At 42.7% G+C, this 139,801-nt stretch overlaps 1 protein-coding gene across 1 annotated transcript; it reads left to right on the plus strand.

Moving 5' to 3' along the window:
• Positions 1-63,898: 63,898 nt before the first annotated feature.
• LOC149456838 (sodium/glucose cotransporter 4-like) lies at positions 63,899-121,360 on the plus strand. Its single transcript, XM_089684443.1, has 15 exons — positions 63,899-64,021; positions 69,346-69,417; positions 84,741-84,845; positions 86,324-86,488; positions 89,744-89,849; positions 91,215-91,295; positions 91,435-91,640; positions 98,312-98,447; positions 98,857-98,964; positions 103,743-103,893; positions 104,551-104,719; positions 111,636-111,851; positions 112,904-113,027; positions 116,558-116,632; positions 118,342-121,360. Exons 1-15 carry the CDS (start codon positions 63,908-63,910, stop codon positions 118,548-118,550), a joined length of 2,037 nt encoding a protein of 678 aa, XP_089540569.1. The 5' UTR covers positions 63,899-63,907; the 3' UTR covers positions 118,551-121,360.
• The last annotated feature ends 18,441 nt before the right edge of the window (positions 121,361-139,801 follow it).

Genomic DNA, 139,801 nt, shown 5'->3' on the forward strand with positions numbered 1-139,801 from the left:
TACTGTGTCCGCAGTCTCTGGTCATCCCTGTGCTGTCCGCAGTCTCTGGTCATCTCCTGTACTGTGTCCGCAGTCTCTGGTCATCCCTGTACTGTGTCCGCAGTCTCTGGTCATCTCCTGTACTGTGTCCGCAGTCTCTGGTCATCCCTGTACTGTGTCCGCAGTCTCTGGTCATCCCTGTACTGTGTCCGCAGTCTCTGGTCATCCCTGGACTGTCCGCAGTCTCTGGTCATCCCTGTACTGTGTCCGCAGTCTCTGGTCATCCCTGTACTGTCCGCAGTCTCTGGTCATCCCTGTACTGTGTCCGCAGTCTCTGGTCATCCCTGTACTGTCCGCAGTCTCTGGTCATCTCCTGTACTGTCCGCAGTCTCTGGTCATCTTCTGTACTGTTCGCAGTCTCTGGTCATCTCCTGTACTGTGTCCGCAGTCTCTGGTCATCTCCTGTACTGTGTCCGCAGTCTCTGGTCATCTCCTGTACTGTCCGCAGTCTCTGGTCATCTCCTGTACTGTCCGCAGTCTCTGGTCATCCCTGTACTGTCCGCAGTCTCTGGTCATCCCTGTACTGTGTCCGCAGTCTCTGGTCATCTCCTGTACTGTGTCCGCAGTCTCTGGTCATCCCTGTACTGTCCGCAGTCTCTGGTCATCTCCTGTACTGTGTCCGCAGTCTCTGGTCATCCCTGTACTGTGTCCACAGTCTCTGGTCATCCCTGTACTGTGTCTGCAGTCTCTGGTCATCCCTGTACTGTGTCTGCAGTCTCTGGTCATCCCTGTACTGTGTCCGCAGTCTCTGGTCATCCCTGTACTGTCCGCAGTCTCTGGTCATCCCTGTACTGTCCGCAGTCTCTGGTCATCTCCTGTACTGTTCGCAGTCTCTGGTCATCTCCTGTACTGTGTCCGCAGTCTCTGGTCATCTCCTGTACTGTGTCCGCAGTCTCTGGTCATCTCCTGTACTGTGTCCGCAGTCTCTGGTCATCTCCTGTACTGTGTCCGCAGTCTCTGGTCATCTCCTGTACTGTCCGCAGTCTCTGGTCATCCCTGTACTGTCCGCAGTCTCTGGTCATGCCTGTACTGTGTCCGCAGTCTCTGGTCATCCCTGTACTGTGTCCGCAGTCTCTGGTCATCTCCTGTACTGTGTCCGCAGTCTCTGGTCATCCCTGTACTGTCCGCAGTCTCTGGTCATCTCCTGTACTGTGTCCGCAGTCTCTGGTCATCCCTGTACTGTGTCCGCAGTCTCTGGTCATCCCTGTACTGTGTCTGCAGTCTCTGGTCATCCCTGTACTGTGTCTGCAGTCTCTGGTCATCCCTGTACTGTGTCTGCAGTCTCTGGTCATCCCTGAACTGTGTCTGCAGTCTCTGGTCATCCCTGTACTGTGTCCGCAGTCTCTGGTCATCCCTGTACTGTCCGCAGTCTCTGGTCATCCCTGTACTGTCCGCAGTCTCTGGTCATCTCCTGTACAGTTCGCAGTCTCTGGTCATCTCCTGTACTGTGTCCGCAGTCTCTGGTCATCTCCTGTACTGTGTCCGCAGTCTCTGGTCATCCCTGTACTGTGTCCGCAGTCTCTGGTCATCCCTGTACTGTGTCTGCAGTCTCTGGTCATCCCTGTACTGTGTCTGCAGTCTCTGGTCATCCCTGTACTGTGTCTGCAGTCTCTGGTCATCCCTGTACTGTGTCCGCAGTCTCTGGTCATCCCTGTACTGTCCGCAGTCTCTGGTCATCCCTGTACTGTCCGCAGTCTCTGGTCATCTCCTGTACTGTTCGCAGTCTCTGGTCATCTCCTGTACTGTGTCCGCAGTCTCTGGTCATCTCCTGTACTGTGTCCGCAGTCTCTGGTCATCTCCTGTACTGTGTCCGCAGTCTCTGGTCATCTCCTGTACTGTGTCCGCAGTCTCTGGTCATCTCCTGTACTGTGTCCGCAGTCTCTGGTCATCTCCTGTACTGTGTCCGCAGTCTCTGGTCATCTCCTGTACTGTCCGCAGTCTCTGGTCATCCCTGTACTGTCCGCAGTCTCTGGTCATCCCTGTACTGTGTCCACAGTCTCTGGTCATCCCTGTACTGTGTCCGCAGTCTCTGGTCATCTCCTGTACTGTGTCCGCAGTCTCTGGTCATCCCTGTACTGTCCGCAGTCTCTGGTCATCTCCTGTACTGTGTCCGCAGTCTCTGGTCATCCCTGTACTGTGTCCGCAGTCTCTGGTCATCCCTGTACTGTCCGCAGTCTCTGGTCATCCCTGTACTGTCCGCAGTCTCTGGTCATCCCTGTACTGTGTCTGCAGTCTCTGACATCTTTGTACTGTGTCTGCAGTCTCTGGTCATCCCTGTACTGTGTCTGCAGTCTCTGGTCATCCCTGTACTGTGTCTGCAGTCTCTGGTCATCCCTGTACTGTCCGCAGTCTCTGGTCATCCCTGTACTGTCCGCAGTCTCTGGTCATCTCCTGTACAGTTCGCAGTCTCTGGTCATCTCCTGTACTGTGTCCGCAGTCTCTGGTCATCTCCTGTACTGTGTCCGCAGTCTCTGGTCATCTCCTGTACTGTGTCCGCAGTCTCTGGTCATCTCCTGTACTGTGTCCGCAGTCTCTGGTCATCGCCTGTACTGTGTCCGCAGTCTCTGGTCATCCCTGTACTGTGTCCGCAGTCTCTGGTCATCCCTGTACTGTCCGCAGTCTCTGGTCATCCCTGTACTGTGTCTGCAGTCTCTGGTCATCCCTGTACTGTGTCCGCAGTCTCTGGTCATCCCTGTACTGTCCGCAGTCTCTGGTCATCCCTGTACTGTCCGCAGTCTCTGGTCATCTCCTGTACTGTGTCCGCAGTCTCTGGTCATCCCTGTACTGTGTCCGCAGTCTCTGGGCATCCCTGTACTGTGTCCGCAGTCTCTGGTCATCCCTGTACTGTGTCCGCAGTCTCTGGTCATCCCTGTACTGTGTCTGCAGTCTCTGGTCATCCCTGTATTGTGTCCGCAGTCTCTGGTCATCCCTGTACTGTCCGCAGTCTCTGGTCATCCCTGTACTGTCCGCAGTCTCTGGTCATCTCCTGTACTGTGTCCGCAGTCTCTGGTCATCCCTGTACTGTGTCCGCAGTCTCTGGTCATCCCTGTACTGTGTCCGCAGTCTCTGGTCATCCCTGTACTGTTAATTAGTTTGCACTACTGTACGAGTTGTTTTTTCTAAACCAAAAGCTCGATATTCAGGTTTCATTGCAGTGTTGGCACTTTGAAAGAAATAAGTTGGTTTTGGGTTGCAGTTTGGGCACTCGGGCTCAAAAAGGTTCGCCATCACTGGCATAGGACATTCATAACAATCTATTGCTCCAAAACATAGTTTCATATACAGTATATGGTGTACCTCCAAAATTATGGTACAGTTCCAAATGGCTTTTTACTTGCATAATGATAGATCCCATTGGCTGATGCCAGTAAAGGGGTGTTACGGTACTCATAAGCAAAAGACAGAGTAGGGACTTTAAATATAACCCTCAGGAGACCAGATTACAACTATCTTTATAAAAAGCAGCATAGACAGCCTTTTTTCTGTAAGAGATTGTATTAAATTATTATTGATTTGTTTTTATTATTCCTGGATATTATGTTCCATTTTTGGGACATTTGTTTGTTTGATTTTTATGATAGTTTGTTCCATTTGTAGAGTTATTTTTCAACACTTTGAAAATCGGCACCCCTGTCCTGATGAAATGGTATCCGAGAAACGTGTTGACAGATCAACAATATATTTAGGTACCAAAAGAGTTGTGCTTTGTATACATTTTTTATTGCTGATTTGCTCCCTGTGTTGGGACTCTTAACATTATACAAATAAGAACATTTTTTGAAGATATGTGTAATTTGGTTTTCTGAAGGTTATGCTGTATTTAAAGTCCTCATTTTTCATATATAGTTTTTTTTGCTTGCAGTTATGGTATCTTAGGATACTTGTCCTAAACTTTGGTTCTAAATTCCACCTTGCACATCTAGTAATTTTTGAGGTATTGTGGCACTCACTGTACTGTATGAAACTCACCTGTCATTGTCTCTCATCTCTTCTCCCACCAGCGGTCCATCGCCTTTAGCTTTTTCCCCAAAAGGGAAAAGACTGTGTGCACTCAGTATGGGACAGGTTTGCTTGGATCCCTGGACAAAGATGTAGAACTGCACCGTCTCCCCCACTCCTAGTGCATTCCGTTGAATGAATGTACTGCCTTCTGCCCATTCACTGCCCCCTTGCACCAGCTGAGGATGGTTGGCATGGAGTGTGAACTTTACATTCGTGGCCATTTTCTTGATCTGTACAGCAGTAGCTGTCAAAGCAGGCATGAATCTATGGTCTGACCCTGTTTACTAACCACTGATCTATGATCTAGACTAGAGCTTGTGTGCAGTAAGGGGGCCTCTCCTACTACTGCACCATATGTGCCTGTCCCTCCTGCCCACCCCTTGTCCCAGCCCTGTGTGCATTACATGGCCACTACAAGGTATAAGTACTTCTCTTCTACTCTCAACGCTCTCTTCTACAGCCGCACCTAGCCTTATAATACTGGGTACCATTCATCCAATGATCCAGGAGCCTGTCACTAAAGAGGGAAACCCTGACCTAGGGCTATACCCTTCTACATGCTAACAGCAAAGGAAATACCTGGTACTTTAGAGTATGGAGAAGCACTTACACCCCTTATTCCCATGTAACAGAAATGGTGTTTGGTAATTGGCCCAGCACTGTCTCTTGGAGCAGGGGCGGACTGACAACTCATGGGGCCCCCGTGCAATAGGGGATCATGGGGCCCCCGGGCAATAGGGGATCATGGGGCCCCTGTGTCCTTGCCCAAACTCAAAAAAGCCTATGAAAAAGGTACCAGGGGCACCTCATGGGGCCCCCTACTGACCCTGGGCCCTCGAGCAGTGCCCGAGTTTCCAAATGATCAGTCCGCCCCTGTCTTGGAGATGTGTGGAATTCCCAGCCTTGTGTAAGTTTTTAATAGAGCAATTTGGATCCCCAAAAAAGGTGTCTTTCATCACTCCCTACAGCCAAATTAATAAGGCAAGCAAGCAAAGACAAATAATTATCTGTTGCAGAGAAACGTAGGAACTAAAGTGAATACTTGCTTGCCCATGCAGCCATCATACGGCTGAAAATAAAGAATATTATTGCAGATAACATGCATTCCACATGCATTGAGCCTAAGGCCTAAACAAACTCAACCTCATGGTAACCTTGAAAACATGATAGTCTCTTTTTTCTGATCAATCAAAGCCTTAAAAAAATGTTTTTCTTGAGTTCCACTTTAAATTCAAGAACACTAGATGAACCATACCTATAAGGAATATTACTGAAAGGGAACCAACCCCAACATAAAACACAGCCCTGCCACCATGTGGACATTTAAGAAAATGCGTCATATGTATAATGTGGACTGTCACTGAAAACTGGTAGTTTGCAGAACTTCAAAAGACATTTGTTAATAAATAACAAACATTTTTAGCTTCTTGTCATTAATGCACAAGCCTGTTCACATTGAAGATATAGCTAGGTATATATGGCACATGGCATATGATGTTTATTTGTAAGAACGTAACTTTAATTATTGAATCAATATATTCCTATATGTCTATCTCCCTTGGACATGAATAAACCTGAGAGTACCATATTCTTGCAGAGAGATGCTTCTCTTAATGCAAATTTATGGATCCTTTATGAGTGTTACCTGCTGGTGCTGAGTGAGGTTCATTCTATTATATTCATAATACCAGGGAGAGACTCTACTGTACTCTACATAGTCGACTGGACTATGCTTGTGTATGCAGATTGTTTCATACTTCATTTTGCCATCTTCCCTTCTTTAGATATTTCTTCTAGCTTGTGTTGGATACTATGCTGGGTTGGTACCTGGTCCTGGATGGGTATTCGTTACATAGTTACATAGTTAGTCTGGCTGAAAAAAGACAAAAATCCATCCTGTTCAACCATATATACAGAATATAGAAACATTTTTAAAAAAAAGTTATAATCCTATACCCACAGTTGATCCAGAGGAAGGCAAAAAACCCAGCAAAGCATGATCCAATTTGCTCCTGCAGGGGAAAAAAATCCTTCCTGATCCCCCAAGAGGCAATCAAATATTCCCTGGATCAACTTTACCTATAAATGTTAGTATCCAGTTTTATTCTGCGTATCCAAGAAAGAATCCAGGCCTTTTTTAAAGTAATACACTGAGCTGGCCAGAACCAACTCTTGAGGGAGTCTATTTGTGTGGGCATAGGATGTATCTTTGCTAATTTCAAACAACTTAGTTGTGAAAAACTTCCAGGCTGTCCTGTTTTTATTTAGGACACCAGTGCATATAGTATCTGCACTCTTTACTAAGGGAGTGCTCCTAAACCATTTAATTATTAGTTTTTTTAGCTTTTAGATCACATATTGACATCCACTTCTAAAGAGGTGAAATTCAAGTCACAAAATGTGTTGAGTTATAGGATTTCTAATTTCAAACAACTTCTTTGTGAAAAACTTGTATAGAATAATTATAACAGCTTAAAGAATATTTTTTACTGATGTATGTAATTAACTGAATTGATATTTTTAAATAATTCCTGTATGTATGTTCTTAATTTCTACTCAGTAAACTGGTATTTATTATTCATATATCATGCCTCATTTGAAGTCCCATGAGGAAATGTTTTGGTGTTTTATACGTGTTGACAATCAACCCAGAGAGAACAATCTCTCTGTTTCTTCTCCCTGCAAAGCAGCCATAGTGGAACCTCCAGGTTTTGACATTTTGATAAATACCAGCAATTTCAGAGTCTATCTTAATATGTCAATAATTTTCAGGCATGAGGAGGGGCGGTGATGCCACTTTCTCTACCTTGTCCAACCAGAAAATGCTTTGCATTCCTTATGAAAGTGCATAGTATAACCCATGCCAAGTGGTTGACCTCATGTATTCAGGATACATCAGGATGGCCACTCAGTACAGGACCTAGAAGCAAGTGGAGATCACTGGAGTAGTAGTGTTTACTTCAGTGATTTGCAGCTTCCAAGGGCATCAGCCAGGTATTGTATATACATGTATTAGATATCCAATGCATGTATTAGATATCCATACCTGGAATTCTTCTTTAAACAACTCATCATATTAAAGTAATTGTACTGTATAGTCTAAAATCCATTTTAATCTAGTTTATTTATTTTGCTGCATTGTACTTATAGTGACTAAATTTTCTAAATATTTATATTTTCTAAATCAAGTGATCAGTGCCAACTCATTAGTCATGTGTTGTCTGCCTAAGGAGTATAAGAGTGTCATGGTGCCACTTGGCACAAAGATGCGCATGTGTCGAAACAAAGATCTGGCAGTTGCCAGTATTCTGCATAGCCATGCTCATTTGCGCAAGAATGCACAAAGATGTGCCAAAGCACGTGCTTACATACACTGCACACACCCACTTCCAGAAATGGCTCATAATGCCCTTTAAAAGGATGACAGCAGAGACCATAGATTGCTGAATGATCTTCAGCTCACCTGTTCTCCTTGATCTTATGTATTCTATATCCTTTGGACTCCTTCTTACCAGTTTGCCTCTGGACCTAACTGCTACCTGACTCCAGGTTCTGACCCTGACTTGCCCAAAAGACTCTGCCTTTTCTGACAATCCATGCATGACTCTGGTCTCCTCTTCTCCTCTTCTGACTACTTTTCTGCCTGCTCTGCCTAATTCTTGTGTATGATCTTGGCTCTGTTCCTGATTATGCTTCTGTCTCATCTCCTGCTTGATCCTCCATGTATGACTCTGGCTCTGATCCTGACGATGCCTTCTCATTCCTTGTCTACCAGTCTGGCCATCTTCTTACTTAGGGTGCCATATCCATTTTGGCTGCTGCCCAGGTCCTGCTACACCTCTGAAATTTCCAGTGTTCCTGCCATCAGCCTTGACAAATCATCTGATAACCACCAAGCTAAACGTCTCTACAAGCAATCCTCTGTGGATCTACCTAAATGGCAACTGTGCTTCTTGAAACCCTGCACTCCTTGTTCTCAGGGGTGTTCAGTGCTTAGCCACAAGGGAAGCCCTCTTGTCACTTAGGCCTTCAACCAGGTACACGACCGTGGGTGTAATTCTTGGCCAAAGTTACCCAATCAGAGCAAAAAAAAAATTGTTGGGCTATAGAACAAGTTCAAGTTTTTTTTTTAATTCACAGAGTCAATTGTCCAGCAAATCTGCATGTATATTAATTCTGTGCAAAATGAGCAAAAATAAATGTTTTTTGGCTTCTCTCTCTTCTGATTGAATGTTGTATTATTATGGCAGTAGTTAAATTTCTCAATATGGCCACTAGATGGCGTTGAGGAGCACAGGAAACACATTTCTTTCACAAGATATACAATGTAACAATTTTAGAGAAGGCTAGTAACACTTGTAATGAATATACATTCAGATTTGTTTGACAAAAGGCTATTTGCTTTTTTATAAATACACTCCTAAGAGTTAATTTAGAAGTATTTCTTTTAAAAAAGTGCTATCACTTTTGTACTTGAAGCAATCACATACTAGAGTACCATGGGCTAGGGTCAGGAAGCCTGCAGGATCCCTTTACTAGTTTACTTTATATTGACTCAAATGTGAATATCAGCCCAGTGAAGGAAGTCTTCTCCAATATATTCTGACTCCAGCAAATTTGCCACAAATTACTCATCACATTATTTTCTCAATTATTATTTTCACTCTTTAACTAATTTCTTACCTATATAACTCTGCAAAGATAAAGCAGAAAGCAGTTAAGCTGTAAGACTAAAACTTAGGCGCATGACATTACATAAACATTTGAGAGCACTCCAGGAAACTCAAACCTCAGGGAACTCAAGTATGCACCTACATGTCAAGAATGGGACCATCCATTTTTGCCTCTTAACCCTCCTATTAGTCAGCAGGATGGCCATTTAAGAACATTGCACATGAGTCCTTTGACATCTTTAGCCATTTAAAGGTGGATATACATTTTGAAGAATCTCAGAGTCCGGGAATATAGAAAGAACCTAGCTATGTTTACATGAGGGGGATTCCTTTAGGTTACCATATGGAGGGTCACAGGCAGGGCCAAAATTTTCCATTATCCAAGAAAACCCCTTTAAGCGAGCCTATTCCAATTTTCCAAAACACAGTTCAATTTGTCCATCCACGCCCCTTCTGAATTAGCTTCCCAAGTTCCTATTATGTAAATAAATCAGCGTGAAGTGTAAAATATTCCCCTTGGCTGTAGCTTCATGTGTGTTACATTATCTGCAACATGACGAGGGACGATTGATGTAATCTGATGTTCGCTAGAAGGACGAAAAGTCTGGCAGGCAGCTCCGAGCTTTGTTTAGCCTGATGGTTTCTTCTCTGCTGACTGCTGTTTGCGTGTAATATTTTCCATCAGGAAGACATTATGTGAACTTCAGCAAAATCAATTTTTCTTTTTATGTTTTAATGTGAAACAACTTTATCCACAACGGGGAATGAAACTCCTGTTCTGTGCCGTCTTTTGGCAGCTTGTATTTCATGGCACACTTGTTTGGGGAGAATGTTAACCCTGAGGAGCCCTCTTTTCTTTCAATGACAGCAACAAGAAGATTTAACAAACCATTACATTGAGCCTTGGATATTGCTGTCAGTGGGATGTGATTTCTATTCAAAGGAAAAATGTATGTATAGCCAAAATGTCTTTTGTTTTGAATAACGGAGTGAAAGGTTAGAACTTCTATCATGCTTTTATTGCTGTTTGTACCACCAATGGGCAGATTCAACCTCATTATTTGTCGTGCTAACCATTGTCACCAAGACTGAAAATTAAGGGGACATTTTACAATTGTCACCACAAAGGATTAGACATGAAATCTTCCATTGGGGACATCTGTTTAACAAGGTAACATCAGCCTAACAAAGGAATTCCTTTCACTTACTGTTGTGTCTACAGAACAGGAAATTAAATCTTCCTAGTGGGACAATGATAGCTAAAGATAAACTGATAGAAGTTGAACCCTTCTCTACACTATCCAAAATGAAAAATTGCCTATACATACATGTAGCCCTGTTTGGACTTTTAGCTTTGCCTACTGGTGCCAAAAATATCTCAAGTACAGGATGAGCTGTTCTGAGATTTTGCTGGAGACCTTAGGAGAGCAGGACTGGCATTGGTTGCCTTACTGAGGCTGGACTTTAACCCCCTGCAGGGGCAGACTGACAACTCATGGGGCCCCTGGGCAATAGGGGATCATGGGGCCCCTCTGTCCTTGCCCACACTCAAACCACAGCCAAAAAAACCTATGAAAGGTACCAGGGGCATCTCATGGGGCCCCCTACTGACCCTGTTCCCTCGGGCAGTGCCCGAGTACCCCAGTGGTCAGTCCACCCCTGGCCCACTGGTGCAAGTAGCAGCAGGAGAGCTTACGCTGGTGAGAAGGGAACTTAGAGAAGGCAGTACAGGGCAGACTTTGTTGTGTAGTGAGCAGAGGACTGTGAAGAGCACTGGGTGAAAGCTACGAGTGGCTTCTGTGCAGGTGATTGCAGTCTGTGAGGGAAAGCTGCTGTGTACAGAGAGCCTGGAATATTTTTACTGTGCCCAGATGCTGGAGAGACTGTGCTACATCATGAAGAGAGCCTCAAAAGACCTGACATGAGCTTAGGGCTTCATAATAGGAAAAAGAACAGGCTTGAAAGGGGAGCCCCTTAGGATACTGAGACCTCTCTTTCCTGGCCATTGCAGAAGACACGTGGACTGACTGTCGACCGAAGGACACTTATTCAACAACAGTGGCAAGAGGCTGGGCTCTCTTATAATGTCCCGTCTTGTTACCATTGTGGAGATTTGACTGTTCATTTAGAAAGATAGCTAGAGTCACTGTATTTTTGTGGAATACAAATGCAAATACCTTCCCTTTAAAATACAAATACCCTCCCTTTAAGAAAAAGCACTCCTGCAACAATGTCAGACTTTATATCAGTTTTCCACTGGCCAGTGATTTAGTTGGGCACTTGAAACTGTAGAAAGGCCATACTGATAATTGCCTCCCAAAGAGCTCCCTCTTATAGGTATTTGGTCTATGTATTGTTACTTATTTTGTACTGATAAAGCTTGTACCAGTGTTTAATATAAGGTATAACCCTGTTATCATTTATTGTTTAAACTAATCCTAAATTGCAGGGCTTTCTCCACCTTTTGAATAAAGCTCACTTACCGCTAGTGGTTTGCCGGTGAGTTTCTGCATTAATTAGGGCAGGTCACCACTGGGAAGGGCAGAAGAGCTCAACATCGCAGCAGCTCCAGGGGTCAGACATACATACACTTTAAATTAAAAAGAGCATAAAATTAAAGAAAAACAGCTTTATATAACATTATTGTGTAATTTACCGAGACTCTGTCTTTTCACTGATCCAAGGTACAGTAGCAGACTTTTTTACTATTCCACCCCTGGACCCCCTGCGGAGAGGAGAGAACCTCAAAGGACCTGCCCGGGACAATCACATTCCCCATCCTTCCCCCACTTCTCCATTCCTCCAGGAGTTAAAAGCAGTATAAGCTCCATTTCAGAAGTTTCTGAGCCTATACAGGGTTGAGGACAAACAGAATACTTCTGTATGCTGCTATGTGGGAAAAAAAGAAAGTCTCTTTTTTCCAGGCAGTGTAACTCCCTCTCTCTAGTACAGTGTTTTTCATTTAGGGACAATCTCTTTATCTCTCTCTTGTCTAGTCTCCCTAGGGCCATGCCTCTCTTCCAAAGGCAGTGTTTCCCTTTGAACGAATGTCTCTATCAATCTCTACTCTTCCAGTGCAGTTGCTACCTTTTTGTGAAAGACCAGCTCTCTACACATGACAAGCTTTTGCAAGCAGTTCTCTCATTTTTCACCTCAAAGCACTTCACAAGCTTAATCACAGCTTTCCTATCCAGGGATGGAGAATGGGGGGGGGGGGGTCTTTGATTTGTGAGATTTCTCAAGCAACAAGCTATTCCCACCAGTGACAGTCCTTAACCCCACCCAATTCACTCCTATAGAGCCCTATACTTTGTCAGTAACACAGCAACTGTGACCGGTGAGCAGAGCCATAAGATATCAGAACAAGTGAAAACATTTGAAGATGCACAAACAGAACAGTCCATAACATGGACAACAAGTATTTATGAGCAAGTACTCCAATGGCCAATATGAGGAAGCCCGCATCTCAATAACATGCAGTGTTTAAAGGATACTAAGCAACCTTTATAGGCTCAATGTGAACAGAAAGCGCCTGAAAAGTCTGCAACTAGTTGAGCAGTAATTGAATGTACAGAAATAATCTTTTGGGAAAAGTTAAAACATTTTTCAGTACAGACCCCACTGTGAACCAGTAAAGAGTTTGAAGTATCTCTAACCAGTTCAACTATTTTCAAGACAAATTGCATTTATAAAAACGCAGTACAACCTGAAAGTAAAAGATAAGACAACACTCTTGTACCCCACTATTGTACATATTGTACATATTCTACTCCACCATATGTTTGATACAAATACATCTAGAATACAGTTTAGAGGCCATCCATGTATACAACTCCTTGAAAAAAGTCCACTGCAGTGCAGAGTGCTTGAGAGTCCTAAGATGTTCATGCAATTCATAACGAAATCTCCACTCTACAGATAACTCCCCTACTTAACAACTCATGTCCACAGGTACACTCAACACTACCCTTCTTCAACCCTGCTACTGCAGACGAGGTTGCTAAACTTCTTTCTAATGCCCACCTAACCCCTGTCCTGTGGACCCTATTCCCATCTCAAATACTGCGGTCACCCTCTGGCTCTATCCTACACTCTCTAACTCACATCTTCAATCTCTCCCTCTTTTCTGGCACCTTTTACAACACTCCCATACTTAAAAAGCCTTCCTTGGACCCCACCAATCTTAACCTATGCCCCATTTCCTTGTTCCTTTTTTCCTCCAAACTCCTTGAACGCCTGGTCTATAACCAGCTGAGCGACCACATCATCAAGAATGATCCCCTTCTTGATCCCCTTCAGCCTAGATTTCGCCATCAAAACTCTACAGAAACTGCTCTCCTAAACCTCACAAATGATTTATTAACAGCAAAAACCAATGAACAATATTCTGTACTCCTACTTCTGGACCTCTCAGCTGCCTTTGATATGGCTGACCACCCCCTCCTCAAAAAACCTTACACCTTTGGTATCCATGACTGTCCTCTACATTAGTACATCCTACCTATCCCACCACTCCTTCAGTGTCACTTACAATTCTATTTCCTCCTCTCTTCTTCTTTTTTCTGTTGGGGTCCCCCAAGGTTCTGTTCTTGGACCTCTCTTACTCTCAATCTGCACATCCTCCCTGAAACAGCTGATAGCCTCCCAGCCTTTCAATATTTTTCTACGCTGATGACACCCAAATCTATCTCTCTACCCCTCAGCTCACAACAACAGTCTCGTCACGTATCACTAACTTACTGCCCGACATATCAGCCTGGATGTCACACCACTTCCTCAAACTCAATCTATTCAAAACCAACCTCCTAATATTTCCTCCCCCACATGCCCTTCCCTTGACTTCTCTGTCAAGATCAATGGCACAACCATCAACCCATCCCCGCATGCCAGGGTGCTAGGTGTAATCCTGGACTCTGAACTCTCCTTTTGGCCCCACATCCAATGACTTTCCAAAGCTTGTCACCTCAACCTCTGCAACATCTCCAAAATATGCCCAATTCTAAACAATGACATCACAAAGCTCCTAATTCACTCCCAGGTTATCTCTTGCCTCGGCTACTGCAACTTCCTTTACATAGGCTGCCCCCCTTCAGTCCATCATGAATGCTGCTGCTAGACTCATCTACCTAACTAACCATTCAGTGTCTGCTACCCCTCTCTGCCATTCCCTTCATTGGCTACCACTCACCCAATGAATTAAATTCAAAATACTAACAACTTACAACAACTTACAAAGCCATCCACAACTCTGCCCCCAGATACATCACTAGCCTAGTCTCAAAATACCAACCAAATCATACTCTTCCTATATTATAAGCGGTGGTTTTTCACTACAATTTTATGCCATATATATGTTGGATAGATCATTTTGGGGAGCAATCATATGCCTGCAACAATACTCCTTGGGTATAGGGGCACTTCCCGAAAGAGCTGATCTCCCTAGACCCTCATCATAGTATATGTGTCAGGAATGGGCAGGAGGACTCTATGGGGGACTGTGGCTTCCGCCCCTTATGGTTCACATTAGTTGTAGACCTGTGGCATATGTGTTAATTGGAGCCTACACAGGGTAATTGGTATTAGAAAATCACACTCTTGGGAGAGAAAACATGGTCTTGTGGTTTTGTTTTTAATTGTTTCTATAGGTAAAACCTTTCTTTTTAGTTTTTATAGAGTGGGAAAGCGTTAGCATGCCTTTCAGGTTTACTGAGTTCCATAAGAGGAATTTAACCTCACCTCCTGTTCTGGTGACAACAGTTTCTTCATTTAGGAACTGAAGGAATATTGGCAGCATGCTGTACAAAACACCAGGGATGGGTCCTGAATGGCAAGTACACTAACTGGCCACTTTATTAGGTACACCTTGCTAGTGCCAAGAAAATATCCCCCACACCTTTACACCACCACTACCAGTCTAAACCATTGATACAAGACAGGATGGATCCATGCTTCATGTTGTTTACGCCAAATTCTGACCCTACCATCTGAATGTCTCAGCAACCAGTCTGCCCATTCTTCTCTGACCTCAGAGATCAAGAAGGCATTTTCATCAACACGACTGCCGCTCACTGGATATTCTCTCTTTTTTGGACCATTCTCTGTAACCCCCAGAGATGGTTGTGCATGAAAATCCCAGTAGATCAGCAGTTTTTAAAACTTTTAAAACCAGTCCGTCTGGTGCTAGCAACCATGCAATATTCACAGTCTTTTAATTCCCCTTTCTTCCCCATTCTGATGCTCAGTTTGAACTTCAGCAAGTTGTCTTCACCACGTCTAGATGCCTAAATGCATTGAGTTGCTGCCATGTGATTGGCTAACTAGCAATTTGTGTTACCAAGCAATTGAACAGGTGTACCTAATAACGTGGCCGGTGAGTGTATGTGGTCACTTTAAGAGGTATCTGAAATGATTTTACCCACCTGCGAGACAGGCCTGAAAAGGGTAGCCAGCAGATTGATGAGGTGTTGTGTGGAGCAGAACACAGTGTTAGTGGGCTGTAAGCTGTTTGTTTGTTGAGACGCTGTGGGCTGCTGTGACCTTTTCTGGGCTCCTGGAGCCAGCAGGAACTTTAAACCCCTTTGTATGCTGCTGGTGATCCAAAGCTTTATTTTGTACCAGAGTTATGGACTGTTTTGTTGGTTTACGCTGAAGATAAGCTGTTTTGTTTGGCCTTTTTGAAGAAATAAAGACTGTGTTGTTTTACCAAGAGAAGGCTGCCTAGCGCTCTGGAACCCAAATATCCCGATAGAAATAAAAAACATTCGCTGGCAGGGATTCTATCCTTCCCCTACTTCCTGTCTGGTAAAAAGGTTGTCCCAGGATAGGAAGTAAAGCCCAAATTTTATATCGAATATATATTATATATATTTTTTTTATATTGAATTATAAGACTTCCCCACTCTATACAAAACAAAACAAGACATTTTGGCTATTGTAGCCCTCTTTTGGGAGAGTTATAAGAAATGACCCTCCCCAAAACAATATAGTGTGCTAAACCTGTAGATAAATATGGAACCAAAACTTTCACTAAGTGGAAGAGTGGGTTTGATAATAAAGTTGGCAGTGCCTCTGCCGAGGACAATGCCTCTGTGAGAAGAGGGTATTCCATTCCTGGGAAATTAAGCAGTAATCTAAATAAAGTAATAAGGAACAGAGAAACTAGTGCAACCCATTTATAACATGGGGCAGCACAGTGGCTAAATGGTTAGGACTTCCGCCTGGCAGTACTAGGGTCCTTGGTTTGAATCCCAACCACGGCACCACCTGCCTGGAGTTTGCATGTTCTCCTTGTGCCTGCGTTTGTTTCCTCCGGGTACTCTGGTTTCCTTCCACACTCCAAAGACTTGCTGGTAGGTGAATTGGCTCCTGTCTAAATTGGCCCCAGTATGTGTATGTATGAATGTAAGTTAGGGACCTTAGATTGTACACCCCTTGAGGGTTAGGGACTGATGTGAAAGTACAATATATATGTAAAGTGCTGTGTAAATTGACGGCTCTATATAAGTACCTGAAATAAATAAATAATAACATTAACCATAAGCATTTACTGTAGATGCACAACAGTATAAAAATAATACAGGCTTTATGTAAGAAGAAATTAATAACAGTACATACATTCATCCTACTCTCTAGCTCCCTGGTCTCCTCCTCCCATGCCCAACTCCAGGACTTCTCCAGGTCTTCCCCCATCCTCTGGAACTCACTACCCCAATCCATCAGACTGTCACCTACCCTCCTCACCTTTAGGCGCACCCTGGAAACCCATCTCTTCAGGGAAGCCTACCCCGCCCTCACCTAACAGCCGATTTCCTCCACTCTTCCTACCACTCCATCCCCCACAGCCATTTCCTCCTGTACCACTATCCCCTGCCTCCTAGATTGTAAGCTCCAAGGAGCAGGGCCCTCGAACCCCTCATGTATTGTATTGTTACTGTATTGTCTCATGTACTGTCTCCCACTATAATGTACAGCGCTGAGCAAACTTTTTGGCGCTATATAAATACTGTATAATAGTAATAATAATTATACAAACAGGTAATATCAGCTAAGAACCCAATAGGAGTCTCGGTGGAACTGTGCATACACTGTATACCAGGGTATACATAGTTGTTTATATGGATACCTCCAGATGAATGTTGCAGCAAAGTCCAGTTTCAGGGGCCTCTGAGGTTGTGTCACAGACCTGAAGAAAAGATCTGCGGAGATAAGGAGACCCTGCAGCCATTACTCAACCTGGAACACAGCTTGTCTGGCAATAATCATCTCTTCTGATCTGGTATTAGTACGATGTACAAGACTTTCCCCTTCCTTCTTGTAGGATCTTTTCCCAACAACTCAGAAAGTGATATACATAATTATACATTACAGTATGATATTAGCAGCTGGCAGTAGAGGGCAGTGGATCCATACTCTATAGATACACTTCAATTGAAAAAAAGCTATTTTTACTTAAGTTTGTGTTACTGTTGGAGAGTTTCTATATCAAAGTTAAAAAAAGAAAATACACTTTAACATGATTACTTGCCTGTGCAATATTTAAAGCTAAATTCCAGGATAATCATGTATATTCTAAAGTCGTGTATGTTGTTTTTTAAATCTTGGTATGCATTATGTATTTTTTCTAGATCTGTGCAGTAATCCAATGTAAAATTTTGCCTCTGTGCAGGGGCTTCTTGTAATAAAGACCGGTCACTGCTGCTCTCTCTTTGTGTGCAGGGTTACTGGTCTTGTCTCCGCCCTCTTCTATAGTTTTCTGCAGGCGGCCTGTAGTAGGTGGAGTTGCTGGGTCCCTCCCACAACTCTCATCTCTGCACAGGCTGTAGAGCACATCAATTATGCCACTGTTAATTTTAAAAGATAATATCCAGGTTTGCAAAAGGATTTTGACCACACAATGTGGATTTGTAGCCTTTTGTGTTTATTGAGGAAAATATGTAAATGAAAGTTTTTGTTCCCAAGTTTAGCTTTAACTGTATAAGGTGCATTTACAAAACAATAGTATACTTCATCCATATGAGTACAAATAACTGCAAACGTCTACAGTCTGTCCTTGTGCATTTACTAACAGAAATCAATGTCTTTGTCTGATCATAACACTCAGGGTTCAAATTTTTCTCCTTCTTTCGACCATCTGAAGTGTGGTCACCCTTGGTAGAGCCTTGTTTTTCCCTTTGTTATGTGTCTGTTTGTTCTGTTTTCTATACAACATACAATTTATTTATTTTTTTAAATCTGCAAAATAAAATTTGAAAAAAAAAAAAAAACATTAGCAACTAGAATAGTGTTGATTACTGAGGTCAAGTACTTTTCATTGTAGTGTAGCTTTGATATTTGCATTAGTAGTCTTGTATTGTGTTTTCTATCAAATAATGCAGAAAGCTTGGAGTTTAACCACTTAAGTCCCCAGTGCCATTTTAAAATGGCGCTGGAAGAGCTGCTATTCATTTCAGCACTGTTGTAAAAAGCACCAGGAATAGGAGCTCCTCCGGTCCTGGAAGGGGTTCATACTGGACCACCAGCTTTCTATGATGCTGCCATCCATCACTATGGCCAGAAGATGAAACCATCAGCTTCTTCAGATACATAGAAATACAATGAAGAAGCTTCCACATGGTGTTTACATCAGGAGGTTAGAGATGTCACAACTGATCTCATGGCACTTCCTGTTAATATGTAGGCTTGGGCAGAGATGTTGGAGCTCTGTCCAGCCTATTCCTACAGTAGCAGATACACTTCTATAGTGACCAGTTCCTGACTGATTCAGCCAGAAATGAAACACCATTAGACATGATCTATAAAAAAAGAAGGGATCGGTGCAGCGCTTGAATTAAAGAAACCATAAAATAAGTGCTCGGTATAAATGCCCTAAAGGTATAGGCAAAGGCAAAAAGAAACAGAAAATGCAAAATAGAATACAGTCCACTATTCAGTGCACAAAAGTCCAAATTCCCATATCAATTGCTGTAAGGGATGTGTTGCAATTCAGAGGTAGGGGTCCTTAAAACAATTAACCTGTAAGCCCTGCACCCTTTGAGAACGTGCATCGCACGAAACGCGTCAGAGGGGCTACAGCACATGGACATCTAGCCACCATCTGTGGCCAACTACATTTATGGTCAGTAGCATCCTTTTTTATCCTATTTGAGAATAAAACCTGTTCATACTATACTACACCATGTGGCGTCCCTTATTGGGCTCTCTCTGAGAGCACCACCTTCCACAGTGCCTGGATGAACCAAGGGGATTTTTGACGCCTTTACCGAACCCTGGCAATTATTGATCATGGTGAGACAGAGGAGAATATAGAGTGCGATCTGACCAGAACCCTATTGACCGAGATGTTTTAAGAACATATATCTCTCTACATGCGTATTTTATACGCACTTCTGGTGAGTGCGCAATCTATTTGTTTTAAGGACCCCTACCTCTGAATTGCAACACATCCCTGCCCCCCCCCCCCCACTCCCCAAAAGTGCCAATCCTTAATGGGGAACGGGGGACCAATCTTTAAAGCGGAACTTCCCGTTTTGGTTGGAACTCCACTTTAAGTCCAACAGATGGGGTTCAGGTTGACAAGATTAATCTTTGGAAAGAAAAACTTTGCAAGTTCGTTAAGCGGCACCCACTGTGAGTTTTATCACTCACATGGATATGGCAAACACAAAATGGTCTTTAAAATCACTTGAGCTTTAAGTGAGATCCTGAAGTATATAATTTATAATAAAGATTATCACTTAAATTCCAAATTTTCTACTTTGATATTTGCAGAAACCGTTCAACCATTCAACCAAAACTTCAAATTCCTCTTTTCTTAGAGGACAAAAGAGCGGGGTAAAATAAAAATTCAATTTCCCTTCAAATATTCACATTACGATGAATGTAGATAAAAAGCTTACAGTATGCTGTATCTTTAGCTAAAAAAATGAGACTGAAGGCCTTCACAGTGGGAGGCAAGTAAATGAAATGTTTGTGGCTCTGGTATCAGACCCTAAGTATATCTCTCACTTCCACGGTATAATTTCACTGACCAAAAACCAACTTGGCTAAGCAGCTTGTGGATTTGAAAGAAACACATAATATAGAGCTTGATGACAAACTATGACCAGGATTTCTGTCTCTTCTCAGCTATTCCTAAATAGAATCTGTCACCAGCTTACATATTAATCTCTGTACTTCCTTACTTACTTGTACGCTGGATGTAAAGGAAATGGAGAAGAAGAGTTGGAGCGTGACCTACGATTAATGTTGGTCTGTCTGATTTAGCAAAGGTCTTGTGTGTACAATGTACGCTCCTTGGGGGCGGGGACTGCTGTGAATGTATAATAAATATGTAAAGTGCTGCATAAATTGACGGTGCTATATAGGTACCTGCAATAATAATAAGTAAATTAGTGATGAGCTTGAGGTCAGGCTTGAGTTTAGTCTTAATCTGGACGTTAAAGAATATGTAAACCCAACATGTCATATTCCTGATTTGTGCCTGCTGTATGAACTTGTATGAAAAAATATCCTGTTCTCTTTGTATTGAGTCCTTTGTGTGAAATCCCTGGTGTTCCTGCCAGTCCCCTCTGCTTTACTTTTAAAAACTGACCACACTAGGCAAGAGAGCACAGCATGATCAGTTCTCTGGCTATGCTGGGAACTCAGTGCGCTCTCCTCCAATGATCAGACTAATGCTGACAACCCTCCTGCCCCCCATGCACAGCTGTTCACTGGGAAGCTTAGTGTGCTGCTGCTTCTCCTCCCCCAGCTCTCATGCAGCTGAGAACAGAGGATATTTGATCACTTATAAAAAAGGAAAAAAAAAGGTATTTATAATTTTTTTATATCTATACACAAATGTTTTACCTGTCATTTCTATTTGAAACGGAATGGGTTGTTTTACAAGGTGAGGGTTTACAATCACTTTCACTGTTTTTTGCTGATCCAATAGCTCACTGGCCCAGCAATGATATCTAACTTTTGGATTCAGACAAACTTGGGTTAGGGCAGTGTTTCTCAACTCCAGTCCTCATGGACCCCCAACAGGTCATGTTTTCAGGATTTCCCTCAGATGAAACAGCTGTGGTAATTACTAAGGCAGTGAAACTGATCAAATCACCTGTGCAAAATAATGGAAATCCTGAAAACATGACCTGTTGGGGGTCCATGAGGACTGGAGTTGAGAAACACTGGGTTAGGGGTATCCCAAAGCTCATCTCTAGTCACAATATACAGCAACAGTATCATTTTTTTTAGAAAAAGTTAGCTTTGTAACATTGAAAAACATATTTGAATTTCAGTCAATTAATTTTCCTAGGCTGAGATGATGTCATCACTCAGCTGCATGCAGGAGGAAGCATTTTCTCAGTCTCCACTTCCACAGTAACTGCAACATTGTAACTTTGTGGAAAGTAAAAAGGTGAGAGTCTGCAGCAGAGGCTAATTGGTTTTAGACATTTGTGAACACAGACAAAAACTGAGCAGGCACCAGCATTTAAAAAGCAATCTGCACTTCAATCGCTTTTCAGAGATGTTTGACAGGCAGTGAAGAGGTGATTCACATCCTGTCTTTTTTATTCCTTTAAATTCTGCACCAGGGCTTGGCAACTGGGTACATTGCATGCAGTTTCTAGGCTCCCCTGTATGTACACCCAACACCTTTGCAGCTTAAAGTGGTTGTAAAGGTTCAAGGTTTTTTACCTTCATACATTCTATGCATGAAGGCAAAAAAACCTTCTGTGTGCAGCAGCGCCCCAGCCCTCTCAGTACTTACCTGAGCCCCATCAAGATCCAGCGATGTGCACCAGAGGCTCGGCTGTTCCAGGTCTCTGCCTCCTCATTGGATCCCACTGCTGTCAATTACAGCCAGTCATCCAATGAGGAGAGAGAGGTGTGAGCCAAGCCGCAGATCCGTGTGCGAATGGACACACAGAGAAGCAGGTGCCCCCATAGCAAGCTGCTTGCTATGGGGGTACCCAACAAAAAGGAGGAGCCAGAAGAGGAGGATCCAGGCTACTGTGTGCAAAACCATTATACAGAGCAGGTAAGTATAGATATGTTTGTTATTTTACAAATAAAAATAAAAAATTTACCTTTAGAATCGCATTAAGAAAAAGCGGTTGGGGGTGGTAAAAAAAAGTGGATCAACTGCACTTTTTCAGTGGCCCCAACCACAAGTGCATACAACTAGTTTGTGTTACATTAACACGGTGTTTCTCAACTCCAGTCCTCATGGACCCCCAACAGGTCATGTTTTCAGGATTTCCATTATTTTGCACAGGTGATTTGATCAGTTTCACTGCCTTAGTAATTACCACAGCTGTTTCATCTGAGGGAAATCCTGAAAACATGACCTGTTGGGGGTCCATGAGGACTGGAATTGAGAAACACGGCATTAACACAATAATGAGCATGAGCAGCTGTCAAGTAATAGTATGTTCAGGCGCTGTTTGGTTCCTGCATTGTAGGGCCTCAGTTCTGTAATATTACCGACAGGTTTTCATGAAAACTGCCTAAAGGCACAGAGAAAATGTATACTGTTGCTTATAATGTTGCCCTATATCAGCCTTACCCAACCTGGGTTCCATGGAAATCTAGGGTTCCTCCAGAGGTTGCTGTGGGTTCCTTGAGCTGTGGCCAACTGACCTCCTATCTGATAGTGCCTGCATAGTGTTAGAAATTCTGTACATTGCCCTACAGAACATACAGTACACAGTACACCGTGCTTTTCTGCTTCACTGCCACAAGGAAACAGGAAACTATTCAGAGAGGTTGATTTACTAAAACTGGAGAGTGCAAAATACGGTGCAACTGTGCATGGTAGCCAATCAGCTTCTAACTTCAGCTTTGACAATAAAACCTGGAAGCTGATTGGTTTCTGTGCAGAGCTGCACCAGATTTTGCTCTCTCCAGTTTTAGTAAATCAACTCCATAGAGTTTAGTTTTTAGATACAGCTACAAACTTATAAACACTGCCATCTACTGATTGTAGAATATATTTCTACTGAATACTGATGTAGTTGTTGCACACAATACATGAACACTGTATTCCAACACCCCCACTCAACAATTATTCCTTATATTAGTTCCATTTCGGATTTCAGTTCTATAAATCTGTTTCTTTTGTTTCTCATGGGTTGGAAGTATTTGCATCTCATCCCATGAATCTGGGTCTGGTTTTAATGCTACATGAGCAACATGGGACAGACGTTTGGCTGGGATGCCTTTATTCTAGTGAATTTCCTGATTGAAGCCTTTTGTGGCCTGGTTTCTTCTTTTACAATATTTGGAGTGTCTGCATTAATTTATATTTCTGTGTCACTTTGTTGCTTATCTTCATGTGACACTAATGTGAAATTTCCCTAATTTAAAGCATTTGTGTTAGTTCATGAAATTTTGAACACACTGAAGTTTCATCAACAATTACACTTCTACTGATGGTTACTTTGTGTCTTGGTGTAGAATTTTGTATCCCTTTTGAGATTTCCTGTACTCCACAAATATACCTTCCTTTGCGCTAGCATCCTATTTTGTACTTTTTTCTTTTGGGATGTGCACCTAGGCTTTGCTTTCAAAAAATTTTAGATGGTTCAAATTCAAGACCTTTCTATTCCAGGTCTAGTTTTCTTAGTTGATTTTACTGGTAGTCGATTTTGGAGATAGCCTGCAGTCATTATTGCTTCTCCCCCCAGTATGTGGTTGGTATATCTGCATCAAACAGTATGATTCTTCCACTCTCACGTAGAGTACAGTTTATTCTTTCTGCAACCCCATGTGTCCAAGTGCTGGCTATTCTACCTGCACAATCACAGGACATTCTTAGCAAAGACTGCCTTGAGTTATGTCACTCTAGTGCTCAACCTAGTGACTATAACATTGTGCCCTGGAAGCAGTGGAAGAAGGCCCACTACTGACAGCAGGAGATTGTGGGACATGTAGTCAGGGAGTCAAGTCTTGACATGGAGCCAGTGCTGCAGAAAATTACAATATCCAGCCAGCTGGGCAGAAGTGAGGAATGCTGGGAGAGGATATATATGTCTGGCCTGAGGAATGGTAAACTCTCTTGGGACCACCGTCTGAGCCTAGACAGCGCAGAAAAATTTCAGCAAATGAGCCACATACCTGCCAGCAGACTGTCCATATCCAGCCCCCTGCTGTTCAGGACCCGCATCAGCTTCGTGACAAGCTCAGCAGTACCGCAGCGTCGCCAGGTGCATGGTTCTGGCATCTTCCACTGGAAGCAGATTCTTCAAGAGCCTGTTCTAGGACGTCTCCATCCCTTGAGCCTTGGTATCTTCCGAATTGGTGAGTGGGCAGAGGCCAACACCGAGCAAATTCTTCCTAAAAACACTGCACAGAGATACATACCTTTCCACTTCATCCTCTTATATCACCCAATTTCTAACATGGAACACTTGCGCATTTTAATCTGTCTTGTTGGTCGACATTGCACAGCAACTCATCTGGGTCTTGATTGAGCTAGCTGAAAATTTTGGACACCTTCCATTGCCAAGGCTTTTCACCCTTGTCTTCACACCCTAACTTAAAGGACTCTATGCTTTACTTTTGAACATTTTAGTTAGGAATTGACATTCGGAAATAATTATTACATTATTCATATATATATATACTGCATATAGTCTCTTACTAGAAACTGTGTTTGTAGTTCTTGCCCCATGGCATCAGGACTTTAAGAGAGAGGATTGACACAGGAAAGTCTCCCCCCTACCTTTTATACCTGGGGCCAAAGGTTCCTTAAGGGGCTACTTGTAATTGCCATTTGATTCTCCCTTATTGCATATCAGTGATATAACTCCTTTGAAACTAAACTGTTTATATCAAGTGATAATTGCATGAACAGTCTTTTACCTTTATCTGTTGACTTGAAATTGCTAGTAAATATTCAATTGCCTCTTTACAAATTTTGTACCATTGCAAGTGCAATCCAGTATAGGCCATGTCTTAACCCAGAGTGTCAGAGGGGTTGGAGGGCTTGCAAGGTCAGGGCAACCTTTGAGGACCATTATTTTCCAGCAGCACCTATGGGGGGTGACACTACACCCGTTTTGTTCCAGCTTGTATGGTACAGTAGTTTAAAATATTTTGCCATGCTTTCTGAGAATCGCCTGTGCGTTACTCTTTTTTGTTTCTATTTTTCACCTTTAAAGCAGACTCTGCCACAGAAGCACCATCACTAATAATGCTTTCTCCTTTACGCTTATATTCATCCACAAGTTTGCCCTTAACATATTCCAATATCAGTTCATCATCTGGACGTGCATCAAGTGCTGTGACAAGCTTTTCGTAACTTTCTGGTAAACCACTAAGTAATAGTGCTTTGACAAGAAAATATTTTATTTCTTCTATACCTCTCAAGCATTCAACCATTCCCAAGGTGTGCCCTATGTAATCCGCTATGATTGCTATTCCCTTTTTTTGAGCTTGATTCACATTGGAACCAAGGATTGCATGTGGAAGTGGCTGCAAAGAGCCAGAAGCTGCTTCACAGAGGGATACTCACCTAAGCGCTGTATGATCTATTTCTTCAGGTCTAATGTTAAAGTGAGCAGGCACTGCACTTAGAGGTGGACACTTGCAAGTGAATTAGTGTTTGGCATCAGAGAGCACAGTATACTGTGTAGAATGGACTTTTATTATTTATATGTTGTTTGATTATCATAATTGGTTGCAAGCATTTGTGCACTAATGTTATGTTATTTTTGAGATTAGCATCCTCTGCATATTTGATTTATTGAATTTTAAAGGAACAACGCACCATTTTTTTCTATAGTCACATGTTTTTGTTTAAGTGAATGAGTACACTGATTTGATGGTAGCTGCAGTTCCACATACATATCACAGCAGACTATTGCAAATATAGTTATTTTGTGGTTGGACATCACAATTTTTAGTAGTTATATTACTTTTCTGGAGGTTTTTAGACACATAGCAGTGCATAAGTTTTTCTATTTTATTTTTTATTCTACCACACTACTTGACACTTCACCTAGAAAAAGTAGAAAATGGAATCTTCACTATCTACATACTCTATTTTTAATGTATCGGTGGCTGGGTAATACAGCAAGAATGAGGATGAAAGTCTTGGAGTTTGCACTTGCAAAAACAAGTCAGTAGTGGCAGTGCTAAAAAAAATTTTCGGACAGGTTTGCTTTAGCCAAAGGGGTTTCTCAACCAGGGTTCCTCCAGAGGTTGCTAGGGGTTCCTTGAGTAATCAGCAATTTCTACCTCTTAAATAAGTTCCCATGACACCAATGGTCTTTTTTAGCTGTCTGCAAAGGGTAGTTCTTCCTTATGACCACAAGTATAAGGAGCATGCTTCCCACTGGTCATCACACTAATGTATCATGAGTTGCAGATATAGTAATTTAAAGCAAGGGTTCCCTGAAACCAGAAAGTTATTTCAAGGGTTCTTCTGTGTTGAGAAGGTTGAGAAATGCTGACTTTAGCATATCTTAAGAACGATATGCCCTCCATTTAATAGCCACCTGCTTGGCTCTCTCCTTCCCTCCCTAATAATATATTTCAGCACACTTAGCCAGTTCATTATGTTCCAGACTTTTGAAGGCTGTCCTGATATCATGTCTGCAATTTCCACCATACAGCCTGCAGTATCTAAGATGGAAATAGGCAGCTTTGCTAGCTGCTGCCATAATCAGCCCTCGAGCCTCATAGCAGACTTGGGGCACCTTTCCAAGACACATGGAAGCCATCAATAAAGCGTGCAATGATCACGGAAAGTGAAAGTAGCAGGTTTGATACAACTGTCGCTTTTAAATCAAACATTTTAATCATCCTGTTTGTTGTTTTAGCTGTTGGAGAGGAAGTCGAGCGACAAGTAAGTTCAGAATGCTGAGATAAGGGGAACGTGGTAAGAAGATACAGAGTATAAATTCTTTGGGGGCTTTGTTTGCATATTCCTTTATGTGTAACTTGTGATATCCTGATGCTTGAAATCATGCACCATGCTTGAGGCTCTATTGAATGCTAAGTCCACCCAACAATAATATTTCCATACTGGGTGGATTCTGAAGTGTTACGACTCATATCAGGCTTGTAGCTTTCTGAGGCTCTGAAACAGTGCTCTGCCCCTGTAGATTCTTGACAAATTGCCATGATCCCAGTCATTTCTGTTTTCTTGGCTTTTAAAGAATATAAATGTACTTTAGTACAGTTATCCTTTAACTGACCTCCTCCTCCTCCCAACACTCTATCAAAGTCATATACTCACCTTTTATTTCTTCTTCCAGATCCTTGAATACATCTTTGAAGTATGCGCTGCATGGTGACTTGACCACTTTCCATTGGGTTCGTTGGTGGAATCCAAGCCCCGAACTGCAGCAATGGATTACCGATGTTCACTCATGGAACAGGCAGACACACGTCGATAAAATGAGCTTAGGCTAATATGCTAGAACACACCCCTGCTTTGTAATTGTTGATGTCTCACTGGCTTCCACAGCAAAGTACCACTCCCTGAAAATACTGAAAGATGCCATCATGATAGCGATGTTTTGTTCTTTCAGCCGGAGAGGGAGTGACAAATGCAATTTTTAAAAAAAATGTTTTTAGTGAATAGGTGAGAGTAGGGTGGCTAGAGGGAATTATTTAATATCTAATTGTGCCCAGAGATGGGCTTCACAGTAAGTGGAACTTGAAGTCTGGTTATTTTTGGGAGCTATTGCCTGCAAAGTCTCTGCAGCTTCATAGAGGCCATTAAAAATGAGGCCTCATCAGATAACGCATTGCTGTTTAGCTGTGACGATGGAACTGCCATAGAAGCACCATTCAAGCATTAGTGTACCTAACGGTCCAGATGAAGCATGATCATCAGTCAGTGGTTGTGTGGCCTGTTCTCCACTACAAAAAATCATGTAACTTTTGTTAGGCAGATATGCTGAATTAAAAATTGGGTCTTCTGATTGTTCTTCTGTCAACTTTTTAAGAACAAGTGTGTGCCAAGCCATTTGGCCAAATGCATACTGTTCAACTATACAATTTGCAGTCTTTGGAAGGCATCAGAAATATCTGTAGAGTCCAATTCCAGTCCTACCATCTCCTCAACACCCCCTATTTCCACTTCACCCCAACATGCTATTTTTAAGTTCAGTGCAAAACTAGACAGGTTCGTCTTCAGGACCAGGGATCCTTGGGCATTTGCATTGGATGCTCTGGTGACACTGTGGGACAGGTTCTCTCTGATTTATAAAATGAAAAAAAAGAAGAAACCGCGCACAGTTGTTCTAAAAATAATCTTAAACTAATAGGAGCAAACACTCACTAAAATATCCAAACTAGTGTCTACAAATATCAATAAACAGTGTTGCACTCAAATGTGAAAACAACCATATATCAAATAAACAGAGGCAGAGTGCCATGTGTGGAGGGCCAGCCGGGGTAGACAGGTTGTGTGATGCTTTACTGATGTGATGACATCATTTTCGTCATTGAAGAAGCCCAGCCTGGAGAAGAGGTAAAGAGGAAAAGGACCTAATGACATTACATGGACCAGGCTGAAAACTTCTGAGAAGAATGTCATTCGTGCATGAGTGACGGAGTTTCTGGTTCGCATTAAAATGGTCACTGGAGGGGAGTGAAATACCTTGAAACATCATGCAAGCGTACTTAGACCATTATTTTATTAAGATGATCATGGAGACTCGGTAAGGGACCATCCTCAAATTACTTTTGGTGTCCAGTTGGTGTTGGTAGCCCTCTGATTCAAATACGGGAGAATTATGACTTTTTGATTCTGCACATCCTGGATGGGACTTTTTTGTTACTAATTTGATTTATCACCGTTTTCACTATTTAATGCTATTTTTTTTATTTGATATATGGTTGTTGTCACATTTGAGCGCAACACTGTTTATTAATCTCTCTGATTTATACCTTCCCTTCTGTATAGCTTCTTCCACGTCAAGATTTGAGTGGAGGGAATACCGGTGATTTAGCTTGGCCCAGGCAAACACGGTATTCTGACGTTTTTTGGCCATTCATATGATGTCCCAAGGGTCTCCATTTTTTTCACAAGCAACATTGGGAAAAGAGGGTCAGTGCTGAAGTGAGTGGGGCTGATGTTGCTATTGCAGTAGTTCTCTGCAGCATTGTACTGAGCCTGGAGAAATGTGATTCTGCAACCCCATAGGAGGAAGGGGGAGGTCCAGTGTCCCGTAGGATCACGGAAGGTCAACAGAATGATGCCGGACATCATTCGACCAGGAGGAGGAAAAGTGCTGGAGAATCAGCTGGTGAATCTTATTGTAAAATATGCTTGGCTATTTCTGAAAAAAAATATTGGAACTGAACTTTAACCTTAGACTGTGCAAAAAGTAAGCCTGATGACTGCATATTGCTTTTTGCCTAATCATAGGACTACATGCCTGCTACCGACTGATGTAAGTGTAGCCAGGTACTGGACTACAGAAACATGGAGAAGAAGACATTTCCCTCTTTACAATCAGTTTACTTTCACTTTCTGCTGTTATGCTGAATATTATGTTGCACTATCCTCTCCAGTCAGCAAAGGGATAACTATAGCCAGAAAAGTCTACGGATTCATATACAGAACACTAATATTCAAGGGATTTGAAGTCCAGGAAGTATGCCATATTGTGAAGCCTATGGACCCTTTGCACTATAATTCCCAATAGACACACTGGGGCAAGGAAGAGCAGTGCAGCTGCTTTTCTGAGACTGCTCAACAAGGCTCTCTCTCTTGGGGCCGAGGGTACTGATTAGTGTACATTTGCTACATACTGACCAGACTGTGAGGCCAAACCAGCTGAGACACTTGAGGCAGTGCAGCACAGACCACAGCAACTGCATCTGCATTGTTGTTGCAGGAAGACCAGAGAATCCTATCACCCTCTACTTCCTCCTGATGAATCTCTGGAGGCATTCTGTGGGGAGACTGAGGGGGCCCCAGTTCTACAGAGATGGTTCACAGCTTCACCACAGGGGCTGGTAAGAGGGCACTGCCCATTGTTCACACTGCTAGCAGGGAATGAGTTACTGGATGAAGGAGATTGAGTATTATGCACCAATATTGCACCTGTACCATGGCTATACCACACCTTTACTACATCTTTACAGAACCTATACTGCATGCTTATTTACCAAATCTATTGTTGAGTGCACTAATGCTTCTTAAAGGACCTCAACAATAGTCAACAGAAGAACATCGTAAAGGACACCCCTCCTGTAAAACTATCCTGCAAGTCCCCTTTGTTCCCTTCTCCCTTTTCCTTCATTTCTTTGGACAGTGCCTCATGTCGCAAACGTGCGCAACAGAGACTGACGCAGTCTGCCATTTTGTTAAGAGTATCCATTTTTCTCCCCTCACTCTCTGAGAGGAGACATTTGGCCAGCGTCTGTGTGTGTGTGCTGGTTGTGGGTCACTGGCAGGCCAAGGCATCTCTGAGCTAGCTGCCTAGCTGTCTTGGAGAGCTGTACCATTTCACACCTTGGAAGAGATAAGGCAAGCTTTCTCCGGAGTTAGAGAGATTCCAGCCTAATAAAACCTAACTCAGCGTAGGTGACAGAATCAGATAACCTCTGTTAAAAACATTTTTCCCCTATGTCTCATATCTTGGAATATGAGAGACTTACATAAAAACCGGACATATCGTCAGATGGACGATGAGCAGGCTAACAGTTTGATGGGTCACTCGCCTTGTCTCGGACACACAGGAAAGCAGAAAAATAGATCTCGAAAACCGCTCAGTGTGCACTTTCATAATTTATATCTAATCAATCCTCAGACCTGTCTGCATAATAATCTACCCACGGGTGGAGTGTCACTTGTGCAGATGAAAAGTTATAGGCCAAAAGATGAGTTATGAGAGATTTTTGCTCTAGTTGAGGCATCCACCCATATCTCCATGCCCTAAGCAGAGATTGGTCCTTGACTGCAATGCTACCCTCTGCTGGGGACTACAAAACAGGCTGTCAGGCCTAAGAGTGGGAAGTTGAAGAATTCTCCTATTTACCATCCCAACATAGGGAGATCAAAGCACCCTTCTGCTCTGAAACTTGGATCTCCTAACCCAGGACTTTGGCAAGTACTTTAACCCTTTCACCTCTCTCTGATATCTCTTTGCTGTGCTATGGTTCTTTGTATATGTATATATATATCTTAGTTACATCTTTTTTCTGTAAATATTTTTATTGCACCCGTTTGACCTTTTAGTAATAAATCTTTCTTTCTGAAAGTGTTGAACTGTTTCTATAGCTCTGTATTTCAATTTACGAATCCCTGCTTCTAAAGAGAATGCTACTGTTTGTTTAACCCTCTGTATAACACGCCTGTGTTATGACCGTTTTATACAGATGATTATCTCAATCATTATAGTGGTATAGCTGATAACGCAGAGTTTCCTCTTTCTCTGTACAAAAAGGAGGTGGTGGCAGTGTGAAGGGTTAATTGTGTAATTAACCTGACCCAGTAACAATCGCCCAGGCTACCGGTACATCGATTGTGGTCCGTTAGCTGGAAAATCATTGTGCAGGGTGCAGCTGGGTGTGGCATTGTTACGCACGTCACATCATGGTTTTAGATCGGCTAGTCCTTCGGTCATGAGTTTGGGTGAGAAGGTATGGGGTCTGATGCCACGATCGTGACATATTGGTGGCAGCGATCGTGGGATTGTGACATATTGGTGGCAGCGATCGTGGGATCGTGACATATTGGTGGCAATGATTGTGGGATCGTGACATATTGTTGGCAGCGTACGTGGGATAGCTGCATTAAGAGCTTCAGTGCAGTGTTAAAAATTGGCTCTACACTGAAGGATTGTAACTTGTGGAAACAGTCCTTAGAAACAAGCGGTGCATATTTTTTATATATATATAGAGAGAGAGAGAGAGAGAGACATAGCAACAGCTCCTTCCTTTTTCTACTTTTTATTCTATCTTGCTTGTAATCATGCCTGGTGCAGCAGAATACAAGAAAATGAGCAAAAGTGATTTGAGTGAGGAATGTGCCTCACGAGGATTGGACGTCGGTTGCAAAAATCGTGAAGAGTTGATTAGTGATCTAGTGGAGTATGATATCCGAGCAGATCAGAACTCTGGGGAACCTGAACATGACGGGGTTCCCATCTATCACCGATCCCAGTGGCTCAGAGACGGCCTCGCAGGATGGGCATACAGAGACTGACACTGGAGGATCACCGAATGTTATCGTCACACCACCGCCTTAGCGGGCCAGCACCGGAGAGCCTGTAACCAGCAGAGACTCTCCTCAGATGCAGGAAGCCCTTAAACGCATCCAGGAGACAGATCCTCTGGCCTACTTGCAGTTCCTGGAACGCCAAGCAGTGGCTGACAGAGAAACTGCGGAACAGCAAGCAGCAGCGGAGAGAGGGGAACGCCGAGCAGCGGCTGACAGAGAGGTTGAGGAACGCCAGACTGAGAGAGAGGCAGTGCAGAGGGAAGCTGATCGTCGGCACGAGCTGGAGATGGCAAGGCTCCAGCCCCAGTGACAGGTGCCGAACCCTGGGTCCCTAGAGCACAGGGACTCCACTCTGGCCGTGGGCACAGCCGCCAAGTTTCCAGTGATGGAAAAAGATAGTGACATTGACACGTACTTACTGTCATTTGAAAAAAACGTGCCGTCAGTACCATGTGCCCCAAACACAATGGGCTCGGTACTTGACACCAGGGCTACGGGGCAAGGCCATGGACACGTTTGTTGAATTGCCAGAGGGGCAGGACGATGATTGTGAAGTTTTAAAAGATGCCATCATCCGGAAGTACCAGATGACCCCGGAAGTGTACCGCAAGCGATTCAGGTCCATGCAGAAGGGACCTGGGGACTCTTACACGGATGTGGCGAGTCGCTTACGCACCACATTCCAACAGTGGACTAAGGGACTGAAAGCTGACTCCGAGTCTTTGGAAGATCTCATGATCCGACACCAACTCCTACACATCTGCCTGGCAGATGTCAAGCAGTTCGTCTTAGAGAGAGAGCCAGCATCTACTAAAGCTGCAGCCGATTTGGCAGATACCTTTGTCCATACGCGAGTGTCTGACCATCGCAAGGCTCCTCCGAACGGCTGGAAAGGGGGGCAATCACCCCTAGCAACCTCTCCTACATTGGTGAGTCAAACTTCCCCTCTGCCCACCCCTGCAGCCTCTGGAGCCAAGCCATTCCTGCCTGACAACCGCAGATGTTTCACCTGTGGGAAAGCCGGACATCTCAGGATGCAGTATCCTGAGCAGAAGCAGACGACATCATCTGGCCAGCCGGCCAGCAATTCTTCTTCCATGCTGTTCGTCCGCAGGAAGACTATGGTAACATTGTACTACTTTGGACATAGTGAAATATGAAAAAAAAATCTTAAAAAAAAAGAAAAAAAATGTAATAAATTTTAAATAATAACAAAATTTTAAAAAAAATATATATATATATTTATTTTTTCATACTGTTACCAGTCAGTGTCCCTGATCACTGCCATGCCAGTTATATGATGATGCTGTACTGCACTGGTGACAGTATGTAAAAAAAAAAATATGAAAATTATTTTTTAAATTTTTTCATTTTCCAAAAAATTATGACAAAAAAAAATACAACTTAAAATAACTCGCCATGCCTCTTATGAAGTACGTTGGACTGTCTATGTTGCAAAAAGGGGTCATTTGGGGGATATCTGTACTGTTCTGACATTCTTGGACCTCAAGAAATTAGATTGGCTGTCAGTACTTCAGGATCGATCAATTTTCAGATCTATACCATAGTTTGTGAACTCTATAACTTTCCTACAAACTAAATAATACATCCTAATTTGGGTTATTTTCACCAAAGACATGTAGTAGAATACATCTTGGCCTAAATTTATGAAGAACAATTATTTATTTGCAAACTTTTATAACAGAAACAAAGAAAAACATGTTTTTTTTTTTCAAAATGTTTGGTCTTTTTTTGTTAATTTAGCAAAAAATAAAAACCCCAGCGGTGATTAAATACCACCAAAAGAAAGCTCTAGTTGTGTGAAGAAAATGATAACATTTTATTTTGGGTACAGTGTTGTATGACTGTGCAATTGTCATTCAAAGTGTGAGAGCACTGAAACCTGAAAAATGGCCTGGGCAGGAAGGGGGCAAAAGTGCCCGGTGTGGAAATGGTTAAAGAGCTTGAGGCAAAGATCAGAGGACCGATCCTATCCAGTGGCTCCTATGGGGGTAGAGCTACCTATAGCTACGGAAACATTTGGTTGAATGTGGAGTTTTGCTGTAAAATCAGGTCAAGTGCCCTGTAATAACACAGGTCTATTTTCAGAAAGCCTTTCCATTACCTGCTGTGAATCTTCATGTTGATGTACTGTGAAGGCAGCCTGGGGAGTAGAAACCGTGTTTACTTTACCCCTTCTATCCAAACCTGGTTTTAAATGTGAGATATACCACTGCCAGCTCCCCTTCACTACAGCTGTCATCAATACCTCGCTGCTCTCCTTTCTCTGCACTTTGTCAAGGCCTGCAAGAACAATCCGGCTTTCATGAAATCCCTGTCTGCTTTTGTTAATGCAGTACGGATCCATGCGCCATTTGGCTTAGGGTTATTGGATACCACTCTGTAAGCTACAAGTGGAATAAGTACCTGCGGTTTGGAGGAGAAGCTTGGAAAAAAGCAAAGAAAAAAAAAAAGCTGCTACTCCAGCTTCAGTTCTTTGTAATTGTGATTTCCCAAAATTGAACACAAGAATGATTCATAACTTTAAAATAATATTTGCAGGACCACCAGCCTGTTTGTGGTCAGAACAGCAATGATGCATACATTGGATATCTCAACGGCTAAAGAGATATTATCCAGACAATAGGACTGATTGGAGTTCTTAAAGGGGTAATGTGAGAAGCTTGTCTCAGGTGGAAACAAGAAATAGGATTCTCCTCTAATATTGGTCTCTTAGATACCTCCTACTGATAGTCACATTGACAAAGGACACACAAATACACAGATTTCATCACACTACTTTTTGAATGCATCTTATGCTGGTCATTCAGAAGGCAACTTACCACCAGCAGTTATAGCCTTTTCTCAGGGCATAACTTAGCACCCTCTCCCATCCCAACCTCCTTTCACTCAATCACACATTTAAAAAAAACACCCAACAGCCTTTTTAACGTACTACTAAGTGTTTGGTCCTATAACTCTCTGAGTGATCATAAGCAATCCAGCACTGGAGCCTTGGCTCACCATTGGCTGGTCTTGTTACGGACTCTTTTTGTGACGTCATCAGACCACTGCAGATTTTATGACCTGAGAGGATTCTGCCCTGGACAGCCTATGGGAAGTGTCCATATCACACAACTATAGAGGACATAGTATGCAGACACAGATGTAGCTATAAGGGACTTTTTAATAGGTGGGGAGTAAAGGTTTAGCAGGCTAGAATTCTGTTGTAGAGCAAATGTATGCTTTGTTATTTCACAGGTATGCTTTAATCCCCTCCCACCCCATGACTCGCAGCTCGCTACCCCACAACTTTATTCATCACTGTGATCTGAAAGTCAGAGTCCAAAGTCCTATGTATGTTATGACTCCAGTAACTCGCAGCTTACACACAGGGCCGGTGCTACTGATAGGCAAAGTAGGCAGTCGCCTTGGGCACACTGCCACATAGGGTGTAGCCAAGGCCGCTGGTTTACCTACTTTGTGCTGGCTTCCTAACACTCCCTTGGCTTCTCCAAACAGTCCGCCGATGTTCCCCGTACACTGGAAAAATGACAGAGGGAAGCGGCATTAAGTGCAGTATTAAAAGACCAATTTATTAAGCAAGTGGTGTTAAACACTCACAAGAAAGAAGTAAAATGTTGCTTATCATTGGTAATGGTCACCATCAGTCCTTCCCATCCTAAGGGTCAATGGGCTAGCAAGGGCTCATGAGTGGTTTCTCATTTCCCTTCCCCCCTTTCCCATTTTTTTTTCTTTTTTCCTGCTTGCTGAGAATTTTATCACATGGAGTGTTTTTTTACCTCTGGTTTTATGTTCACTTTGCTTTTTTACTTTATTTATTGAATTGTTGCAAAAAAAGTCATGCTGGTATCTGTAGTACATCTAGCCACTGTCGTGCCCATAAGTAGGATGCAGCAGTGTGATTCCGGGCCTCTAGAAGGAACTGAGAGCTCTGAGCGCATAGCCTGTCCTCTAAAGCACCAGACCTTCCCCATGTGACGTCACGTCTGTATGTTCCAAGCTGGCCCAGGCACTTCTGGTTGTCCGCCGGCATCCTGGCATCTCTTGGTCTCTCCATCCACAGCTCCGGACTCACACTGGCCGATCCTTAGGACGGGAAGTACTGATGGTGACCATCATCGATGATAAGCGACATTATTTCTTTCTTGTGAGTGTCTAACACCTCTTGCTTATTAAATTGGTTTTTAATACTGCACTTAGTGATGCCTCCTCCTGTCTTTTTCTTGTCTTCCACATACAGAGCTGGCATACTCTGATGATGACTGCCTCTGATGTTGCTGGTTTTAATTGACTTATGGAAAACATTTTGAAATTTATTTTTTTTTATGGGGGTGGGGTGCTAGTAGCTGGACTTGCCTATAGCACACAATAGTCTAGCACCGGCCCTGCTTGCACATTCTAGGCAGCTGCATATGTATATGCCAACGTGGAGGGCTATATTAAAGCATATCTAAACCTAAAATAAAAAATGTAATACAGTATATTGCAGTTACCAGTTCTTAGATGTGGTGGCTGATATACTGTAGGTTTCTTTTTAAGCTTTTTTCTGGTGATTCTGCTAGTAACACACTTCAGTCCTAGAAAGCAATGCTAACTCAGATTTCTGAACCAGGTCAACAGAAGGTGGAAGTGGAGAGAGTGAGAGAAGTTGACTCCACTGGGTTTATTTACTAAAGCTGGAGAGTGCAAAATCAGGCTCACTTCTACATAGAAAGCAATCAGCTTCCAGGTTTTGTTGCCAAAGCTTAACTGAACAAGCTGAGGTTAGAAACTGATTGGTTTCTATGCAGAAGTGAGCCTGATTTTGCACTCTCCAGCTTAAATAATCCCCCAAATGTCCACATACAGGAGCTGCATTACTGTGCTGTGTTTTATCCAGACCAGAAGTAGAGACTATTAGGTAATTGTTCCTGTGTTCTGGCTGTTTAGCTGTAACTGCCAAATATTTCTTGATCTGAATTCTAGTGACAGACAAGTCTCTGTCCTATTGTTATTATTTCACATGCACAGTGCCGGATATCTATCACCTTCCAATATATTAGTAATTGAACTTGTTTATCGAAATAGAGTTTATATGCAGCTCCTGTTGCTTAAGCTACATGCAGCTCCTGTTATTTAAAGTGTTACTAAACCCAGGACCCTGCATTCACTATATCTGATCTCCCACAGTACACACAACATGGAAATGCCTTTTCTCATCAGCAGTTAGAGCAGTCTTGTGACTTCAACTGAGCACTGGTTAAAGCTTGTAGGAGGAGTTTTCTTTCTGCTCTAGGAGAATGCAAAACCCCTGACCTCTGTCTGGACAGTGCTGATTGGCCCTGTATTGATCAACTGCACTCTCCAAAGGAAAAAAAAACTCTCTAGCAATATACACTAAACTGAGCATGTGCAGAAGGGCTACGGGTTAAGTCGGTCTTATCAGAAGATATGACATGGACATTTGAACAAGAGGAGGAACAGAGAAGTCAGGATCAAATGCCTTTTTACACAATGCAGAGGATTAACCCCTTAGTTTCCACAGTGAGTATAACAAGCATGCTTTGCTGCATATACAGACTGATTTTAATGTTGTGGATTTAGTAACATTTTAAGTTAACCCTGTCCCTTCTGGCCTGGGATTTTATAGCTAGTTTTAGCTTAGGGTTTGATACTCATCATAGATCTTAGCTTAGGGCTTGATACCCAGCATAGACTAGAGCCCTGTTAGGCATCCAACCGCCACTTCTTGTAGTTAGAAGTCTAGTGGTTTGTCAGATAAGAAACTACTAGAGAGGGATTAAAGCACAGGGTAGCTAAGCTGACTCTGAGTTCCAGTGCCACACCATCATTTTTGTGTGCAAGAAGCTGTATTCCAGGCTGGATGGACAAAAGTTGGAGGATCTCTCCACCATCACTGATCTTGTCTTCAGGTCTCTGGCGGAAAGACAGACGTTGCATCATGATTATCTTCAGGGGTCCCTGCAACTGAACTTTGATGTAACATTCATACCCGGATATATATATACTTGTTTGTGCATAGGATGTATGTACTGCTATTAAACTTTTCTTATAGAAAGCTTGTATTATTTCCATACTACTGGTGTGCATTTATATACTTATGGTTAATGTTATAAGTGGGTTGCAGCAAGGGCGTATTTACCACAAGGCAAACAAGGCATTTGCCTAGGGCGGCATTTTTTTTTGGGGGGGGGCAGTACTGCCCCCCGGAAGAAGGGACACATGCAGCACAACATGTGGACCAGGTGGGATCTGAGAGAGCCTGCAGGCTACTTGATGGTGTATGCAGAGCCGACTCTTGTTCCCTGGGATGTCCAGAGCTGTGAAGCTCCAGGGAGGAGGAGGGTTGTATGTTAGTGGAAGGCTCTCTCGGGTGGGGGGGGGGCAGGAGCAGTGGCGCACTGACAACTAATGGGGCCATCGGGCAATAGGGGATCATGGGGCCCGTTTCCTTGCCCAAACTCAAAAAAGCCTATGGAAAAGGTACCAGGGGCATCTCATGGGGCCCCCTACTGACCCCAGGCCCTTGGGCAGTGCCCGAGTTTCCAAATGGTCAGTCCGCTCCTGGGCAGGAGTGTTGTTGGTCAATGTCAGGCTCTCTCCATGGGGGGGAGGGGAGGGTGGGTTTGGTCAGTGTCAGGCTCTCTCCCCCGAGGGGGGCGCTCTGATTCTTTTGTTGCCTAGGGCAGCACAAAACCAAAATACACCACTGGGTTGCAGTAATTCCTCTGTTTCCAACTACTTTGATTAGATTATTGATTAATTTCCCAGGAAGGGAATCCCCTCTGTTCACAGAAGCCCTGTCTTGGGTGGAGGCACTGGCAACTTTATTATCAATCTCACTCTTCCACTTAGTGAAGGTTCTGGTTCTCTTATTTACCTGAAGGTTTAACACACTACCCTGTTTGGGGAGGGCCATTTCTCATAACCCCCCCCCCCCCCAAAAGAGGGCTACACTAGTAAAAAACAGAGTGGTTCATGAACTTACACGTTATTTCAGAGCTATTTGTCCTGCAAAACTGCATGTAAACTCATTCAGTGTGAATTGGGGCAACATTGAATATTATTAGGTTTTGTTTCTCTCCAGGTTGAATGTTCTTCATTCATAAAGAATAGATTGAATCAGGAAAATACCACATTATGGTCACTAGATGAAGCTGGCAGTCTTCCTAAATAAGTATTCCCTATGATCATCAGCTCCATCTAGTGGCCTTCATGCAGTATTTTCCTGATTCAATCTATTCTTTATGAAAGAAGAACATTTAACCTGGAGAGAAAATAGCTTAATAACATTTAAATTTGCCTCATTCTCAAGGTCAAATGCACATGCAGTTTCAGCAAACATCTCTACATTTTATTTTATATAAATAAATCCCTTGATCTAAAATTCCACTCTAAGTGTGAATGATATAAACTACAAACCATGGCATTTAGTCTGTTCATCCAAAATTCTCAACAGTAAAATGCCTGGATACGGAAAAAAAATATTTGTATTTTTACAGCAAAGCACAAAGCCACAACGTTCTGGGTGAGCAATATAAAATATATGTATGAAAAAAACACAGAGCTATAAAAATGTCCATGTTGATGCTAAAGCTTTTGAACTAAATTCCGTGACTCGGGAAATCAGCGAGTCACCACAGCCTGAAACGTTTTCATACAGAAAAAAAAAATGGCTGTTATTATAAGTATTAAAAGAGCTCTGGACCTATCAGACTGGAACTGGCATGGCATAAAAGTCAAAGACTTGTCATCATTGCCAGTAAGGCAGACAGAGATTCTTTGGGCAAAGAGTACTAGATTCCACGTCAACTTTAGGAATGCAAACATTACATTTTAGGCTCAGAAAGGTGCCACAAAATATTTACTCATCAGTAAAATAAGAAACCAGCAACCACAAAGTAAAATAAAACTCAAACAAATACGCCAGATTATACTCAAGGAGACGTTTTAGTTAACAGATCTTCAGAAACATAACTCGTTATGTGTTTAAGTCTGTGTGTTTATGGAAAAGGGTAGCCGAGCCGGGCCTAAGATAAAACAACTACCAGTGTGGGTTGAATTCAATAAACATTTTAAACAATAAGTAGTTAAAAACATACAATTGAAATAATGACTTTACCATAAAAAATACAGATTACTAGGGCGGCTAAGATTGCCACCTAGTTGATAGTTTACTGACTTAGCCGGTAAAAATGGGGCTTGTTGCATTTGTTAGTAATAGGAAAGATTGCCAGCATTTGTTCACAGCAGAAGAGGCAATCCTAAGGCAACTTAGGCCAGTTGCACATGGATCTAATAATTTACTGATGTTTATACTCAGGATATGATGACAGAAAGAACCTGCTGGTGACACATAATATAGTTTTTTGTACAATCTCTCCACAGTTTCCTTGAGATTTAGGCCCCTCACGGGGCAGACTGCTTGCTCAGTGGGGGATCTGTCTGCTAATTCTCTGGCTGAGCAGAGCGGAGCGGACACGAACACAGCCTGCTCTGCTCTATGGGCAAACAGGTGTATATGGACCAGCTATCTGTTTACACCTAACTGCCCTCCAATCCGATCCACCGAGTCAGAGGGGAACGGATCTCCTTCCGTTTTTTTTTTAGCAGGCCAGATTGCAGGTAGGTGGATGTAAACAGACACAAATACACTCTATAAAAGGTGAACGGAAGGTCTGATCTGGTCCGCATTAAAAACGGTGGACCCGATTGGACTGACCATGTGGAAAGGGCCTTTCATGGAACTATGTAGCACGAGAACCTACCTCAATAAACTATTCAATTTATATGCAGTGGACTAGGCCTTTGCGCTATGTATATAGCACCCCTGGACAGGTCAGGAGGACCTCCAAGCAGCTCAGTGAGCTAACATTTCAGCTCTCAGGGTTGAATTCTTGACTTCTTGTGAGATAAAAGAGGAAATTGGGTATCCATCATTTTAGTACATTTTGAAGTTTATTTAGCATAAAAAACTCACGAGAATGCTGGGCCACAGGATACTTCAAAGTAGGCAAAAATAGCTCCAGATTTTTCTAGTAAAATAGAAAGTTGGCTCGTTATTAGCCGCCATGCAGAGCTCAGATCCTATTCCATCAATCACCGGTACCTTATTGGGTGAGCAGTGAGAATTGTTCACTGGCAGCAGCTTCTACCCAGTAAGGGAGGGTTATAGCTCCTGACAGTTTATTATTTGCCATCTGTAACCCTTTGCGGAGATTTTCCTTCTCTACCTGTCCCATAGCCAAAACAGGAAGTGCAAAAATCTCTGCAAATGAAGGGAATTCCTTAGGGATTAGAACTAGTGTCCTCTTTGGAAAATGATCGCTCCATTACTTTTCAGGGGGCAACTCAGAATTTCGGGTTTCTTTTACTTTCACTTTTGATGATCATGGTAAGCAGGACAAATAGAGAAGGTGAGTCTCCCTGACAGGGACATAGACAGCACAACCTGATAGGTTTTTCAATTCCTCTGCACTCTATCCAAATCTAAAACAAAACTTTTGCCTTTAGTTATACTTTAAAATGGAACGAAACTCATCGATTTAACTGTTTCCCAAAACTGTTATATTCAAGGCATGCCGTGAATAACTGTCACAGCTGCTTATGGTCTCAACCTAATTGATCAACATCATGGCAACTGCAGATCAAAAAGAAGCCAGCATGGCAAGATTCCTTGGCTGTAAATGACAGAAAGGTTTAGTCCCACTTTAAGATGCATGGGTATCATCTCACTTTGGCTATTTATAACTAAATTATGTTTTTTTGCCAGTAACTCTCTTATGAAATGCTTTAAATAAGCAGATTTCCTTCTCGGAAAGTTCTTGTTGGATAGGTTTGTGTTTCCAGCCAACAATAAATCACAGCCTCCATGAAAGAAATGAATATGCCCTTATCAGCTTGATGTTGTTTAGTTTATTAACTTTTAATATCAGTGCCTGAAGTTTATTTTACACAACAATGCAGCGCCCGTTGGACTGCAAATCTCCCCATCTGATCTCTCTCCTTGCAGGGCCCGTGGAATGAAGTTCAGCCCAACAGTAATCATGGGACACTGGCCAGTTCTTGGGAAAGAGTAAACATAGAAGCCATGAAAGACCCATCACAGGCAATAACCCTTTGCTTGCCCCCTTATGAACAAAGGAATTTTCTCTTATTTTCTTGGTTCATTCACACATACAGAGCCAAAGAATGGAAATCTTTTCTCCAGCCGGAACCACAATGACATATATAAAGTTAAAAACGTATTTTCATTTGGTACTTAAAGTTAGTTGCAATGTCTAAATTGTTACGTTTGTTGTCCCATATTTCCATTATTACAATATTTATGTGTAGCCACCATGCCTTAACATACCTCCCAACTTTAGAACTTGAGAATGACAAACACTTCAGGGAGGTACTATAAAGTATGCTTTGATTGCTGTGCCACAAGCAAGAGTCTCATAGACACCTATAAACCTTCTAAAACCATATGAAAAAAAAAACCATTAAAAAAAAAAAGCTTCCATTACATATGGTTTTGCACACAGTAAAAATAGACAGAGCTAACACTTTGAGCCTACCTTAAAAAAGAACTTTGTTGAAAGAGAAGTATGACCAAAGCTTTTTTGGCCATACTTCTCTTCTGGGTCGCAGTAGTGCATTTATTTCTGCACTCCTGTGTACCAGATTCAGCCGACAGTGGGTTACACAGCTAACAGCCACTCCAGCCCCTTCCACAGCCCAGTACTCCAGTGAGCATTGGGGGGGGGAGAAAGGGGGGGAAGAGAAGAGAGTGGTGACTGACAGTTACCACTCTCTTCTCAGTGACAAGAACTAAGTGATCAGTGGTCATTTGATTGTTGAGCTCTCGGTCTTAGAGCTGGTGGGGGACAGCTGCAGCATGGTCCGATTTAGGTGAGCTGCAGCATGGTCTGATTTAGGTGAGCTGCAGCATGGTCCGATTTAGGTGAGCTGCAGCATGGTCCGATTTCGGTGAGCTGCAGCCATATAGGTAAGTATGTAAGTTAGTTTTTTTTACTATTTCACAATAATAATCAATTTGGTGAGAAGTATGTAATATACAATATAGTGTATATAGTGCAGGAGTCTGTAAGGCCGAGTACAGGGGTCAGGGGTGTGCAATTCACAGAGTGCAAGGGTCAGGATTATGTAACACACAGAGTGCTGCAGTCAGAGTCAGGTTTAGGATACATAACATAGAGTTCAGGGGATCAGGTTCTGCAATGGAATGTGTTCCAGTATCAGGAATATTTAATGCACAGAGTGAAGTAATCAGTGCTGGGTTTAGGTGTGTACATGACACACAGAGAACTGGGTCCACTAGCAGGTAATGAGGCAGAAGTGTGTAATGTATAGTAGGAGTCGATAGTAGACATGTGCATTTTGTTACGCTATGAATTGATTTCTGTCCAAAAATTTGATTTGTGAAGATTTGGATGTATAGAAATCTCCGAATGGGCATAGTAGCACATGTCAATTAATATGAAAAAAGAATAACAAAATTAACAAATGCTTTAGTTTTGTTCTTTTCATTCGGATGATGCCATATGATGCAATAGTAGTCCGGGCCCATGGGAAAATGTATTCAATTTCCGAATTAATTCAATAATTCAGATTCAAATAATTCGGATCAGAATTCATTAATTTTGGATACATCTGATGCATGTCGATATTGTCCAATCAGCTCATGCCATTTCACTTGGTGGGTTGGACTAGCAGGGATGTATATAAGGGAATCCTCCAATTTTTGTGGAATTTTGTATTATTTATTCTAATGCATCCAAAAATGTTGAATCCTTCAGAATAGTTTTGATATATGAATAATAAATCCACCCCAAATATTGAAGCAGAAAACTTCTGAAAGGACTGTAAAATTTTCCGAAACCACCCGGACCAACGAATATACAAAACAAATGCCAAAGATACGAAATTTTTAGAAAAAAATCGGTTCAATATAACAAACATGAAGAAATTAAATGATTTCATGAACAAATGCATTTGATGTGAAATGAAAAGAAATGAAAATTTCTGACGCGCCCATGTCAGGAGTACAAAAGGAAAGGAGTGCAAGAATGAAGGGTGTGTAATGCACAGTGTAGGGGTCAGGAGAGTGCAAAATTCCCTCTGTAAGCCCAAACCCCCTCCATCCCAAATCTCCCCTTTCACCACAATATCCCCATTCCCTCAATTCCTCCTCTCAACATAAGTCCTCCTCCCCTCCTAGCACAATTCCTTGCTCCCCCCTCCCAGAATAAATCCTTTTCTATCCCCCAAATCCTCCCTCCAGGAAAAAAAAACATTCCGTACAAATCCTCCCCCACCCAAATCCCCCCTCCCAGCACCACAAACCCCTCTAAGTTTCCTCAGCAAACCCCCCCCCCCCGTCCTGGGGGTATATGTTAGCCCACCTTGCCACAGGGGTGTCCCTCATATGCCCCTGCCAGTCAGGGAGGTGTTACATACAGTATGTGTGTGTATATTGTAAGGCTCAGCTAATATTGGTAGTAGTAAACCATGCATGAGACAGGAACACCCAGGATAATTCTAAGTATGTGTGACCTACAATGGTTTTCAGGAAGGCAGCAAACAAGGTTTCTAGTGTAGGATAGCTTTGTACACCAAGTGTAAAACATAAAACAAAGAAAACATCTACTGACAGGGTGCCCCCAAAGGGGCAGCTCCTGAACATTTTTATTGTTCTGTCAGTATTCAGCCTTTTCATCCAGCAGCAGGTTCCCACAGCAGAAAGAGTGAGTGAGAGCCCTGAGCAGCATATAGGCAGAAGGGTTGTAGGCAGGTGCAATTAACCACTTTGCCACTAGGTGTCTGGTATAGTGTCTGGTACAGCAGGTTGTGAACCTAGGTGTTAGGCCACTTTAAGGTAGATCCCTCCCACAAGTGATATCAAGGTTGAGTCAGCACCCATATATAGGCTTGTTGGGAAGGGGACACAGGGAATCCTGGGGCATGGGAGCCATACACCCCACATCTGTGAGAATATAACCAACACACATGGGCCTTGGACAGGGCAGGAGGCTGGGTAGAGTAGACCTGTATGCGTCTGGCATAGACCTGTATGCGTCTGTATGTATGAGCCGGCTATAGACATTCTGTCCCTTAAGAAGGTGGGGGTAGGGTGGATTGCAAAAGGCATTTTAGGCCAAACTGGGGATCCTTGTGTGAGGCCACTTCCCTGGATTGTTTCCAGAAGAGGTGTATGAAGCTTGGAAGTGTCTACAGAGAACACAATCCTGTGAGCACTGATGACCCTGGGCAGAGGAGAGACTGTAGGAAGATGGCTATGAGGTGCTGCATGTGCTTTAACCTGTGACTACTGTGTATTATCCACTTTATGTGATTGACTGTGTATAGTCCTGATTGCATGTTCTTGTGATGTGACTATCTTGCCATTCACTGGACATCACCAGTAAAGTGCAGTGAAGATAACTATCATATGAACATTCCTTCTTCGGGATATAAAGGTCTATGGCCAGGAATGTCGTGAAGAGGCCAATGGCAAGGATCAGGACGCAAGATGATGGAGGGGTAGGCCTCCGCAGACAGGATTGTGTTCTGACAGGGCTGGAGCGGGGGTAGGGTCTTGTACTTGGGCTCCAAAACTAGACAACCACAAAGCCCCACTTATAGGGTGCTGACAGTCTCATCTAGAACCGAGGAGTGATGGTGGCACTCTGTCAAGTAAGCTGTGCTGGGGAGAGATGCAGAGAGCCTGTGATTGCTAAATCACTTCCCCCTTGAATTTTGACCTCTTCCATACAGGGCACTTTTACCCTCTTCCTGCCCACGCCATTTTTCAGGTTTCAGCGCTCTCACACTTTGAATGACAATTGCGCGGTCATACAAAATTTTATCAGTTTCTTCACACAACTAGAGCTTTCTTTTGGTGGTATTTAATCACCACTGGAGCTTTTATTTTTTGCTAAATTAACAAAAGAAGACCAAAAATTTTGAAAAAAACCCCACATTTTCTTTGTTTCTGTTATAAATGTTTGCAAATAAATAATTGTTCTTCATAAATGTAGGCCAAGATCTATTCTGCTACATGTCTTTGGTGAAAATAACCCAAATTAGGATGTATTTTGTAGTTTGTAGGAAAGTTATAGAGTTCACAGACTATGGGATATAACTGAATATTGATCAATCCTGAAGTACTGATGGCCAATCTAATTTCTTGAGGTCCAAGAATGTCAGAACAGTACAGATATCCTCCAAATGACCCCTTTTTGCAAAGTAGACAGTCCAGCGTACTTCATAAGAGGCATGGCGAGTTTTTTGAAGTTGTATTTTTTTTGTCATAATTTTTCGTAAAATAAAAAAAGTAGAAAAATTATTTTCACTATTTTTTTTACATACTGTCACCAGTGCAGTACAGCGTCATCATATAACTGGCATGGTGGAGATCAGGGACACTGACTGGTGACAGTATGAAAAAAAAAATATATTTTTTTTATTTTTTTTGGTATGTTTAATTTTTTATTACATTTTTTTCTTTTTTTAAGATTTTTTTTCATATTTTACTATGACCAAAGTAGTACAATGTTACCATAGTAACACTGTACTACTTTGAGGAAGTGATCAGTATTTTTATTTTTATTTACATAATTTGCTTATAGCAGAGAATTACTTTGCTATAAGCAAGCATTTACCTGCATGACATCAATTCATTCAGGGGTTTTTTTTTGTGCTTAGCTGTGATTTGGCCACGGCTAATCACGTGACACAGCTGGGCTGTGATTGGCCCAGCTTGTGCATGTGATCGCTGTGACCATTCACAGCTAGACACACTAGTATACAATGGATGGCATGAATGAAGCCATCCATTGTATACAACTGTCATGTGACCTGCTATGATTGGTCACAGCAGGTCACATGGTATCGGCAACGGGGCTGGTACTCAGATCTGTCATCGGTCGTGTCCGAGGTACACAGCCGGTGACAGATCGCGCTGCTGCGCGGCTCTGGAAGTGCGCAAACTGTGCATGCCCAGGAGGATGCCATATGGCATCCACCCGGAATGCTGAAGGATTTTGCCGGCCGCCAAATGGCCATTGGCCGGGCGGCAAGAGGTTAATAGCCAACAGGGCGATTACTACTGGCACTAGAGGGAGTCCAGCATAGAACTATTTTGTCCTCTTTAATGGGCTCCAGGTGACATCTTAGGAGAACCTGTGTCTAATTTTGACGCAGTGCTCTTGTGAGATTTTGGCATTCATTTAAAATAGCACCATCTGCTTCACCAAGGGGTCCAAGAGTGGGAAGTATAGATAGGGAGAGGTACCCATCTGATAAGGACAAGCAGGCTCTAGTTTGGGACAGGAACCTGTTTAAAGGGAATATACTTGCTTTGGAATTGGCTAATCCTGACAACTGGGATGAAGTGAAAGTCCAGGAGATTGTGCAAGCCTAAGTAGCAGGCTCGCCATCATCTAGCTGCAAAAAAAGTACTGTGAGGGATCTCTGGACTGACAATGAATATAGCAGGTTTTGTTGTTTTATCTTTTAAAAGCTATTAATATTTATCTTGTTACTTTTGGCAAGAGTTCAGCTTTAAAGCTGAAGTTTAAGTATGGCAATTTTATATAATTGCATTGGTCCACCTTGATGTGTGACTTAGTTGGAAATGCTCCACGTATACCTGACACATCACTGACCCTTAAGACTGTTCAGCGGTCGATTGTATGTGTTGCCTAGGCTGTCCTTTTAACTTTTAATAAAACAATCTGAAGACAATTTATTGTGTTTTTCCAAAGCTGTCAATAGAAAATCTGCATATATTTATGTTTCAGATGGGCAAATGGGTTAATTTGTACAACTGCTCATTTCCACCTTGCAGCTTCCCTGTCTGCTGGCGTGTTACCCATGTGTGAACAGAGAACAGTTGCCTTCTATCATTTCTGGCATTGAACAGAATCTCCAGATTGTACGTCAGTCCCTCATAGCACATCATCACTTTTCATAGACTCCAGAGCTGGCAGATGGAAACCTCATAACTAAGCTGGAGTTTAGTGAGCTTCTGTATGTTCCAGATAATTGAATGGAACACAATATATTTTCTGAGTCAATCTTTTCCAAAAAAAGTGGTAGCCAGGTATTTTTAGGGGTCTCTAAAGGAGCTACTGGGAAACATTAAAACTGCTGGCACTGGAACATTCAAGTGAATCAGTGAGGATGGAAATTTAGGAGCTGTCTTTGTTGACTTGTCTCTAAACCCCATCTCCAGTTTGTAGTTTTTTTTAAAGCAGTGCTTACTCGTTCCACAATCCAGCACCATCCTTCTTTGCTACTGGTCCTGTTCTAGGATGAATGATGCCCAGGATCATTAAACCATTTCCTGTGAGACCAGGGTCTCAAGTGCCACCCCCCCGAAGAGGTGTTAACTCACAACCTTAACATGTGAATGCTGCATGTTGCAAGGTTCCCTACAGGATCAAGGACCGTCCACCACAGGAGGGGAGAAGCCAAAAGAAGATGATTGTCACATGGCCCGGGTTAAAGACAATGGCCTGAAAATCTTTTAGTGTATGGATCAGGGGTGGTAGACATGGGGGGCTAATCGGTCTTTAAAGATGGGCACAGAGGCTGTCACCCTGATCCTGATGTCACTACCTAGCAAAGTCACTGAATGAGAATAAGCATACAGCCAACAAAGTCTGAAAAGTCAGGACACTCTAGGAGCACAACATGTTCTAAGGACATGTCAATATATCAATATCTAAAGAAAATACAAAAACCACCCGATTAGATTTATTCCCTATTCATGGCTCTCTTTTCATGAAATTTCAAGGACATGGTGTAAGGATACCCCCATGCTCCTTGAGGTCTGCATTGAATAAATGTGTCACAATCAGGGGCAGACTGACAACTCATGGGGCCCCTGGGCAATAGGGGATCATGGGGCCCCTGTGTCCTTGCCCAAATTCAAAAAAGCCTATGAAAAAGGTACCAGGGGCATCTCATGGGGCCCCCTACTGACCCCTGGCCCTATGGCAGTGCCCGAGTTTCCAAATGGTCAGTCCGCCCCTGGTCGCAATCTACTGATTTCAGTAGTGCCCTTTCCTATACAGCGGGGGTCAGCAACCTGTAGATCATGGCAAGTTGACTGGTAGATCTGGACTTGCTGACCCACCATCCCATAGCTGACTGCAATGCAGAGGGGCTACTTGTAATGTTGAGCTGTAGGGAGCAAGAGCCACTTAAGCTGATTCCTTCTCTGTAGCGCTGGCTCCTGTCCCATGTGGAGTAATACCAACTAATGACCCAAGTAGCAGAGCAGGATCTGTTGGTCCGCCCCTTGAAGACGTCAAGTGACGAAACGCGTTGGGCCTGGCCTAGTGGACGTAACGTTGGAACGTTCCTCCCAGTTGTCGGCTGTGTTGATCGCAGTGCAGGAGGTTCATCCCTTGATTTTTCCCTTGTGGATGTGGCATTTTAGAGGCTGTCATTGCTGGTGTCGGCTAGACACCCTTCTTTGTGAGTGCAATACTTTATTAATAAAATTTTACTGGTTTTAAACGTACTGCACCATCATATCTCTTCTTATTCCTCAAGCTTTGCCCATGTTATTGGAAGATCATTTGCTGCTTAGCTGTTCCATATGTGCTGATTGGATCACTATTGGTTGCTGTTCCTCTACTGGGATATCCTGCAGATCATTGCTCCCAGAGCAAAATGCTATCATGCTGGTTTATAATATAATCAGCATATAGCTCTGGTGAGTGTATTCATTTCATCTGGTGTTGGATGTACATGGGTGTTTGTTTTCAAGATTGACATTAAGTTGATATTGGACTATCACTGTTATGGTGGCTGGACTTATGTTTATATTTATGAATTCATTTATTTTTATTATTTATCTTTGCATGTTTTGTGAATAATTAGCGCAGTTTTTATTTGTACACCATTTTACCTTTTTTTGGTTAGAGGTGCTGCTTATTATTTGATTTATTTTGCATTTTCTGTGGCGCTTCTTATATCTGCTACAAAGTTGACTGGTAGATCTGGGCTTGCTGACCCACCATCCCACAGCACCAAGCTGACTGCAATGCAGAGGGGCTACTTGTAATGTTGAGCTGTAGGAAGCAAGAGCCACTTAAGCTGATTCCTCCTCTGTAGCGCTGGCTCCTGTCCCATGTGGAGTAATACCAACTAGTGACCCAAGTAGCAGAGCAGGATCTGTTGGTGTAAGGCCTGAAGCAGGTTTGCAGAAGACCGTACATAGGTACCAATTGAGGTAGCAGAGCGGGGTCTGAAGCAGGCGTGCAGAAGACCGTACATAGGTACCAACTGAGGTAGCAGAGCGCAGTCTGAAGCAGGTGTGCAGAAGACCGTACATAGGTACCAACTGAGGTAGCAGAGCGCAGTCTGAAGCAGGTGTGCAGAAGACCGTACATAGGTACCAATTGAGGTAGCAGAGCAAGGGTACCAGTTAAGCCAAGACAGGTCACCCTTTAGGCATCCCCACTCAAAAGGGGGGGGGGGGCAGGATAGTTCCCCTGGAGGGGCCCTTGTCCATCATACACTGCTTAGACAAGGTCATTACCCCTGGGTCTAGGCAGGAACAGGTTAAAGAGCACTTGCGCTTGCCTGCTACACAAAACATTTAAACATTTTAATATTATTATACAGGATTTATTATTATAGTGATATTACATGTCATGTGTGAGAGATATTGTGCCCAAATTCTCTCCTTTTCCATCTTGACTAAAGTTTTCCAGTTATTACCATATTACTATTATTGCAGCTATGTGTAGCAGTTATCTTGATTTTTGAAACCTTGTATTCTCAACACCTAAGGGCTAATTCTTTGTTGCTTTGCAAATTAAAAATGAAGAAAGAATTTATTACTGGAAGCAAGTTGACATCTTTCAAGCCAAAACCTGCATACTGGATAACAAAATCACAGGAGCTTGTCTGCCCTCTAATGGTCACTAGGATGTACAGCAGAAGACAAATGTACTATATTATATATTATATATGTATGTATTATGGGTCAGCAGCGCTAACCTAACCTGTTTCACATGTTCCAAGAGGACCTTGATTAAATTTGACCTTAGGTCTTTCTCTTTGCCATGCTGTGCCTGTTAAGATACACAAACTAAGGAGCTTGTGTACTTACTTATGAGCCAGTAAGCAACATTCACACCTGAAGCTCAAAGCTCCAAAACGCTTAAAGTGTTACTAAACCCACAAGAGTAAAACCAGAACTTAAAGGGTTAATCCTCTACAGTGTAAAAAATCTGTTTGATCCTGTCTTCTCTGATTTTCCCCTTCTTCTACTCTTCCTAATCCTTCTGCTGATAGTACAAAGTTATAAGAGTCACTCTGCACATGCTCCATTTGGTATGTATTGCTAGAGAGTTTTTTTCTTTCTTGGAAGAGTGCATGTGATCAGCACAGGGCCAATCAGCACTATCCAGACAGAGGGTCAGGGGTTATGGAGCCTCATAGGACAAGATTTAACCAGTGCTCAGCTGGACACTGATAGAGGTCACAAGACTGCTATATACTGCTAGTGACAAAAGGTATTTAGCAGTATATATTTACTAAAATAATTTCATTTCCATGTTTTGTGTACTGTGGGAGACCAGATATAGTGAATGCAGGGTCTGGGGTTTAGTAACACTTTAACATCCAAAATGCATATTCAATTTTCAGTTGTGCCTGTTTGCTTTTTATGCCCCCATAGACTTCAGACGAAGCATCTGAAAACTGTGCATTACCTGAAAATTGGCCATAAATATGCATATTGCATTTTTCCCCTGGTAGCTAGCTTTCCATTGGCTAAAAATAATAAAAATGCTCAAGCCAGGGTCCTCCCACAATAACATTCAAAAAATCCATACACTCAAAAATAAAGTCTGTAACATGACCAAAACGCTTAGCTCAGCTGTGAGTGAAGTGTTCCCTATTGGCTTTCTGCCTTTATCTGATCAGCCAGTTAGTGATTCTGTCTCACACAGAATCTGTCCATATTGCAGGGACCTTCACATATGGAGAGTTACGTTACTGACTATTAATTAACTGTACACTGATCAACCATATGTGACCACTGACAGGTAAAGTGAATAACATCTCGTTACAATGGCACCTGAAAATGGGTGGGATATATTAGGCAGCAAGTGAAGTTAATCTGTTGACAGCTGAAAAACTGGGCAAGCATAAGGATTTGAGCAACTTCGACAAGGGCCAAATTTAATGGCTAGATGAATGGGTCAGGACCACTACAAAACTGTAGCTCTTGTGGGATGTTCCCGGTCTGCAGTAGTCAGGACCCACCAAAAGTGCTCCAAGGAAGGAAAACTGGTGAACTGGCAACAGGGTCATAACCAGCCATTGATGCATGTGGGGAACAAAGGCTAACCCGTGTGATCCGGTTCAATAGAAGAGCTACTGTACATAAAATTGCTGAGAAAGTTAATGCTGGTTCGAATAGAAAGATGTCAGAGCACACAGGACATCACAGTTTGTTGTATATGGAACTGCGTAGCCCCAGACCAGTCAGGGTGCCCATGCTTACCCATGTCCACAGACAAAAGTGCTTACAATGGGCACGTGAGCATCAGAACTGGATGACAGAGCAATGGAAGAAGGTGGCCCTATTTTTTCCACATCATGTGCATGACCGGGTGCTTGTGCCTCATTTACCCTGGGAAGAGATGGCACCAGGATGCACTGTTGGAAGAAGGCAAGCCGGCAGAGTCAGTGTGATGCTTTGTCTAGTATACTGTAGTTCATGCCTCGATGGGTCAGAGCTGTTTTCGCAGAAAAAGGAGAATCCTTATTATTAGGTGGGTGGTCAAATTGTTATGCTGGGTGGTCATAATATTGTGGCTGATTGTTTAATGTGCACACTAGCTTGCTTTTTCTTTATAGGTGCAGATCAGCAGAAGTGGACCTAAAGTGTGGAACCATCTTTTTAAGCCACCAGTGTTGCAGAAGAGGCCAGTGCTCAGGGAAGCCACCTTCTTGAGCCTTTACCCACCGTTGAAAGGCATATGGACAAATATCAACATAGTAATAAAAGCCCACAGCATAACTGTGATAGGGACATCATTGTAACGGTGACTTTATTCATGAACATACAATGAGAAACATTAAGTTGCAAGCCCACCTTCTACTGGTCCTTCCTCTGCACTACAGAACGATCATTCTGCATGGTCACCTCCTCCATCTGCTGGTCATTCTTCTGCACTGTCATGGTAACATTGCAAGCTCACCATCTACTGGTCCTTCCTCTTCACCACAGAATAGTCATGTTGCATGTTCAACCCCTCCATCTGTTGGCCATTTTTCTGCACTATCATGGTCATGTTGCAAGCTCACTGTCTACTGGTCCTTCTTTGCACTGCAGCGTGGTCACACTGCAAACTCCTTACCTAGTCCCAGGCAACAGGCTTTAAAATGAGGTCACTGCATTTAGCCTGCTCGTAATCAAAGGTGTTTGCTTGCAGTTTGATTCTACTGAATTTCATATTGTCCGCTGCCTACCCTGAACCTCCAACCTGTTTCAGCAGTATAAGTGACACACAGTTGAATCTCTGTGAGGGAGAGGGCCCACCATACCTTGTGACTGATGGTTAACAAAGAAAGAAAAGATCCAGTAAATAAATCAATAGATAAACAAATACCTTAGTTAAAATTGTTTTAAGTAAATATAAGAGAAAAACAATTTATAAATTTACAAAACACTGAAGGAAAAAATTTGTTTTAATATGCATATAGGCTTCTGTATAGCATCATTGGAAACATAAAAAGTTAATCTGAGAAAGAGAGGCAGTACAAAGTACAGAAATACTTAGCTAACAAAGGTGGTGGACCAGAACGAAACGGTTATAGCCACTGGTGACTGTGAACTGAGTGGACAGAATATCTTTTCCGTTAGGAAGCCCTGACTTACACTATGAGATCAAATGTTTCTAGACACTTGACCATCACATCTACATATATGGCCAAAAATCCAGAAATCTCTTCTAATTACTGAGTTCAGGTGTTTCCAGTAAAGAGTACTGGTAATGCTACAGCATACAAAGACATTTTACACTATTATGTACTGAGAACTAGTGCTGACCTTGGGTGTGTTAGGACTAAGATCCGAACCCATGTGTGAAAGCCAGCCAGAAAGCAATCACTTGTATGGGCCAAACATACAAGGGGCATGTAGCTTGCAGCCGTGGAGAACCCCAGTGGCAGATGATTGTCTCATATAGGTGACATCTTCCTGTTGGGCTCATACACATGGGAATAGATCCTAGTCTGAATGCAGCGGAGCTCATCACTGCTTTTTCCCAATCTTCCCCAAGGCACCTCTTAAGGAGTGATGGACTTTCCTGGTGGGTTTATCAGATTGCTACCGTTCAGCACAACTGTGCAGAAGGCATCCAAGCAGGGACCAACAATCAGAGTGCAGTACAAAATCTGAGGCAATTTTGGAAACAGGGACAGGCCAATGGTCAGGGCAGCAGACAATAACTTCCCTGTCATGCTTGTTTTGGCATGCTTCCTATTGTTTTTAGAAACCTGGCAAAGACTATAAGTCAATAATCATATAGCACTAAATCCTTAAGAGCCGTTGAGCATTTTGGGTTCTCTGTTCTGTTTTGGAAGTACAGCCCCTGCTGACACCACCATGAAACCTTGCCCAGGAGAACTCCTGGCTTTGAACCATAAAATAAAGTTTAAGGTGAACAAATATTCTGATTGTATTGAGGTCAGAGTATAGGGAATGCAAGCCAAAAAAGAATGACTATAGATGTGCATAAAAATTAAATACTCTAACAAATTTAACAAAACACTAAAGCACAGTATCACTTTAAGCAAACCCAAATGTCCCACAGGATCAGAATTTAAACATGATTTCAGCTTCTGAGATATTTCTACCCAAGTGAGCTGAAGTGTATTATTAAGATACCAGGTTAACTCACTTTTGGGTTCTCAATAGCTGGGAACTGGTTTTAACTCTTGAAATTAATTTCTATAAGCGATAATGGTGTCATGTCTTCTGCATGCTTGATGGGGCCCTAGTTGGTGCACATCAAGGTTAAGATCCTTTTTTTGTGTAAAAGCAAGATTTCCTCAGGATGGTACAGCAACAAACAAATTCCCCTTAGAGTGGTGTTGAAACTGAGTAAGGTCTCTTTAACACAAAAGATGAATGCAAGAACTTGCTAAAGTTGACGTAAGGGGTGGAAACACACTTCAGCAGAGTATGAACCCCTAAGGATGGTGACCTAGTCTGGTGAAGCAAGTTCCTTTGGAGCTGGAAGAGGCTTAAAATGAGATACTAAGTGTAATCCTGTCTGCAGGGAGCATGTGTTGTAGCCCGATGTCAAGGTCCTACCTTTCCTCAGGGCTTGTGCTTCTCCATGTGCTGGCATCCATCTTAGGTGTCTGCAAAGCATTGTGGGATCCTTTATGCTTTCAGCCCTCTGCGGCTCCTCCCAGGAGGTGGCGGCTTATCACATTTAAGTCTGCTGTTTGAAGCTGTCCATTGCATTCGTGTCATGTCTGTTGCACAGGAGCAAGCTCCTGTTTAGTTCACTCGTTGCTCTCCTGGACACTGATTCGGCTTTGGCAAAGACTCCTTTTGGCTTCTAACCCCGGCTCTGGCGACCATTCTTCCTGGCTTCTGACCCCGGCTTTGGCTACGATTCCCACTGGTTCTCGACTCGATTATCCTGGAAGACGACCTCGGCAGGAGAACTTCTGTCCTACCAAGTCATCCGCTGTTGCTGTCGGACTTGCATAGACTCTTGCCTTGTTTCTGTGTAAATAAACCTACCTTTAGTTGCAACTCCTTGTGTGTCTGGCTCCTCGCTCCCTGACACCACAGTCCTGCGGTTTCAGAATAAAAAGGAGACACTAATCAGTAGGCCGCAGTACTGAATGGATTAGGCAGTCTGTGTCTTAATGTGATAAACTGTGGTGTAAGGTGTACTGAACTTAACAGCTGAAAATAACACAGTCACTTGCAACTTCTGATGATCTGGGCTATGGAACCCTCTCACCTGATCTGTAGTATTGAGCAGTGGTCTCTCTGTTGGGGGGGCTCCATGTTCTCTTGCATTCAGCACTACGATCTGCCTGCTTGCAGGACTGATTGTCCTGCTCATCAGAGATACCAGTGGTCTGCAGTCTCTTTCCCTCTATGCGATTTGGCCCGATCTAGTCTGGGTTCTCTGAGTCCTGCATGGTCTTCCCCACACACACGTCCTCCGCCTCTCACCATCCACTTCCTTCCTGTAAAGTTCCCGGGCTTCTCAATATGCAGTATACGCTCCCGCCCCTTTGCCAGCTCTTCTGGGAAATGTAGTCTGGTGACTCTTTATCTGAGTGCAGAAGTTCTGTTATCAGCACACAAGCTCAACAAGGCTCAACAAGGCTTTTCAAGTCTGAATAACTGAACCGCAGATAAAAACCATCTCCTGGTTAATTAACATCCTGCAATCAGTATTAGTGCAGTAAGTTACAGTCCTATAGAGTTTTGCCAGTTCAGGGGAAGATGAATACATCAGGGAAATGTTGCATGTCCTATACATGGACAGATGTCTCTTTGATGACAAGTTCAGCTTGGCTGATGGCCCTTATTACCTTCCTTCCTTCTTATCTTGGAGGTCACACAGAGGAGACAACACGTAAAATCACTGTATTCCTGGCTACTGGTTTTCAAAGAAATATAAATAATAGTGGGGCCTTTCCAGTAATTTTCTTTTAAATAGCCCTTGGAGCTTTGCTCCCTATCCAGGTGTCATTGGCACTGATTGGGGATATAAGCAAAATATTTATGGCAAAAACTACACCGCAGGACTAATTATGCTGTAAAATTAAATGATGATAGTTAAAATTAGACAAATCAAAAAGCATAAATTTCTCTTTAAAATCTATTTTGGAATGCATTCATCTCAAGCCTGTAAGCACTAAATATGCAATCCGTTTGTTTGCCATGTTGGCAGCATAAGCTTCATTAAGAAAATCAGTTTAGAGGAAATGCAGAATACCCAGAAGAGGTGTGTGTATTAATCTTCCAGCAGAGCATGTCCCCAGGGGAGACCGTCTCATTTACAGCAACAAACATGCGTTGTGCGCTTTACAAGGGTCCTAATTCATCATTTTGATTGAGGGGAGTTCCAGCATGGACCAAAGTAAGTTATTTTAAAGCAGCTCTATAGTTTTGTCTTAAATATCATCGGTTTAATCTAACTACTTTGTTCATTCTTGGTTACCTGATTTTAAAATGCTTTTTTTAAATATATAGTTAGCAATTCCATAAATATATATAAACAAGTTTATTTGTTGCAGTTTCATGCTGTGCTTTTCCTTAACATTTCTGCATAGTGATTGTACTTTACTGTTCCTTTCACTCTCATTGCAAGACTGACTGATTGCCTAGACCAGTGGTGGTTCACAACCTATAAGGAATAGGGAGCCCTCGACTACAGCCCCTGAAAGCACCAAAGGCGCAAGCCTAATACTCAGTGTTCTGTTTCAAATGTATTTATTTATTTCAGTTACTTATATAGTGCCGTCAATTTACCCAGCACGTTACATATATATTGTACATTCACATCAGTCCCTAACCCTCAAGGAGTTAACCCTCTAAGTCCCTAACTCACATTCATACATATACATACTAGGGCCAATTTAGACAGGAGCCAACTAATCTACCAGCACGTTTTTGTAGTGTGGTAGGAAACTGGAGTTCCCGGAGGAAACCCATGCAGTCAGAGGGAGAACATGCAAACTCTAGGCATGTGGTGCCGGGGTTGGGATTCGAACCAGCGACTCTAGTGCTGCCAGGCGGAAGTGCTAACCATTTAGCCACTGTGCTGCCCCACTTCATACTTCATGCACTGACATTCCTCCTTAGACCCAGGATGATCACCTGTGTGCTTGGCACTATCCACAGGCAGCTTAACTCTTCAATGAGACATTGGCTAATTGCAGTAGAGAGGATGTTTTGTCAGTCTTTTGAAGAGTAGCAAGATAATGACTTTCCTATAAGCCCTATTTCTGCCAATTACTAACACTGATTTGGGTAAGTTTGTGCTGGAAACTGCACTGGACTAACTGGTCATGGATGGATGTGTGCAAAGTGGAAGAGATATATTCTCGTAGGTTGGGTGCAATGGTGGATGGAGGTGGACCCTCTTGGGGCTTGGGTTGCTGCCTTTCAGATAGAGCCTTAAGATTGTTTCTTGTATAAGAAGAAAGTAGTGTCCGGTGTCCAGAAAACTACAACTTGTGGTGGTACATGGTCAACATAAACAGTACTGTGCCAAAGTTTTAGGCAGGTGTAAAGAAATGCTGTAAAGTAGGAATGCTTTCAAAAATATATTTTAATAGTTTAATTTTTAGCAATTTATAAAATGCAAAGTGAAACAAAAGAAAAATGTAAACAAAAACAAAATATTTGGTGACTACCCTTTGACTTCAAATCAGCATCAATTCTTTTAGATGCACACAGTGCTAGTACACACAGTTTTTGAAGGGACTCAGCAGGGTGTTTCTTGGCCGACCAATTTGTCTGCAGTCCTCATGATGCCCGATCAATGGTGTCCGCAATGGTGAGAAATATAGGCAGATACTTCCCACATGGAAGAAAAATATATTTGAAATATATTTTAAAAATATTCTTCCCAAATATATTGACATATATTTGAAATGCTACAATTTTAGCCATATTCAATATATTTTTATATATATATATATATATATATATATATATATATACTACATGTTGAAATGTGTTTTTATTACAAAATATATAAAAAATATTTTTAAAAATACACTTCAAATATACTGTATGTCTTTAAAAATACAAATCTACATTTTTGGAATGCATTTACAAATATATCTAAAAACATATGTTAAAATTACTTTTTTGTATGTTAAAAAAAAATCTGAAGAATATATTTAAAAATATATATATTAAAAAAATATATATTTTTAAAATATATTCTTCACAAACCCCTGCAGGCACAGGGAGAGCATGCAGACTCTAGACAGGTGGTGCCTTGGTTGGGATTCAAACCAACAATCCTAGTGCTGACCATTTAGCCACTGGCCTGCCAATATCATTACTGGGTCAAATCGACATTCATTTTCTACTGCAGTGACAAGCAAATTCAAAGGAGCAGGATGGACAATTTGTCTTGAACGAACACATTTCTAACAGCTTATGTGGGTTTTGTTCAGTAAAGTCTGATCATTCCAAAATCAAAAGGTAAAAGCAAACATAATCTTTTGAAGAACTTTAGAATGTTCTGAGATTTTTCATGCAAATTTTCCAAAGACTTTTCCAAAGAATTTTCCTTTGAAATCCATCTATGACCAGCTTTCCTGACTGGATCACCAGGTGAAAATGAAGGAAAAAAAGCCTAACAAAAAAGAAAAGGAATGCAGCCAACACATACAATATAATGATTGGTAAACTGCAATTTAAAAAATGTTTGCTTTTGGGTTTAATACTGCTACAGGATATACTGCTGATTATAATTTGAATATTTGAAAGCAGCCTCAAGGACACGCAGTGAGTTTGTTTTTAGGTTTGACATTCTAATTTATCAGCTAAATTGTCGCCCACCATGGTGCTGACAGTTTAAAGGATAGTTAATTAACTATCTAGTAAATTATTATCTCATTGGCATGATTCCAAGGGGCTTCATACTTCCCACCTGCGGTTGTCTTTTATGTAACTCATTCACACTTATACATCCAGAATTCCTTCTTCCCCGTTCTATTAGGATGTTTGTTATAATGTGTTGTGCTGAACACGGAAGAAAGTGATGGAAGCAGCAGTAAGAACAAGTACAAAAATCATAAGTTGCAAACTTTAAAGTACTGTACATCAGTCACAATGGGTTGCCTTTTATCTAAAGCTATCATTTTTATATTTTGGGCAGTGTAGGGAAGGGTTACAACCCCTAGCAGTTTTTTCTTTTTTTTGCCATCTTGCTTTATATTCGCACAGTAATCTCACCAAATCACATGTAAATGTCTGCGATTTGAGCCATACACTTTGTATGGCTCAAAACGCATTGCTTCCGCACCAGAAAGGTGCAGGAGCCTTTTTTAAATCCGCACCTTTTTTAAATCCGTGTTCTCACCTACATGATGCGATTTCTGGCAATCTCATCTTGCGATCTGTTTTGGGGTGTCATTCATTTATCATCGCCACCCGCACCAGATCGCATGAACGTGCTTCGATTGCAATGCGGTGCGCACAGAATTCATAGCATTTCCTGCACCGCATTGGTAAGAACTGGGTCTGAAGGAATTTCTCTTTCTTGTCCTGGAAATACAACAGAAATTGAGAAGAAATCTCTCAAAATTGAGCAAAATCTCTTTACTTTAGAGCAAATGTCACCACTGAAAGCTTTTGCCTGCAACAGTGACACTAAATTCTGATTTCACACCACAAAAGTGCACTCCAGATCTGTTTTTCCATGCATGATTTTAATGCATTTTTGATGCGTTCCGCTGCTGTTTTGTTTTTTTTTTTATGCATTTCCTGATGCATTTTAAATGCTTTTTTTTGCCTTCTTTTCTTTTTACTGTACTGGTGTCTAGTGTGTCTTTGAGGAGCTTTGATGCATTCTGATGCATTTTTTATGCTTTTTACCACTTTCCAGTAAAGTCCAGTGCAGGAATAATGTAGCATGTTCTAATTTATGTTTTGCAACTGGAATTCCCTGAAACTGACTGCAGTGGTGTGAACTATTCCATTTGAAAACAATATAACCTACTTTTCATGTGTTTTTGATGTAGAAAGAAAAAACCACACTGGACTTCACGCAGGGTAAACTGGCCCTAAGGGCCGCTTCATACCAGAACACAGTGCAGGAAAGGCATGTTCTGTGTGCATTCCCCGCACCGCATTCATAAAGCAATCTGCTGCAGGTGCCATTAAAATGTTAACAGCACCACAAACGCAGATCACAAACACAGCATAGTAACACCGTACCATACCATTTGGTGCGGCATGTTTTTCAAAAGTATTGCATGCACTACATTTTGTGCATTCTGGTGCGATTTATAGCCCATTCAAATGAGCGGGCTGCGAAATCGCACTGTAGGGGAATCACAGAGGAACACAAAAAGCATTCCTTTGCAATTCTGGTGTGGACTAGCCCTAAGAATAAATTCCATTCAAGGTTCAAGTATGTGTTCATAAATCCAAAAATGACCTTCTATTGTTCTCAACCTCCATTTTTTGGGATGTGCTTAATGTTGCTGGGGGGAGGTGTCTGTTATTGTGCAGGAAACATACCAAAAATGCATTTACATGTGTTTTTGATGCGGTTTCATTGAAGTCTATTACACACAAAATGCAATCTGCTGCAGAAACAGAAATCCTGACTCTTTAACCACTAGACTACAGGGCACTTATACCCCTTCCTGCCCAGGCCAATTTCCAGCTTTCAGCGCTGTCACACTTTGAATGACAATTGCGCGGTCAAGCAACACTGTACTCATATGACATTTTTATAATTTTTTTGTGACAGACAGAGCTTTATTTTGGAGGTATTTAATCACCTCTGGGTTTTTTTTTTCTTAAACAAACCAAAAAGCACTGAAAATTTTGAAAAAAAAAAAAGTTTTTTCTTAGTTTTTGTTATAAAATTTTGTAAATAAGTGATTTACAGTTAGAATGGGACGACGTCATATGACGTCCTCCCAGAATGAGAGAACCACCTTGCGCCCGTCATTGTACTATATGGCGGGCGGGAGGTGGTTAAAAAAAAAAACACACTGGCTCAAAATGCACAGATGTGAACCAGATCTATAGGAAATCATAGTAAATGGACTGTAGTGTGTTTCTGCAAACTGGAAAATGTACTGAAATCCGCATAGGTGTGCACCTAGAGTTAATGTGTTGATGGAGGAATCAAGCAATTATCTTTCCTTCCACCCATGGTGGAAGAAAAGAAAATCATATCATCTATGGCCAGCAGTACTGTCAGTTCACTTTAATGTGGCACATGCCCTTTCATGTATTTACATGTCACCATCAGGACACATAGATTGCAAAACGTAAAATACTGCAGTACTATGCGATTTGGTGTGGCACATTTTATCAAAAGTTGTGCATGCTCTACTGTTTGTGCGTGGTTTCACTGTTTGTGCACTGATTCACTGTTTGTGCACTGATTCACTGTTTGTGCGTGGTTTCACTGTTTGTGCGTGGTTTCACTGTTTGTGCACTGATTCACTGTTTGTGCGTGGTTTCACTGTTTCTGCACTGATTCACTGTTTGTGCGTGGTTTCACTGTTTGTGCGTGGTTTCACTGTTTGTGCACTGATTCACTGTTTGTGCGTGGTTTCACTGTTTGTGCACTGATTCACTGTTTGTGCGTGGTTTCACTGTTTGCGTACAGATTCACTGTTTGTGCGTGGTTTCACTGTTTCCGTACTGATTCACTGTTTGTGCATAGTTTCACTGTTTGTGCGTGGTTTCACTGTTTGCGTACTGATTCACTGTTTGCGCGTGGTTTCACTTGTTTGTGCACTGATTCACTGTTTGTGCGTGGTTTCACTGTTTGTGCGTAGTTTCACTGTTTGTGCACTGATTCACTGTTTGTGCGTAGTTTCACTGTTTGTGTGTAGTTTCACTGTTTGTGCACTGATTCACTGTTTGTGCGTGGTTTCACTGTTTGTGCGTAGTTTCACTGTTTGTGCGTGGTTTCACTGTTTGTGCGTGGTTTCACTGTTTGCATACTGATTCACTGTTTGTGCGTGGGCTGCTAAATCACACTACGGGGAACGCACAGGAATCCCACAAAATCACGGACCACGTTCCTGTGCATTTCTAGTGTGAACCAACCCTTATGCTGGGCATACACCAGTAGAATTGCATTCAGTAATTTTCATTTTATTTGATTTTCCATTTGAAATAGGATGAATTTTTTTTGTTTTTGAATGTGTAAATTCCTAGAAGTGAATGTAAAATGGTAAAACATTATTTCATTGGCATGATTCCAAGGGGCTTCAACCTTCCCATCTGCGGTCGTCTTTTATGTAACCCATTCACACTTACACATCCAAAATTCCTTCTTACATGTTCTATTAGGATGTTTGTTATAATGAGCTGCGCTGAACACGGACAAATGTGATGGAAGCAGAAGTACAGCAGTAAGAACAAGTACAAAAATCAAAAGGACAAAGTACATCAGTCACAATGGGCAGACTGCCAGGTTCCTTTAATCTAAAGCCATCATTTTTATATTTTGGATAGTGTACAGAAGGGAGAAAACCTCTAACTGTTTTTTTCTTTTTTTTGCCATCTTGTCTTATTGAGCCTGGGTTCACTCTATGTTGTGCGGGACATCGCATGTAATTCGCACAGGAATGGCACCTAATTCCTGTGCGAGTTACTTGAGGAATCCCGCAGAAATCCCACAAAAACATGAACCACATTCCTGTGCATTTCTAGTGTGAACCTGACCTTATGCTGGGCATACACCAGTAGAATTTCATTCAGTAATTTTCATTGTGTTCAATTTTCCATTTGAAATAGGATGACGTTTTCTTTTTCAAATGAGCAAAATTCCAAAAGTGAATGTGGGTTTCATTTGGGAACTGCCATCCATTCCAAAAGTGAATGTTAAAAGCAGACAAAAAACCATTCTCCATGTCTCTGAAGGCATTATCGAATGTGTTGTAAATAATAGATTTTTTTATACGATCGTACAAAAGTACAAAAGTCTATCAGTGTATATCCAACTTTACACATAGCATGGAGTTGGCAAGTGTGTGACTGACACCATGACCTAACATAATATTTACTTGATTCTTCCTCTAGTTAACTCAAGTATGTTCATGTGAATGATGGCTGATGGATGTGTAAAACTAATCAATAATTGTTAGATAACTGTCAGCATGGTGATAACGCTTGTTAGCCATTAACAGCTGGTTAGTAAACAAAGAGTAGATAAGTAATTCTTCTTTAACAGATGTAGTCTTCATTTCTTCGAGAGTCATGGACAACGGCACTGCAGCTCCAGACAGCGACCCTCAACATGCCAGGCTTGAGACAGCGGATATTGTTGTGGTCGTGCTTTATTTTGTTTTTGTCCTTGTCGTTGGGATATGGGTAAGTTCCGGGGCTTGTATTTCTTCTTTACTAATGTACGCTTTAGAAAAGCAATGCGAAAGTCATAGGTACTCCACCGATAATCCACAAATACAGTGATAGGTTGGTCAGCTATTCTATTAGGTGTGTATTAGTAGACTGCAAGCTGTTTGTAGGACAAGGATGGATGTGAATAGTTTCAGGGCCTAGGCAAGCTGTTTGTAGGACAAGGATGAATGTGAATAGTTTCAGGGCCTAGGCACATCTTTCTGTATCATGAACATCTAAAACCACAGATTACGATAAATCTCATAAATCCCAATATTCTGAGATGAGAAAGAGGGACAATTTACAGCACTGTGAATGCAGGTAAAGGACACACTCTTCATGTCCTTATTACATGTACTACAAAAAACATTCAAGAGCAGAAAATGATAGGATAAACCTACAAGTGCTTTTTTTCACCAATACTTTTCCTTTATGGCTCATAAAGCATTACCAGTTTGGCCCATACAGCAGGCCCATGTTAATAGCACTGCTCCAATTTACACACCTACTCTCAAGAAATAAAGTATCGTTAATTGATAGAATTAAACATATATTTATTAGTACCTAAAAAAAATGTATTTCAAACAATCTGAAAACATCCCATAAATCAAAGACTAAGCAACACAAAGGGCACAGTATGGGGGGGAACAGAAGGGCACAGTACACAGGGAGTTAGGAGGGCACAATACTGGGATCAGGAGGGCACAGTGCAGGTCCAGGCCATGCCAGGACAGCTTAGTAAAAAGATTGACTGTCCCGGTATATCCAGGACAGTTAGAAAGTATGATGTAATGCAAGATTATCATGGGCCCTCCATGCACCTAAGGCCCCAGGGGTGCCCATGCATTAAGACAGCCCTGCCATAGAGTATAAAAATGCAGCATTTTTGGGTGAAAGGAAGAGACAGGTGCAGCCTATCAAAATCAATGACAGGCTAAAAGTGGCTTTATGCTGTTCTGAGAGGTACTCATGTTTAGGGGTGTATATGTTTAGAAATGTATGCCCTCAACTCAGGAATACGGTGCAAACATTCCTGAATGCATATGGTGCTAAACGTGAGTACTACACTGATCAGAGTCCAACTAGGTGGTGCTGCTGCATATTTTAGCCCGTAATTCATGTTGACAGGCCACTGACACACTGAACTGCACCTGCACTTCTTTTGCACCCCCAAATGCCAGGTTTTTATAGTGTAGTGACCAAATTGCCCAGGTACATGAGCTATTGTACTGAGTTTTCAAACTAACAAATTGAATTTTCATTGGATAAAATAGTTTTTTGTGGTGAATTTTTAACTAGTACTGTTTCAGTTTTTCAATGCATTGCCACAATGCATGGCAACACATCTGCTCTATGTGTGGTGTGTTGTAGTGTCGCTCAGGAGGCTTTGAACAGAAGATCCATGTTGGCCTATGTGCAGCTGGATGTGAACGGATGTGTAATCAAGAAAAAGAAAAGTAAAAACTTGTCTGAAGTTCTAACGCTCTACATTGAGAAGCATTAACAGATCCATGTAAATAGATGTCTCTAGGTCCAAAAAAAAAACGTCGGTAATGTAGGAGCTCTGAACACTATGGAGATGCGTAGTGGGTGGTTTGCTGTCTTAGAGGCTGCTCATCAGCAATCGTGGGGTCTTGCTGGACATCTGAAAGAGTTTACTAAAATTTTGACAGAATGGGAGTGCCACATCAGCTTGGACAGTCCTCTAAAAAGATTTTATATTGCAATTTCCAATGCATTTGGGGGTCTCAGCATGTAGGTGCCTGGATTGGAAAAGTGTTTTTTTCCATTCAGGTGCCTACATTATCTGGTTTGTATCCCCGATGAAGGGAAAGTGCTGAGCCCCCCAAAACGTGTTAGTTGTTGCAAAATAAAATCTTTTAAAGGACTAAACAGGCTGGTGTGGCGCTCCAATCCTTTTGAAACTTTCAAAAATAACATCCGTTTACACTCTCCTGCCCATAAACCTAACGCGGATCTGTTATGCTCTGGGAGAGCAAACCAAATTCACATGGATGTCGCAAAAGTCACATTTGTACCATTCAGTTCCAATTCAGCAGGAGATCTGTTCACAAATCCCCTGCTGATCAAAATGGACAATGAAAGGGCTTGTAATGTATGCATAAGAGTAAAACATATCCTTCTCACTAGAAAGAGTACACAGTAAATGCTTTAAAAGTAAACCCCAAACAGACTGTGACTCAAAAAAACCAAACAAACAACAAACAAAAAAACCTGCATATTAAAAACATACATTTTTAAGGGCAGGTGTTCAAATGGGCTCTAAGGATTTGTATAAGGTATTGTAAATAGGTCTAAATATACACTCACCTGCCACTTTATTAGGTACATCTTGTATAGCCAAGAAAATATCTCCCACACCATTACACCCCCATCCTGAACCATTGATACAAGGCAGGATAGATCCATGCTTTCATGTTGTTTACGACAAGTTCTGCCCCAACATCTGAATGTCTCAGCAACCAGTCTGCCATTCTCCTCTGACCTCTGACATTAACAAGGCATTTTCCGCCACACAACTGCCTCTCACTGGATATTTTTTTTGGACCATTCTCTGTAAACCTTAGAGATGGTTGTGCATGAAAATCCCAGCAGATCAGCAGTTTTTGAAATACTCAGACCAGCCTGTCTGGCACCAACAACCATGCCATGTTCAAAGTCACTTAAATCTCCTTTCTTCCCCATTCTGATGCCCAGTTTGAACTTCAGCAAGTCGTCTTCACCACGTCTAGATGCCTAAATGCATTGAGTTGCTACCATGTGATTGGCTGATTAGCAATTTGTTACCAAGCAATTGAACAGGTGTACCTAATAAAGTGGCCGGTGAATGTACTTACTGAATGAATGACATGGTTCAGTGGGTTGTCCATCCAAAATTACACTCTGCAGGATTTTTACATTTCCCTAGATGTCCAATGGCAGGATCTTGCTAAAATCCCAGTCCTGCTCTAGAAGCATCGTAAAATCAGAACACATATAAACGGATGAAATAATAAAAAGGGTAAATTTGGCTTTTTTCCATCCAAACAATAGCAGGCTTATATTATTTTTTAAACTGTTGGGATACCTGCTGTACCTGCCTGCAAAAGAAGCTGTTGTGAAATCCTCAATACACACGCCAGTCAAAATAAAAAATGAAGCCAACCCTGTTGCCAAAATAAAATTGAAAAGGAACACTCTGGTAAAGAAGAACTTTAAAGTGGTAGTAAACTCTTCTTAAAGAATTTTACCTACAGGAAAGCTTATAATAAAGCATACCGGTAGGTAAAATTACCGTATTTGCCGGCGTATAAGACGACTTTTTGACCCTTGAAAATCTTCTCAAAAGTCGGGGGTCGTCTTATACGCCGGTACACATGTTAGGGGGGCTGCGGCATTAAGTACAGGGGTTTGCAGGGGCTGACGTCTCTTACCTGGATCCAGTCCCACAACGATCCGGTCCAGGAAGCGCGGCGTCTCCTTCAGTTCGGCCACTGGATGTTTGTGCGGCTGCGCGGCTCCGCCTCCTCACCGGTGATTGGCCGCCAGAACTGTAGCTCAGGAAAGGCACACAGGCGGCCAATCACCGGCGAGGGGGCGGAGCCGAGCGGCCCCGCGAAAATTGAGTGCCGGAGCAGCAGGTAAGTGCTCTGTGTAGAGGTGCTGCTGCAACCACATATGCTGGCTGCAGCAGCACCATACGAGAACAGGGTCAGCAAGTCTCAGTGGGAGGAATAGTGCCCCATCATTGGTGTCACTGATACCAATGATGGGGCACTATTCCTCCCACTGATACCAACGATGGGGCACTATTCCTCCCACTGACACCAACGATGGGGCACTATTCCTCCCCCCCACTGACACCAACGATGGGGCACTATTCCCCCCCCCACTGACACCAACGATGGGGCACTATTCCTCCCCCCACTGACACCAATGATGGGGCACTATTCCACCCCTCACTGACACCAATGATGGGACACCATTCCTCCCACTGATACCAATGATGGGGCACTATTCCTGCCACTGATACCAATGATGGGGCACCTATTCCCCCCACTGATACCAATGATGGGGCACTATTCCTCCCACTGATGCCAATGATGGGGCACCATTCCTGCCACTGATACCAATGATGGGGCACCTATTCCCCCCACTGATACCAATGATGGGGCACTATTCCTCCCACTGATACCAATGATGGGGCACTATTCCTCCCACTGACATCAATGATGGGGCACTATTCCTCCCACTGGTGTGCATTGGAAGAGGGGTAGTCTTATACGGCGAGTATAGCCCAAACACTACATTTTAGCAGGAAAAGTAGGGGGGTCGTCTTATACGCCCAGTCGTCTTATACGCCGGCAAATACGGTAATATCTCCTAAACATTCACCATATAATAGGGGGCAAAGTATGGGGCAAAGACATCAGAAACAAGTCATAGTGTCAGATGGTAGAGATTTTGATGCTGACCTCATAGATGTAAGATAGAGACGATCCAAGGCACTGGCAGCAGGCCAGAGAAGTATAAATGCTCTTAATTGTTCAGTTGGATAACAGGGTTGCTTTAGGATGCATACAATAGTTATCCAGGCATTCCTGTAGCACATATGTCTACCCACTCCCCTTTATTGGCGGTCTTCACATCTGAAAATCCCTTTTTCTTACTTTGTACTGCAGGAAAGGTATTCCCAAACACCCCAACTGTAGCCATGCTACCTCTCACATAGAGAAAGCCCAATGTGTCAGAGTGCCATAATGGTTTCTTATAACCACCAATCAGGGGCGTATTTGCCGCGAGGCGTTTGCCTTGGGTGGCATTTTTCAGAAGGGCAGCTCTGATGGTTCTCCTAAGCACCAGGCTGGGTGGCAGAGTGGAGTTAGGGGTGCCGTGGGAGCAGCCGTGAAACTCCGGGATGGGAGCTGCTGTGATGGTTAGTTTCTCTCCGGGGGGAAGGGTCATGGGGGCCATGGTGTGCAGGGGGGGCTGTTGGGGGGTGGGGGCCTGAAGATTTTTTGTGCTGCCTAGGGCAGCACAGATTCTAAATACAGTCCTGCCATCGATCATATATAAAGATGCTTTGGATTTAACTCTTTGGGTATTACCCAAAATCAAGCCAAGCTGATGAGCTGCTGCAATGATAAGTCCATTTATCTTCAAAATCAAAAAATCTTTAATGACCAAACACAGGTAACGAAAACAAACAGACTGATAGCATGTTCTACATGTCTTCTTTTATAAATTAGTAAAGAATTAAATACAATGAAAGTCAATCTCAATTTTTTCTTTTGCAGTCTTCAGTCCGAGCAAGCAGGGGGACGGTGGGAGGTTACTTCTTAGCTGGAAGAACCATGAAGTGGTGGCCGGTAAGTATACTCATTGAGGCCTTCTTGGTTGGTGGTAGGGTTGCTGTAGATGGGCATTTGTTCACATCAGAACTGCTTCTCATTTCATACATTCATTGTGTGTACAAATCTTGATTTGCAGGGATTTTTAACCACTTAAAACTTTAATGTTTTATATATCAGTTATAAACCAGAGCAATATTTACATTTCCACTAGAGATGTGCACAACTTAAAAATGTATTTGGTTTTGGATTCATTCGCTAAGTTAATAATCTTGTTTCGTCATATTTGCTATGTTAGAATGATACGTTTGCGGAATTCATTTCGTATATTCACTATTTTCAAATTGATTCAAAATTGGAAATTTGAATTAGAAATATGAGATTTGAATTCGAAATTCAAAATTCAAATTCAAATTTCAGAAGACGGCTATATTCTTTCTATTTTATTATGTTATATTCTGCTATATTCTTTTATTTCTATTCTGCTCTCTTCTATTGTATCCTTTTATTTTCTATACTATTCTTTTCTATTTTATTCTATTCTTTTATTTTTTTATTCTTTTCTATTCCATTCTCTTCTATTCTATATATTTTCTATTCTATTTTATTCTATTCTGTTTTACACTATTCTATTCTTTTCTGTTTTATTCTATTATGCTCTATGCTATTCTATCCTTTTCTATTTTATTCTATTGGTTTTTTTTTTTCTATTGCATTCTGTTCTATTCTACATAATATTTTCTATTCTATTCTATGTTATCATATTCTGGTTTACACTTTTCTATTCTTTTCTGTTTTATTCTATTCTTTTCTATTCCTTTCTATTCTGTGCTTTTCTATTCAGCAGCCTAATTAGGAATCATCATCTTATTTTAAGCTTATACCTTACTGTATTTATTGTAATATGCTTTCATTTCAAATTCAAATTAATTTTCCCTCTTCAAATCAAAATCAAATTCAAATTCAGATAATTTGTTTCCTTATAATTTATGTCAGATTTGTTGAAATTTGTCACCAGGGGCGGACTGACAACTCATGGGGCTCTCGGGCAATAGGGAATCATGGGGCCCCCGTGTTCTCGCCCACACCCAAAAAAAACTATAAAAAGGTACCAGGGGCATCTCATGGAGCCCCCTACTGACCCCGGGCCCTCGGGCAGCGTCCGAGTGCTCAAATGGTCAGTCCATCCCTGTTCGTCACTATTGTGATTCAGAAATTTGGATACATCAGAATCTCTGAATAACAAAAAATTTTGTCCAAATTTTGATTTGTAACAAAATGAATCACAAGTCTAATTTACACTGTGGGCTAATTTATCTAGCGATAACTTCATTTTTATTTAAGATAACAAAGTGGTACATATATTGTGTTTTGAGGGGAATTATATTTCTTTTCCAAAGCATATCAAAGTTATTTGCAAATGAATTTCACTGCTATAAGCAAGCATTTTGACCAAATGAAATGAATTATTTCAGTATGTATTGTTGTGATTAGCTGTGATTGGTCACAGCTAATCACTGGGTACAGATCGGCTGTGATTGGCTGTGTCTGTACCATGTGATCACTGTGACCAATCATGGCTAGCAACAAAATTGTACACAATGACAATGGCATGCATCAACGCCATTCAATGTGTATAATTGTCATGTGATCTGCTGTGATTGGTCACAGTGGACACAGCCAGTGACAGATTGCGCCACAGTGTGGGCGCACGGCCACACGCAAGGTATGTTCCAGGAGGACATCATATGACGTCAAGGACGGAACAAGGAAAGTCTCAGGTGGCCTATTGCAAAATAACGGTATTAATACAAAGCAAATCTAAGCTGTCATTTTGGTAAGTGATCATTTTTATTTATTATTATAATTTTATAGTTGTTAATTGTCTTTTTATATGAACCAATTTGTTATCTAGGTTTACTGGCTGCTCAAAATATTGTCTTTATGACAACTGTGAGGTTGAACTGTTCACCTATTTTGCTTTGTTTTGCTTAAAGGGTATTTAAATCCTAATGAATAATTCCTCCTATTTGATCCTGTTTGGTCTGTTAGATCTATCATGGAAAGCGTGTTGTTATATCTGTTTGATAAGTGCAAAAATAACTGCTGGTCCTGTTAGAAATCTTGCCAGATCATAACTTCCTGTGCCTGTGCTTTTGTGAATTACATTGTTTTCACCTATCTCTGAGGGTTACAGAACCCCTGAATCATAGCTGATTTACATACAAAGTATTTACACCCTTTCAGTTATGGTCATGGTAATTGCACTTTTTTCGCAAACAGAAAAGTTGCATTGAGGGTGTAAGTTGCATTGCCAGTGTAAGTATACCCATCAGACCTGCACCCTTTCTCCACCAAGGGGAAGTTCCCAGAAGCTAGGGCCTCAAAAATTACATCTTTGCATGACTTTTTCCTTGAACTATTTTCCATGACCAAACCTCAACTCCTGCCAGATTATTCATACAATGCCCTCTTCACAAGAAGCCTCACACTGGCAGGGGCAGAGCTGGTACTACCTCACTATTTATTGTACAGCCCACTCACTACTCTGGGGACATGTAGCAGCTACCAACTACCACTAAACTGCTCACTCTCACTACAGGGTTCTTGACATTAACTATGGTGAACTCAAATTACCAATTTAAGGGGACTGTACTGGGCACGTCTTTGCCCCTACCCTTCAAGGTCACGTCTTTGCCCCTACCCTTCAAGGTCACGTCTTTGCCCCTACCCTTCAAGGTCACGTCTTTGCCCCTACCCTTCAAGGTCACATGAACTTGGCCCCTTAGTCATTTATACAACACATTGTGACTGCAGTGCCTGGCATAACTCCAGGATCAAGTATTATCAGAGTGTAAGTGTAATTAATAAACAGGTTTATCAAAAGATTAACCTTGCTGTTAGCATATTGATTCTAGATACAAGCACCATATGAAATTTATGATTGATCACATGTATCTGTGTAATTAAAAGCAAAATTAATATTTAAAATATTGACTTGTTTGTAGATAATAATTTTACATAACGTAAGGTGGAATAGCATCACATAGCATCAACTATATTGTATTATTAAATGTTAAAGCCCAGCTCTGGGCAAAATTGGAAGCCCCAGCTATTAAAAAAAAATGGTTTCATTTATCTGAATCCACTTTAATATACCTCTCAGTGGCACCTTCTTCCGGAGTAATGACTGGTGATTCACTGCTGTATTCTTGGCCCACCATCGACTAATCTTTTGCCATCTTTATGAAGTCACCACTGAAGCCTTCTTTGCCTTGTGAGGTGCTGGTAGACCCAATGGAAGATGTCAATCACAATAGGAAGAGATGTGGGAACTCAAAATGGAACGTTCCACTCTGCAGAGAAAAATGTTTAAGACTGGGTCAGGGTGCATCACATCACTTCAGATTTAGGTGAGTATTTGGGGAATTTAGTTTAGCTTTTTTTTTGAAGGGGGTATGTAGCTAGAGGTGGGCGGAGGAGTATTGTATGTGGTTGGGCAGCTTTCCTGGTTAGCCAAATTCTGGGCAGCTGCCTAATTTACCTTTGATTTGTCTAACATTTATATACCTCTGTACATTATTAAATACCTGTGTCGTTTATGAAGCCTACTATAAATGCTCATTTTAGCTTTCCCATAAAGTACAGCAAAAGATAGATAGATAGATAGATAGATAGATAGATAGATAAATAGATAGATAAAATAAATTACGTACGTTTGATGCATACTACACAATTAACAGGAAAGCACAGGGGGATCCCTGTTCTATGCTTGACAATAAACTATCCAGAAAAGCAGAATTGTTGTCTCTTACAAGGTGAAAGCACTTTATAAAGTACCGTATGTTCTTCTGCCATAACTTGGCAAGCAGTGAATAGTGAGTTTAGTCACATCTATAACCACATCCCAGATAATCCCCATCTCAGTTCCATAGTTTGTTTGGCAGCATTGATGTTATCGTTGCAAGTTGTAACGCTCTGATAAATGTAAAAGATGCCAACGTCCAAACCTTGTGTTGTTATTTCAAGTTTCCTTCTTCCATGTTAACTCTCAGAAGGAAATTATGAGGAGAGAACATAAACATTGCAGGCTCCAAACTCTGGGCTTTATCCTTCAATTACTGACCGGAAGAAAGCATCTAATGGGATTCCCAATATACACAGGCTTGCTCCGGGCAGTGATGTGGTCACGTAAAGAAGCGGGATGACCGATCTGGAATTTAGACAATGCTAAGCCACTGTCTTAGTAACTAGCAATCGAATTTGACTGGAAATCCACTTTAACATTGATAGCTTGCAACAGAAAGTGATGTTACTGGCAGGATCCCCAGGTAAGACCTCATGCAACAGATACACAAAAAGTATTTTCTTAAGAAAGAAGTAAAGTGAGCAGGGATGGACTTGAATTCAGTCAAAACTGGGCTTGATCCAAACCCAGAAGTTAGCTTTGTTGCTGGGCAATGAGCCGTGGCCATGTGGCCATATTAGGTCAAAGATGTTACTTATCCCTTTTGTACATGCAGCTATGGGTGGGAAATCTCCCACATGCAGCTCAATTGGTCAGCGGGGATGAGATTACAGTATGTCACAGATTCTACAGGTTCAGGCAATCCCCCAACAGTAAGGAATGATGATGAACCATCTGAAAAATAGACTTCAACAAAATGGCATCTGGCTACGCACAGACACTGACTCCCTGTTGCATGAGTGTGAATCTAATAGGTAAACGTTGGCTTCAGCTTCTATTCTTCACCTGTAGAGAACTCCTCAGATACGTTTTGCCCTTTTTGTGGCTTAATCAGAGAGGCCTCTACAATTAGCTTTTTTAATAACAATTTTCAGCAATTTGAGCTACAGTAGCTCTTCTATTGGATTGGACTACATGGGCCAGCCTTCACTCCTCACCTGCAATAGTACTTGGTAGCTACACAATGAAGACTCTCAACAAAGTATTTAGATGCAAAGCAATTTAGATTCAAAGAAATTATATATATTTATATATATATATATATATATATATATATATATCTCTGAGGAAGCCACATGACCCTGTGGCATAACATGAAGGGGAGAGGCTTGATGATGTCATGGTGCTCGTGATCAGCTGACTAAATGGTATGATGGATCGTGGATGTGAGAGCAAGGGGAGATTTATCTATATACATGTTGTTGGATAGTGACATATTATGCGCACGATATTTGGTGCGATGGAGCACCTACACAATGTGAGTTGCCAATTTTAAGATTATAATAAACAAGTGTTTTTAAGAATAAAGCACTATTGTTTTTGTTGCCTATTTTTTCGATATGTATGCTGGGTGGAGGAAGAGATATTAAGGAGTCCGTTAACCATTGAAGGAAGACTCCAATTCAAGAGACATATTAATCCTAAGTCCATTTCAAGGGATACAAGCGTTTTTTGACCAAACTTTATGTGAGGTCAAAAGCTCCAGGTGAGGGCACTTTGGGTGTTTTGGTGGTGGAGAAACACAAGTGGTATTAAGAAGATATGATATGATTATAGAAATGTAATTTTACAGCTTTGGGGATTGCCGAGAAGAAACACTAATAGAGACTTATTGTAATACTGAGATTGTTCACGTTTTATTGTGAGAGGGTATGATTTACACATGAAGGGCCCCCCTATATGGGACTTTAATGCAGCGACCATAATACATGTACTCAGAAAAACTTCTTTAAAAAAGATACATGCTTTATTACATAAACATACTTATAAAAGATACATATTTTTTAGAGAACATTGACTCTGACAATACTACAAGGTACTTCCTTCACAACATGAAAAAAACTCCCAAAGAAAGGGAGACTACTCCAACGCGTTTCGATCATTTCATTTCTTTAGCTTCTTCAGGGGGCATGGATACAAGTGGAATTTGAAAGGATTAAACAGGTATTATTCAGAGCAATTATAAAATAATGGTGTCCAGAATGAGACTGCATATTCCAAGGCCTCAACAGCATGGATCATGAAGAAAAGCAACGGTGGTCAGATATCCATCTTATGGCTGACAGCAACTGGGGAACACCAAACCACCCTCAATATTCTTCATATTCAGAACATGGTAGATGAGCACAGAGAACTAAAGTGCTTATTGCTATTATGGTGAAGACATCACAGATCTCACAGAACCACAAATTTAAAGCTGTTATTTCATTGAGGTGTAGAGAAATAGAGTTATTCCAAATCTCAGTAGACAAAAGCTGTGTCCAGGTTCTTTGTCAAACCATCAAGATCACACAGCGAACCACCCTCAGAACAAGAAGCCTGGTGTCAGGAATGGACTGGCCAGCAATAGTGGGACTCACCTGCTTTATTAGCTGCAGTACCAGGGCTGGCCAGCGGGTGCTCCCAGCAATCAGAGACTCAACCTTGCAGCCAGTCAAACACCTGGAACTAATTATACTGGTGTATTTAAGGGATGGCCAGACCTGCAGACTCTGCCTTGGTGTGTGTTTTTCCTGGGCCCTGTATCTTGTAAACCTGCGTTCCTGTTCCTGTTCCTGTTCCTGTCTTGTTGCTGACCCTGCTTGATTCTGACCTCTGCTGACTTCTCCTGTTCTGATCCCTGGCTTGTGACCCTGACCATCCCTCTGCCTGACCCTCTGTACCACGCTGCCCGCTACCTGCTGAACCTGGCCTGTGACCCCGACCATTCTCCGCTTGCTCCCCCTGTACCTACCTGCCCGATTGATATTGACCCGGCCTGCCTGACGACGCTTGCATTGTATGTACTGTTATCTGTGGGTGGTTGGTTTGGTTTGTTTGCTCTGTGTTATGTTTTAGTATTGCACTGCGTTTATGTTTGTATTGTTAGTGTTAATAAATTATATTGTTTATAACATATCTGAAGTCTGCGTTTCCCTGCGTCAGTCACATACCTCTGGTCACACCCGGGAGCCCTGACATTACACCAAGGCCAATCCTGACCAGAAGTAGCTGCACAGGGAAGCCATCTTGGTTTGTTGATGGGAAGGATAGATCTTGATGAGGTTGTGTATTTATATCTGCTAGTGTTTGATGACAGAGAGTATGCTTATCAAACTCTGAGGGAGTATCCCCGGGATGAACTGCTAGAATGTATACGGCTCGCTCATGTTCTAGTAGATCAGGGCACAGAATTCTCTGAGGTGCAGCCATTGATTCAGATTTGTGCGGAGTTGGTTTCATCTGGTACCCCCGAATGCAGGGATGAATTTTTGCCGCCATTTAGTGCTGACCAGGTAGAGTCCCTGGTGTGGTTATTAGAGGATGATGTGGATTGCTTCTTGGAGCGTTATTCTGCATGTTCACCACAGACACTAAGAGATTGTATAAACGCAGTGCAGTCTTTGGTCAGACAGGCCTTGGTGTAATGTCAGGGCTCCCGGGTGTGACCAGAGGTATGTGACTGACGCAGGGAAACGCAGACTTCAGATATGTTATAAACAATATAATTGTTAAGATGGATATCTGACCACCCTTGCTCTTCTTGATGGTCTATGCCATTGAGGCCTTGGAATATGCAGTCTCATCCTGGAGACCATTATTTTATAATTGCTCTGATTAATGCCTGTTTAATCCTTTTAAATTCCTCTTGTATCCATGCCCCTGAAGAAGATCAAAAACTGGAATGATCTAAACGCGTTGGTGTAGTCTCCCTTTCTTTGGAAGTTTTTTTCATGTTGTGAAGGAAGTACCTTGTAGTATTGTCAGAGTCAATGTTCTCTAAAAATATGTATATTTTATAAGTATGTTTATTTAATAAAGCATGTATCTTTTTTAAATAATTTTTTTATGAGTGTATGTATTAAGGTTGCTGCATTAAAGTCCCATATAGGGGGGCCCTTCATGTGTATTGGGGACAAGCAGCTAGATACTCAACTTTTTGGTTATGAGGGTATGATTTAAAGGTGATTTATATTTTAAGAAAAGCTCTGCACTGTAATTTTATTTATTGTTACTTTAGCACATTTATATGGGTATGTGTAGGTGTGGGCAGCTTTCTAGGTTATGCACCAAGTTATCAGTGAATTAGTTTATTGATTGACTGGTTTGTATTTTTTTAAGGCTGCTCATGGGATTATATTGTATTATTAGCATAAAGAGAAGATTGACTAATTTGAGTTTTGCTGCTGGAGAAGGATTTTATGCATGCAGTGGACAGCCCACAGAACTAATAGATTGATTTTGGAAGAGATCAGACCGGCTATGTCACTAGAAGCCTGAATGATGAAGTTGCGACTGTCATATGTTGGTCGCACTGTCAGAAGAGAGAGATCACTTGAGAAGGAAATAATGTTTGGGAAGATCAAAGGAACCAGGTGAAGTGGGAGACCAACTACTAGGTGGTTAGACACATGGACTACAGCTGTGGGGATGACACTGGAGGATATCTCCAGACTAGCACAAAGCCAACTTCTTTTTAGAGCTCTCATTCATCAAGTCGTTAAGACTCTGACTCCAGTTGATGGCACTTTGTTGTGCTGAAGTTTGTTGTGATGCGTTATTGTGCATTACAACATGTTGGAACATGCTGCACAAAAGCACAAAAAAGCAACATGTCCAATTATTTCTGCAGCACTTGAACTCAAGCCATAGGACATAAGACAAACTGTTTTGTTCTTGTGTTGTGGCTGCATCGGGCAACACTTCTGGTGTGAGCGAGCCCTAAAACCCCACAAATGTGAATGTTTGCCTTTTAAGCCAGCCTCCAGTAAATTATTTAATTTAGGTTTGGATAAAGTGAAAAAGTGTTAGAACTTGACATTGGACTGTTGTGTGTGACCCCATTGAGAAGATTTTCCCCTGTTATAGGGCAGGACATAAACAAAAAAACAGTTTGAGATCTGGCCACACTTTTCCCAGTTTCTAGGCACTTTTATGTAAGTACACAAAAAATCTCTAAAATATTTATTTAAAACATATGAGTTAATATAATTTTTCAGATATTTTGGTTGTTTACCAGTGACTTAGAAGTTCTGAAATACCTTAGTTTTGAGTATGGGAAGAGGAATTTATCCAGACAAGCAAAATAATAATTAAAAAATTATTATATCCCACGCGGAGTAAGCTTCCAGGGCAAACTCTAAAATAAGGCACATTAACTAGTTAACAGTTCCCTTGTCACAGTATTACCTCTATATAGGTCCATTGGAGTTGTTTGGTTAATAAATGTTCACATTTACTAATTAATGATTGAATAAAGTGTTTGGTAATGTTTAAATATAGGTAAATACAAGACACCTTTTAAGGTTCTTATTTATCTAGGTTGTTGTAGAGCTTTTTTTTTTTTTTTAATTTAAATATTTATTACATTTTTTTTTTCTTTAATTCCCCTGAACTGTGGTGGAACCCATATCATCTGACTCAATCTAATGCCACTAAGATCATTTTCAATTGTTACCCAACTTTTCCCCTTATGGTTAAATGTCCAGTCATATATTCTTGCTAAAACCACTGCTTTATAATATCTCTTGACATCTGGTAGACCCAATCCCCCTTTCTCTTTAGTCCTACTCAATGTTTCATATGCTATTCTAGGTTTTTTATTCTTCCATATGTATCTTGTTAGTATTTTTTTCATTGTCTTAAAGAAGGCTTCTGGAATTTTAATTGGTACCATTTGAAATCTATACAGTATTTTAGGCAGGATTACCATTTTAACTAGGTTTATACGTCCTATCCAGGATGGGTTTCCTCCTTCTAGTCTTTTTAAATCTTCTCTAATCTCATTTATCAAAGAGATATAGTTTAATCTATACAAATGCTTAGATGAGGCAGTGAGTTTTATTCCTAGGTATTTTATCTCTTTTTCTCTCCATATAAAGGGGATTCTTTTTGTAGTTTTTCTTTTTCATTCTTCGATATATTAATATTCAAGATCTCTGTTTTCGTTGGATTAATTTTTAAATTTGATAGTTCACCGTACTCCTTCAGAATCTTCATTATATTTGGGAGAGTTATTCGGGGATTCCCCACATAGAACAATAAGTCGTCCGCAAAGGCCGCAACTCTATGTTCTATGGATTCTATCTGAATTCCCTTTACCGATCCACTATTTCTTATTATTGACAGCAGAGGTTCGAGTGACAATACATATAGCAGAGGGGACAGTGGACAGCCCTGTCTTGTACCATTAGACATTCCAATGAGTTCTGATCTCTCCCCATTTACCGTGATGATTGCAGTGGGCTCCCTATATAATTTACTTATCCACTCTCGCATTCTATCACCTATTCCCAGCACTTTTAAGTTGTCCATCATAAAACCCCAGTCCACTCTATCAAATGCCTTCTCTGCATCAATTGACAAGAGCACCACCGGGGCCTTCCCTTTTCTACTTTTCTGAATAAGCATCAGGGTTCTCAGGCCGTTATCTCTACCTTCTCTCCCCGGTACAAAGCCCACCTGGTCTCCATGGATCCATTCAGGCATAAGATCTCTCAACCTGTTTGCTAACACCTTTGCATACAGTTTAGTGTCTGTGTTCAATAATGAGATAGGTCTATAGCTGGAGCACTGAGACGGATCTTTTCCCTCCTTGTGAATAAGTACTACATGGGCCTGTAGGGATTCTCTCCTCACTTCCATCCCACCTCCCAGGGCATTCATATATTTCTCCAACTTGGGTAACAGTACTTCACTAAATTTCTTATAGTATTTAACTGTATAGCCATCCGGACCTGGGCTTTTCCCCCCCACTGTGCCTTTTAATGCTATTTTAATTTCTTCCTTGGAAATTTCTGCATCTAGGGTGTTCAACTGTGCTTCACTTAATTTTGGTAATCCCGCATTTTTTAAGTATGTCATCTTTTTTTCATTGATTCCCTCTTGAGCTTCTTTTAGAGGGCCTTGGGGACTAATATTATATAACTGTTTGTAATACTCCGTAAACACTTTAATAATCTCTTTATTTGAATGGACCAACTCCCCCTTTGAACTTTTTATCTTTTCTATATAGTTCCTATTTTTCTTTTTATTCAGGGCTCTCATTAGATATCTTCCTGGTCTATCTCCCCCTCTATATCTCTCGTTCAAAACCCTGTTGTATACTCTTCTCTTCTCATCATCCATCAACCTCTCTAGTTCATCTTTTTTATCCAATAACTTCTGTCTCGTATCTTTTGTTATTTTCTTCTTATGGATCTGCTCCAAGTCCAATATTTCTTTTAAAAGCCCACTAACCCTCTCTCTTCTTTCCTTTTTCTTCCTTGCTCCTGCCGCTATCAAGATTCCTCTTATAAATACCTTGTGGCTTGCCCAGACTGTAGCTATCGATACCTCCTCTGTTTCGTTCTCCTTAAAGTATACCTTTATCTCTTTCTCAATTTTCTGAACTAAATCCTCATCCAAAAGAAGAACCTCATTTAACCTCCACCCTAATCCTCCAGTCCACCTTCTTCCCCATCCCATTTTCATTACGACCGGAGCATGATCCGAGAACGTCCTTGTCTCTATGTCAATTTTAACCAGATGGTCTATAAGTTGATGATCTATTAAGATGTAGCCTAATCTCGAGTATATCTCATGTGCATTAGAGAAGAAGGTATAGTCTCTGTCCTTCATATGCTTTATTCTCCAGGTGTCCACTAGTTGATATTCATGCATCACTTTTTTCAAAGATCTCAGAGACCTACTCCCCTCTCTTTGCACGGAAGAGGTATTATCCTTTTGTGGGTCCATACAGAAATTTAGGTCTCCAGCTACTATCAGGCACCCTTTTTTAAATTCCGTTAATTTTTTCAACAAACTTTTCATATACATCTCCGGTTTTTTATTAGGGCAGTATATGTTGGCTAAAGTACACTCAATCCCCTGAAGTTTACCTTTTAAAAATAAAAACCTCCCCTCCAGGTCGGTTCTTCTATCTTCCAACTCAAATCTCATATTCTTTGCCAAACCTATTGCAACCCCTTTTGCTCTTTTAATTGGGGAATCTGCATAGTACCATGTTGGGTAGTATTTAGATTTTAACCTCACGTTTGCCTCTATCTCAAAATGCGTCTCCTGTAAAAATACCACTGACGTAGCCCTATGATGTAACTCATTAAATAACCTAAATCTCTTCCCTGGACAACTCAGTCCGTTCACATTATAGGTTATAAACTGTATTTCTTCCATCATTCCCAATTAACTCCATCTCTCTTCCAGATTGCCTCTTCCTCTTTATCCCATCTGTCATGCAGAGTATTAACCCAATACCTCCTCCCCTCCCTCCCTCCCACCCCACTCCTATCCCCTCCTCCCTCCTTCCCGTTCCCCCCTCCCACCCTTACCTCCCCCCAACCCCCCCTCTCCCTCTCCCTCCCCTCCTGCCATCTCCTCCCTCCCCTCCCTCCCGCCTCCCCACCCCCCCCAGGCCTCCTATGCCTTTGGATCATATTCCACTTTTGATCCCTCTATAGGGGTTCGACTCTACCCATGACCGCTTACCGTCCCCCCCTCCTCCCCGATGTCCCCTTATCTATTGTTTCTCTATTTCCTCTTAACCAGCTGCCACTTTCCTGTCCCACAAATATCCAACTCTCCCTCCTCCCCTTCCCAGCCAGATATCACTTGTCTCTGCAGTCCAAATTTGTCACAAAATTCTTCCATATCCTCCGGGAATCTTAAGATAGCTGTTATTCCATCCCTCCACCCAATTAAGCTTAAGTCACGGCTCCATCTGTATTTCACTCCTTGTTTTTTCATCGTTTCCAATAGGGGTTTCAGTGCTCTCTTCCTTCTCAGAGTTTCTGCTGTCAAATCTGCAAAAATTTGGATATTTTTCCCACCATATGTAATATTTGATCTTCCTTTGATCTTTTTCCATATCTTTTCTCTATCTCCATAGTTGTGAAATTTAACAATTATGTCTCTTGGTTTTTCTACCCCATTTCCTTGTTGGTACTTCCCAATCCTGTATACTTCATCCAGTTTAAACATCTCCTCATCCGATTTATCCATTATAAAGTTCAAGATTTTACCAGATAGCTCTTTTAGATCTTCCCCCTGTGTCAATTCCGGTACTCCTCTAACTCTGATATTATTTCTCCTTTCTCTATTTTCTTGTTCTTTCATCCTATAAAGCATTCTCTTATGTTCTTTTCTATCTTCAATTATCCATTTCTCTAATTTTGGGATGGTCTGAGCTTGGGCTTGTACCTTCTCCTCCATTTCCTCTACCCTAGTTAGTAATTGTCCCAGATCTTCCCGAATCATCCCCATCTCTTGCTTTATTGAATTTTCCAAACCTTTAACATCTCCGCCATTTCTTTTTTATTAGGTAGTTGCATATCTCTTTCCAGCTCTCCTAGTTCCATACCTTCCATATGACTATTGTAAACTGGGCCCAGGGAAAGTCTTGGGCTGTTATCCAGACTTATTTCCGATTCACTTTTTTCACTTATTCCCTGGGTTCTTTCTGGGGTAACATTTCCTTGTGACACATACTTCTTAATCGTACCCGTTTGGGTGTTCTTAGACCCACTCCCTTTGATATTTTTACCTTTCATGCTGTAGTTTGGGAATTTTTAACTCTTATTTCCTGGAACTCCTGATCTTTTACTCCTCCAATCTTCAGACCTGTCCCAGGAATCCCCTATTTCTTTTATTTTCTGGTTGAGTATTTAGTCACAGTTCTTTTTCCAGGCACCTCACAATCTAGTGCAGGAATTCAGAATATATAAAAGTCTAATATACAAAACCAATGTATATGCAGTGTAAAAGAGGACCTGCAGGATAAACCCACGGTCCTCATTCACCCACCGCGTTGGAACTTCACTTCAGAAACAGTCCTCCTCTGTGTTTAAATCTGCTTGTCTCCTCTTGAAGGGATTCCTAGGGGTCTCTCGTAGTTCATGCAGCTTATCCTCCCTTTACATTACAGGCCCCCTTCGATTAGAGTTAGTATGCAAGTTAGTAGTAAAATAGAGAAAGGAGTAGAGTGGGGGTTAAGATGTTTAGCTGTTTTATAAGAATGAGCATGATATTATATGCTTGTGGAGCTGTAAAATTATAACTGATATGGAGATGATGGGTGGGTCATCTCCATATCTGTTGTAGAGCTTTTAGTAGTTAATCATATCCAAATGGACTTGATCTGTAATGTTGAAAATGTTTCACCACTTAGTTCTAATGAGTGTCAGGAAGATACCCCAGCATTTTTAGACACACAGATAACTCAACTTAATCCAATTATTATGGAATCTGTCACTGGAGATGTTGATTGTCAAAAAACATGACAGGTGGTGTCAAAGTTTGTGAAACCAATGTGTTCTAATTCCATAATCCAATTATTATAGTGCCTCCAAGTCCAGGACTTCTCTTAGTTATTCAAGTCACAAGGCTGAAGGTGTGATATGCTGTCAAACTGCCATTGTAAAGATGCTAATTTAAATGACATTATAAATGACTGACAGATGTTAAGGGTTGGTTGTTCCAGTACATAATACATATAGAAAACATATACCATATATATATATATATATATATATATATATATATATATATATACAGTATATGTACACATGTTTATCAATTATTTCACAAAGTAACAAGGCAGGATTTAGCCATAGTCAAAACAGAATCTAAAGTTGAGCACTGTCTGTTGATTGTGTTTTTTTACTTCTTCAACCACTACACAATCTCTTCTTCTAGATCTGGTCTCCTCCTACCACGCCCGATTGCAGGACTTCTCCAGGACTTCCCCCATCCTCTGGAACTCTCTACCCCAATCCATCAGACTGTCACCTACCCTCCTCACCTTCAGGTGCACCCTGAAAACCCACCTCTTCAGGGAAGCCTACCCCACCCTCACCTAACAACTGACCTCCTCCACTCCTCCCACCACTCCATCCCCTACAGCCATTTCCTCCTGTACCACTTTCCCCTCCCTCCTAGATTGTAAGCTCGAAATTGCAGGGCCCTCGAACCCCTCGTGTATTGTATTGTTACTGTCTTGTCTCATGTTCCATCCCCCTTGCTATTGTACAGCGCTGAGCAAACCCTTTGGCACTATATAAATACTGTATAATAATAATTTGTATTTTAGGTATGCACAACATCCCTGAGAGTGCAGTGCATTATATCATGACAAAATGACAGTTTCTCTTATAAAAAATAATTTCAGCTTGCTGATACTTTCTTTCACCATGCTCCCACAGGGATCCATTGTTCCAGTTGAGCTCTTGCTAAATACATGATGCTTCAGGCTATAGGGGCGCATGTGACCTCCGACCAGGTTGCAGGACACATACAGCAATAAAAGCATTGACAATTCTAACCCTTACTCAAAATGGTAAAATTGTTAATTATAATATACTGTATATTTTTAATAATAATGCTCTTTTATTTTTTGCAGATTGGAGCCTCACTGATGTCCAGCAATGTTGGAAGTGGTCTCTTTGTTGGGATGGCAGGGTCAGGGGCTGCAGGAGGGTTGGCAGTTGGTGGCTTTGAATGGAACGTAAGTCTGTATTCTGTAACTTGCAAAAATGGTAGTATGACCATTTTCCAGTGCATTTCCCATTAAAAAAATACACTAGAGATAAAATTAAGAATAAATGGGCTTATTTCAAGACGTTTTACACTAGCCATATGGCTGTAATATTCAAACCTCAATGAACTCAGCCTAAAATAACTGTCACATTTTTAAAATGCTAGTTTTTTTCGCTTTATGGATTGTCCCTAATGTATCTTTTAGCTCATCCAGTTCAGCATGGATATGTCTGATGTACTAACTCAGTGGGATTTCTGTGTAGAAAGTAGGATTTCAATGAATAGTGCATTCACAAATGTAAGAATGTATTAAAAAGTAGATTAGAATGGTTGTAAACCTCAGACATGAAATATGAGCAAAGCATTTCCATCTATAGTGTGTACTTGTCTTAATTAAGAGCACTAAGTATCACTTCTGTTCGCTGCTTTGTTACTCTGCTAGCTGCATGAGTCACTTCTGACAAGTTTTCCTGACACCAAAAGAAAAATGGTGACAGGGGAGAGAGTTCCAGCAGATTGACAGCTTCAGTTCTGTGCCTATGTAGGCTGTGTGGAGGGGGGGTGTCTCTTTCCTCCAATTAACTCTCAGACTTCTCCTCAATGAGCTCTGCAGAGTGTAATTTCAGCTCTCCGCCCCCTTTTTTCTGGACTCTCAGACAAGCTTTATTATTTCTGCACTTTGAACTGATGTAGAACACAGAAGACTGCAGATAAACATGTTCAACTTATGTAAGAGGATATGTGTATCACCTGAGGCCAATCACCTTACTGGGTACATTAAGGGTTTACAACCATTTTAATTAAACTGGGGTTTCTCTAGTGCTCAAGCTAAAATGTTACAAAATTTAAGAAACTATTTACAAAGTTGTGAACATATTCACTATGCAAATCTGAGAAACATAGAATAGTAAACTCTATAGAAATAGACAAGTGAACATCTATAATTTGAGATAATATCAAAATAATGGTCCTTTCTCTTAAACTTCAATGGAGGCTCATGGGCTCATGGGGGATCCTAATGGAGAATAAGCTTTTAAAAGCAGGTTGGAATTTTTCAGTAAGGGGGAACACACAGAAGGTTTGCTCAACATGCTCACATGCTTGTCAATGTTATCTTGTGGCTTTGAATACTGGGTTTAATTCAAGAACAATATCTCCCTTGATTTTGTATGTACTCACTGTGTTTCCCCTACAGTCCAAAACTGTGGTAGACTAACTGTCTCCCGACCAACTGAGCCCTACTTTAAGTGAGTCTGACTGATGGAATTTGTTCAAAGCTTTCTCTAGAAGTGCTACAGAAAAGGATCAGTGTGATACAAAATGAGCTTAGTTAGTAAATCGCTGTGTTGGTGGGATTGCTTCAGGTCATAATTTATTGCCTTCAGCCATATCAAATAAGAGTGAGATGGACTGTTCCTCTAACACAGTTTCTTGTTCTAATTTAAGGCTTCTTGGGTGCTGGTAGCCCTTGGATGGATCTTTGTTCCAGTTTACATTGCTGCTGGAGTGATCACTATGCCTGAATACTTAAAAAAGCGGTTTGGTGGTAAACGGATTCGTATCTACATGTCTCTTCTTTCGCTCCTCCTCTACATCTTCACAAAAATTTCGGTGCGTTGACCCTAGAATCATAGGAAAGGTGAACTCCAAAATGAGACATTTGGATTTGTACAAAAATAAATGTTGGCTTTTATGTACTGTACTGAACAGGTAGGAACTGGGAGCACATGTTGCAGTGACAGGTATTATTAACCAGGGTTCTGTGGAACCCTAGGGGTCCTCTAAAGTTTGCTAAAGGCTTCTTGAGCTATTGCTGGCTGGTCTCCCATTGGATGATCGCTGTATAGTTTGAGGGCCAACACCACTTGGCAAAGCCAGCAGCATTACACCAATGATCTTTTTAACTGTCAGTGAGGATGGGCATTCTGATCACCACTGTAAGGGGGGAACTTTTTTCATGACCGCCATTGTGGGAGGCATTCTTCCCAATGAACCCCCAATGAAATGGTTGTATCAGGGGTTCCCTAAAATCTGAAAAGTATTTCCTCTGGGGTGAGAATGTTGAGAAAAGCTCATCTACGAGGTGATTTTCGCCAAAGTTGGCTATACACAGAGCAAATATTGACAACTTCCTGATCAAATGGCAAAATTCATTCCATGGTTGGCTCTGTTGGTACCCTTCCACCCATCATCCTTTGACTGAAAATTCAAAGGAGTTGTGCAGAAAAAGGTTTAGAGTCTAGATCTACAAGTGTATGGCCAGCTTTACTTTGAAGAGACTTCCTTCTACTTTCTGTTTAGTCTACAAGACCAGAAGCAAATGGAAATCTCCCAAATGGGATACAGATGGAAAAGATGGCTTTGTAAGTAATCCAAGGCTTGTGTATTCTCTTCCTACGCATATACCATTGGCTGACCTCTCTGTGACTCACTTGTCTCTCTGGCCAGCAGTGTCTCTCTGTAATTTCCCACTTGTTTGTTTGACACTGTATTTCTGCTGTGCCATTGCAGACTGATGTCAATGTATGAGCACTCTGTCCAGGAGAGGACTGGAGACCTTTGGTGTGGGGCAAACACAACCAAATAGCCCTTTCATAGAAGGGATAATTTGTGTGGGTTCAAGTGCAGCATGCAAAGTGTGTTATTGTGTCTTGTTGATTTGTGGGTATTATGAAAAGTGAAAGTTCCTAAAGGACATGTTTATTTGGGATGCACCTTTTCACACCTTATTGCACCAAGTTTCTTTGTGGCTGTTGGCAGTCACATGACATCCCAGAACTTTAAAGGAAGTTGGTGCTGGAGGCTGAATTGCAGGTCTGCATAGGAAGCAGTTAGCTATATGATAGTATTAGAGTATCCTCCTGCGCTCAATATAGGCACAATCCCTATCTGAAACAGCTGCTGTCACTTAAAACTTAACCATTCAGTAACCAATAATATATATCTTAAACAGTGAAGCGCTAAATTAAATAAATAAATAAATACATATATTAGGTGCCGTCAGTGAATATAAGTGCTATAGTGTAATAATTCCTTGTAAATCACTGGAACATGCCAACCAATGGTGTATATAACTGGAAACAAAACTGAATACTTAATATATCAGTGAGAAATGCTAAATAGATATATAAATAAATATAAACACACCAGTGATGAATAATCTAATACCTCCGATAAAAACTTCTTCTCATTCACAGAAGAATATAAATAAATAAAAAGGTGCTCATTAAGTGAACAAATGATCACAAACTCAAAAAGTGAACAAGTGTATAAAAAAACTTTTCTACGTGCATATACCAAAAATGTATATACATATAACATATATATAAATAAATAAAGTCCATGCAGGTGTAGCTTGTGAAAAAACGTGGTCTTCACTTCTAGTGCGCACACACACACAAATCCTCAAATGGCAGCAGTGCCTGCTCACCTCCCCGCACTGACCCTCAAGGGGCCAAAAGGCTACTTAATCTCCTCTATGGCCAATCTTTCTCCTTCGGTAGCTCAGCAGGGGATCACAGGGTCTCCACTTCTCCTCCACTGATCATGTGTGCAGCACCACGGCAACAGCACATCAAACAGAGGTCAAGATGGCAGCTTCCTTGGCCTCCATAGATCCTCAGGAACACTCCTCCTGTGTCTCAATACTATATGATGCCCAGCATGTGTCACTGACTGGGGATTCCCCTTTGATTGACTTCTGAACAGGGGCAGACTGACCATTTGGAAACTCGGGCACTGCCCGAGGGCCCGGGGTCAGTAGGGGGCCCCATGAGATGCCCCTGGTACCTTTTTCATAGGCTTTTTTGAGTTTGGGCAAGGACACAGGGGCCCCATGATCCCCTACTGCCTGGGGGGCCCCATGAATTGTCAGTCTGCCCCTGCTTCTGAGCCACCAGCCTAACACATCTTAAGCCAGCCATAAATGGATCGAAATTTGGCTGGTTCAGCAGGGACCGGACGCATTTCATTTTGTGTATGGGCACCTTGGTTGTACAGAAGTCGATCAATTGGCTTAATTTTTTTCTGAATGATCAATGTCGCTGGCTATAGCCAGCAACCCTGATCATTGTGTTCTGATGGCGGGGGAGGCTCCCCACCCTAATGACACACTAGCACAGATGGAGTGATTCCCCCATTCACTTCAAATATGTGGATGGGGGAATCAGCATATTTTTTTCCTTCAACCCACTGGTTGAAGGAAAAAAATAATGTGTTATGTATGGTCTGCCTTATAAATACTGGGCTGAGAGAAAATACACACCAGCCCAGTCCCCACCTGCCTGTATCTGAAATGTATGAAAAAGTATGCTTGTGTCTTTGAGATATTAAGTTTACTAGGTAAGGTTGAATATGTTTCAGGAAATTACATGAGATATTTGAAAAAAGGCAGTATAGTGGGGTGACATTATGCAGCTGAATAACAGCTGACTTCCTCTATATTTTCCTCTAGCTTTTCACAGTTCTTGTACAGCAAAGCTCAGAACAAAGAGAAAGGAGAAACACCAGGGTTCAATCAGTGCAGTGAAAGGATCATCCTAAAAGGAGAGAGCAGAGTGACAGAATAATGAGCTCAGCAATGTGCTGCTTCTCCTTTCACCGTCCATTCACAATCTGGGAGCAGGGAGGAGACTTGTAAGTGAAAGTAAGACTGCTCCAGAGAGATCAGGTCTCCTTCCCTGCCAGACATGGCTGTGCTGTGCTGCAGAGCTGTGTAAATCTCAGGATTGAATGGGCAGGAATACAAGCAGCTCACATTTATGCATTTTATCTGTATTTTAGGCTGTTTACCTGGAGATCAAAGTTAGATCAAAGTCAGCTGAATTTATTTTTAGTTTTTTCAACTTTTTCTTTGTTTTGTTTCAGACAGACATTTTCTCAGGAGCCCTATTCATCCAGGTATCACTGGGATGGAACATTTACCTGTCCACCGTCTTACTGCTGGTTGTGACAGCAATTTACACTGTTGCTGGTAACTATCATATTCTTTATCATCTAAAGATTTCAGCACAGTTTTCTGGGATGAACTTTGGCATTAGGAATCAACAGGGATAGGAATGTGAACAAGTATACAGAGGTCACTTCATTTTATCAACGTGTTGGCAGATGTTAGGCTTTCCCCTGTCAGGCAATGCCCAGTGGGTTTGAATGCATAGGCAAAAAAAAAGGTTAGAATAAAATAGTACATGTCAGTAAAGTGTAAGCTAAAAATTAATAAATCAGTCAACTCAAAACCAATGTTTCAGTCTTTAGTAGTGAGAGCTTGTTCAGATGTGTGACAAGGACTGCTGCCCCTCTGAAAAGTGAAACAGAAAAGTTGGACAAGCGATGAGGAAGTGATATGTTGCCTCCTCACCTCCTGTTTTAACCCTTATAATGACCCACTACCATGCCGCAATTGCATGCATTGCACAAGATTGTGGAGTGGCCCCAAAGACCTGCTTTAGTTTCTTCCACAACGGCAACACCTGCCAGAAGTGGCAGCTGTTTAATTTTTGCCATGGCATGTGTACACCAAGGTGGGCAAGGACAACCAGAAGTGTTTATCTACAGCCATCTTTCCCCATCGGAATCAATGTATATTAGAGCTTAATAAGTAACTAGGAGAGGTGTAGGTGTTTACTAATTTTTCTGCACGCTTGTTTCTTTGGTGGATCATCAAAGAGAGGATAGCTGCTTCCCTTTAATATTAGATTCCCTTTGTTTTTTACCTGTGGAGCAGTCCAACATTGTTTCTTTGTGAGCATTTTTGGCTATATAGGAATATATTGTATATGTAGGGTAGCGCTGTTTACTAATTTTTCTGCACAATAGCCCAAAATGCGTAAGCTCAGATGCATTGCTGGTAAATTTGGCCATACACTTATCATATTTCGGCTGCTTCCTGCTAAATTGGCCAAAATTCATTCCATGGGTGACCTTGTTGGCTGGCTTGATCAGTTGATTTTTTAATCATATTTTCAATAAGCCAATCAGAAAATTCAGTGCTGAACAGTGCCTGCATCCAATCAGTTGTAGGTACTGATCGGATATTTTGACAGCCACGGATGCTATTGTCAGCATACAGTAGCCGGAAATACAGGTTCCTCCATCCAATGCTGTTTAGCATGGATAGGGGCATCAAGTGATTTCTTGTTCATATGGGCAGGCCATGCATGCTATCAGAAATGTAGAGTAATTTCTTTGGTTAGAAAGACATATTGTATGTTTAGATCCTCAGCAAATACAGGAACACATGTTGAATGCATTACCTGAATGCCTAAACTGACTATTTAAAGCACATTTTCTACTATCTACAGCCAGTCATGTTATATGTCCATACATCTCTTTATAACAGGTGGGCTAACTGCAGTTATCTACACCGATACCCTACAGACAGTCATTATGGTAGTGGGGGCTTTTATTCTTATGTTTATGGGTAAGTATACTGCTTTTTATTGTATTACTTTTCTCTACTATCCCAACATGGCCAACCCCATTATTAGCATGTAAATAATAAATCATAAAGAAAAAATTTATAACATATCTGTAATATACAACTCTGTTTATCTCAGCAGCGTTTAACAAGATTGGCTGGTACACAGGTCTGGAGCAGAAGTACATGGAGGCTATCCCAAAAATAATTGTCCCTAACACAACCTGCCATCTGCCCCGCAGTGATGCATTCCATATGATACGTGACCCCATCACTGGGGACCTACCTTGGCCTGGCCTTATATTTGGTCTGACTGTGTTGGCCACCTGGGTTTGGTGCACTGATCAGGTAAGGTGATCTAGCTGCCACATCCTAGCTCTTAGGATTTTCACAGCTCTAAGATATTTTAATGAATTCTGTGTTGTAAAAAACATATAATTTCCTAGCAAGTGCATAAATTGTCAAAATACATTAAAGGAATTGTAATATATAATGCAAACTATGCATCTCTATGTCCTGCAAGATGGATGATTGGTGATCCCTGATTATCTCAAATACAGTTTTATGACAAGGTGTAAATGGGTTTTAGGTATTCCCATTCAGGGTAAAGTAACAGGTTCCCTTCTATGTCCTACAAGATGGATAATAAATGAACCCTGATTATCTTAAATACAGTTTAATGGCAAGGTCATGCTTGCCTTCTTCTGCTCTTCCGCCACCTTGCTTGTCTACTGGATCCCCACACAAAATTGCTGTGTACTGGGTTGGAGCTTCCATGGGTTTCCATTGGTCTAAGGACCCCTTCCCCTGCAACAACAAGGCTGCAAAGGCCAGCTTCTCAGTATTATTACTATTATTTGGTTCCTATAAAGTATTCATATCTTTTTTACCTTTACATAAAAACACTGCAAGCCCTGAAGAAGGGGGCATTTCCACAGACCCCTGAAAATGTAAGCTATCTTTGTGAATTTTAGGTGAATTTCTTTATTGGACTATTTTATTGGAATAATCAGTTGTGGACTCGTACATTCGAGTTTGGTATCCTGAATATATATTTTTTTTAATTTAAACGACCAGTGGGTCCAATTTGTGTATGTGAGCTACCTGCTCAGTCCAAACACATCATGATTCATTGAGCCCACGATAGTCTACACAGTTGCATGTTTCTGGGAACCCAGCACCATTCACCTAACCAGATGACCAGCAGAGAGTGGTCAGGCCTGACAATTTTACAGAGAACACCTCTGTACCAGGAATTACTAGGTTTTAGTCCAGGCACTAGAGGTGCTTAGTCTGTAAAAAAAATAAAAAAAACCTAACCAAGCCAATAATAACATATCTCCTGGAGCTAGAATTGAGAATATAGGATAGAACACGTGAATAAATATAAGTAAGAAAACAAGAAGAAAAAAAGAAGGGTGCGCATGCGCGACCGGGGATGAGGAAGGTCAGGTCTCCCTAGAGCTCCGTCCATCCCCGGCCTTAGCAACTCACCCGTCCGAACGTTCCCGGGTGAGTCTTCTCTGCTCTGCACCCGGCCCGCAATATAAGGGAGGAATAATGGGGAAGAGCGGGCGCTGGAAGCCCCCTTCCCCACCGCTACATGATCCGCGGCCCTCCCCGCTGCAGCGACTCCTCACTAGGCCACAATCCCCGGCCTCGAGTACGGCCGCAGGCTCGAGAACGAGCTCTGGACCCCCAGTGGCGGCGGGAGGTACTGCAGCTCCATTTACAATTGTATAGCCGGCATCCCCAGCCTCTATACACCCCCAGATGGAGGATCCTGAGCCCCTGACAGTGGTAGGGGGGGCACCAGAACACCCTTCTTTGAGTCACCATCCCTCTGCTCCTACCACTGCGCATGTGTCTCCTTCTCTCACGGTATCTGCGTTAGATGAAAAATTGCAAGTATTCCTATGCAACATTACTGCCTCTATATCCGCTGAAGTGGGCAAATTGGCTTTGGATCTTCGAGGGTAAATAGTTCAGATCGGTGAACGTGCGGATCAATTGGAGAATAAATTTGACGAATTGGTGCAATACGACCATGTCTTAGCAGAAGATAATGCGTATCTGAAACACAGCATGTCACAATTCCAGCTCCAACAAGAAGATCTGGAAAAAAGGGAACGTCGGCAGAACATCCGTATTCGTGGTATGTCTGAATCTATTACCGATTCTCAACTTCACCGCCACCTTTTGTTTTTCTTCATCGCAACCGCCCCCATGGTCCCAGAAGCAGATTGGCGCCTGGACAGGGCCCACCGATCACTAGGCCCTAAACCTGCTGATGGCACCAGATCATGTAATGTCATCGTCTGCTTTAATTTTTTTGAAAGCAAAGAAGCCTTGTTGTCCTCAGTACGCAACAAGCCTTCCTTGGAATTTAAAGGGACTGGCTCCAGCTCTTTTGTGATCTCTCTCCGATTACCCTGGCCAAACGGCAGGCACTGAAGCCAATCACCACACACATTCAACATCATCGTGTCCCCTATCGCTGGGGTTTTCCCTTCAAGCTGGTCATCTCCACAGATAATTCCCAAGTTATCCTACGTGATCTTTTAGAGGCGGACTCCTTTCTGAAGCAATTGTGACTACCTCCTTTACCGGAAGACACCTCTTCATTACCGCCTACCCCATCCCGCTCTTCCGTTACTCCCAACAAGAATTGGACACCAATTCATGGGGGCCAGAAGCGTCTTTCACGTATTCTACAACGTCCTCGTCCTCCTCGTTCCAGCAATGAGCCTACCTGATGCTCTTCTAGGGTGTTCTCCCGTGGATACTTCGGGGTTGTCCCTCCCCTTTCCCCTCCCTCCCTCTCCCCCCCCCTTCTCCTCTTCCCCCCTCCCCTCTTCTCCCCTTTCCCCCCCTCCTCTCCTCCTCCCCCCTTCCTCTCCCAGCCCCCTTCCCCCCCTCCTCTCCCCCTCCCCTTCCTCTCCTCCCCCCTTCCCCCCCTCCTCTCCTCCTTCCTTTTTTTTTATTTTTGCTGGCTGAGCCCTTGCTGGGTGTTTTCATTTGTTTTGTTTTTCTGGACAGGTTTGACGACTGTTATGTTTCAGTTGTCGTGCTGCCCCTGATCCCGTCCAGCCACTGGCCGGGACGACTTGGGTATAGATGTTTTTCCCAAGTGTGTATCCTCACGGGGTCTATACTTTTTACTATGATGTTTCCGGTTTGCATCTTATTTAATCTATTAATGTTATTTGTTTACTGTTTTGTTCCATCGATGGTATCCCATTTACCTTTTCTGCTGGTACACATGATATATCTATTGTCATTTTGTGATGGCCCTACGACTTCTGTTATATAATGTTAAAGGCCTTAACTCCATTCAGAAACAGTGGATGGCTTTGAAGGAATTCCGATCCTCAGGAGCAAACATTATTTTTGTTCAGGAGACCCATTTTAAATCAACTGGCTCTTTTTCGTTTTGCTTCAAGGTTTTTTTTCCCCAATCCTTCTCGGCCTTTGATACATCTGGGATGGCTGGAGTGGCAATTCTGATTTGGACACATTGCTCCCTTCGGGACGTTTCCTCCAAAGTCGATCACCACGGTCGCTTCATTATTCTAGAATGCATGCTTGGTTACACCCCCCTTATCTTGTTGAATCTATAGGCCCCGAACTCAGGTCAGTTACAGTTTCTTACACAGTTGCCAAATTAGGTTCCTTCTCTACTCCACACATGATTATAGGGGGTGACTTTAATTTAGTCGTCTCTCCACACAAAGACAGGAATGTTCTCTTGGAGTCCACTCCTTCGAAGCGGCAATGCTCCTCCTCGAAATCCTTTCACAAATTGATCAGGGAACATCGTCTCTGATGCCTAGCGGATTTGGCACCCTCTCCATAAACAATTCACCTTCTACTCCACCCCTCATCTTAGTTATTCACGCCTAGATCATTTCTTTATTTCAGCACCTCTGCTCCCTCTCCTGGTTTCCTCTGACATCAATCCACATGGTCTAATCATGCCGCCTTGACCTTATACCTGTTATTCCCTAATGTTATGCCAAAGGCAGGTCATGGGCGCCTCAATGAAACCTTTTTAACTACGGAACATCTCCGTGCTGAGCTCTCACAGGGACTTGACATGTACTTCCACCACAATGTAGGCTCTGTACCATCCACCTCGACCATATGGGAAGCCCACAAGGCGGTATTTCGAGGTCTGTGTATCTCCATGGGTTCTCACTTGAAGAAATCCTCAGAGAGTGCAAGGATTACCCTAGTCCGCCAGTTAACCTTGGTTGAACGTAGACTTCTCGCAAAACCATCTATTTCTGGAATGCATAGAGTGACCTCTCTTCGTGACCGAATCAAGGCTCTTGATTCCTGTAAGTCCACAAGATCTCTTCTCTGGATCAAACAGAACTTCTACGAATTCTCTAACAAACCTCACCGTATACTCATCAATAGACTCAAAGCCCAATCTCCCTCCACATTGCCAGACCATCTTATCCAGCCGAATGGGGACCCTACTTATGCCCCCCATGTAATGGTCTCCCTTTTTGGCTCATATTATGAGTCCCTTTACAACTGTTTGACCCCAGATCTCCATCCTCCCCTCACAGAGACTTCTTTTGATAGGTTTTTTTAACCCTCTACTATTACCGAAGCTATCGCCTTCTGACATATCAGCCCTTAACGCTGACATTTCATCTGAAGAACTATTTGATACAGTCAAACATCTCCCCTCACGCAAAACTCAGGGACCAGATGGACTTCCCTACTCTTATTACAAGACCTTCATTGGTATCCTGGCTCCCCATCTTCTCTCTCTTTATCGATATTTTTTTAAGGGTATTGCTCCCCAGGCTGTCTTCTCCCATGCATATATTTCTGTAATTCCCAAACCTGACAAGGATCATTCTATCTTAGGTAATTACCGTCCTATTGCTCTAATAAACTCTGATTACAAGATTGTTACTAAGATCCTAGCCAATCAGCTGTCCAGGCTCATCTCCAAGCCCATACACAGAGACCAAGTAGGCTTTGTTCCTGCCAGACATGCAACGGACAATACCAGGAGATCCATTGATCTGGTTGACTTGGTTAACCGGTCTTCCACCCCCACCATTGAGCCCCTATACTTTTTATTGAGCCTGCCATTCCCAGGTCTTCCCAAAATGGCCAGGAAACTCACCTCACATATTCTGACTGCGGCTAGAAGAAGCATTCCTATGTGTTGGCTATCCTCTATACCTCCTTCGATGCCAACTCTGTTTAAAATTATTTCTGATGTGAGACAGATGGAATACCTGACTGCTCTACATGCCTGTTCGATTGCTGTGTTCGAGGCAGTGTGGCACCCATCGGATAATTTTACCCCCTCCCACCTTTCTCCAAATGTGCGGTTCTGATGGCCTCCCAACTGTTGCTATGTGACATCATGTTTGTAACCATGCAGATTTTTCCATCGATGTGCTCCCTTTCTCTCTTGTGTTCCTTTTTTTTCAATTTATTGTTTGTATATATATATATATATATATATATATATGTGTGTGAAAACCAATAAAAATTGTTAATACAACAAAAAAAAAAAAGAAAAAAAGAAGAAAAAAGCAGATAAATTGCTCTTAAAAACTCATCAGCTGTGCATTTCACAGCTACCAACTGCCTCTAAATTTAACAGAATCAAGTAGAAAAAAAAATCATGATTAGGCTTAACATGCCTTCTAGGTAAAGGGCTCTCATCAAGATAAACTTTACAGGATTCTTATTTTTACTATTAAAGGATTAAATGTATTTAGGAATTATTATTTGACTATTATTATTATTATTATTATTAATAATATTTTACTATTATTATTATTATATAATTTTATATATTATATTATAATATAGCCATAATTTTATGGCCATGCATCAAACAGCCCTAGTAACCTTCTTTTTCCAGGTAGGGGTGTTCTTGTCACACTACCATTTTGCTTAGTATCAAACAGCCCTGACCTGTCAAGGCATGGACGCCACTAGACCTCTGAAGGTATGCTGTGGTATCTGGCACTAAGCAGTCAGTAGCTGATCCATTAAGTCCTGTAAGTTGTGAGGTGGGGCTTACATGGATCGGATTTGTTTTTCCAGCATATCCCACAGATGCCCGATTGAACTGAGATTTGGAGAATTTGGAGGCCAAGTCAGCGCCTCAAACCCATTGTTTTCAAACCATTCTTGAACCATTTTTCCAGTGTGACAAGATGCATTTTCCTACTGAAAGAGGCCACTGCCATTAAGCAATGCCATGTCCATCAAGAGGTGTACTCGGTCATCAACAATGTTTAGGTAGGTAGTACAGGTCAAGTAACATCCAAATAAATGGCAGAACCCAATGTTTCCCAGCAGAACATTGCCCACAGCATCACACCGCACACTGACTGCTCTGCAGCTACCCAGCCCCACACACAACAAACTGTGATGCCCACTTTTTCAATCAATGTTATTCACAGTTGAACTATAGGCATAACCTTTTTTTTTTTATTTTGGATACAGTAATGGAAGGTTATAACCCCTATCAGATTATTTTTCACCATCTGTGTGCCATTGAGGAGATTTCCCTTTACTTCCTGTCCCATAGCTAAAACAGGAAGTTAGAGGAAATCCCTGCAAAAAATAGGGAATCCCTTGGGGCCCCATCAGGTCACCAGATCTAGTGTCCTGATTGGAAGATTTCCCCTCTATTACTTTTCTGGGGACAACACAAAATTTTAGATTTTCTTTTAATATCACTTTCAATAATAATGGTAAACAGGACAAATACAGAGGGCAAATCTCCTTAATGGGGATACAGACAGCAATAAAAATTGACAAGTGTCCTAATCCTTCTCCGCCCAAAACTAAAAAAAAAAAGTTTTGACTTTAGCTGTACTTTAACCTGTCAGTGGTCATAAATGTATGGCTGATTGGTGTATTTACAGTGTGTGTATATATATATATATATATATATATATATGAGAATTTTTATTTTACTATTTAAATTTTAAAGTTATTAAATTTTAAAGTTATTAAATGTGTTCCAGGTTATTGTGCAGCGATCCCTAGCAGCCAAGAACCTCTCCCACGCCAAGGGAGGCTCCATAGTCGGGGGTTACCTGAAAATTCTTCCTGCATTTTTTGTAGTACTTCCAGGAATGATTAGCAGAGCTCTATATCCAGGTGAGGTTCCTCTGGTTACTGGTCGTCAGCTCTAGGCTCATGTATAGCCAAAACTCCTGATTTTTATATGAGTTCCATAGTGAAGCTGGAGGATGAGAATGACAGCCAAGAACTAGCACTATCTGAAAGGGATTGCCATATTTCTACTATTCCAGATTTATGTCATAAAATGCAACCCCAGCCAAAATAATGTGAAATATATGAATGTGGTGGCTGTCACTGCTGACCTCTCTAGTTGGCTGTCATGCTGATCAAATGGCTTCTGCAACTAACCTGCCACTTGTTCTGCGTTAGTAACTTAGAAAGAATTGACACCAAGAAACCAGTATTTTCAGACAAATGCCAACAGGGACATATCCATTAATTCTCTCAGTACATGTTTCCGTAATCATTTATATAATTTTTCCAGATGAGGTCGGTTGTGTTCATCCAGACGAATGCCGGAAATATTGTCAGGTTGAAACGGGCTGCTCCAACATTGCCTATCCCAAGCTGGTAATTACACTCATGCCTGTCGGTGAGATGTCACTTTATTTTCTATGTTAGGGTATGTCTACACAACTATACAAGTTCTTCTCTTGCAAATGCTTTGAAAAACACATGATTTTAGGCGTTATTTCATGTTTTTCGCCAGCAAGACATGTTTTTAATGCGTATCACCTCCCGTCGGTTGGGACCTTACACAGGGAGCTCACCACCTAAGCTGGAGGTGCTTAATACGTTCTCAATGGAAGCATTGTTAAGCAGTTTTCTACCTGGTAGCCCTTCAACTGTGCATTTTATTAGATGTGACGCCATGCTGCCACTTCCATGTATACGTGACATAACATAATATCATTGCTGTTGTGTTGCATTTACTGAAAATTTTCAGCCTGTTTGCTGCTCATGGAGACAAGCCCTAAGAGTCTAGGAGCTGCCATTTTCCATTTACTGGTCATTGCACAGTGTTTAAAAGTAGAATCCTGCCTGGACTATACCAACCAAAGGTTGGACCTTGGAAGATTACTTTCTACTCTTTTATCTGTGACTTCAAAGGTCTATTCTATGCCAAAGGTGCTAACAACCATCTAATGACTTTATGAAAAGCCAAACCTTTATTTTTCTACTTTTGGATAGTGTTGGGAAGGGTTAGAACCCTTTTTGGAATTTTACTGCTATCTGGATATACCTTTACTTCCTGTCTTGCTAACAACATTGTACCAGACATGATGCAAGTGGAAAGCTCCAACAGCAACACAGACAGAAATAAAAAAAAGTTTGGCTTGTCATACACTATTTTAACTCTCAGACCTTTATACCACTTACAGAGCAGAAGAAGGTTTACATTCCCACTATGGACCTGTTCTTATGACAGCAACTTTTTACCCAGTCTACTTTTTTAAAATTTTCCATAACAATAAGATACAAAAAAGAATACAAAAAGGGAATCACATAAAATACGTGTGTGTGTGTGTATAAATATATATATATATATATATATATATATACATACACACACCTGGTAATCAGAGTATAGCATCAAGTCAATTAAACTTCTGGGATATCTGGTCAGTTAAGTAGCAGAGGGGGTTGTTAATCAGTTTCAGCTGATTTAGTGTTAATAAAATTAACAACAGGTGCACTAGAAGGGAAACAATGAGACAACCCCCAAAACAGGAATGGTTTTACAGATGGAGGCCACTGACATTTTTTTCCCTACTCATCTTTTCTGACTATTTTTCACTAGTTATGCATGTTGCTAGGGTGCGTGTCACTACTGGTAGCATGAGGCAATATCTGGACCCTACAGAGGTTGCACAGGCAGTCCAACTCCTCCAGCATGGCACATCAATACGTGCCATTGCCAGAAGGTTTGCTGAGTCTCCCAGTACAGTCTCAAGAGCATGGAGGAGATTCCAGGAGACAGGCAGTTACTCTAAGAGAGCTGGACAGGTTAACCCATCAGCAGGAATGGTATCTGCTCCTTTGTGCAAGGAGGAACAGGATGAGCACTGCCAGAGCCCTACAAAATGACCTCCAGTGGGCCACTGGTGTGAATGTCTCTGACCAAACAATCAGAAATAGACTTTATGAGGGTGGCCTGAGGGCCCGAGATCCTCTAGTGGGCCCTGTGCTCACTGCCCAGCACCATAAAAAACTCGATTGGCATTTGCCATTGAACACCAGAATTGGCAGGTCCGCCACTGGCGCCCTGTGCTTTTCACATATGAGAGCAGGTTCACCCTGAGCACATGTGACAGATGTGAAAAAGTCTGGAGAAGCTGTGGAGAATGTTCTGCTGCCTGTAACATTGTTCAGCATGATCATTTTGGTGGTGGGTCGGTGATGGTCTGGGGAGGCATATCCATGGAGGGATGCACATACCTCTGCAGGCTAGACAATGGCACTCTGACTGCCATTAAGTATCAGGATGAAATCCTTGGACCCATTGTCAGACCATTGTCAGACCCTGAACTGGTGCAGTGGGTCCTGAGTTCCTCCTGTTGCACAACAATGCCCGGCCTCATGTGGCGAAAGTTTGCAGGCAGTTCCTGGAGGATGAAGAAATTGATACCATTGAATGGCCCCCATGCTTGCCTGACCAGAATCCAATAGAACACCTCTGGGAAATGATGTTTTAATCCATCCAACGCCACCAGGTTGCACCTCAGACTGTCCAGGAGCTCAGTGATGCCCTGGTCCAGATCTGGGAGGAAATACCCCAGGACACCATCCATCATCTCATTAGGAACATGACCTGATGTTGTCAGGCATGCATACAAGCACATGAGAGGCCATACAAACTACTGAGGACCATTTTGAGTTGCTGCAATGACTAGCCTGCTGTATCATTTCGTCACTTTGATTTTCGAGGTGTCTTTGAATTCAGTCCTCTGTAGATTGATCATTTTAATTTCCATCAAATGATGGGGCATCCTTACATTCCTAACACATTACCAAGTCCATATCAGTATAGATATCCAGCATGATATTTTCCCCCATTGAGATCTCATATGTTTTCAAAGTGTTTTTTGAGCAGTGTATGTATATGTATAAAAGATAAATATATATATAGATATGTATTTATTTATCTTTTATTTCTATGTGGCTAAATGGTGGGCAGCACAGTGGGTAAATGGTTAGCACTTCTGCCTGGCAGTACTAGGGTCGTTGGTTTGAATCCCAACCACGGCACCACCTGCCTGGAGTTTGCATGTTCTCCCTGTGCCTGCGTGGGTTTCCTCCCACACTCCAAAGACATGCTGGTAGGTGAATTGAATCCTGTCTAAATTTACCCTAGTATGTGTATGTATGAATGTGAGGTAGGGACCTTAGATTGTACGCCCCTTGAGGGTTAGGGACTGATGTGAATGTACAATATAAATGTAAAGCACTGTGTAAATTGACGGCACTATATAAGTACCTGAAATAAATTTAAAAATGTATATTTAACAACTCTTTTCATCAATAACATACACATTCTCATACTACTACAATACTTCTCGACCACATTTAATTCAAAATATGTTGGTTTATAAGAGGTTACGTCCAATGAAGTGTATGCCAACTTGTGGATCTCTTTTTTTTACTATTTACATTTTTTATTGAGCCCCAGGAGTACAACTATTGCTATGCTTCCAGTGATCTGACAGGAGAAATGTGCTCTGCCTGACCCTTCTCTATGCTGTTCATTCATAGAATACTTTGGATATTGCAAATGGGTTCACATACAACAGTCTTTTCTGTGATTGGGCAAAAAGAGAGGCAGGCAGAACAGCTGCAAGCAACTGTGTAGCTGCTGTACGTAGGAACAAAGGTCCAGTGTCAGCATGCTGGAAGTATAGTGACAGCTATTTTAAGAGAAGCTCAGAACATGTTGGAACAAGAAGGCTGGCACATGCTCATACTTATGTGCATGCTCATAATACTGAGTGAGAGCTCAATGCAAAGCAGGCGTTCTCACACCTGAGCAAACGTATTAGCATGTGCTTAGAACATATGCGCAAGCGCACGTGCATATGTATGAGCACTGGCGCCGAATGGCCTATTTAAGCTGGACTCTGACATGGATGGATTGCTGAGTGGTCATCAGCTACTTTCTGTTTTACCTGAGCCAAGACCTGCCATACCTGCTTACCCGTGTACAACTTGGCTGACCTGACCTTTAATCTCTGCCTGCCTACTATTGCTGTACCTACCATTCTTGTACCTTCCTGCCCGGCTCTGTACTGGTCCTGGCTTGGGTCCTGACTATGTCTCTGGGTCACGTATCTGATTGGAGACTGAAATGACGAGGTCGGCCTTACTTGTGTCACTAGCCCTGACCCCACTGGAAGCGGAACACAGGGTGTCTAGGGACCAGGGGGACAAGAGCACCAGCAGATGTTGTTTGCAGCTCTTGCAGCTGGAGACTTTGGAAGACTGATGAACCTCTGATTCAGGAACAGCAGTGATATGCAGAGCTGGTATGGTAGGTCGCCAGGTGTGCGCCAGAGCAAGGCAGGAAGCTGGGATGGGAGACAGGAGCAAAGTTATAGGAATAGCCGGGGTCATCAACGGGCAGACAGCGAGGTACCAAATCATAACCAAGCCGAAGTCAGGAACAAGTATCAAGCAGGAGAGTAATCAAGAGTCAGGTCAGGAACAAGCCGGGTCAGCAACAAAGAAATCACACAGGAACAAGCAGGAAACGGGGAACAGCTGAAGACCAGTCAGCACTCAGCACAGGCAGAGGCACCTTTTAAATAGTCCGTCTGGCACCAATCTTCACTGTGCGCGATTGCTCATTTCTGTGCGCATGCGCGCTTCTATTCGACAATCGTCTCATTGAGATTCCCTTACACTCTGCCTAATGTTCCTGTACCTCGCTGCTTGGCTGTTGATGACCTTTTGGCTTGTATCCTGGCTACACTCCTGTCTGCCAAGCAAGTGTCACTGTGTTCCAGTTCCTGGTTAATTTCTGGTGATCTACAGTCAACTGCGTCCTGTAAATTCCAGCTGGCGCTACCTGCTACACTGGCCCTCGTGCCACTCTGTGTCCTCACACTCCCTGTCATCACTACCAGGGGTGTTGGACAAAAGGTGCAAGAGAAGCCCCCTCTCCAGCTCAATCTCCACCAGGTACGTGATAGCTATACTGCCAGTTAAAATGTAAATAGTAAATACAAGAGATAAGTCCATGAGGTGGCATACGCCTCATGGGATGCAACTCCCTAAAAGCCAATTGATTGATTTTTGCATGCCATGCAGTTATATTTCTGTATCAGGTTTTATATTTATTCAAAATGTAACTTGTAATGGATTTTTATATTCTAGGACTAAAAGGGTTAATGATAGCAGTAATCATGGCTGCTCTGATGAGCTCTCTCACATCCATCTTCAATAGTGCCAGCACTATCTTCACTTTGGATGTCTGGTCACGTATTCGAAGAAATGCCAGAGAACAAGAACTTATGATTGTTGGCAGGTACAGCATTCTTTTAGCAATATGCAAAAAATAAAGTTAAACTACTAAACTATTTATATTATGGTTGACATCCCTCTTTGCAGTTTGAGGAGTCTATCCCCAGAAAACAAATTTCCCCATTGATTTCCCTGATGGTGTAGTCTTCCACAGTCTTATGCCCCTAGGTCACCATCCCTCTTTGCAGTTTGAGGAGTCTATCCCCAGAAAACAAATCTCCCCATTGATTTCCCTGATGGTGTAGTCTTCCACAGTCTTATGCCCCTAGGTCACCATTTTAGGAATGGCACCAACAAGAATCATAAGCATCACCCAATATGGTGCTGCGGGGCTCAAGAAAGTCACATATGCACAGCACCTATCACCTCGGCTGTCTTTCTTATGCACTGGGCAGCCTTTGTGGGGAGGTTGCAATATATGCACATACTACCCCAATATGGTGATATTCAATCAATGTAATGTAAGAGCTTTAATGATGTGCAGGGGCATGTAATCCACAGTAACCAATCAGAAATGACCTCCATGATCATTCACCGTTACTTCACTCTTCGCTGTGTTCTACTGTATCAAGGAATATGTATGTTTTAGTGTAGCTTGTATAATTATCAGACAGTTCCTTTGAAGCTTTGTTTATATAATGTTGTATCTTCTCTCTGGCAGAATTTTTATAGTCATACTGGTAGTTATAAGCATCCTTTGGATTCCCATCATCCAAGCAGCAAACAGTGGTCAACTGTTTGATTACGTGCAGTCTGTCACTAGTTACCTCGCCCCTCCGGTCACCGCCATATTTATTTTGGCAATTTTTGTCAACAGAGTCAATGAACCAGTAAGTATATCACCTGAATGCTTCAAACTATTGTTTAATGTGTGGGGAATTAGCTCAGTAGCAGGTTGTGCGTGAATCCCTGTGTGAGTGCAGAGCACGGTGAAAAAGGCACATCAGACAGCAGGGTCTTGGTGAAACACAAGTGTAGTTTATTCGCAAAGTCTGTGTCCAAAAACAACATTCATCAAAATTACGAAATAAAGCAAAAACGGAAAATAAATCCTGGTCATGTTAGGTGGCGAACTACAAACACAGGAATCTGACTACCTGTCCTGGGGCTCGCATTTTTTGCTAGCTGATAGCTAAAAAGAGTAGTAAATTTCAGTGGAGAGTGAAAAAGTTTTACTTTTGACTGCTGGTGCTGTTTTATTTTCTTCTTTTGGTCTTGCTAAAAGCTTTTACTTTTTTAATTCACTTTTTGAATAGCATTTTTTTCCTTCCTTTCCTTGCCTTCCTTCTGTCTACTAATTAAGGGAAAGGGTTAATTAGTCACAGGTGCTACAGGTCCTATATAACATGCTGTAGAGCTCACTCTGAGCTTGCTCATTCTTAAGCTTGCCTATGTTTTGCTTGCTGGACCTTTGACTAAGCAGAGTTAAAAAACCGGAGTGGAAAACAAGAGATTATAACAGGAGTCTACTAACCTTTAACTGACAACTGATATTTCCTATTAATATTGTAACTGGGATATGAGTGCTAGCAGGGTTGAAGGTTTTGTGCAGTGGCAGTATTGGATTCTATAATCAGAAGAACTAATAGAATAATTTGTTGCCAGGATCGCCTCAACCGAATGGTTTGCTGTCTCCCTGGTGCCATGGTTTGGCATGTGGTGGACCCGGTTGATAAATTACTGGGACGGGCTGAGCATAACCCAGCTGTCTTGGTCCATGTTGGAACCAATGACAGAATACATGGAAGGTGGATGCTCCTTAAGAATCAATTTAAAGAACTAGGCTGCAGGTTGAAGGGAAGGACCTCCAAGGTGATATTCTCTGAAATATTACCTGTGCCATGCGCAACTCGGGAAAGACAGGGGGACATTAGAGAACTCAATGCATGGCTGAAGACCTGGTGTAAGAGGGAATGATTTGGGTTTCTAGAGCACTAGGATGACTTTTCATTGGGGTGCAAACTATATGCTAGAGATGGTTTGCACCTAAATGGCTAGAGATGGTTTGCACCTAAATGGAAGGGGGTTTGCTGTGCTGGGGGAGAGATTTATGGGAAGGCTGGAGGAGTATTTAAACTAGGATCGAGGGGGGAGGTAGAATTAGATAACGGGGTAGACAGATCAGACAGGGGTCATTACTTATTGGTGAGTGGAATGGGGAAAGATGAGGGGAAGACTATGGCAGATAAGAAGGTTCCCATGTTACAACCAGTGGAATTGGTACCATTTGTATGAAAAGAAAAAATATGCAAAATATGTGTGCACAAGGTGTCAATTGATTAAAGTGTTTGTTCACCAATGCCAGAAGTCTGCCAAGCAAAAGAGGTAAATTGGAAGCTCTGGTGCAAGTTGAGATCGCCTGTACTTGGAATCCTTTGCTTTCCTTATAAAAAATAAAAAATTCTTACTGCACCCTCATACTGTGAACGCTGTCATATTAAGTGTGGGCACCTGAAGCCCGCTCAGACACTCTTCTGGGAAATTGTGTAGCTGGCTACCCAGCATGCACTTCCCGTTTTCGCTCCTGCACAGTGTGAAGAAGGAGCGATCTTGCACCTACGCAGTGTGAAGAAATCCACGCGATCGCATCACTCCCGGTCTCATAATAACAAGAGATTTTGGTATTAAGCATTCCCTAGGACTGCTGGGATAGATGATGCCGATATCCCAGAAGCCCTAGGGAATGCCTGATGATGTAATCGCCTAGGTGGCCGGGACCGAAAGTGGAGACAGAAATTATCAATAAAAGGTATTTAGGAAAAAAAAAATCTACATATATATTGCCAAAACGGACTGTGAAGAGGGAGACCATTGTCTTTCAAGGGAGAAAAAAAAAGGCTGGAACTCCGCTTTAAGTCCCAGAAGGAAACCTATGTCTCACTCATCAAGCTGGTGAGGCAGCAAAACATACAGATGATTGTTTTACTACCCTGCTGTATCCTGCACAGCAAGCCCGGCTGATTGTGAGTTCTTTCAGCATGTTGGGTCAAAGTAAAGTCACCATTCCATATGCTTATATTTGTTCTGCTCCACTAATTCAGATAGTACTGAATCCAATAAATCAGCATGAAAACCAAACAACCAGCATTTTCAGAAGAAGAAATCAGCAATGGTACAGGTTTTCTTTCTTCCTATTGCAGCTGGTTGCATACATATTTGTAGTGTCATAGGTGGGCCTTCTTTTTGTGGCTCCATTTATATGTGCATTTGTGTTTGTGCTGGAAGTGCACTCTGTGACGGGAGTGACTTTTAGGGGTGGGGGGACCCCTGTATCAGCTCCTCATGTTCCTCTTATGTGTAGGCACCCTGTGCCTGTTAGGGGTGCAGGGTGATCTGTCCTAATATTGGGTGTCTTGGTTTGGTGGGGTGTGGGGGTTGTTCATTGTTTAATGCCATGTGGTTGTCCCATTGTTCTATTGTGTGTCTGGCTTGGGAGCAAACTATTATGGGTTATATGTGTTTGTGTATTGGCTTGGTGGGGGTGTCTGCTGATGTCTCTGGTTGCTAGATTTGGTTTGCCACCCCCTGTGTCTATATGCAGGGAGGTTGGTTGTTCCTTTGAATGTATATATCTTGTGTTTGTGTTAAAATAAAGCAGTTGACTTCCTGTCTTAAGAAGAGTCTGGTTCTGTCTTATTTCCTGTATGGTCAGGGTGGTGTCTGGGAATCTGTGTTCGGACAGGGAAGCGAGAGTATAACGGAAATACCCAAGTGCGGTCTGGGTCCGGTTCCATGACACACTCTCTAGCTTATCCCTAGCAGGGAGACCAAGCTGTCATTGACAGCTCCTGATCTCATACTTAGAAGGATGGGATCCTAAGCACATGATTACTGTGATTGACTATCACAATGATCACTAGCTGTAAAAGCCTCCTGTGGGTGGGGTCAGGTGGTTGGTACACAAGTTGGAAGAACAGCACACAGAGTCCAGAGGAAGGCTGAACAATTATTACTGGGTTGAGTTGCAGGTACAGTTGTGATCAAAAGTTTGAATATCTTGGCAAAAATTGAGAAATTTTGCTATTGATATGAAAATATGACTGATTATGCCAAAAACTGTTTTTTATTTAAGGACAGTAATCATATGAAGCAATTTATTATCGCAGTTGTTTGGCCTTGGTATAGACACACACAGGTTAAAATCGCAATTAATGAGTGTGTGTGTGTGTGTGTATAAATAGTCACTTGAGTTTCTTAGCTCTCATGTGGATGCACTGAGCAGGCTAGATACTGAGCCATAGGAGGCAGAAAAGAACTGAAAAAAAAGAACTGACCTACGTAACAAGGTAATAAAACTTTATAAAGATAAAAAAAGATAGAAAAAAGGTATCCAAAGCCTTGAATATGCCAGTCAGTATTGTTCAATCACTTTTTAATAAGTAGAAAATTCAGGGGATCTCTTGATACCAAGCCAAGGTCAGGTAAACCAAGAAAGATTGCAGCCACAACTGCCAAATAATTGTTTTGTATACAAAGAAAAACCCATAGGTAACCTCAGGTGATATACAGGCTGCTCTGGAAAAAAACAGTGCAGTTGTTTCAAGGAGAACAATACGACAATACTTGAACAAAAATGAGCTGCATGGTTGAGTTGCCAGAATGAAGCCTTTACTGCAACAAAGCCACAAAAAATCCCAGTTAAAATAAGCCCAACAACACCTTGACATGCCTCTCAGCTTCTGCCACACTGTAATCTGGAGTGACGAGACCAAAATAGAGCTTTATGGTCACAACCATAAGTACTATGTTTGGAGAGGGGTCAACAGTGACTAAAATACCATCCCCACTGTCAAGCATAATGGTGGCTCACTAATGTTTTGGGGGTGTGTGAAGGCACGGGGAATCTGGTGCAAACTGATGGCAAGATAAAAGCAGCATATTATCAGAAAATACTGGCAGATTATTTGCAATCTTTTGCTTGAAAGCTGCACATCGGATGCTTATGGATTTTCCAGCTTGACAATGACCTTAAGCACAAGGCCAAGCAGACCATCCAGTGGTTACAGCAGAAAAATGTGAAGGCTCTGGAGTAGCCATCACAGTCTCCTGACCTTAATATCATTCAGCCACTCTTGGGAGATCTCACATGTGCGGCTCATGCACGATGACCAAAGACTTTGCATTACCTGGAGGCATTTTGCCAAGATTAATGGACATCTATGCCACCTACAAGAATTTAGGGCCTCATAGACAATTAATACAAAAGACTGCATGCTGTCATTGATGCTAAGGGAGCAATACACAGTATTAAGAACTAAGGGTATGTAGACTTTTGAACAGGGATCATTTCATTTGTTTACTTGTTGCCTTGTTTTGTTTTATGATTGTGCCATTCTGTATGACCTATAGTTGAATATGAATCCCATAGGAAATAAAAGAAATGTGTTTTGCCTGCTCACTCATGTTTTCTTTAAAAATGGTACAAATGGTCCAAAATTCTCCAGGTGTATGTAAACCTTTGAGCACAACTATATAACAGATAACAAATTGAGCAACAATTGGATATCGCTACCACTAGTATGTGGCTATAGCAACTGTGGCAGAACACTTGACCTAATCGTTTTAGACAATATTATATTAGCAAACACAGTGACACTAACAGAAAAGGTGCAGTAATGCTTGGTAGTGGTGATTCTAGCAATGCTAGAGGTACAATGGTGTATCCTCAGCATCAAGGCTATCACATGGCATAGCATACAATACCAGGAGCAGCGTTTGTGTAGGGGCACTGAGAAGAGTAGTGCAAGTCTCATGATGCAGTGCTGAAGTTTGGAGGATAGCAGAGCAGACAGTGGTGTGCCTAATCTGTCCCTCCTCAAACAGGAAATTTCCCTAAAGTTAATTAATTGTCCCTAGCAAGCATGGCTCCTTTCCCTACCCTAGCCATTCACAACTGAGAGCCAAATGCAATGGGGTACTGCTATTTATTAGTACTGCCCATAATACAGATGGTCACCGTGGTCAGCCAGTGTTGCAGTGCCCAATCGGACCACTGCTCCCCTGGTGACACCTATGGAGTCTGCAGAGGAACAACGTTCCTCCCATCCTCCACTCCATCTGTATAGCAGCACAGCAACCCAGCACTACCTACAGAAAGGAGATTAAACCATACCTCCTAACCGCCCCTATATGCTTTCTCCTCTGAATGGAGAAAAATATACATTGTATGTGTTTCTCCTCGCTAGATGGGAGAATGTAAACAAAACAAATATATTTCTGTCAGGATGAAGATCCAGGTAGGTCTGTAAGTGCTTGCCTTTTCTGCAATCTTTCTTTATGACATTTTGTTTGTAACAAAACCACAGGTGCACTTTGAGTAATGTAGCACCTTCCTAGTTTAGCTAGGGGGAGCTAGAGGTTAATTGATAGTGAGCAGGACTAAGTAGCAGGGAGAAAACAGGCATCAACAGCAAGGCTCTTACTTTCCATTCATCATACATCAGCATCAGAGGTTGGTCATCAGCTCTGAGGAAAGGGATTCATCCCCGAAATGCGTCAGCCATTTGACCGCACTGACAGTGAGAACACCTTGCCTGCCGTTGTGGCCATTGTAATTTTTCTATGCTTTTTAGATACATGCTTCGTCTGTGAGTATGTTTTTATTATTTCACTCCTACAATAAACCTTGGATAATGCACTAGGTGTGTGCGCCACCTGTTTTTTCTCTCTATCCAGTGGCTGATTTCCCCGTCTGAGGAGGGCTGCACCCCTGGAGCATTTCCTTTGGTTGTCACTGTCCTGGTACCCTTGGCTTCCCTTTTGGCTGTGCATATCCTGAGGTGCTGGAGAGTACATACGATATCCGGTTAGGGCTAAGTAGCAGCCTGGGTGTAATAGCCAGAAGGTTAAATCATGGTCAGGAGTTGAGAGGCTCTGCAGGCCAGCACCGCTGGAATTTCCCCCTGCTCTAGGGCTTTGAAGGAAGGTGTGGATCTGAGGAGTGGCTAGCTGCACTCTTCAGGGACCCCAGGCAGCAAATCCCCAAAAGAAGGCTTGGAAAGAGGCTGGGACACCCTTAAAAGTGATGGAGCCTGCTCAGTTGCAGCAGAGTTTGGTGGAAGATAGAGAGAAAGATATGAGCCTGAAGGAAGGAGGCCCAGTGGGAAGAGGCCTACCCACAGGCCTGGAATTGGAAAGGAGGAAAGCTTGGAGCTCACAGGCCCCCTGAGAGAGGACCACCTGTATGGCAGGGAAGGAGTGGCCCAGCTGGTAAGCCTGGTAGCAGCTACCAACACACAAGCAGTACAGGAGAGCATCTGAGTGAGTACCTGGGCAGATAGGGAAAGGAGCACTCTGGTGCAAATCCAGATTAGTCACCTGCCAGTGACTGTTCATGATTAGTGACAGGAAGCAGATCCCCTGTTCATGGATACCTCCAGATTGCTGGGTGAAGAGGAGAAGTTCATCTAGGGTCTGGGGTGGTATATGAAGGAGGCACTGGCTAGCTCTCCAACAGAAACTGTGTTGCAGTGAAGGCTTGTGAAGTTGTCCTCAGTTCATCAGTACCTTTGGGCATCCTGTACACCCCTAACCCTATCCCAGTTCAAATACCCTAAATAAAATAACAAAACCAAAGCTCAAAGACTGATTTCTGACTCTGGATGCAAGCTTTTTTGTGAAGATGTGTGATGCCTGGCTGTGCAGGACTATAGGGGGACCCAAATCTTCTAGCAACTCCTAAGGGGGTAGTGCTACAGTAACTTCACAATTCTTTCAATGGTTATGTGTATTCTTTTGTCCCTGCAGGGAGCCTTCTGGGGTCTGATCATTGGGCTGGTAGTTGGTTTGATTCGAATGATCATGGATTTTGTATATCGAGCCCCAAACTGCGGAGAGAAAGACACCCGTCCATCTTTGCTGAAGGATGTTCACTATCTGTATTTTGCAATCTTACTTTTTGCATTCACAGCAATTATCTGCATTGTGATCAGCCTGTTTACTCCAGCTATGTCTGATGAGGAGGTAAGACCCACTGACTTCTACTTAGTTCCATAAAATAGGGGAGCATTAGTTTTCTGAAGCAATTACAAGGTTCTTACTGCAAAATGTCAAAGTCTATGACAGGTTGAAATACTCTATGGCTGGATGCTGTACTAGATGGTACTTGTGTTTAGGGCTCTATGCATTAAGGCAGGGGTGGGCAACTGTGGTACTCCAGCTGTAGGTGAACTACAAGTCCCATCATGCCTCTGCCTTTGAGATTCATGCTTGTAACTGTCAGTTTTGCAATGCCTCATGGGACTTGTAGTTCTACAACAGCTGGAGGGCCACAGTTGCCCACCCCTGCATTAAGGGATATATGCTCAGAAAGCAGAAGACTTCCATGCATCTCTGAATACCTAGGGCCCTAATGCCTCCAAGTAAAGCCAAGAGGAGTAAAGCCTCCAACTGCATCCAAACACAGTGTATTTACTCTTATCCTAGACTTTGACAGGATGCAGGGAGTGGGGCTGGGTGCTGCACCTGTGCCTCTCGGGCTCCCAAAAACACTGGGATTGGATGCACAGGAGCTAAATGCCCAGTATGCATGTAGCGTAGTCATGAACTCAATGCCAACTTATGTTTGCCAATGAAAGGGGATTTTAGTGGAGGAATTGTGATTGGTGAAACAGAGATCAACCCTGCTTATCAGTTTGGAAGCAATAGCAATTGGTATTGGTTTTCTGATTTACCTGGGAAAGTGTTCCCTCTTACAACAGCCAGCCCCATCTACACACACTAGATTATCACCTGATCTTGTGTTTTTTTTGGAAAACCATCACCTTATTATATTAGGAACCTGGAGGCAAAGCAAAGAGATGGCTACAAAGAGTTTAATGTAGCCTCAGAAACATACTCTTGGTATTCCACAGGGTATAGCAGCCATATTTCAAGGACTGGTTGAACTGGTTGAACAGGAAAAGGGAAAAGGGAACTCATTTCACAAAGCAAAAGTCATTGGATCTGCTTCAGGTTTTCCTTTTTTGAATTGTTGCTCTTCTTAGTCATAGTGTATTTTCCTTTGATTTGCTTAGATTGGTCGTTTCACTTGGTGGACACGAAACAGACCAGAGAAAATTACCAACCTGGAAGAGCATGAAAAGACATCAGATAATGCTACAGTACCTTCCAGCATCTTGCCAACTGAGAAGGAGCAAGGTAATTTATCTTCATTAATTCTACTGAAATACTGATCTTGTGCAGGAGCATTTATCAGCCAGTCTCATGATAATTAGGTTTAGGGTAGAATATGAAAAAAGCTAGAACCTCTGTCAGATTTGTTTTGCTACAGAAGTTGTGAGGTGATAAGCGATGGATCTTTCAAATGTCCATTCATATTAAGACAAATGGGTTTCCTTTTAGGTAGTCCTCCAGGAGACATCCAAAGATTGGCAAATGTCTCATGCAGACTAGTGTTATGCAAGGAAAGAGCAAGACACATTTGTAAAGTTCAGAAGCTGATTTTATTAAGGGTTATATTTACTAGAAATCCAACGCTGTTCAGGGGTTCAGATGGTCCTCCTTCATCAGAGACTTTTTCCGCTGAATGTGGGATAGCAGAGTGGCTAAGTGGCTAGCACTTCGGCCTAGCAGCACTAGGGCTTCCTCCCACACTCCAGAGATATTCTGGGAGGTTAATTGACTCCTGTCTAAATTGGCCCTAATATGTGTATGTATGTATGTATGTATAAATGTGAGTTAGGGACCTTAGATTGTGAATGTGCAATATATTTGAGGTGCGTCTAAAATAGTATCAGAAAACAAACGAAACAGAAGGTACAAACAAATTACTTTTATTGGCCTTCAAAATAATCGCCATCCTTCACAACACACTTTGGCAACATTCATAAATCTTTTAAAAAGGCCTATTTAGGAATTGATCGCAGAACCACTGTCACACATTCTTGGATTGCCGCCACGTCCGCAAAACGTGCACCTTTCATGACCGGGAAACGGAAAGAGGTCTGCATGTGCCAGAAGAGGGGGAGAGGGGGGTACGGTGGATGATCGAGCACAGGTACGCTGCATTGGCCAAGAATTGGCCAACACACACCACAGTGCGCAGGTGTGTTATCGTGCAGAAACATCCACTGTCCAGTCCTGTGCAACACAGCAGATGCATCATAACAATCGTTTCAAAACTTCCTCATAGTATGTGGCGTTCATGGTTTGACTCGCAGCAACTAATTCCTTGTGGATGATGCCATTGTTGTTGAAGAAGGCAATCAACATTGTCTTGACCTTGGACATTTGCAGGCTACTCTTTTTGGGTTGTGGGGAAGACGGTGAGCATCATTCCATCAATTACCGGCTGGATTCTGTATCGAAAAGGTAACACCGGGTCTCATCCCATGTGATTATGGTTCACAGAAAGGATGGATCCTGATTGCACATGGTAATTAAATCTCTAGAGGTTTTCATCCCTTTTGCTATTTGTTCATCTGTCTGTGTTGCACAAACCATGATCAGATTTTCCACTTATCCAAATCTTTGCGGACAATGGTGTGCACCGTGTCTTTGCTAATGCCCAATTCCTCCGCCATCATTCATGGAGTCAGTTGCCAATCTCTTCCCTGCATTTGTCACACTTGCTCGATCATGTCTGTGGTCAGAGGCGTAACTAGAACCTTCAGGGCACCGGTGCAAGAAACCATGAAGGTTCTCCCTGACCCTGACCCCGACCCCATCCCAGGGCCCTTTGCATCAGTCCTAGGGATCTTTACTATGATAAACAACAAAAGAGAAGAAATGTGGCCAAGGAGAAACCAACTCAGGATATTCTGTATTAGAAATGTAAAAAAGTTTATTAATAAATATCAGGGGATCAAACTGGATGGATTGCTCAGCTGCACTCTATGTGATATGCAGCAGGTAAGCTCACAGTGTGTCTATAATGCTATGAAAATGTCTCAACTGCCCTTCTGTAGGTGTATAACTGAAAGGCTCACTGTAAGTTTTCTGAGCTGGATGGATGGCTGGGCTGCAATTCTTCTGTAAACAATTACAAGAAGACTCAGCCAATCTTCCCCCCTCCCAGGGACTTGTTGAATTTTAATGAGCTGTAACCTAATACAGCTGATGCTGCTGATGGAACAAGGAGCCCACACACAATGTGGGCATCCAGGACAGGATGGGTTCACTGTAGATCAGTATGTGCTGCTAGTCAGGAAGCCAACACGAGCGGAGTGACTCTGCAGATGCCAACCTGTGTGGGTCAACGTCCATGCGGATCATCCATGTCTTCACTCCACCAGGGATATTACCGATGGAGGATGCAAAGTGCCAAATGAGAGTCTCCTATGTGAAGCAGCTGATGCCAACAAAATGCAAGCTGTCAGAACTCTAAAAACACACTGCTGCATGAAGTTTCGGTAGCTCTGTAGAGTGCCGGCCTTCTTGCAATCTTGCCCCCCCCCCCCCCCCACAATGGCAGAACTCCAACTGTTGTGACCCTGACAGTTTCACCACTGTCTGTGGTTCTGCTTGACGATGGCCAACCTGTACGTGGCTCATCCTAAGTCGTTTCATTCACCTTGTAACTAACTGAACCAATCATAAACACATTTTCTGCTCACAGCTTTCAACATGTACACTTGCACCAACATTTCATGTGTCTCCATCACCATTTTCCCCAATTTGTATCAGAACTTGATGTTCACTCGTTTTTCCATTGCACTTCGACCCTACGTCTCACAAAGACTATGTTCAATTGCCCGCAGTGGGTTTACCCTGACGGTGACGTGTACTCCATGCTAGTTGGCGCTTCTAGATATGTTTCTGGATAGCCATTTTGCATGCTCACGAATCTGGCCCATGTTGCCATTGAGATGTCAGACCATTCACCAAACTTTTTAGACATACCTCGTATGTAAAGCACTGCATACATTGATGGTGCTATAGAAGTACCTTTAATAAATAAATGTGTTTGGATTTTTAATCAATTTAACTTTTAATAAAATCAACTTCTGGACTTCTCAAATGCGTTCACCTGCTTTGGAGATTCATCCTTGTTATTGTTTCTAGGAACCAATGTCTCTGGTTCAGGAAATTCAAGCTTTTGGGGTATCACAGGAACAGCATGTGAGAGGAAATCTTGCAACAAGGAAACCTGTTTTGATGACAGCTGTCTAAAAGGGAATGTACCCTCGCATTAGAGAGATCTCTGCTTTCATCTGTGTCTTAGGGATAGGAAGTGGACAAAAATATTCCAAATTGATTGTTTTAACCATTCCTTACTCTAACCAAAAAGTCAACAGAGGTTCTTTCAATTTCTCACGTTTTAAAAAAAAAAATATATATACAGTATATGATTTTGAAGTGTGAATGTGGATGGCTATTCAAATATAAAAATATAGTAAATGTACGTTAAAACCAGAACTCACTGACCTCTATAGCTGCAGGCGTGGAGCCATTCATCCACAAAGTTTACCACAGAAGTATTCAATTTCAGCAGCTCAGCAAAACCTGCTCCTGCTCCCACTCCCAACTGAGTTTCTGAGACAAGACTTGAACAACTTAACTAATTTTACTGTGAACTCTGAGGATGATTTGCTCCACAATTCAACAAGGGCTTATTTTAAAGCTCATTTAGTGCTTGGTAAGAATTTGAACACATGTCTATAGCTTGGCCACAGGTTCATTATCAGTGGAAAAATTTTAACATTCATTTTTGTTTACACTTATATTAGGGGGATCAGTAGTACCACAAGTTGAAGTTATAAACGACAGTTCATCCATTACAGAGCAGAAATCAGTGAGCGATGGTGAGTGTAAAGGGTATTATCCCCAAGAAAGCTGCTTCTCTTTAAAAAAAGACATTGTTTGGTTATTTGGTAAAACAATCATTCTAAACTGGAGTTCCTCTATAGGAGTCTAGGGGTTCCTTGAGCTGTAGTAAATGATCTCCCATATGATGGCGCCTACATGTTTTCAGGTCCAACTCCACTTGATTTAACCAGCAGTAGTGCACCAATGACCTTTTTGGCTGTCTGTAAGGATGGAATTTTGACTACCCCTGTAATGGGGGTGCATTCTTCTCACTGACTGCCAATGTAAAGGGCATTTTCCCACTGACTCCCAGTGAATTGGTTTAGCAAGTGTTCTCCAAGACCTGCAAACTATTTAATGGGTTCCCCTGGGATGAAAAGGCTGAGAAAGGCTAGCCTAAAATATTACAGATCCTTCTTTAGAGTGCTGCATAAGCCATTGAAAAACTGTGATTTAGCATACTAAACTCTGTGATTTTGAATGTGTGATTGCCAAGTGAAATTGCATTGAGAGGAGTGACTGCAGAACTTCAGCTCCAACTCCAAAACTCAGCTACACACCAAGACACAAAATAATATCCTTCCTTTATTAAGGACTGGTTCACACTATTGTGGGCCGTGCAGCTTGCATTTGCTCCAGCAGATGTTCCCGCATTTCCTGCAAAAAAATGGTGCTTGCACCATTTTAAATACATAGTCGCAGGGAAACCACATGGTCTGTTTGACCCTGCGGTTCCTGCATCCGCAATTGTACTGCGGGCTGAGAGGCATGGGGATGAGAAGCGCGATTCAGCTTGGGGTGGTTGCGGGCATGGGAACAGATACAATTGTCACTAGGGTTGCCACTTCACCCCTTTAAAACTGAACACATATTCAATACACAGGTTCTGAGGCTGATTTAATGCAGATAAGGCACTAGGTGAGTTTAATCACCACCTTAAAGTGGTTGTAAAGGCTCAAGGTTTTTTACCTTCATCCATTCTATGACTTGCCTGTTCAGGAATCCAGCGATGTCCCCACCCGAGCCGATTCTTCAGTCGGCTTTGGGTGCATCTTGGGTAAGGGAAACTCCTACTGTGCATGCGTGAGATGTTTGATTGGTCCAGTAGTCTTCTGGGACCTGTGTGTGTCCCAGATGGCTGCAAGGGGAAAGTGGAGTGTCCGAAGATCACTGCGGCAATCTTATCCAGAAGTGGTACTCACTCCCCCCAAAACAGTGCCAAATGTGGCAGTGGAGGGGGGAGGATTCAAACTTCCCCTTTTGGGTGAAGTTCCGCTTTAAGGAACACAGCCACCTCCCTTTACATAGCCTGTGATTGATCAATGGAAGAGCAACTAATATGTAGCCACTGACTTAATTTTTTTAGGAAGAATGGAGCTCCACTTTACCTGCAGCAGATAAAAGTCAGGACACTGGTTATGCTCTCTAGCAGAGCTGTGTACATTTCTGGATTGCATAGACATAAATACAAATCCTTTGTCAGGTAAAACAGCTATGTATTTAGCTACTTGCCTGCAGTTCAACTTTAACCATCACGGACCTATGAAAATCACCTATATTATATCTCACCTGACAATATCTTCCCATCTTACAGACCCTTTCCTCATCCGTAGCCACTAGATGCAAATTGACCCCTAGTGTTCCTCAGGGGAGGGATTTTCCCCATATTGTTTTCTTCTATTGATATTGCCACTTCTGATTACAGCCACTTTGTACCCCTGGTGGAAGAAGGTCGGTTACTGGTTCTGTGGACTGTCCACGCAGCCTGAAGTCAAACTTTCTAAAGAGGAAGAAGAGAAATTACAGAAGAAGCTGACCAGTATTGATGAGGAGCCATTATGGAGAAATGTGTGCAATGTTAATGCTATCATCCTCCTCACCATCAATGTTTTCCTATGGGGATATTTTGCCTAAAATAACTTTGGACAGCAACAGTGATTCATTTACAAGAATGGTCAACATCCAGTGTGTGTAGTTCTGGAAGGATACGCAATTCCAGATAGAAATAAGAAGTGCCATGCACAATGTATGAACTTATTACAGTATGACAAACAGCAAAGAACCTAAAATAACCAATCACTGCTTACATTTCACTGTAGGGTATAACTAGAATGGAGGCAATTGTTTGTTATATTATAAATTGCACCCATGACTACTACTTACCCTCATTTACCAGCAGCACAATTCCCTTTCCTTCATAACCCCTTATGTTCTTTTATATACTGTCTCAGCCTCTATGTTTAAAGATCCACAATGGATTGCCCAATATGCTCCCATATCCCTTCACTAGACTGTCCAAATCATCATCATCACCCTTCCTATTAGGTACCAGGATGACTTCAACACATGTAAATAGCTTGGCTTTATTATATACCGTATTTTCCAGCGTATAAGACGACCCCCTACTTTTCCTGTTAAAATATAGGGTTTGGGCTGTACTCGCCATATAACACTACCCCTCTTCCAACGCACACCAAATAAAAAAAACTGCAGATTTTATTTCAATATGGTAATTTTAATTCAAATGCTTATGACATGCAGATACTTAGCAGGAAAACTGTCACTTATAACTGTCATTTTTTGTATTTATACACACGTCCGTGTGAGTGGCACTTGTCATTATTATCACCTTGCATGATTTGTTTATTCATATTTTTTATTTTTCATATATTGTTGCTATTTTGTATTCATGCTTGTGGGTTTCACATGGTATTAGCTCCACATCAGTTTTTTGGACTGTCCTCCCCATGTCACTGTCCTCCCCATGTCAGCCCCCCCCAGGTCAATGCCCCCCACGTCACTGTCCTCCCCATGTCACTGTTCTCCCCATGTCACTAACCCCCCAATGTCACTGCCCTCCGCATGTCACTGCCCCCCCAATGTCACTGTCCTCCCCATGTCAGGCTCCCCCATATCACTGCCCCCCCCTCATGTCATTATCCTCCCCATGTCACTGACCCCCCCAAATGTCACTGTCCTCCCCATGTCACGGCCCCCCCATTTCACTGACCCCAGCATATGTCACTGTCCTCCCCATGTCACTGTCCTCCCATGTCATAGCCCACCCATGTCACTGACCCCATCACATGTCACTGTCCTCCCCATGTCAGGCCCTCCCCCCCCCCCCCCACTGTCCTCCAACCACGTCACCGAGTGTTAGAGATGGAGGCAGGGAGTGGCTGAGAAACAATAGGCGGGGTTTCTCCCAACACGTCGCCCTGTGGAGGATAAACGGAGAGGGTTTGTAGCAGAGAGGCAGGGCGTGGCGGATGATTGAGGGGCGGAGTTTTCCGTGACATGCGCAGATGCGTCAGGAAGACACATCTTCATGGGGGAACTGATCTTGCCGCTAGGAACTGATCTTGCCGCTACAGGGGAACTGATCTTGCCGCTATAGGGGAACTGATCTTGCCGCTACAGGGGAACTGATCTTGCTGCTACAGGGGAACTGATCTTGCCGCTATAGGGGAACTGATCTTGCTGCTACAGCGGCTCGGAAGTAGGTGTCAGCATGCCGTATACCGGCTTATAAGACGACACCCGGTATATAAGACGACCCCCAACTTTGGAGAAGATTTTCATGGGTTAAAAAGTCGTCATATACGCCGGAAAATACGGTAAATATAAAAAGAACTGCTGAAAGAAAATCATAAGGATTTTATATTTATTTATAGAAAAATATCAAGAGTACACCAGCTAGCTAAAACTGGTAAGAATTTTGCTGCTGGTTTTGTGTAATCAAATTTTGATCATGCCAACACTGGCAATACTGGGAAGTGGGATGACACTCATGTTGACCAGTCAGATTATTGATTGGATAGCAGCCTTGCAGCCTCAGTTTGTATTGATAATAATGATAGTCCATCATTTAATCCAGTGTTCTACAAACTGCAACCCTCTGCTTGCATTTATGTAGCCACAGGGGAATTGTTCCTTCCACTGATGTGAGGCACTATTCCTCCCACTGATACAAGGCATTATTCCTCCCACTGACACCAATAAGGCATAATTCCTTCCACTGAGACCAACTATGGGGCACTATTCCTTCCATGGACACCAACAGTGGGGTACTATTCCGCCCACTGACACCAATGATGGGGCACTATTCTTTCCCCTGATACAAATATTGGGGTACTATTCCTTCTACTGACACCAACAGTGGGGCACTATTCCTTCCATGGACACCAACAGTGGGGTACTTCTCTTTCCACGGACACCAACAGTGGGGTACTATTCCTTCCATGTACACAAAATACACAAAGAGTGGGGCACTATTCCTTCCACGGACACCAACAGTGGGATACTATTCCTTCCACGGACACCAACAGTGGGGTACTATTCCTTCCACGGACACCAACAGTGGGGTACTATTCCTTCCACGGACACCAACAGTGGGGTACTATTCCTTCCACGGACACCAACAGTGGGGTACTATTCCTTCCACGGACACCAACAGTGGGGTACTATTCCTTCCACGAACACCAACATTGGGGTACTATTCCGCCTACTGGCACCAATGATGGGACACTATTCCTTCCCAAGATACAAATATTGGGGTACTACTCATGGCCGGATCTAGGGGGGTGCTGGGGTGGGCTACACTCCAGATTTTATTTGGCCCCTCCAAAGCCAGTTGCTGCCCCCATCCTCTTAGTATTGTCAATCGCCTATATAATTATTGTAAGGCTCCATGTACACTGCAGCTGATAAACTCACGTTCAGGAGCTTTTCTGCATTTTTTTCAGCAGCCCCTAAACTCTCCTTTATGATTTCCTATGTGTCCATGTACACTATGTCGTTTACAGTCGTTTACAGGCAGTTGAGTTTACAGTCGTTTTTTTTAACGCACCAAAATTGCGTTCAGGAGTAGTTTTACTCCCTTGCCTGGAGTTTGCATGTTCTCTATGTGCCTGCATGGGTTTCTTCCGGGTACTCCGGTTTCCTCCCACACTCAAAAGACAGGTCGGGAGGTTAATTGGCTTCTGTCTAAATTGGCCCTAGTATGTGTATGTATGAATGTGAGTTAGGGACCTTAGATTGTACACCCCTTGAGGGTTAGGGACTGATGTGAATGTACAATATATATGTAAAAGCGCTGCGTAAATTGATGGCACTATATAAGTACCATAAAGAAATAAAATAGATAAAATAAGTACCTGTAATAGGTCTGCTGCTCTATTAACTACCCCTTATCACCCTGAAGGTGATGCTGTCCCTGAGAGATTCAATGGGACCCTGCATGGTATCCTAGGTACCCTACAGGCTGTTGACAAGTGTACCTGGAGCCACAGGGTTAAATCCATGGTCCATACTCATAACAGCACTAGACATGAGAGTACAGTCATTATCAATATGTGGCTTGCCTGAAAGATCCCTCCAGTCTACTTACCATTTACAGTGGGGATCGAAAGTTTGGGCACCCAGCTAAAAATTGGTATTAATGTGCATAAAGAAGCCAAGGAAAGATGGAAAAATCTCCAAAAGGCATCAAATTACAGATTAGACATTCTTATAATATGTCAACAAAAGTTAGATTTTATTTCCATCATTTACACTTTCAAAATAACAGAAAACAAAAAAATGGTGTCTGCAAAAGTTTGGGCACCCTGCAGAATTTATAGCATGTACTGCCCCCTTTGCCAAGCTGAGACCTGCCAGTGTCATGGATTGTTCTCAATCATCGTCTGGGAAGACCAGGTGATGTCAATCTCAAAGGTTTTAAATGCCCAGACTCATCTGACCTTGCCCCAACAATCAGCACCATGGGTTCTTCTAAGCAGTTGTCTAGAAAACTGAAACTGAAAATAGTTGACGCTCACAAAGCTGGAGAAGGCTATAAGAAGATAGCAAAGCGTTTTCAGATGTCAATATCCTCTGTTCGAAATGTAATTAAGAAATGGCAGTCATCAGGAACAGTGGAAGTTAAAGCAAGATCTGGAAGACCAAGAAAAATATCAGACAGAACAGCTCACAGTATTGTGAGAAAAACAATTCAAAACCCACGTTTGACTGCACGATCCCTCCAGAAAGATCTGGCAGACACTGGAGTTGTGGTATACTATTCCACTATAAAGAGATACTTGTACAAATATGGTCTTCATGGAAGAGTCATCAGAAGAAAACCTCTTCTACGTCCTCACCACAAAATTCATCGTTTGAACTTTGCAAATGAACATATAGACAAGCCTGATGCATTTTGGAAACAAGTTCTGTGGACCGATGAGGTTAAAATTGAACTTTTTGGCCGGAATGAGCAAAGTTACGTTTGGAGAAGAAGGGGCACAGGATTTAATGAAAAGAACCTCTGTCCAACTGTTAAGCATGGGGTTGGATCAATCATGCTTTGGGGTTGTGTTTCAGCCAGTGGCACGGGGAACATCTCACGAGTAAAAGGAAAAATGGATTCAATAAAAGTTCAGCAAATTTTGGATGGTAACTTGATGCCATCTGTGAAAAAGCTGAAGTTAAGGAGAGGATGGCTTCTACAAATGGATAATGATCCTAAACACACCTCGAAATCCATGGGGGATTACATCAAGAGGCGTAAACTGAAGGTTTTGCCATGGCTTTCACAATCTCCTGACCTCAACATAATTGAAAATCTATGGATAGACCTTAAAAGAGCAGTGCGTGACAGACAGCCCAGAAATCTCAAAGAACTGGAAGACTTTTGTAAGGAAGAATGGGCAAAGATACCTCAAACAAGAATTGAAAGACTCTTGGCTGGCTACAAAAAGCGTTTACAAGCTGTGATACTTGCCAAAGGGGGCAGTACAAGATATTAACTCTGCAGGGTGCCCAAACTTTTGCAGACGCCATGTTTTTGTTTTCTGTTATTTTGAAAGTGTAAATGATGGAAATAAAATCTAACTTTTGTTGACATATTATAAGAATGTCTAATCTGTAATTTGATGCCTTTTGGAGATTTTTCCATCTTTCCTTGGCTTCTTTATGCACATTAATACAAATTTTTAGCTGGGGTGCCCAAACTTTCGATCCCCACTGTAACTAAAGGAAACAGAAAATGCAGCTATAATAAATTAAGGAAACAAACAAAGGTTTGATCTCTGTGTGATATACAGAGATTTGAAACCTGGTGACCAAGTCTTACTACGGAACTTGGGTACATCTGGAAAGCATAAGTTGACCGATTTTTTTTTTTTTTTTTTTACAATGGTGAACAAATTGCCTGGGTTCCCATTATAAAAGATAAAGGGACCAGAAGGCAGGCTCAAAGCCTGAAATAGAAATAATTTGTTGCCTATTCCTCAACTCAGTGACAAAGGTGGCTCAGATGACCCTTCAGAGTGTGACTCACCCCCCCCAGCTTCAGGGCAGACCTCGCATCTGTTCTTCCTGATACCCATGAGAGTGATTGGACTGTAGTTCTTGAAGCCTGTAGCCCAGCAGTATTCTCTCCTCCAAGAGGACCACTGGACCTTGAATCTCCAGCGTTTGTGCCTTAATTAGTAAGCACACCTATTCAGGGATTCAGTTCTTCTACACAGCCAGTGCCATCCCTTCTCATCACTCATAGTCCTGGTTCAGTGCCTGAAAACACAGCGAAGTGTAGAGGGGACAGAGAGTTAGGCATCCTCCATCCGTTTTGACCTATGATAATTTGGGGGACTCCCCATATTTGTACCATGTATGGGTAGAAGAAATCTCCAATTTCGTCAACATGTTGCCTGCTTTTGCTTTACCTGCCATGTATTGTTATTAACTTGTTTTTTCTCAGCAAGCCATTGTAATGGGGGAGTGTGTTTAGTTAGAGGCTTGCTAGAAGCCTGGGTATGAGTCAGGCTGGGAATGAGTCAACGAGGTTACTTCTGGTTAAAGCTGGAGGGCTTTCCAGGTGAGTTCTCTGATACCACCCCCTGCTCTAGAAACTTGGAGAAGTTTGTAGAAGCAGTGGGCGGGGGTGAGGAAGGGTTGATCTGCAAACTTAGGGGAATCTGGCCAATCCCCAAGCAGGACACCTAGCATGGTGGTTAGGTCAGTCCTTAAATATGAGAGATAAAAGTTATGTTACCAATACAGTGGCACCTATCCAATGCAAAAAAACAGATCTACAAGTGAAAACAAAATACATGCAGATTCCAAATTATGCAGCTGCTCCTTTAAGTGTGAAAACACTAGTGATACAATATGCTGAAATAAAGATATGCACTTGCTAAATTCCTAATACATCAAAAATACATAAATACAAATGTGTGCAGAGTAAAAAACAAAAAAATGAAAAATAAAATAAAAGTCCACCAGAGCGTATAACCCAACACCACACAATGATGTAAGTCCTTCTATGGATGTGGGATCAACCCAATCTCCCCAACTCCTCACCACTTGTGTCCAAAACAAATGCACACTCACCAGAGGGTTTTGACCCCTTTTTACAAGAAGGTCAAACAGCGTATGACCTCCCAAGGGTGCTTTAGGTCAAGGAGTGGGTTCTATGTGCTTTTTCAAATGATCAGCTTAATATGGCATACTCAGTAATGAAGCAGGGGATATCCAATAAAAGCAAGTTTACTATTTATTTAAGGTATTGCACATACTAAAGTAAAAAAAATGCACTGCCATTACAAGGTGCCTAAATTACCGGCACCAGTGTATACAGCCTATAATGGATGTTATTCATTGCACCTCCTCCATTGGCCAGCATGTGTTTCAAGCCTCCATTCCATGGGCTTGACGTGATATCATACGGGACCCGGAAGTGACGGTCCCTGCGCTTCTACATACATTTCACCAGAGCGGCATCTTCGGGATTTTTGTATTTATGTATTTTAATAGATTATTAGAATCTAGCAAGCACCTTTATTTCAGCACATTAAATATGAGAGAGTTTGGCCAGCAGAAGAGTTGGGTGGAAGATCGAGTGAAGAAGTGCTGCTGGGTGGAGCTTGGGAGGGGGCCCCAGAAAAAGGTGGGGGGGGGGGTCTGCCTACAGGCTAAAGCTGGACAGAAGGACCTCCACTGTCCCACAGTCTACTTACAGAAAGACAGCTTGTGAGCAGGGAAGAAGCCAACCCAACGTAAGGCCTGAAAGCACCTTCAACCTTTAAAGCTACAGGAACAGGAAAGTGATCCTTTCAAAGACTATGTGCTAATCTGTCAGAAGGGAAGTACCACTCCTGAAGGAGTAGAGAGCCTAGGATCCATTTTGTTCTGTTACCTGGATTTTTGCCTAGGAAGTTTGTCCTCCGAGTTGTTCAGTTCCATTGGGCATTCCATATACCTGTAGACACCATCCAGGTTATTAATCCCGAATAAAACCACAAAAACCAAGCTCATGGACTGTTTACTGACTTTAGATGAAAGTGTGTGTTTCCTGGATGTGCAGAGCTTAGAAGGACCCAAAATTTCAGTGGCCCTCAAGAGGGTAGCTCTACACAAGTCTGAAGTGACTATTATTGAAAGTATTCCAAAGATCTAATAGATTAACTGCAGCTGCTGAGTGTATATCTAAATCCTTGTGCTTGTTATTTTTTCACACACACAGTGCCAGATAGCTAGGTCTGTGCTACTGTATGTGTAGTGGTCACCTTCCAGTATATTGGTAGGTGAACCAGTTGAACCAGTTTATTTCAATATAGTTTAACCTCCCTGGCGGTATTCCCAAGTGTAGCTCGGGGTAAAGTTTCAGTACCACAAGCGGTAATCCCGAGCTACACTCGGGCTTATAATGCGGTGCTACTCCAGGATCTGTTCTTCTCTTACCTTGTCCTGCGCTCCCGCGATGTCCCCCCTGCAGTGTCCCCGGCAATGTCCTCCGGCAGATGCCGGCATCTGTCATCTGGGTACCATCCCCTGCGACGTCGGGACGTACGGGGACGGAACGGCGGGAAATTTGAAAATGACAAAAAGTGACATTCACTAAATTGACTAAAATCACATAGTAAAACATTACTGTATCAAACCATTTCACATACATTTTGTCCCGAGTGCTTTGTCCTGTGCCCTGCCTGCATTTTTACTGTTCTTTCTGCCTGGAAACTGAGAAATGTCCATGGCGTCCAAAAAAGCGTCCCTTTAGGTCAAAAGCGGTTTTAGACCAGCTAGAGAACAGCGATAGTAAATCAGAACCACTTGCAGAATTGAGTGATGATTCGTGGGGAAATTCGTCATCAGACACTGAAAACGATTTTGCGACTTTGCTCAGTGATGTGGCGCTCTATTTAAAATTTTAGTGTTTTTGGTTTGATTATATTATTGAATTAAATTTATTATTATTATATTAATATTTTTTATGACTATTAAATTATAATTTATGATTTTGTGTTTCAAATTGTAACATACCCGGAATGTTTACTAGACTCTTGTTCAGACAGATTTCAGTGAGTTATTCCTAAAAATTACAGGCCTACAAAAAAAAAAAAATACATATTTCCATGCAGAAAAAGTACCGCTTTGAGCACAGAAATATGGACATAATCAGAATGCTAGGGAGGTTAAATACAGCTCCTGTTGTTCTAGCTAACCCTGTTTCTTTTGGTCTGGGATGCCATAGCTAGTTTTAGCTTAGGGCTCTGTAACCAGCATAGGCTAAGGCCAGGTTAGGTATCAGGTGGCCACTTCAGGATCATAAGCTTAGAGGTCCGGTTGCATGTCAGTTTAGAACCTATTAGAGCTGATTGGACAACAGTTGGAGACTCTACCTATGACCGCAGGTCTTGTCTTCAGGTCTCTGACACGAAGACAGATGCTGCATCATCCTCAGGACCACCCGCTACTGGACTTTGCTGCAATATTCATCTGAATTTATCTCTATTAATAACTATATATACCTGGATATATGTGCACAATTCCACCAGGACTCCTATCAGGCTTTTTGCTGATAATACCTGTTTGTACATTGGATGTATGTACGGTTATTAATCTCTTCTTATATAAAGCTTGCATTATCTCCTTACTGGTGTGCATCTACATACATGGTTAATGTTACATGTGGGTTGCAGTAGTTCCTCTGCTCCCTATTACTTTCATTACAATACTGGTTCATTTCTCAGGAGAGGAATCCCCCTCTGTTCACAGAGGCCTTGCACTGGGTGGAGGCGCTGCCAACTTTATTATCAAACCCACTCTCCCATTTAGCGAAGGTTCTGGTTCTCTTATTTACCTGCAGGTTTAGCACACTATCCTGTTTGGGGAGGGCCATTTCTCATAACCCACCCAAAAGAGGGATACAATTGTATATTGTCAAAGTTTCAAAAATGCAAAAAGTGGGAACTGGTTATTCCTACCTGCTATTCCTGGGGTAACATCTGTCTATAAAAGTACTGAAACCAGAAGGTCAGCATAACAGCCAGGCAACTAAAGTTGCAGTCTTCATATACCGAACTCTAGTATATATGCACCATATTGTCAAAAGTATTGGGCCAGCCCTCCAAATCATTGGATTCAGGTGTTCCAATCACATCCATGGCCACAGGTATATAAAATAAAGCACCAGACTGCTTCCTACAAACATTTGTGAAAGAATGGGTCGTTTTCAGGAGCTCATTGAATTCAAGCGTGGTACCGTGATAGGTTGCCACCTGTGCAATTAGTCAATCCGTGACATTTTCTTGCTACTAAATACTCCACAGTTAACTGTTAGCGATACTTTAATAAAGTGGAAGCAACTGGGAACAACAGCAACTCAGCCACGAAGTGGTAGGCCACATAAAATGACAGATCGGGGTAAGCACATGCTGAAGCGCACAGTGTGCAGAAGTCACCAACTGCAGAGCCAACAGCTAAAGACCTCCAAACTTCATGTGGTCTTCAGATTAGCACAACAACAGTGCGTAGAGAGCTTAATGGAATGGGTTTCCATGGCCAAGCACTTGCATTCAAACCAAGTGCAATTCAAAGCATTGGATGCAGTAGTGTAAAGCACGCCACTACTGGACTCTACAGCAGTGGAGACATGTTCTCTGGAGTGACGAATCATGCTTCTCTGTCTGGCAATCCAATGGATGTGTCTGGGTTGCCAGGAGAACGGTTCTTGCCTTACTGCCAAGTGTAAAGTTTGATGGAGGGGGGATTATGGTGTGGGGTTGTTTTTCAGGGGCTGAGCTTGGCGCCTTAGTTCCAGTGAAGGGAACTCTTAAGGTGTCAGCATACCAAGACATTTTGGACAATTTCATGCTCCCAACTTTGTGGGAACAGTTTGGGGATGGCTCCTTCCTGTTCCAACATGACTGCACACCAGTGCACAAAGCAAGGTCCATAAAGACATAGATGAGTGAGTTTGGGGTGGAGGAACTTGACTGGCCTGCACAGAGTCCTGACCTCAACCTGACAGAACACCTTTGCAATGAATTAGAGTGTAGACTGTGAGCCAGGCCTCCTCCACAGCGGTCTTTTAGTCCAACCAACATACTGTAAACCGCAACTACACTCCAATGCATATACGACTCCTTCTGTCCTGCATGATATAAAATCTTTTATAGTATATTCCTTGCGTGTACTATTTGCAATGAATTTATTACGTCTCCTGTTAAGTATTTTCAGACCTCTATTAATAAGGCAGCTGTAAAAGAGATTGTTCTGGGCCACAGTAATATGGCCGCCGCTTCCCTATATTGTTCTGATGCAGTTATTCCATTCATATGCAAAATGAACTAAGGGAAAATGGCCACCAGACTTATAGACGACATTAAAATGGCCGCTTCCCTATATTGTTCTGATGCAGTCATTTTATTTACATGCAAAATGAACTAAGGGAAAATGGCCGCCAGACTTATGGACTACATTAAAATGGCCGCTTCCCTATATTGTTCTGATGCAGTTATTCCATTCATATGCAAAAGGGTCCATGTGTTAGTGATCCTGAAGGCCTTTTGACCCTGTGCGGGTCGCAAGAGGGAGGTGAGTGGGCAATTCAGCCATTTTTGGATATCTCTGCACATTTATCAGCACTTTTTTTTTTTTCCTTTCTTCAAGAATTGCTGTGAACTTTATATATGGTTTTTTGTATATTGTCAGGTGTTTTACACCTCACGGGACTTTATATATTTATTCATGTTTGTCTGCATGATCAGTTCTTAGTTTATGCGTGTAGCAGGCTCCTTGTACAAGAGGATTCAGAAGGAATCACATGTTCAGCAGTCAGTCCTTCCTCTCTCCCCTATTTGTAAAACCTGGGCATTCTGCCAAGTTCATGACTCATCCACTACACAGCAAAGAATGCTGGGAGGGGGAGGAAGCAGGAAGTGAAGGGGAGAACAGAGAGACACGAGGCTGGAGAAAAGACAGGGACACGTGGAGCCCGTCCAAGCAGAGGAGGAGGCACTACAGCACCCAGCGCGGACAGAGGGACCCTGCTGTGTGTTCAGAGTCTGGTGAGCTGTCCCACTGGAGAGAGTAACATACACCATTTACACTTTGCATATAGACTGGGACATCTGCACCCCACTGCTGGGATCTCACCCATCCGGGGCCTTGTGCAAGCCACAGATCCCTCTGCCTGCTTTGCCCCTCACCACCAGTGTAATTGAGACTGTCTGCCCCGGGGACTGACACATACTGGGAGATTGCATCCTGCGACTGCCCCTGGTCTTGGGGTGCTTTGTGTTGCGTTTAGACACTGAGGTTGGACCCTCTCAGCCCAGAAACCTAGTGAAATCGGATGTAACCCACACCAGCTGAAACTCCAAAGAAGCCTTCAGCTGCTATTTACTTCATTGTAAGGACTAAACGTGCACCAACTAGAGCTCCACCATTACAAGGACTAGAGTGGGGGAATCTGGCTTAGTATCCTTATTAGAGGTACCTCTTTATTGCATTCTGTTCTGACTCTGAGGTGATTTTTGGCTAACGCCCCTCAGAAGCAGAATCATACACCGGTGTGGGTAATACATTTCATTGATAGAGTATAAGTACGTTTATTTGTTTGATATCAGTTGTATTCTGCTTAAAGTGCGACTCTGCCATCAGGAGACTCTTGGCTGTGAAGCCCTCTAGTGGCAGACCAAATTTACTGCATTGCAAAAAGAAGAAAAGTAAGTTTTGAAGTTGAAAGGGGAACCCCACCCCTCTACACTGCATTTCATTCTCCATAAAATTGTTCTTGTTTCATTTAACCCTGTGTCAGCAAATTTCTTGGCAGGGTATTCGCTATTCATTACCAGTTGTGCCAGAGGGATTGGGTTTGCTTAGGGTTGGATCTATTGAGCGCAGGACCCATAATATATTCCAGCTTGTCCCAAGGGGCAGTGCTACACGTAGGGGCTCGTCCGGGATTCTTGCTGCTCAATTACCCAACAACCACTCAAGCAGTGCCCTATACCAACTCCTAAGATGGACGTCGCAGCCGCGACCAAGTGTTGCAGCAGGGAAAATGCTTGCCCAGAACGGAGTGTAGTGATCGAGTTCCCCAGAGAAAAGGGGACGGAAGAACAGATTACCAAGATAGTGAATGCACTACCCACAGAGGGAAAGAAAACGTGGGTGATAGATGTGATACCCGCCTCAGACACCACCCTGGCATATGCCCTGCTAGAGTGGAAGAAGGGGATCCCTGACAGTTTCCAAGGAGCCAATATCCAAATAGAGGATGGGACAAGGCTCCAGTTACTTCAGTTGAACACCCCCGGGCCTAGTTGTGCAAAACCTGAGAGGGAAGAACCCCTGTCCCAGACACCTCTAGCCACCATAGGCCCGGAATTCCTCACTGCATTGGGGGACTTCATGTTAAAATGCCGCAAAGACCCCTCTCCATACACAGGGATGTATCGGAAGCTCCGATTCTTCTCGGGTAGGCAACCAATACCTACCGGGGAGGATGGCTTTGAAGAGTGGCTAGACCAAGCCATGCAAGCACTAAGTGAATGGGACATTCCTGAGGCCCACAAGAAACAGAGGATTACGGAGAGCCTAAGGGGCTCTGCATTGGAGGCCATTCGCAACCTAAAACTTAGCAAACAGGATTGCACTGCTCAGGGCTATCTAGATGTTTTACAAGATGTATTTGGGCGTACTGAAAAGGCTTCAGACCTCATCTATCAGCTAGAGCATACCTACCAAAATGAAGGGGAGAAACTCCCCAGTTACATGGGACGTCTAGACAAGATAATATACCAAATTCTGCTAAAAAGGGGAATAGGCCCTGAAAGAGTAGATGAGGTTCGGGCGCAACAAGTCCTACGGGGAGCCAGGCCCCTAGACCCCATTGCCATTCTATTACGAACTCGGCGAGATGGTGCCCTCCTGAACTATCCAGACTTGATCCGGACTGTGAGAGAGGAGGAAGCCATGTTGGAGGACAAAGAGAGACAGTCAGACTCTGTTGTAGGGGTCCGGGTAGTCAATGTGGGAGGTGACACCCCTGAAGTTGAACTCCTTAAGACTCAGGTGTCCCAACTAATGGAGATGGTGACCTTACTAATGGCAGGACCGTCGGGTTTAGCGAGAGAAACGAGAGCAGTTTCTGAAAACCTGTCAGGAGTTGCCCCAACGCAAGCAACTAGTCCCACCATTCAAATGACCTGCTTTAATTGTGGAGGGACCGGACATGTCAGGAGAGTCTTTCCGAGCCCCAGGAAGCCTGAAGCTAAGCGCCAAAAACTAGCGGAAAACTTCAGAGGGCCCTGGTGAAGGAGCAACCCAGGGACCCCACCACCGCAGCTAGCTCCACTCAACCAAGTAAAAGGGGGGCGAGGAGAAAATCTGGTCCTATCCAGAAGGACCCCACCATCCCTTACAAACAGCCTAGGGAAAATGCCACTTCACCTCAGGGAGTCAGTGCACACCTCAAACCTGGGAGTCAACCACGGCTTAGGCCAAGCCAAAACTCCCCCAGGAGGGGAGTAAGGATAAGAACTGCAGAACAGAAGAAGACGGCTACCTGTTCACCACTCCCTGAGAATTTAGTGGGACCCTCCCCTGTCGTCCCGATTCAGGTAGAAGGGATTTATACCAGGGCTCTTCTGGACACCGGAGCCCAAGTAACCCTTCTGTACCGAGACTTCTATGACAAGCATCTGAAGCATTTGCCCTTGCAGAAGCTGGAAGATCTGGAAATATGGGGCATAGGAACCCAGAAGTTTCCCTATGATGGTTACCTATCGGTCAGACTAACTTTTGATCCTTCCATGACAGGGAAGGCTGAGACTTTCGAAGCCTTAGCCGTCATCTGTCCCCGGCCGCCTGGGGCCAATGGGAGTCCCCTAATCATAGGGACCAACACCAATCTTGTCAGAAGGCTGCTGGCGCCATTGGTTGAAGAGCCCAATGATCAACCCACTTCTGTACATCCCATGCTGAGGCAAGCATATCAGCGCCTGGTACAAGAGAGGAGAGCCCCAGCAGAAAGAATAGGGAAGATATGGCGCCTGGATCAACATGAGAAGGTGCTACAACCCGGAGAGGTGGCGTGTTTACAGGCATCAGTCAAATTGACCTGGAAGCAGCCAGGCCCCTTCATTGTCCTTGAGGCTGGTGGCTGTGAAGAGAACACAGGAGTGGAGATCCTCCCGGAGGTAGTGTCAACAAAAGCGCTACGGAGGAGCCACGGAAAGGTTTCGGTCAGTGTTCATAATCCAACTGCTGCCCCAGTGAAAATCCCAGCTCGGGTGCTGTTAGGACATGTGGATCCTGCAACCCCAATCTTGCCCACTGAGCTAGGGGACGGAAGAGAGAAAGAAATCCCTGTCGATGCGTTTTACCCAAGGAACACCCCCCTTTCCCCGGAATGGAGAGAGAGAGCGAAGAATCAACTCCTAAGGTGGCGGGCTGCATTCTCCAGAAGTGAGTTCGATGTGGGGTGTGCAGAGAGTGCCCATCATCGGATCCGGCTTCGAGAAGACGCCCCATTCAGGGAAAGGGTTCGACGAGTTCCACTGGGAGATTTGGAAGACCTGCGTGAGCAACTGGCAGAGTTGAAGAGGACAGGCATCATCAGAGAGTTCCGAAGCTCATACGCCTCTCCGATAGTGGTGGTCCGGAAGAAGAACGGATCTTTAAGATTGTGCATCGACTACCGGACGCTAAACCGAAGAATTGTTCCTGATCAGTATACCACCCCCAGGATAGAGGATGCTTTGCAAAGCCTATCAGGGGCAAAGTGGTTCAGTGTGCTGGACCTGAAGAATGGGTATTACCAGATCCCCATGCACCCGGAAGACCGAGAAAAGACCACGTTCATAACCCCAATAGGGTTCTTTGAATTTGACCGGATGCCTCAAGGTTTGTGCAACTCTCCAGCCACCTTTCAAAGGCTGATGGAGAAGACGGTGGGTGACATGAATTTAATTGAAGTACTGGTATACTTGGACGACATCATTGTGTTCGGGAAGACCCTGGAGGAACATGAGGAGAGATTGGAGAAGGTGCTCAAGAGACTTCATGATGAGGGACTGAAGTTGTCTTTGGAGAAGTGCCAGTTTTACCAACCCTCGGTCAATTACCTGGGTCATATCGTATCGGCCTATGGAGTGGCCACTGACCCCAAGAAGCTGGAAGCTGTCACCTCATGGCCGAGGCCCGCAAATGTCACAGAGCTAGATCTTTCCTGGAGTTTTGCTCCTATTATCGCAGATTCGTCCAGGGCTTCGCTCGGATAGCCCGCCCACTCAATGAACTGCTCAGAAACGAAGAAGACAATGATGATGCAGATCTTTCTAGACTTGCGAAGCCAGCAGTGGGACCCAGGAGGCCTAGGGAATCTATTCAAGGACAATGGACAACCCAGTGTGAAGAGGCCTTTGAACGGCTGAAAAAGAGTCTAACCACCGCCCCAATCCTGGCCTATGCAGACCCAGCCAAGCCGTACGAATTGCATGTGGATGCAAGTAGAGATGGGTTAGGGGGAGTCCTCTACCAAGAACAGAATGGATGCTTGCGACCTGTCGCCTATGTGAGCCGGGGTTTGGCTTCCGCTGAGAAGAACTACCCCACCCACAAGCTTGAATTCTTGGCCTTGAAGTGGGCAGTAGTGGACAAACTTCGAGATTACCTATATGGAGCAGAATTCGTGATAAAAACAGATAATAACCCCCTCACATACATTCTCACTACAGCTAAGCTGGATGCTACTGGCCACAGGTGGTTTGCTGCCTTATCGGAGTTCACTTTCAGCCTCAGTTATCGGCCAGGGATTGGGAATAGGGATGCAGATGCCTTATCCCGAAGACCTCACTGTTCCAAGGATTCCCCAGAAGAGTGGACTCAGGTGCCCTCTGAAGGGGTACGAGCCTTATGCCAAGGAGTGGAACACCGAACAAGAGGTGGGTCCAGGGCAGAAGACATTGGGATTTCGGCGTCTGGCGTTCCCAGGTGTTATTGCAATGTCACCCAGGTTGGGGGTGAAGGCCTGCCCAAGCTTTCCAGGAAGGATCTGCGAAGAGATCAGTTGGAAGACCCTCTCTGCGGCCTAGTATTGAAGGCTTTAGAAAGCAAAAGCCCTGATTTGCTTTTTACATCGTCAAGGGAGGCCCGGCGGTTACATCGTGAGTGGGATCGGCTACAGTTACGCCACGGAGTGGTCTACCGAAGGGGCCCCTCTGATGATCCTGAAGAGAAATGGCAGCTATTTTTGCCCGCAAAACACAGAGAAACGGTGCTGGCTGCTCTCCATGATGACCATGGCCATCTGGGACCAGAAAGAACCTTTTGTTTGGTAAGAGACCGCTTCTACTGGCCCTGCATGTGGACAGAAGATGAAAGTTACTGTCACTCCTGCATCCGATGTATTCAGAGGAAGACTCTGCCTCAACGAGCTGCCCCAATGGGCCACCTTCAAAGTCAGGGACCCATGGAGTTGGTGTGCATTGACTTCCTGTGCCTGGAGTCGGATCAGAGTGGACAGGGAAATATCCTGGTAGTGACTGACCATTTTACCAGGTATGCCCAGGCTTTTCCTGCTAGAGATCAGTTAGCATCAACTGTGGCAAAGATTTTAGTAGAAAGGTTCTTTGTGCATTACGGACTACCACAACGTATCCACTCAGACCAAGGGAGAGATTTCGAGAGCAATCTCATCAAGAGACTCTTGAGTCTACTAGGCATCCAAAAGTCGAGGACTACTCCATACCATCCTCAGGGAGATCCTCAGTCAGAGAGATTCAATCGTACCCTCCTGAATATGCTCGGGACTTTGACTTCAGTGCAAAATCAACACTGGAGTAAGCATGTAGCAGCCATCGTACATGCCTACAATAGCACTGCCAACGACGCTACAGGATACTCTCCTTACTGGCTGATGTTCGGCCGGGAAGCCTGACTGCCAGTAGACTTGGCTTTTGGAACCTCTGTAGACCATACCTCTGCAGCTTCCCATAGAGGATATGTGGACCGCCTAAGGAAAAGCCTGAAGATTGCTTATGAGAAGGCTCAAGCCACCTCAGACGCCAGGGGACAGAGAAACAAAGAGAATTTTGATCTCAGAGTGCGAGTACAGGACTTACAATCTGGAGACAAAGTCTTACTGAGAAATCTGGGTATCCCTGGAAAACACAAGTTGGCGGATAGGTGGCGATCAGGGCCCTATGTCATCTGCAAACAATTGCCTGGATTGCCAGTTTACCAGATTCGACCGGAAAAGGGTGTTGGCCCACTCAAAACCTGGCACCGCAACCACCTTTTGACTTTCTCAGATGCAGTCCGTCTACCATCACAATCTGATCCACAGTCTACCCCCTCAACTTCTCAGAGGACTAGACCTGTGACCAGGTCTCAACCCACACCACCTCCTGCAGATGAAGAGGACAGTGAGAGTGAGGAGGTAGGGACAGATTTGCTGTGGCCATCTGACATTTCCGAACCCACCATTCCTTCTTCCACTGGAGTGACTGACGTAGTTTTTCTTAGGCCAGAGGCTCCTGAATTTGTGCCTCAGGCCCAACCTGCAGAAGACTTGCAAGAACCTGAAGACTGGTGGTCCATTGTTGATGAGGGAGAAGATGTGGAGGAAGCTGAACTGGGAGACACAGAGAGCGTCGAGCAAGAAGCAAGGGTTGATGAGTCAGTAGTGTCAGAACCAACATCGGAAGCAACGCCAGAACCATTGCTAGAGCCCAGAGAACAGAGAGAGCGTAGAGTTATTCAACCCCCAAAGAGACTGACATATGATGTGTTGGGTGAAAACTCTGAGGAAGTAGTACATGCTTCTCAAAGGAATCTCGTGACGCCTGGTTCTCCTACAGCAGTTTCGGTAGAGAACAGCCCCAACTCACCCCCTGGCACATCTGGTTGGGCCATTCCCATTAGTGTGGCCTATGGGCAGGACAACCCTCACTCTGCTACATGGCGGGAGGTTCCTCTGCCAGATTCTTATGCAAGTGTGAATAATTTAATTTCCTGTGTGTACTAACTTTGCTTTTTCTCCGCGTGTATATAAAAAGCATGTAACAGGTTGCTTTTACTGCTGTCTTTGGAGGACCAAAGCTTCTCTGGTGGGGGGAGTGTGTAGCAGGCTCCTTGTACAAGAGGATTCAGAAGGAATCACATGTTCAGCAGTCAGTCCTTCCTCTCTCCCCTATTTGTAAAACCTGGGCATTCTGCCAAGTTCATGACTCATCCACTACACAGCAAAGAACGCTGGGAGAGGGAGGGAAGCAGGAAGTGAAGGGGAGAACAGAGAGACACGAGGCTGGAGAAAAGACAGGGACATGTGGAGCCCGTCCAAGGAGAGGAGGAGGCACTACAACACCCAGCGCGGACAGAGGGACCCTGCTGTGTGTTCAGAGTCTGGTGAGCTGTCCCACTGGAGAGAGTAAGACACACCATTTACACTTTGCATATAGACTGGGACATCTGCACCCCACTGCTGGGATCTCACCCATCCGGGGCCCTGTGCAAGCCACAGATCCCTCTGCCTGCTTTGCCCCTCACCACCAGTGTATTTGAGACTGCCTGCCCCGGGGACTGACACATACTGGGAGATTGCATCCTGCGACTGCCCCTGGTCTTGGGGTGCTTTGTGTTGCGTTTAGACACTGAGGTTGGACCCTCTCAGCCCAGAAACCTAGTGAAATCGGATGTAACCCACACCAGCTGAAACTCCAAAGAAGCCTTCAGCTGCTATTTACTTCATTGTAAGGACTAAACGTGCACCAACTAGAGCTCCACCGTTACAAGGACTAGAGTGGGGGAATCTGGCTTAGTATCCTTATTAGAGGTACCTCTTTATTGCATTCTGTTCTGACTCTGAGGTGATTTTTGGCTAACGCCCCTCAGAAGCAGAATCATACCCCGGTGTGGGTAATACATTTCATTGATAGAGTAAGTTTATTTGTTTGATATCAGTTGTATTCTGCTTAAAGTGCGACTCTGCCATCAGGAGACTCTTGGCTGTGAAGCCCTCTAGTGGCAGACCAAATTTACTGCATTGCATAAAAGAAGAAAAGTAAGTTTTGAAGTTGAAAGGGGAACCCCACCCCTCTACACTGCATTTCATTCTCCATAAAATTGTTCTTGTTTCATTTAACCCTGTGTCAGCAAATTTCTTGGCAGGGTATTCGCTATTCATTACCAGTTGTGCCAGAGGGATTGGGTTTGCTTAGGGTTGGATCTATTGAGCGCAGGACCCATAATATATTCCAGCTTGTCCCAAGGGGCAGTGCTACATGCGTTTATTGGGATGCACGTGTGTTTTGTGTTATATGGTGGGAACTGATTTTTAGTTCCGGTGGGAGGTTTTTTAGCACATTGAGTCCTGTTGTGACTTACTTGTTTGATTTGGAGCACTAATGGATCCCATTGGATTACTTGGGGCACCATTTATGTTATTTGGTCCTTTTAGGACCTCGTATTGACACTTGTCACATGTGATTATTTATGATTTTTTTGGCACTATTTAATATTGTGTGTTTATGTTATTTGTGTCACTAATTTTGCACTGTTTCACTTATTCATTTATGTGTGAAGAATTTTTATGGTAGTAGCGCTGCATCATTTGTGTTTCAAATATTGTACATGCTACATGTGTTCTTCAACCCATCGGAAGTGGAGCAATTTATTCCAAATGTGCAATGATTGATTGCTACCATTAGTGATTTATGTAACGCAATGGCACTACGAAGTGTGCTCCTAATACATACTGTGAGCGCAGAAGCACAATTACTGTTCTTTTAATAGTTAACTGCACAGTCATCAAGATTCCTGTCTTTCACACACAATGTTCTTGGCCCTCTTTCCTTCCCTTTATCTCCCTGCTCTGGTACTTTGCACATTGCTTCTTTTGGATTGGTATTGTAGCTTTAAGGCTACTTTCACACGGCTCCACTGCAAAAACGTGGTAAAATTGCATTTGAATTTTTGCTGAATTTCTGCTGTTTTGTACCTGTGAAAAAAGGATGTTACTCAAAAAACACCAAAAACAACTGCAGTTGCATTTTTTTATGTGTTTTCTACTGCATTCTGGTGTGTTTTGCACCTGTGAAAAAATCACGTGGGACTCAAAAAAAAAAAAAAAAACACAATTGAGGGTGTGTTTTTGATGTGTTTTCCATTAATTTCAATGAGGATATGCGCAAAAAAAAACCAGCTTGCAGGACTTTGAGGCCCAGTTCACATCTATGCGGGTGGGTCCGGGAACCTGTATGTACACATAGATATGTCCTGTCAATGAGGCCTTAGTGCTGATTCACACATGTGCAGGGCGGATGCAGGGCTGATTCACACATGTGCAGGGCGGATGCAGGGCTGATTCACACATGTGCAGGGCGGATTGAGGGCTGATTCACACATGTGCAGGGCGGATTGAGGGCTGATTCACACATGTGCAGGGCGGATTTAGGGCTGATTCACACATGCAGGGTGGATTGAAGCTCAGGTTTCACAGCTAATTGGCACAGCAGTTGTTCAGCGGCTCATGTCAGGTTCACATCAGGATTAGGTCAGGATTTTATCCTGTTCACACATATGTGGTTTAGGAACGGATCCCAAAGAAGTTAATAGCCTGTAATCCGTACCTGAACTGGACCGCACTGCTCAGAAATCGTTCAGGACTTTTTTTTTTTTTTAAATCTCACTGAATCCGCACCGCCAATGCACTGGACATATGTGAACAGGCACGATGGGAAGCAATGTTTTTCACGTCATGCTGATTAGAAGCACATGGCATGTGTTTTTAGCACTTAGCTAGTTAGTCCTATCCTAGATAGTCATCTTCATTTCTTTGTTTTTTTATTTGTCAATAGCCAATTTATTTTTATTTCAACCATTTTTTTTTTTTTAAC

This window comes from Staurois parvus, unplaced genomic scaffold, assembly GCF_062004578.1.
Source record: "Staurois parvus isolate SC_StPar_1 unplaced genomic scaffold, SC_StPar_1.0 ptg000347l, whole genome shotgun sequence".
Taxonomy (NCBI): domain Eukaryota; kingdom Metazoa; phylum Chordata; class Amphibia; order Anura; family Ranidae; genus Staurois; species Staurois parvus.

Excerpts from the sequence above, each read along its gene's own strand:
- LOC149456838 (XM_089684443.1), top strand. The coding sequence starts at position 63,908 with ATGGACAACGGCACTGCAGCTCCAGACAGCGACCCTCAACATGCCAGG. Across the intron at positions 89,850-91,214 it reads AGCAATTTACACTGTTGCTG|GTGGGCTAACTGCAGTTATC; the intron begins GTAACTATCATA and ends TCTTTATAACAG. Across the intron at positions 98,448-98,856 it reads TAGCAGAGCTCTATATCCAG|ATGAGGTCGGTTGTGTTCAT; the intron begins GTGAGGTTCCTC and ends TAATTTTTCCAG.